At 45.9% G+C, this 139,886-nt stretch overlaps 6 protein-coding genes, 1 long non-coding RNA gene and 1 pseudogene across 15 annotated transcripts in view; 6 read left to right on the forward strand and 2 right to left on the reverse strand.

Moving 5' to 3' along the window:
* Nucleotides 1–1,401, forward strand: part of LOC125346134 — a 7,756-nt gene extending 6,355 nt beyond the window's left edge. The window contains exon 3 of the long non-coding RNA XR_007209870.1: nucleotides 1,366–1,401. This is a non-coding gene — a long non-coding RNA (uncharacterized LOC125346134). The remainder of the gene's footprint in view (nucleotides 1–1,365) is intronic.
* The window catches only part of Armh3 (armadillo like helical domain containing 3), a 177,338-nt gene extending 144,109 nt beyond the window's left edge, over nucleotides 1–33,229 (forward strand). For both annotated transcript variants that reach the window (XM_048338396.1, XM_048338395.1), the window contains 3 exons: nucleotides 4,483–4,561; nucleotides 29,933–30,049; nucleotides 31,528–33,229. In XM_048338396.1, coding sequence (XP_048194353.1) covers nucleotides 4,483–4,561; nucleotides 29,933–30,049; nucleotides 31,528–31,620 — 289 coding nt within the window. In that variant the 3' untranslated portion in view covers nucleotides 31,621–33,229. The remainder of the gene's footprint in view (nucleotides 1–4,482; nucleotides 4,562–29,932; nucleotides 30,050–31,527) is intronic.
* Nucleotides 16,921–18,517, reverse strand: LOC125346133 (tax1-binding protein 3-like). Its single transcript, XM_048338397.1, is given in 1 exon segment — nucleotides 16,921–18,517. A coding segment is annotated over 1 exon segment (348 nt). The 5' UTR covers nucleotides 18,313–18,517; the 3' UTR covers nucleotides 16,921–17,964.
* Nucleotides 22,355–22,451, reverse strand: LOC125347497 (annotated as a pseudogene).
* Nucleotides 33,230–34,598: 1,369 nt separating the features above from the next.
* Nucleotides 34,599–53,758, forward strand: Kcnip2 (potassium voltage-gated channel interacting protein 2). Of its 3 annotated transcripts, XM_048338402.1 has the most exons (10): nucleotides 34,599–34,915; nucleotides 49,009–49,108; nucleotides 49,857–49,969; nucleotides 50,593–50,717; nucleotides 51,080–51,149; nucleotides 51,312–51,382; nucleotides 51,502–51,609; nucleotides 51,804–51,908; nucleotides 52,038–52,100; nucleotides 52,396–53,758. In XM_048338402.1, exons 1-10 carry the CDS (start codon nucleotides 34,843–34,845, stop codon nucleotides 52,441–52,443), a joined length of 876 nt encoding a protein of 291 aa, XP_048194359.1. In that variant the 5' UTR covers nucleotides 34,599–34,842; the 3' UTR covers nucleotides 52,444–53,758. The 3 variants fall into 3 exon arrangements, with proteins under 3 accessions (XP_048194359.1, XP_048194358.1, XP_048194357.1); XM_048338401.1 differs by lacking the exons at nucleotides 49,009–49,108; nucleotides 49,857–49,969; XM_048338400.1 differs by lacking the exons at nucleotides 34,599–34,915; nucleotides 49,009–49,108; nucleotides 49,857–49,969 and adding an exon at nucleotides 39,158–39,691.
* A 7,146-nt stretch (nucleotides 53,759–60,904) lies between these two features.
* On the forward strand, nucleotides 60,905–92,878 carry Oga (O-GlcNAcase). The gene is made up of 16 exons (XM_048338399.1): nucleotides 60,905–61,553; nucleotides 65,571–65,622; nucleotides 66,120–66,217; nucleotides 68,176–68,306; nucleotides 68,965–69,136; nucleotides 70,909–71,007; nucleotides 72,760–73,044; nucleotides 75,031–75,189; nucleotides 76,521–77,134; nucleotides 78,751–78,925; nucleotides 82,344–82,429; nucleotides 83,383–83,487; nucleotides 85,989–86,074; nucleotides 86,342–86,534; nucleotides 89,586–89,745; nucleotides 90,898–92,878. The coding sequence occupies exons 1-16, from the start codon at nucleotides 61,355–61,357 to the stop codon at nucleotides 91,032–91,034; spliced, it is 2,751 nt and encodes a 916-aa protein (XP_048194356.1). The 5' UTR covers nucleotides 60,905–61,354; the 3' UTR covers nucleotides 91,035–92,878.
* A 777-nt stretch (nucleotides 92,879–93,655) lies between these two features.
* Nucleotides 93,656–95,691, forward strand: Npm3 (nucleophosmin/nucleoplasmin 3). 3 transcript variants are annotated; one of them, XM_048335116.1, is made up of 6 exons: nucleotides 93,656–93,805; nucleotides 94,154–94,239; nucleotides 94,431–94,550; nucleotides 94,661–94,754; nucleotides 95,161–95,286; nucleotides 95,388–95,691. In XM_048335116.1, exons 1-5 carry the CDS (start codon nucleotides 93,688–93,690, stop codon nucleotides 95,271–95,273), a joined length of 531 nt encoding a protein of 176 aa, XP_048191073.1. In that variant the 5' UTR covers nucleotides 93,656–93,687; the 3' UTR covers nucleotides 95,274–95,286; nucleotides 95,388–95,691. The 3 variants fall into 3 exon arrangements, with proteins under 3 accessions (XP_048191073.1, XP_048191085.1, XP_048191077.1); XM_048335128.1 differs by having other exon boundaries at nucleotides 95,161–95,282; nucleotides 95,383–95,691; XM_048335120.1 differs by having other exon boundaries at nucleotides 95,161–95,282.
* Nucleotides 95,692–100,647: 4,956 nt separating this feature from the next.
* Fgf8 (fibroblast growth factor 8) lies at nucleotides 100,648–106,079 on the forward strand. 4 transcript variants are annotated; one of them, XM_048335139.1, is made up of 6 exons: nucleotides 100,710–100,741; nucleotides 100,830–100,866; nucleotides 101,336–101,422; nucleotides 101,660–101,840; nucleotides 104,792–104,898; nucleotides 105,734–106,079. In XM_048335139.1, the coding sequence occupies exons 1-6, from the start codon at nucleotides 100,710–100,712 to the stop codon at nucleotides 106,022–106,024; spliced, it is 735 nt and encodes a 244-aa protein (XP_048191096.1). In that variant the 3' UTR covers nucleotides 106,025–106,079. The 4 variants fall into 4 exon arrangements, with proteins under 4 accessions (XP_048191120.1, XP_048191096.1, XP_048191103.1 ...); XM_048335146.1 differs by having other exon boundaries at nucleotides 101,693–101,840; XM_048335163.1 differs by lacking the exon at nucleotides 101,336–101,422 and having other exon boundaries at nucleotides 100,648–100,741; nucleotides 101,693–101,840.
* Nucleotides 106,080–139,886: the final 33,807 nt, after the last annotated feature.

The following is a 139,886-nucleotide window of genomic DNA, read 5'->3' on the forward strand; positions in this document are numbered from 1 at the left end:
TTAGGGCTTGAACACAGGGTCTGGGCTCTGTCCCTAACCTTTTTTGCTCAAGAATAGTGATCTACTACTTGAGCCATAATTCCATTTCTGGCTTTTGGGGTAGCTAATTAGAGATAAGGGTCTCAGACTTTCTTGCCCAGGCTGGCTTTGAACTGCTATTCTCAGATCTCAGCTTCCCAAGTAGCTAGAATTACAGGTGTGAGCCACCAGTGCCCAGCTCACTTTTTACATTTTGAAGGTAATATTTCCAGGCATGCCTTGCTTAAGTTGGACATTAACTGTGTGTCTCAGCCAGCCCTTGGGGAAAGAGAGCTGCTTTGCAGAATCATGAGTCAGAGAGAATAAGTTAAAAATGGACTATGAAATTCTCCGTAGGTTTGCTACTCAACTTTGCTCTTCTATCTTTACTTTAGTCTGTATAAGTGACCCCTGTCTTCATCTGTCAGGAGTTGACACTAACTTTGGAGAATGGCCTAGATTTCTGCCTTTAAAGGTGCATTGAGCACAGAGCTGTCTTCTACTGGCTGGTTTTAACAATTTCCCTTCACTGTGACATTGTCCATTTCATTTTCCCTTCTTATTTGGGACTTTCACTGACATTAGCTACTGATTTCAGTATATAACATACTCCTCTGTTCCTTCCTATTCTCAAACAAAAAATAAACAATGAGGCTTAGAAGACATTAGATTACATTAGTAAGAAGTACTAAGAAGCTCTCTTCTAGCCCCCCTGGTGTGACTTTGGGGTGGGGGGCGAAGAGGTAGAAGGGAGAAGCTTTACTCTCCAGTGACAAGAAAAAAGCTGTTTACATCTGACCTGGCTTATCTCCTAGGCAGAGGTTAGACTATTTTACTATTATATTTATGCTATAGGAGAATAACTGATGATCATGAATCTCCCCTAACAAAAGTTTATTTGACTGATCAGAAACCAGCCTCAACTTTTTTATTCCATTTTTTGAAGTTGAATCTCTCAGTGTACCAGGCCTACGAATATATTGTTGACCAAAATCAATTTTATCCCTGCCCTCATGGAGCTTAAGTTGGTCCCAGTTTTAGGAAAGCTGGAAGTTTGGTTAGAAATTCTATTTCATTTTCCCACTGAGTTTTACCTTCAGTGCACTTTCTCTTTTCTTTGGCCTCATTATTTATATTTCTTTGGATCCTCCTTGAATCCTTTTGTGAATTCTGAAGGGCTGTCTGACTAATATGGGCAGCACCAACCATCACTCTTAAAAACAAATGGTAAATGGTCAAGGGAGTGGATATAGTGGTACATACTTGCTGTTTCCCAGCATTAGGAAGTTGGGCCAGTAGGGTCAGTTGAAATTTTTTTTTTTTGCCAGTCCTGGGCCTTTGACTCAGGGCCTGAGCACTGTCCCTGGCTTCTTTTTGCTCAAGGCTAGCACTCTGCCACTTGAGCCACAGCACCACTTCTGGCCGTTTTCTAGATATGTGGCGCTGAGGAATCGAACCCAGGGCTTCATGTATACGAGGCAAGCACTCTTGCCACTAGGCCATATTCCCAGCCCTGAAATTTTTTTTTTAAGCTGGTCCTTGCGCTTGAACTCAGGGCCTGGGTTCTGTCCTTGAGCTTTGATGTTCAAGGCTAGCGCTCTACCACTTGAGCCACTTCAAGCTTTTTCTGAATAGTTTATTGAAGATGAGAATCTCACAGACTTTCTGGTTTTGACCTGGCTTCCAACTGCTATCCTCAGATCTCAGCTTCCTGAGTAGCTAGGATTACAGGCATGAGCCACCAGTGCCTGGCAAAGGTCACTTTGAGGAGTTTAAGACTAGCCTGGACAGTACAGCACAAAGACTATTTAACTTTTTTTTTTTTTGCCAAGTTTGTCTCAAAAAGAAAAGAATGATTTAAAAAGTAAAAAGGGGCTAGGAATGTGGCTTAGCGATAGAAGCAGTAGAATGCTTGCCTAGCATGCTTGAAGCCCTGGGTTCGATTCTTCAGCACCACATAAACAGAAAAGGCCAGAAGTGGCACTGTAGCTCAAGAGGTTGAATGTTATCCTTGAGCAAAAAGAAGCCAGGGACAGTGCCCAGGCCCTGAGTCCCAAGCCAGAAGACAAGAGAGAGGAGGGGGGGGGAGGGGGGAGAGGGAGAGGGGGAGAAATGGGGGAGAGAGAAGGGGGGGAAGGGGAGAAGGGGGGAGAAAGGAGAGAATAAAAAAAAGGTAAAAAATGTTTAAGAATAATAATCTTCCTTCTTATTACCAGCTCATCTTCCAACAATAAAGCTCAGTACTATCCATCTATTCCATTTGACATCCTTTGTTCGTTGCTGGACTTTTTAAAAGACATCATGTCTTTGTGTTTCAGGATCTAGTTCAGATACTATACTGTATTTAGTTGTCATGGCTCTCCTTGCCCTCTGACCTGTAACAGTTTCTCAAGTCTTGTTTTTCATAATTGTTACAAGAGTACTGGTAGACTATCCTCAGTCTAGATTTTCTGAAATGTTCCTCCATACCTTCCTCTCTCCTACCTCCCCTTCCCTACCTTTTTTTTTTTTTTTCTTTTGAAGTCCTGGAGATGGAACCCAGAATTTTACACATCCCTCATTCTATCATTGAACTACATTTTGTTTTTGCTGTTGCTTGGTTGGTTTTGGTGGTGCTGTTAAACTTGAGGCCCTATGCTTACTAGGCTACCACTTGAGTTATGCCTCCAGCCCTGCTTTTTGCTCACTATTTTGGAGATGAAGTCTGGCAAATTTTTCTGCCTGGGCTGGCCAGGCAGAAATTCCCCAGATCTCAGCCTCCTAAGTAGTATGATTCTAGACATGAGCCACTGACATCTGGCTTAGCCCTTGGTTTTTTGAGACAAGGTCTTGCTGTATAGTCCATGCTGACCTTGAACAGGAGATCCTCCTGCCTCTGCCTCCAAAGAGCTGGGATTATAGCATGTACCACCATTCCTAATGTTGTCTGATGTTTAAATTAAGGTCATAGAAGGTAGGAGAAGAGGAATTGGAATATACAGTATGCGTGTGTGAATCTGTTCAAATACACTGCATTTATTCATGTGTGATATTATCACAATGAAATACTAGTATTAATAGTATTAATGTATGCTAATTTAAAAATAGAAAATGTAAAGTAAATAAAAGGAGAGAAAAAAGTCAATTTACCTTACACTATAGAGAAAATACAATACAGTATTTTAATCTGTCCTCCTTTTATTGTTGTGCTCTCCTTGGGTAAATAGAAGCATAATTTGCATATAATAAATGCACCAATTTTAAATGGACAATTCAGTGAATTTGATCATTTCAATATCTATTATCTTTGTGCACATGAGCAGAGATTTTCCTGGTTCTTCATATGTTCAAGTAATCTTGATTGTATTGTGGACATTTTTAATACTGTATAATAAGATTGTTATTTAAATTGCATCATAAACATCTTAACAAAAACAGTTATAGGTGTTACGGTTATAGGTGTTTAGAAGGATTCCACAGAGATAATGTGCCCTTCTCGTGATAAGATACCATGAGTTATATGACATCCATAGGACATTATTGGTGATATTAATCCTCAGCATTTGGTTAAGGTAGTGTTTACCAGATTTCTTTACTGTAAAATTACTGGTTTCCCCTTTGCTACTCTAAGTCACTAGTTCTAGCCCTTTCTTTGCATGAATGAAAATTTAAACTCTACCTACTACAGAAGGAGCTATCTACATATATACTACGTAAAATTATTGGTCAGACTCATGTCAAACTTTGATCTAAAGCCTATGTTCTTTCTGTGATAACAGGCAAGAAATGATAAGAAACTATACCAATATATTAGTTTCAGGTAAATATACTTAAATCAAATTTCAGGTATTTTTAGTTTGGATTTTCTTGTTTGCTTGGCAGTACTAGGGTTTGAATTCAAGGCTTTTGGAGCTTGTTAGGTAGGCATTCTACCACTTGAGGCACACTTTCAGTTCAAATTTCAGGGATTTTTGAAAGGTAGATTTTGTAGGATACGGTGATCTGGAGTGTGGGCAAGTGACAGGGAATATTTGAAAATAATTCTCAGACTTTGGCTTAAGTAATTAGAGTTACGATTTTGGTGTGATGATTGCCTCTAGACTATGGAGACTGTATTTACCCAACATTTGGGGCCAGCTTTGATGAATTCTTCTATTCTTCCAAGTTAGAACAGACCGCTTTCTTTCAGATTAGAACACCAGAGCCCCCTAGTGGACAACAACTGGAGTCTTATTTCTTGTCTAAAGAATTTCTGTCATGATTTTTGGTTGTTTGGTTATGAGGTTTTCTCCTTAGCTCATTTGCATAAGCAGAAGTGCTTCAACTTTTTTGTAATAAATTTTTAAACCTTTTCCATTCCAGTTTGTAACCTCTCCATGGTCCAGTGAAAGCAGAGTTATTTTCTTAAAATCATTTGATCTAGTATGTTAAACCAGAAAGGTTTCTTCCATTTGATGTCATGTTAATGATAATTATTTCTTTCAGAGCCATCATCAACCACTTTAATCCCAAAATTGAGTCCTATGCTGCAGTGAATCATATATCTCAACTGTCGGAGGAGCAGGTAAGCCATTACTTTCCCCAGAGTGACCTAGTCAGTGTCTGGGATCAGGCACTTGCTTTCTCTATGATAGCAGGCAGTTCTGTGGCTGAGCTTTTAGCAGAGACTGTAAGAGCCAAGCTGCCAAGGGGAATTAGTGTAGAATTGTTTGATAGTACTTTAAATAGAGTAGTACCGATTGAATTTGTACCACCATAAGGATTTGTTTAATTATATAGAAGGTACACAGGTGAAATTTTAGAGAATTATTGTTTCAGAGTGAATGATAAAGCATTTCTCTTTTAATTTTAGAGTCATTTTGATTTTTTTTAAATGAGAACTTAGAAATGGATGAAAATGCCATTAGGAAAACTCTGAGTTCAGCTTAATTTAAAACTGTTTGTCTCGTTAAAACATGAGCTCTCATTGTGACAGATTTTTTTTCCTCAGTAATTGAGTTCCCTTTGCTTTGAGCAATTACTTCCAAGCAGGTTTTTCTAAAGCATAGACTGAGTTAAGAGATTTAGATGGCTGTGTGTGTGTGTGTGTGTGTGTGTTTTGTTTGCGTCTGGCCTGATTTCCCTTCCTCTCAAAGTGCTTGTTGTACTCAACTCAGCATTATATAAAAGTCCAGATGGGGCTTTAGCATGGTGTGGGGTTGAACCTGATATTTAATTTTGAGGCTATTCAGTCTCTTGTTAAAAGCACAAAATAAAACATATAGAATTTTTCTTCTTTCTTTCCTATCTTACTCTCAAGTTGAAGGGGCCAAGATATAGATTTCAAGCCAGTAAGAAGACCACATATGTTCCACTCGTCCTTTCTTGCCAGTGCATCATTATAAGCCTTTTCTGAGCTCTTAACTGGCAGCTATGGAATATAATGATGTAATCTGACATTCCTTAAAAGCTATTCACCTCACCCAATGAGGCACCAGGCAAGCCTTTTCTTAACAGACAGGCTTCTCAGGATTCCCTGCAGTGGCCCTTTCCTCAACCAGATGGATTGGACTCTGTTGGTCTATCAGTTGTTTCCTTGGAGGTGTTTGTTCTCTTTTGTGAGGCCAGTTGTGTGAATGCCTCCTCACATTTAAAACTGCTTTTTTTTTTTTTTTGCCAGTTCTGGGGCTTGAACTCAGGGCCTGGGCATTATCCCAAAATTCTTTTGCTCAAGGGTAGCTCTCTATCACTTGAGCCAGAGCACTACTTCCAGCCTTTTCTATTTATGTGTTACTGAGGAGTCAAACCCAGGGCCTCAGGCATGCTAAGCAAGCACTCTACCACTAAGCCACATTCCCAGCCCTAAAACTGTTTTTATAAATGGCTCTGTTTTAAGTTCTTTTTTCTCTCTGTCCATTGAGCAGTTCAGAGTTCTGTTCTTTGAAGCTGGTACCCTCTGAGAAGTGTTTCTTGGTGCTGCTACCTTTTCCTGTTAGACCAATTTGTGTCAATGTTACTATTTCATTTTTATGTAGAGGATTGCAACACCCTGAGATCAGTACAGTGAGAGGAGTAATTTTCTTTCCTTCCACAGTAAGATCTGGTTAGTCTGGAGGCTTAAAAAAAAATCAGTAAGACACATTTTGCTGTCAGTCACGTGCAGCATTCATCCCCAGCAGCTTGTGAAGGTCAGGCTGAAATCTTTTTCCAGCAGTAGCAGCCACAGACCAATAATAAAATCCCATTGTGGTGCATGAGGCAATCTGGAAAAGGATGATTAGCAAGCATGTGTCCTAACCCTCCTTCAACTTTTTTTCCAAAGTAAATGAAGTAATAAAAATACATCTCAAAAGAAGTCTATATACCAGAAATGAGGCAGTTCCTAGGGAAAGGGAGAGTATCTGTCCAAGAACAGGGAAGAGATAGAGACTATCAAAGATTTACTTAGACAATAAATAATTGCATGCCTGTGGCAATACAAGATGTTCTGAGTAGTGGGGATCAGTGGTGAGTAATCTCAGTATAGTACTTGCTGTCAAAGAGTTTTTACCTCCCTTAGCAATCTTTTTGCCTTGGAAAGATTGGGAGGGTACTGCTATCCTGATACCCTTTACTTTCCTTCCTTCCTTCCTTCCTTCCTTCCTTCCTTCCTTCCTTCCTTCCTTCCTTCCTTCCTCCCTCCCTCCCTCCCTCCCTCCCTCCCTCCCTCCCTCCCTCCCTCCCTCCCTCCTTCCTTCCTTCCTTCCTTCCTTCCTTCCTTCCTTTTTTCATTTGTGGGGCTTGAACTCAGGGCTTGGGCACTCTCCCTGAGCTTTTGCACTCAAGACTAGCGTTCTACCAATTTGAGCCACAGTGCTGCTTCTGGTTTTCTGGTGGTTAATCAGAGAAAAGAATCTCATAAACTTTCCTGCTGAGGATGGCTTTGAACCGCAATCCTTACACCTCAGCCTCCTAAGTAGCTAGGGTTACAGGTGTGAGCCACTGGTGCCTGGCTTTAATACCCTTTGCGAAACCACCCTTAAGGGCTGGGAATGTGGCTTAATGGTAAAGTGCTTTCCTAGCATGCATAAAGCCCTGGGTTCAGTTCCTCAGCACCATATAAACAGAAAAAGCCAGAAGTGGCACTGTGGCTCAAGTGGTTAGAGTGCTAGACTTGAGCAAAAAGAAGCCAGGGACAGTGCTCAGGCCCTGAATCCAAGCCCCAGGACTGGGGGGGTGGGGAAGAAAAATCAAACCACCCTTGAAATAGTTCTTTGTCTTTTCTAGTTGCCATCGAGTACTAAATGACAGCTTTATCGTGCACTTGGTTTTATTCTCAGCCCTGTCAGATTAGAAGTATTTGACTGCCTTGTTTATCTCCAACATGTGTTAGAGTACTTCTCTCCCTTCACTTATGAACATTAATGCTAAAGTCACTTAATGTTAAGAGTATTCACATCTTCTCATAGGGCTTTGGGATGCAGTAGGGTTCTATAAGTGTTTGAACTGAATAGGGAAAAAAGTCAAGAATTTAATCTCCAGTAGAGTTGAATGTACTTCTAAAATAAAACCTAAGACCACAGATGGGCATTAACTAGAATTATAGCAGTAACTTAGCAGATAAGACAAGGCTTTCTGCTAGATTTGCCTGCTTAACTTGTCATTTTCTTTTCTTTTCTTTGGCCAGTCCTGGGCCTTGGACTCAGGGCCTGAGCACCATCCCTGTCTTCTTCTTGCTCAAGGCTAGCACTCTGCCACCTGAGCCACAGTGCCCCTTCTGGCCATTTTCTATATATGTGGTGCTGGGGAATCGAACCAAGAGCTTCATGTGTAGGAGGCAAGCACTCTTGCCACTAGGCCATATTCCCAGCCCTGTCATTTTCTTCTGGTAAGAAATTTTTGACTTCTTGTATTCTGACAACCTCCAGGTACAATCTAGTCTTTGTTATAGACATTTCAGGGCAATGCATTACTACTGACTGACTAAACAAAGCCTGGGCTTTTTTTTCCCAGACATGTAGAAGATAGATGATAATTTTCTGTTAATTCTCATTGGCTTCATGGAGGGCAGGGCTTGTTAATGAGTTAATATCCTCATCATGACTGATTAGTACATTTTCTGATGTAATAAAGTGAATGTGGAGCTCAGAATGTGGCTTAGTGGTAGATTGCTTGCCTAGCATGCGTGAAGCCCTGGGTTTGATTCCTCAGTACTACATAAACAGAAAAAGCCAGAAGTGTTGCTGTGGCTGAAGAGGTAGAATGCTAGTCTTGAGTAAAAGCAGCTCAGGGATAGTGCCTAGGCCCCAGTACTGGCAAAAATAAATAAAGTGAGTGCATTTTTATAGTGTATATATACAGAAACCTCTTTATTTTGAGCTCTTTTTCTGCATGTGATTAAAATATTTACAATTTTTCACTGTGTGTGTGTGTGTGTGTGTGTGTGTGTGTGTGTGTGTGTGTTATTGGGCTTTTAACCCAGGGCCTCATTCTTGCTAGATATATACTCTACCACTGAGCCATGCCTCTGGCCCATTTTTTAAGTAAACATTCTGTATGTTCACATTGCTGTACAAAACCATCACCACTATCTGTCTCTCTAGAACTTTCTCATTGTGTCGTGCTAATACCCTATAGTCATTAAATAATAACACCCATTGGTGCCCGCCCCCAACCTGTGGTAAGAACTGTTCTGTTCTCTGACTCTGAATTTAACTAATCTAGGTGTCTTAGTGAAATAATATACTTCTTTTTTTTTTTTGCCAGTCCTGGACCTTGGACTCAGGGCCTGAGCACTGTCCCTGGCTTCGTTTTTTTTTTTTTTGGGGGGGGTGGGGGGCTCAAGGATAGCACTCTACCTCTTGAGCCACAGCCCCACTTCTGGCCATTTTCTATATATATGGTGCTGGGGAATCGAACCCGGGGCTTCATGTATACAAGGCAAGAACTCTTGCCACTAGGCCATATTCCCAGCCCGAAATAATATACTTCTGTGACTGCTTATTTCATTTAACATACAAGATCCTTAAATCTCAGCCTCCTGAGTAGCTAGGATTACAGGCATGAGTCAGTTTCTATATACAAAAGTAGGAGAGAACATTTTGGCCTCCTTTTTTGCATTTGACATATCTTTATGAATAAAGATTAGAGAAAAACTGTAACTTGCTTTTCTAGGAACTATGAAACTACTAGATTTGGCTTGTTTCTAGTACATCTTCAAAATTATCTTTGAGGAGTTTGGAGATTCCTCAAAAAACCAAGCATAGAACTACTCTATGATCTCAGCTGCAAATGTGGCTTAGTGGTAGAGTGCTTGCTTAGCATGCATCAAGCCCTGGGTTCTAATCCTCAGTACCACATAAACAGAAAAAAGTCAGAAGTGGTGCTGTGACTCAATTGGTAGTACTTTATCCTTGAGTATAAGAATCTCAGGGACAGTGCCCATACCCTGAGTTCAAGCTCCAGGACTGGCAAAACAAACAAACAAAAAACTTGCCCTGTGATCTCAATTCTGCTGTTAGACATTTATCCGAAAGATTACAAGTCAGGATACAGTAAAGACCCTTGCACACCCATGTGCACCATTCACCATAGCCAAGTAATAGAAGCATCCCAGATGCCTATGATGGACAAATGGATCAAGAAAATGTGTAGGTGTGTGCATATACACACCTATACATATAGTGGAATTTTACTTAGTTTACTCATTCTTCAGGAAGTAGAATATTATGTCATTTACAAGGAAATAATGGACCTAGAAAAAAATTACATTAAATGAAGTTAGGCTCAGAAAGACAAATGACACATGTTTTCTCTGATATGTGCAAGTTAGGTCTAAATTATAAACATACAGGAAGGGCTGGGAATATTACCTAGTGGTAAAAGTGCTTGCCTTGTATACATGAAGCCCTGGGTTCGATTCCCCAGCACTACATATATTTAGAAAAGGCCAGAAGTGGTACTGTGTCTCAAGTGGCAGAGTGCTAGTCCTGAGCAAAAAAGAAGCCAGGGACAGTGCTCACGCCCTGAGTCCAAGGCCCAGGACTGGCAAAAATAATAATAATAATAATAATAATAATAATAATAACATACATGAAAACATAGTAGAGAGATATGTGCATATATACAATAAACATTGACTGGGCTGGGAATATGGCCTAGTGGCAAGAGTGCTTGCCTCCTACACATGAGTCTCTCGGTTCGATTCCCCAGCACCACATATATGGAAAACGGCCAGAAGGGGCACTGTGGCTCAGGTGGCAGAGTGCTAGCCTTGAGCGGGAAGAAGCCAGGGACAGTGCTCAGGCCCTGAGTCCAAGGCCCAGGACTGGCCAAAACAAACAAACAAACAAACAAAAACAATAAACATTGACTAAAGTATGATGTACACAGGGGAGGGTATAAATACTTTAAACAACTAGCTTCTTGAATACCAGGAAGCCAAAAACATGTGGTGTTCTCAAGGGGAGGGAAGGCAAACGAATGGAGCAAGAAGGGGTGGACAAATACAGTCATAATATTCAATGTATGTATGTGAAAAGTAGCCTGAGGGGAGAGATGGGATTGGGAGAGATGAGGAGAGGATGGAAGGGATGACATTGATCAAGAAGCATATAAACTGACATGTTGAATTGAAATCCCTTTGAATAATTAAGATTTTTTTTTCTGGACCTTAGACTTGAACGTAGGGCCTGGGAGCTGTCCCTAAGCTTCTTTTACTGAAGGCTAGTTCTGTGCCACTTGAGCCACAGCGCCACTTCCAGCCTTTTCTGAGTAGTTTATTGGAAATGAAGAGTCTCACGGACTTTCTTCTGCCTGGCTTGGCTTCAAACCATGATCCTCAGATCTTAGCCTCTTTAGTATAGCCATTATGGGATTATAGGCATGAGCCATTGCACCCAGTTCAGTATTGGACATTTTGATGGGGTTTAACTTCTCATTATTTCTTTAAGTTTCCACCCTCATTAGAGCTTTGGATTTTGGACTCAGAGGAGGCCCATATAGTGTTTTATAAGATGTGCCTTCAAAAATACTATGATAAAATAATATTGTGACTTAATTTCTACCTGTAAGTAATCTTTCTAAACCTTTTTTTTGTTTTCTCCTGATCCTACAAGCCATTATAAAGGACTTTTGAATGTTAGAAATGATGCATAGCTAGTTTTACCCAGAGAGGCATGAGCTATTATACTAGTAAGAAGTGAGCTTCCAGTTTGTGAGGTACTGCATTGATAGGAGACCTGAATAGCATCCATTACTTGAGAAAGAATGTACAAAACATAAAATCTGGGCTGAGGATATGGCCTAGTGGCAAGAGAGCTTGCCTCGTGTACATGAGGCCCTGGGTTCGATTCCCCAGCACCACATATACAGAAAACGGCCAGAAGTGGCGCTGTGGCTCAAGTGGCAGAGTGCTAGCCTTGAGCAAAAAGGAAGCCAGGGACAGTGCTCAGGCCCTGAGTCCAAGGCCCAGGACTGGCCAAAAAAAAGCATAAAATCTTGGTGGGGCTGAGAATATGGCCTAGTGGTAAAGTGCTTGCCTTGCATACATGAAGCCCTGGATTCAATTCCTCAACACCACATATATAGAAAAAGCCAGAAGTTAAACTGTGGCTCAAGTGGTAGAGTGCTAGCCTTGAGCAAAATGAAGCCAGGGACAATGCCCAGGCCCTGAGTTCAAGCCTCAGGACTGGCCAAAAAAAAAAAAAAAAAATCTTGGGAGAAAGTCCTAAGAGCTTAACGGATTATGAGGAACCCAAGCCTGAGACTGATTGTTCACTCTTGATTTGCTAGGAAATGTGTAACAGCCATTAGGGAACGTGAGTAGAAGGAGAGGAATGGATTGTTGTGTTCAGTGTGAATGCTTTGCCATAGCTACTATGGAAGCCAGCTGGCTCCCAAATTCTTGACATTTAACAGTCAGCTCTCCCAGGCCAGGCTTGTGTGAGCCAGCTCCAGAACGCCAGTGGTTGTTGAGGAAGACCAGTGAAGGACTGTGATGCCATGTGTCAGGGTTTCTGATCAGAAAATGAATGTAGTTTACTTTCCCGTGGGAACTACCTGTAAAAAAATTCTCCCCACGGTACCTTTAGAACTTACAGCAATTAAGACTTCTGAATAGCCTACCATAAGAAGCCCCTGTGATGTTTTCTCAACTTATGATAGAACCCTAAGCATCATGTAAAACAGCCATGGTAAGACATATGCTGGAGTGCTGAGATTTAATTCACACAATAGCCATAACTGTTTCCTGTACTTGGCATTGTGTTTTTCTACCATAGCCTGTAGTTGTCTTGCACTGTCTCCATGTAGCTATGTGTTATGGTGACTGCGGGAACTATTTGAGTGCAAGCATGTGACATAGAGTTGGCCTTCTGACCTTGCCTTTCTTGTTGCCTTTGTGTAGATGATGGCATTTTAGTTGACCTGTTTGTCATTTTTAAAAAGGGAGGGGAGGGGAGGGTGAGAGGGTGGTATGAGTAATTTGTTTACCGAGTACATTAATAAGCAGGAAAGATACAAATTCAGCAGAAGGGCTTTCCTACAAGCTGCTTACCCTCTATAATCAACTTTGTGTTATATAGGCATCTTGAGAAGAGGGTCAGTTAATTATGTGCTGCCAGGGTGACCATTTGTACTTGAACCAGGAAATCAGCTGCCCTACCAGAAACACTTTATAAGAAAGAAAGTATTGGAGATTTGAAACAAATACAAATAGGTAAGAAGAAAGAAGCAATAATTATTGAGTTCAACCCTTTTATATGGTTATTTACTTAATTATTACATCAGCATTCAGGATAGGTATAATTAGCATTTTATAGAGGAGGACACTAATGAGATTAATTTGTTCAGAAGCGCACCGATATAAAGGATAAAGCTGTAATGTGAACCTAGGTCTGTCTGACTCCAAAGTCCAAAACCTTTTCTGTTTCATCAGCCTGGGCATCAGGTCTTAACCAACCTGAGTCTTGTCAGTATTTTGAAGGAAGAAATAACAACAGATAGGAAGATGGAGAGGGACACAATACAAATATAAACAAAGATAGGGGAAAGTTCTGGATTGGGAAGGATCTTTTCAGTTGAGGACAAAAATTATCCAACAGGGGGCTAGACAGTTTGCCTTCTTGGTGGGCAGAAATGCCTGGATAGAGGATTCTGGCAACCGTTGATAGCTTTATACTTAAGAGTAGAGTCTCCTTACCCAGGTGTCCCAGGAAGGTCATGGTGAGAAATAAAACTTTTTCTATACATCAAAGGGGCATAGTGACTTCTTAAAAATGTTTTTTACTTAATAAAGAATTTATTTATATGGTACAAAATCTAAAAAGTATATTGAGTTTTACTTATTTTCCAAATTTATTTATTTTGTTCAAAAGGCAAAAAAAAAAAAAAATCTCAAAATGAATATCTGAATGCTTCCAAGCTAGGTGAATGCAAAGGCCAGTGGTAGAGAAGAACTCATTTTATTTTTACTTCTGCCACTGTCAGCATTTTTTCCAAATGACTGTCACATCTACTCCTGGTCTTTCTTCAGCCTGGCAATTGTGAAATTACATGGCAGGTCATAGGAGGAACAGTATTGGAACACATAGGAATTCTATGTCGTTGTTAGCAAAGCAGTCTTTGCTTTCTTCATTTGACCTAAGATCTTTAGTTCTAGGTTATTAGGAGAGTTCAAGTAGGATTTCCTTGGTCAGTCTGGTTTTATCTATCTCCTTCTGCTTGTAGATATTTATATTTAGGAAGTTTGCTTGTTTGAATTACAATCTCTTCCCCAAGGAAGTGATTCAGCACTTTTTTTTTCCTCCATCCATTGTGGGGCTTGAACTCAGGGCCTGGGCCCTGTCCTTGAGCTTTTGTGCTCAAGGCTAGTGCTATACTACTTTGAGCCACGGGGCCATTTCCAGTTTTCTGAGTCTCACAGAAGCCTGGCACTGCTCATGCCTGTAATCAGGAGGCTGAGATCTGAGGATCACAGTTTGAAGCCAGCCCAGACAGGAAAATCTGAGAGACTATTACCTCTAATTAACCACCAGAAAAAAAAAAAAATGGAAGTGGTGCTGTGGCTCAAAGTGGTAGAGTTCTAGCTTCGAGTGAAAAAGCTCAGGGACAGACAGTTCAAGCCCCATGACTGACAAAAAGAAAAAAGTCTCAAGAACATTCCTGCCTGGGCTGACTTCAAACCGCAATTCTCAGATCTCAGCCTCTGAGTGCCTAGGATTATAGTAGTAAGCTCCCAGTGCTCGGCTGGCTGAGCACTTTTAAAGATGTACTTGGAAGAGTATGATTTGCCACTGTGGTACTATTCAAGGCTAGAAGTGCTACTGTATAAACTTTTATAAGCAGTGTTATTTTGAAATGTTTTTGTCAAGTACCAAATAGAGTCTTGACTTGCCTTAGTGATTTTGCTCAAAGGATATTACAGTCTAAAAATTAACACTCCCAGCTAGGAAGGAAGTTGTTCATGGGATTTCTTGTCTTTTCTTTTGGTTACTGGGGTTTGAACTCACAGCCCCACACTTGCTACACAGTTGCTCTACATCTTGAATCTTGTCTCTAGCTTTCTTTTTCTTTTCTTTTTTTTTTTTTTTTTTTTTGGCACCTCTGGTTATTCATTTGAGCTAGGGTGTTATTTCCTACCCAGGCCAACTTGGACTGTAATCCTTTTATTTATGCTTCCCACTATAGTTGGCATGACATGTATGCACCACCATATCCACATTTTTCTGTTGACAAACCACAGCCCTCCCTATTTCTGCCCCTCAAGTGTGCCTGGCCCACAGATATTTACCAGCTAGGAAGGAATAGGTGAAGACTGGCAAGTTAGGATCAGAGATGTGTTCTGTTTCCCTCTCTGAGATGTGATAAGAAACCTCAGCTGGAGAGTGCAAAGACATCTGCCTTTGGATTGGAACTGGGTAGAGTGCCCCATTTGCAACATGAAGTGATATTTGTGTGGATTGTGTTTCCCTCACTCCCGTTACTTGGCTGCCTCTTAGTGTGATTGAATACCTTGACTTGTGCAGGGTAAGGCCCTTGGCATGTTGTATCTATAATTAGTGCAAAGAAAAGCTTCACAAAGATTGTCTAGGGCTTCAACCAAACAAAAGCCAGGAAGGCGGAAGTGACTGCCCAGGGAAATTAAAAGGAAGTCACTGTCATCATTCCTTTAACCAACTGATGGCCTCTCACACTAGTCACCCACTGTGAGGTTCATTATCTGATCCACCTTGCTGAAGGGCAGAGTCAGCCTGCCAGATCAATAAATCATGGGACAGTGGAGAGCCCTTTGGTAGTGGGCTTGAGAGGCATGGACAGGGAGAACTGACCAGCTTAAATTGGTTTTGCAATTGGGTTTGGTCCTGAAGTATAGGAGATGAAAACAGAAAGGATTAAAAAAAAAAAAACAACCAAAAACCAGAAAGGACATAGCATATTCAGGGTGATTGTATAAAAGAAATTATTTTTTAAAAAGCAGGTCATCTTTCAGAATCCTAAGAGATTTATGTCCATTTTTTAGATTGTTTCCAAACAACTGAGTGATGGGAGAGGAGAACAGGTTATCCTTGTTAGAAAGTCACTCTAGATACCAAGTGGGGAGAGAGACACTCTGAGGAGTGTATGTGGTATGTCTGTGGTTTTGTTACAGCTTGCTATTTATTCTGGTTCCTATGCTTTGGGATATTTTCTTTGGTTTTGCTATTTCAGCCACTTTGAGCTAAAGCATTCTGAAAAAAAATACCAGTTCTTACCATCAGAGGCGGCTCTCAGGACCTGCTTTCTCTAAGAATTCTCTGCTACTGAGTGTCCTTAGTGCAATAAGATAGAAAATCTATGTCTTAGAGGCTTAGGGTTTCCAAGATTTCTGCTTATTTGTGAAAAAAGTACAGAAGTGTTTGTTGTGTCAAGGAAGTTGCTATAAAAATGCAAAACCCATGTATGCTTTTGAACTATTGCTAGATTACTAGTTTCTCCTTAGAGCTTTGCCTCTGTCGACTTTTGTAGACCTCTCAGCTGATATATTTCCAAGTGCATCAGCCCCACCTTTATAAACCTAAGAAGTGCAAATGAGCCTCCCTGTTCTTGAATCTCCAGTGAAAAATTGTCTCATTACAAATCCATAAATGGTTGGCGACAGTCCTTACTTGGAGTAAGTTTTTGCCAGAAGAGTCATGGTCATCTAATGCTTTTCATCATTGCCTGTTTCATGAAAAAGATGAAAGTGGAACTTTCATTATTAGTCTTTTTGAGGAATTAGCTTTTAGTTTCATTTTCTTTTATTTTTATTGATTTATATGGTTATCTTATTTATCATTTGTTTTGGTTTAATTTGTTCTCTAACTTCATCTGAAAGCCTATCATTATTTATTTATTGGTACTGGGATTTAAACTTAGGGCTCCCTGCTTTCATTCAGCTTTTTTTTTTTTTCTTTTTTGCCAGTCCAGGAGCTTGAACTCTGGGCCTGGGTGCTGTCCCTGAGCTTTTACTCAAGGCTAGTGCTCTGCCACTTGAGCCACAGCATCATTTTTTGCTTTTTCTGTGATTAATTGGAGATGAGTCTCACGACCTTTCCTGCCGGGGCTAGAACCAAGATCCTTAGATCTCAGACTTCTGAGTAGCTAGAATTACAGGCATGAGCCACCAGCACCCGGCTTTCTCCTAGCTTTTTCTTTTTCTTTTTTTTTTTTTTTTTGGCCAGTCCTGGGCCTTGCACTCAGGGCCTGAGCACTATCCCTGGCTTCTTCCCGCTCAAGGCTAGCACTCTGCCACTTGAGCCACAGCGCCGCTTCTGGCCGTTTTCTGTATATGTGGTGCTGGGGAATCGAACCTAGGGCCTCGTGTATCCGAGGCAGGCACTTTTGCCACTAGGCTATATCCCCAGCCCCTTCTCCTAGCTTTTTCAATCACAGCTGGCACTCTATTACTTGAGCCACTTTCTGACTTTTCCTGGTTTATTGGAGATAAGAATGTCATGTGTTTGTTTACCTAGGCTGGTTTCAAACTGTTATCCTGTGATTTTAGCCTTCTGAATAGTGTTATAGGAGTGAACCACCAGTGTACAGGCTTGTTTTCGAATACAAAATTTTAGTTCTACAATTTTCCTGATAACACCGTCCCATAAGTTTTGGTATGCTATTTCATTTTTTTTTTTCATTTCATCATTCATTAGGCACAAGATGTCACATGTGAGATAGCATTATACTGCCCCATTTCCACATTAACCAAATTAAGGTTTGTGTGCTAAGAAAAGTTGCTCCCAGATGTGAATTATTAAGCTAAATTCAAAAGTAGACTTAGCATTTTCCAAATAGTAAGATAAAAACACTTTGTATCATAGTTATGATTTTAAAAATACAAAAGTGAAACCCACAAGTGAAGAGGAAAGAAAAGGCAATCTGAGAGCTGCCCAGAAATGTCAGTTCTGGAACTCATCTAAATCCTGTAAGCAGACAAACCCTCAGGAGGCCAGCACCCGTGGGAGGAGAGGAGGTGAACAGGAGCCTGCCCACCCCAACCACTTCAACCTTCCTAGTAGCGCTGGTACTGTGTGAGTCTAGACCCCAGATGGGCTTGTGGGGAGCAGTGCAGTGCTAGGGAAGCATGCAGCACAGACACTGTGGAAGTAATAGGCAGGGCCAAGCCCTGCAGCCAGAGCGAACAGAAAAGTGGCCCCACCTGGCATTTCCTAGCGTTGGCAACTCTCAGGTGTTTCCTGTTCGCCTGGGCACTACTGTGGCCAGGCAGCAGGGCTGAGGGAGGGTTGAATCTAGTCGCTACAGATGCACAGCCACTCAGCTTCAGGCCCTGGTTTCTAATCTTCAGTGTCCAAGGGAAATTGCTGCTCCCAGAGCTCAGACTTGGGGTAAGAGGGCAAGGAAGGGTGCCTCAGCCTGGGAATCAGCTGACCCCCTTCTGAGCTGAGGCCCAGTATACAAAAGCCAGGAAATAGGCAGAACATGGTAGTGATGTCACTGTACAAACAGGAAGACATGAGTCAGGGCCAGGTGCTAGGACAACATGGACTGCTGCACTGCCTTCTGCAGCAACTGCCTTGTCACCAGCAAATGCACCACTTCTGAGGGATTGGTGAGCCGCTTCCAAGCCTGGTCATGTGCCACCATGGTCACGTCCCAGCCTTTTACCTGCATGATCTTGTCTCCAATCTACAGCCCAGATACCTATGTGACATAAGTGCCTTTGTCTACCTTACCTTCTGAGAAGGGGTTCTGGGAGGGATCCTGGTCAATCCCCCCTCTGATGCTGAAGCCAAGGATTAAGTTCTCACCTTGGTACAGCTTGTGAATTTCACCTCTTTGCACCATAGGGGTGATGGGGTGGCTGGGGATGTAGAACATCTCAACCCCAACCTGGGAAGCAAACGCCACTCAGGGAAGCCCCACCTGAGAACAGCCCATTTTCATTTTCCTTCCGTTCAAAATATTTTCTCATTTCTCTTGTGATATTTAGAAATGTGTTGTTTTGTTTCTCTTACTTGGTGATTTTCCAAATATACTTTTGTTATTAATTTAATTGCCTAGTAGTTAGAAAATATTCTTTATGTGGTTCCAATTCTTTTAAACATATTAAGATTTGATTTATGATTCAGCATATGATCTGAATGTTAATAGCACTTAAACACGTTTTGCTGTTGTTGAGTAAAATTTTCTATAAATACCTTTTAGGTCAAGTAGATTACTAATGTCAAAATCTAATGATTTTCTTTTTCTAGCAGTTACTCAAAGTAGTATCAAAATCTTCAACTGCAAATGTAGTTTTTCTATTTCCCCTTTCAGTCTGTCAATTTTGTTTCAGATTTTTATAGCACTGTGCACATACATATGTGTTGGGGTCTGTCTTCAGGATGAGGTGATTCTTTTATCATGAAATTTCATTTTTACTATTCCTTGAAATCTCCTTTGTCAAATATTGATGTAGCAATTCTCCTTTTGTATAACATATTTATGTAGTTGTTTTTAGCTTTCAACTTGTATTTTTATATTTTAAGTGAGTTAACTTGTCTTATTTTAGTGATAACTTTTATATAGCCCATAGTTGCATCTTATATCCATTCAGATCATCTCTTTCTCTTTTTTCCCCCTCCCTTTTGTATCAATACTGGGGCTTGAACTCGGAGCCTCACACTCTTGCTTGGCTTTTCCATAATTCAAGGCTGGCACTCTACCACTTGAGCTACCTTTTTTTTTTTTCCTGGTTAATTGGAGATTAGAGTCTCTTAGAATTATCTACCCAGGCTGGCTTCAAACTTCAATTTTTTTTTTTTTTGCCAGTCCTGGGGCTTGAATTCAGGGCCTGAGCACTGTCCCTGGCTTCTTTCTGCTCAAAGCTAGCACTCTACCACTTGAGCCATAGCACCACTTCTGGCTTTTTCTATGGTGCTGAGGAATCGAACCCAGGGCTTCATGTATTCGAGAAAAGCACTCTACCACTGGACCATATTCCCAGTCCCCCATCTTCCTTCTAATTATAATATGTCTGAGCTAAAAGTTTTTTTTTGTTTTGTTTTGTTTTTGCCAGTCCTGGGCCTAGTACTAAGGGCCTGAGCACACTGTCCCTGGCTTCTTTTTGCTCAAGGCTAGCACTCTGCCACTTGAGCCACAGCGCCATCTCTGGCCTTTTCTATATATGTGGTGCTAAGGAATCGAACCCAGGGCTTCATGTATATGAGGCAAGCACTCTTGCCACTAGACCATATTCCCAGCCCCCTCTGAGTTAAAACTTTTAAATCCTGCTTTTTTTTTTTGGTCAGTCATGGGGCTTGAATTTGGGGTTTGGGTTTTGCACTTAAGCTTTTTCACTCAAGGCTAGCACTCTACCATTTTGAGCCACAACTCCATTTCCAGTTTTCTGGTGGTTAATTGGAGAAAAGAGTCTCACTGACTTTCCTGCCCCAGCTGGCTTTGAATGTGATCTTCAGATCTCAGCCTCTTAAGTAGCTAGGATTACAGGTGTGAGCTACTAATGTCTGGCTAAATCCTGCTGTTTCTTTCCTGTTTCTCCCATGCATGTTCATAGTTAATGTTTTTCTTTTTTGTGACTTCTTTTGTTTGTTTGTTTGTCTGTCGGTTGTGGGGCTTGAACTCCGGACCTGGGTACTATCCCTGAGCTCTTCAGCTCAAGGCTAGAGCTCTACCACTTGAGCCACAGCAATACTTCCAGTTTTCTGATGACTAATTGGAGATGAGTCTCACAGATTTTCCTGCCTGTGCTGGCTTTGAACTACAATCCTCAGATTTCAGACTTCTGAGTAGCTAGGATTATAGGGGTGAGCCACCGGCACCAGGCTTATTATGTTTCCATTTATCTTCACAGTTGATTTTTTTAGATGTCTTCATATAATAGTTTTAGTGGTTAAGTTATATGACTTTATATAGCTTATTTTTTGCCTCCCCAGTCCTTTGTACTATTGTTATTGTACATTTTCTCTTCGATTATGCTAAATTTCAGGATGTTCACACCTGTAATCATTGCTATTTAGGAGATGAGATCTGAAGATCATGATCCAAAGGCAGGGAAGTCCATAAGATTATCCCTAAGCACCAAAAAAGCCACAAGTGGAGCTATGGTTCAAGTAGTGGAGTGCCAGCCTTGAGCAAAATGGGCCCAGGCCCTGAGTATAAGCTCCAGGTCCCCCCACCCCACCCCACATGTCAGCTATTGAGAGTAGAGAGCATGGCTTAAGTAGTGGAGCACTTGCGGAGGCCCTGAGTTCAGTTCCACAATAGGACCAAAAAAAAAGTCAGTTACTGGGGACACACCTGTAATCTCAGTACTCAACTGAATCGGGTGAGTGATGAGCTTGTGGCTAGCTTGGGCTTCGTAATGAGTCCAAACAAAATCCAAGGAGGAGTTAATTATCTTGTTCTTTGACTTTCCTAAGTATTTACCAATATGTTTCTAGTACTTTTTATTCCTACTTTTAGATCAAAGTGGTAGGTTTTTCATGTGCCTGAACTTTTAACAGGCCTACAGTTCAGGAGTGTTGGTGACACAGGCTTTCAGATTGGACTGTTTGAAAGGCCTTCCCTTCCTTTCCCTTCCCCCTTCCCCCTTCCCCCTTCCCCCTTCCCCCTTCCCCCTTCCCCCTTCCCCCTTCCCCCTGCCCTTCCCCTTCCTTCCTTCTTTCCTCCCTTCCTTCCATCCTTCCCTCCTTCTTTCCTCCCTTCCTTCCATCCTTCCTCCCTCCCTCCCTCCCTCCCTTCCTCCATTTCCTTCCTTCCTTCTTTCTCTTTCTTTTTTTTTTTTTGGTCAGTCAATCATTAATGGGGTTTGAACTCTGGACATTGGCACTATCCCTGAGTTCTGTTTGCTCAAAGCTAGCACTCCATCAACTTTAAGCCACAGCGCCATTTTCTTGTTTTCTGGTGAGTCATTGGAGATAAGCCACCAGCGTCTGGCTGGTTGTCTGTCTTGAATGTTGAATTATATTCAAGAAAGCATGGTGTGGAACAACATTATCCTTTTGAAACTTCCTTTTAATCTGCAATTTGGGTAGATTTAGAGTCCCCTTTAGGTCTAGTTTAGTGCTGCTATTAAGGTTTGAATAGTGTCTATTGAAATGCTCTGGATAAACCAGGGTAATCCTAGCTATGCAGGGGGCTAAGATCTCAAAGCAAAGTTTGAATCCAGCTGGTGCAAGAAAGTCTATAGGATTCTTATCTCCAATTGAGCACCAGAAAACCAGAAGTGTCACTGTGGTTCAAAGTGGTAGAACACTAGCCTTGAGTAGAAAAAGTGGGGTGGGGGTTGGGGAAGTGGATAAATGCTCTGGTTGATCAAATTCAGATGCCTTTCAACGAACTCTAAAAGAATTAATCACCTTGCAAATCTTTTTTTGTATCATTTCTTTTTTTTCCTGTCTCCGTTCCCCCGCCCCCTCCTTCACTCCCCCCTCCCCTTCTTTCCTTCCTTTCTCTTCTCTTTTTCCATTTCTTTTCTTTCTTTTTGTCTACTCTGGATGAATTAGACCATATACATGTCGTCCTTATTATTCAACAACAGATTTTGAGTACTGCAAATTTTCTGAGTTCTTTGTCTGCCTATCTCGCCTGTCCTCATGATCTCCATCACAAAGTACAGCTATCTTTGTTTTCCAAACTCAGACCTTCTCTTTAGCACAGAAAGACCTTCATGTCCACCTGTCCTTTTCTCAGAATCTCAGTGCTACACTGTGTGCTACCTAGTGTCTGAAAATAATTGTTTTCTTCTCACTGATTCCATGATGACTGCAAATAGAATCTTTGACTCTATCTTAAAATATTATGGTATTCCCTGAATTACCCAGCTGAGTGTTTTTAATTTCTCACTTTTCAGAGAACCTTTCCTTAGCTGTTTATTTATGCCGTCTCTTCCTTCATTCTTTTTCTTCCTTCTTTTTATCAGTTATCACTGGGAAAACTTTTCAATTAGCAATAATCGGCAATAATCGCACCTCGGATAAACCTCATTGGCTACAATACTGCCACTGCGCAAAGCTATGGGAAAACTTTTGAATGACATTAGAAACAATAGAAATATAGTAATGAGCAGTTTTATGTACTTTTCAAGATGAAGATAATTCACTAAAAAGTATCTGTTCCCTTTTCTCATTTTTCTCTTTTATTCTTTAATTTTTAAAAATTCCCCTTAAGTAGTTGTATGAAGCAGTTCAATTCAACACAAATTTATGAGAATAATGCATCCTGACCTGGTGTCCATCCCTTCCATTATTCTCCCCCATCTCTCCCACCCTCTGGGACTTGAGCCCAAGTCTGGGCTTTAATGTTGATCATTTGCAAAGACTTGACCTCACCACCAGTCTCTCAAAACAGCAAGGAAAGTTGGAACAGGAAGTTAGTGGATCTCAGCTGTTTTGTTTTGTTGTTGTTGTTGATCATGGGGATTGAACTCTAAGCCTGGGCCCTGGCCCTGAGCTTCTGGTTTTCTGGTGTTTAATTGGAGGTAAGAGTCTCATAGACTTTCCTCCCCAGGCTGGCTTTGAACCTCGATCCTCAGATCTCAGCCTCCTGAGCAGCTAAGATTACAGGCATGAGCCATCAGCGCCCAGCTCTGCTTTCTACTTTTTTTTTTGTTTGTTTGTTTTTGTTTTGGCCAGTCCTGGGCCTTGGACTCAGGGCCTGAGAACTGTCCCTGGCTTCTTCCCGCTCAAGGCTAGCACTCTGCCACTTGAGCCACAGCGCCGCTTCTGGCCGTTTTCTGTATATGTGGTGCTGGGGAATCGAACCTAGGGCCTCGTGTATCCGAGGCAGGCACTCTTGCCACTAGGCTATATCCCCAGCCCTGCTTTCTACTTTTAACTATGGGCTTGGTAACTATGCATCTTTCAGGCCATATTCATGAAGATAAAGTTTTGTCCTGTATAGAAGAAAAATATTTAATACTCTCCTCTGAGTTCTAGACTTGGAGCCCATGAATTTGTTTCTTCTTGTCTTCTGAGATACTGCTCTTTCAGTTGCTACATGTAAACAGATACTAAAAATAGTTTAGCAAGACTTTGAACCTGGCTGTTCAAAGATCACTGTCTCTGTCTGTTTAGATTGTTTTAGAACATTACCTAACGAGTACTCGGTACAAGTGAGCTGAATTTTTGCAGTTAAATTTTGTCATTAGGGCTGGGAGCTGGAGGCTCTTGCCTGTAATCCTAGCTACTAAGAAGGCTGAGATCTGAGGATCACTGTTCAAAGCCAGCATGGGCAGGAAAGTCTGAGAGACTCTCTTATTGCCAGTTAACCACCAGAAAACTGGAAGTGGCACTATGACTCAAGTGGTAGAGCACTAGCCTTGAGATAAAGAGCTCAGGGACAGCATCCAGCCCTAGAGTTCAAGCCCCATGACAGATCTCCCTCCCCCCCCAAAAAAAATTGTCAGTAGAGCTGGGAACCTGGCTTAGTGGTAGCCAGTTAACCACCAGAAAACTAGAAGTGGCACTGTGACTCAAGTGGTACAGCGCTAGCCTTGAGATAAAAAGCTCAGGGATAGCACCCAGCCCTAGAGTTCAAGCCCCATGACAGATCCCCCTCCCCCACAAAAAAAATTGTTATTAGGGCTGGGAATCTGGCTTAGTGGTAGAGTGCTTGCCTTATATTCATGAAGCCCTGGGTTCCATTCCTCAGTACCACATACACAGAAGAGGCCGAAGTGGCACTCTGGCAAGTGGTAGAGCACCAGCTTTGAGCAAAAGAAGCTCAGGGACAATGCCTAGGCCCTGAGTTGAAGCCCCAGGACTGGCAAAAAAAAAAAAAAAAAAAAAGTCATTAAATTGAACATATCTCAGAAAGGTGTTTCAGAATGAACCAAACTTGATTTCTGAGAAACTGAATTTATACTTTGTGTATTTAAATAGTAAAGTAGCATTCTACCACACTCTTCCAACTTTTGCTTATCTTTTGTGCAGGAGTCTTTCCCCCCACTGTCAGGGCTGAGCCTGCATCATTACTCTTTAGGTGATTGGCCCGGATGGGAGCCTAAGTTGTCAATAATAGTCATAGCCAATAGAGAACTTTACACTCAGAATTAGCTACCACAGTCATATAAAGCAGAAGAGGTAACAAACAAAAGAGACCTTGGGTTCCTTAATTTTCAGTCTTAAAAGGTGTGACAGTATCTCAACTTAGCTACCTGGTTCACAGGTCACTTGCTAAACTGACTCCAAACAATGCTTACTGCTACTGGCTCAATCCTATATGTGCTTGATTACTCTAATTTAGTTAGTAGCTTCACCAAGGCGCTGAGTGAGGGCCTTAGGAGCCTAGCAAAGTGCTGAGAACAGTGAAGTGTTAGACTGCCAAGGTCTAACTCTAATCGTAACCATGTGACCTTGATGAGAGATTCCTTTCCTTTTTAGTTGAGCCTATGTTGCTAAATTAAGTCTACCAGCATGTTGAGTGTTTACTGTTTCCTAGGATTCTGTAAAGGATTGTAAGAAATCCATAATGTAACTGAGTCTTTCCCTTCAGGATGCTAAAAATCAATTTATGACAAATTTCCATGAGAAAATCAGTCATGGTAGTAGGACGTTTGTTTCTCCAGGAGAGGGCCTGCCACTGCATGTCTGCACGGTTAATTCACAAGGCCTGGGGAAGTCTCTTCTTTTTTCCACAACAAATCCCTTATTGGGAAATCTATAGGAAGGAAGTACTTTCAAAAATGATTGTAGGATGGAGAGAGCTTGCTCGGAAAATAATGGTAATGGTTGTAGTTACTAACCACTTGTTTGTTCAAGCAGTATGTTTGGCACCTTATATTCATTGCCTTATTTAGTCCTCTATTTGATGAAAGTTGCTATTCCCATTTTAAAGATGAGAAAACTGAGGCTTAACTAACTAGTATGTGGAGGATGGGATGTGAATCTAGGAAGGCAGACTTTAGGAAGGCAGCTGGACTCTTACTGTTTCTCCTCTCTCTTTCTCTTTCTATCTTTCTCTGTCTCTCTCTCCTTCCCATCCTCCTGTCCTCTTCCCTTTCTTTCTTCCCTTCCTTCATTTTCTTCTTTCTTCCTTCCTCCTCCCTTTTTCTCCCTCCCTCCTTCCTTACTTTAAACTGTGAAACCTCAAACAATAGCATCACCATGCCCTTATTTGTCTTTTCTGCCAGAGGAGTCTGAGCAGGTACTGCGAATTCTCTTAGCTGATGATGGGGAAATTATGAAAGATTTTGGTCTGTGGACAGTTTCGAAAGATTATTCCTTCACAACAGGTCCGGGACAAAGCTATCCTTGTGTTCATATAACCAAGACCTGAATATTTAGGTTGATTCTCCATGCCACCGCTTGAAACTGTTCATTGCTTTGACCTCTTGGTCTTACCCCTACAGAAACAGTAGAGTACATAGTAGTACTTCACTAATGATCAAATACCTTGATTTCCCAAGACCCCATTTCCATTTTGTGGAAGAAATTGAGCCAAAAAACATTCTTGTAACTAGTTAAGTGAATATCTGAAGTAGGGCAAAGCATAGTAGCATGTATTTGTAATCCCTATATTCAAGAGGCAGGAAGACCTGGAGTTCTAGGCCAGCTTGGGCTGTATAATGAGACATGACACTATCTCAAAAAAATCAGAATGGACTAGGGAAAGAGATTTACATGTAAATGCTCTGAAAAGCCTTGTTTTTTGTTTTGTTTTGCTGGTCCTGGGGCTTCAATTCAAGGCCTAGGTGTTGTCCCTGAGCCTCTTTGTGCTCAGGACTAGTACTATACACGACTTATGCCACAGCAACACTTCCAGTTTTTGCTGAGTAGTTTAATGGAGATAAGACTCTCATGGACTTTCCTGCCTGGGCTGGCTTTGAACTGCAATCCTCAGATCTCAGCTCCCCCCCCCCCCTCCAAACCAGTAGCTAGGATTACAGGTGTGAACCACCTGTGCCAGGCTGTGTGTGTGCCTGCGTGCGTGTGTGCGTGTATGTATATACACCAATACTGGGGCTTGAACTCAGGTCTGGATGCTGCCCCTGAACTTTTGTACCCAAAGCTAGTACTCTACCACTTGAGCTACAGTTGTACTTCCAGCTTTTTGGTGGTTAATTGGTAATCTTTCTTGCCTGGGCTGGCTTCATGTCCCTTAGCTTTTTTGTTCAAGGTTGACACTCTACTACTTGACACTCTACTATACACAGCTCCACTTCTGTTTCTTTTTTTTTTTTTTGCTGGTTAGCTGGAGATAAGAGTCTCATAGAATTTCCTGGCTTTGAGCTGAGATCCTCCAATCTCAGCCTCCTGAGCAGTGTGAGCCACTTGTGCCAGCCCTAAAAAGCTTTATCTTCCTAATTACCTTTGAACTTTTATATTTGTTGGATAGCACCAGAGCTTCATTTTTCTATGATTAGGGGTTTGACAGGATTAAAGCAAAACTGTAAGAACTAGAACAGAATGATTGTAGTTTATTTAGGAGGATGAAAGATTGACCTTGAGATATGAACATTTATCATAGAAGGAATTTATTAAATATTTTTACCCCTAGCCTCAAGACCACAAGATTGATGAGGCCTAAAAAGCCCAACTAAAAATTAAAGGCACTTAAATTCTAAGCTTCTTAAGTAAGTACTAAGAAATAAAAATAAAAATAAAAATAAAAATAGCAGGGCTGGGGATATGGCCTAGTGGCAAGAGTGCTTGCCTTGTATACATGAGGCCCTGGGTTCGATTCCCCAGCACCACATATACAGAAAACGGCCAGAAGTGGTGCCGTGGCTCAAGTGGCAGAGTGCTAGCCTTGAGCAAAAAGAAGCCAGGGACAGTGCTCAGGCCCTGAGTTCAAGGCCCAGGACTGGCCAAAAAAGAAAGAAAGAAAGAAAGAAAAATAGCAGCCAAATCTAATTTTTCTGAAAATGAGTGTGGAGTGCTTTGTAAAGTTTTGTTAGGGGTTGAGCAGGACTGAGTAGGGTCTTCAGTTGCTACTGATGAGAAATAACAAGCTCTGGAGCTCCGAGGAGCCTGGTAGTCATGGAAACTCTGACATCAAACCTGGATACTGAACTTCAGGATACTTAAGCTACTGTCTGTATAAAAGACAGCAGAGCCTAGATGAACTGACAGGCAACTTTCCTCTGTTCTGAGCAAGACTTTAGACCTTCCATTCTTCTCCAGTTAGAGGAGAATGCTCAGATGACATTCTGTGAGGCCTTGGCCTCTTTGGAGAAGAGTTAGAAGCAGTGGTCCTCTATGTACTTACTGTACCTTTTTCTTCAGCAGTTGGCTTTAACATGGCATTTATCTTTTGGCACCTGACCCCAAAGGGAATGCCAATACTAAATTGTTGGGTTATAGACATTGCTGAAGCTGCTTAGATTTTAGAGCTTAGGAAAGCATTTTTTTTAACCTAGTTCTTGGGGACTGGTACCATCTTGAAGGAATTTTGCCTTTTAAGGGGGAGAGGGGGGCTTAAGCCATTCACTTCCAAGCTAAGACCTTGTCTGTAGATATTTCTGTCACAAATATAGCCCACTTGCATGAGAGGACTGGATTACTTTTGGGTGACTGCCAATGCTGGGTACCAAGCCCCATGAAGCTAACAGATAGAATTAAAAGCAGAAAAAGTAGCCTGTACTAGGGTTTGTGGGACACAGTAGGCAAAATGAACTCTGTAGCTAGTTGGAGAATTCTGGGTAATATCTCTGCCTTAGCTGTCCCTTCACTCCAAACCCAAATTTAAGAAGCTCTCACATAAGGACACAAGCCTTCTACTGTGTTCTCCAGCATTTCTCTTGCCTCAGGAATTCTTGGCAGGGAGGATTGTTTGCTTCTAAGAGAAGTCTGCTGTGGCACAAATTTGGACTGGTGAAGGGAACAGTCCAGAGGCCCTTTGCACCCATCTATTTTCAAGCCTTCTACCATATCCTAACTCTGGATTATTCAGTCCCTTATCAGTTCCCCACTACCACCATTACCACCAAGCTCCCTACTAGGCAAGGAACTCTTCATGATGTCATAGCCTTCCTGAAGGTCAGATAACTTCACTCGGATCACCAGAGTGAACAGTCATTCCATCTCCTCGTCATTACTTTCTTCCCAATCATTTATGCTAACGTGATATAGTACCAGTCATCTAGCAGTCCTGCCTTTGATTTATGGTTTTATAAACTGGGCATCAGCCCAGGATATGGGAATCCCTTCCATCTTAACCAGAGATACTCCTCTAAGTTCCCAGAGTCTGTGGAAATCATAGAGTGTACATACCTGTAATCTCAACACTTGAGAGACTGAAATAAGAGGATCACAAGCCAGGTGCCACAGCTCAGGCCTGTGTAATCGTAGTTACTCAGGAGTCTGAGATCAGAGGATCGTGGTTCAAAGCCAGCCTGGGCAGGAAAGCTTGGGAGATTTTTTATATCCAATTAACTTAAAAAAAAAAAAAGCTGAAAGTGGAGTTGTGGCTCAGGTTTTAAAGTGCCATCCTTGAGCAGAAATGCTCAGGTACAGTGCAAAATGCTGAGTTCAAGACCCAGGGAGGAAGGAAGGGAGGGAGGGAGTCAGAGCTCAGAGCTATTGTTAAGGAGATTCTCCCTCTTCAGAAGCTTAGTTTTGAGTGTTCCCTGTACCCTAAGGCTTAGATGCCCAAAAGTTCCATCTAGGCAATGGATAGGAAGGCTGAGTTGGCATTGAGAGATGAAAACAAGTAGCAGATGGTGTTGAGGAACATCCCAGGACTGAAGAAATGTGATTCCCAGATAGGGAGAAGCAGTGAGACATGGGCAAAGTCTTACTCAGCAATGATGACAACTTGACCAGATGAAGTTTCAGGTTAGGGCTGAAAACACCTTTTATGTTATCATGGATACGTGTGACTTCGGACGCTGTTCTGTCACCTCTTCCCATGCTCTTTTACCACAGCCACAGTAAATAGCCTTGGTGGCTAAGCTGGGCTGATCAAGAAAGGTGAGAGGGCTAGGGATATGGCCTAGTGGCAAGAGCGCTTGCCTCGTATACTTGAAGCCCTGGGTTCGATTCCTCAGCACCACATATACAGAAAATGGCCAGAAGTGGCACTGTGACTCAAGTGGCAGAGTGCTAGCCTTGAGCAAAAAGAAGCCAGGGACAGTGCTCAGGCCCTGAGTCCAAGGCCCAAGACTGGCAAAAAAAAAAAAAAAAAAAAAAAAGAAAGAGGGGCTGGGGATATAGCCTAGTGGCAAGAGTGCCTGCCTCGGATACACGAGGCCCTAGGTTCGATTCCCCAGCACCACATATACAGAAAATGGCCAGAAGCGGCGCTGTGGCTCAAGTGGCAGAGTGCTAGCCTTGAGCGGGAAGAAGCCAGGGACAGTGCTCAGGCCCTGAGTCCAAGGCCCAGGACTGGCCAAAAAAAAAAAAAAAAGAAAAAAAAGAAAGAAAGGTGAGAAATGAAAGAGATTACAAAGTGGTCCAGAAACTAGAGTAATTGCTTCCTGCCACCCTGCCTGCTTGGTTTGTATAAACATCTTGGCTCAAGACTAAGACCCTGCCTGACCTGTGACTTCCCCCAGGTGCTAGAAGTAGTACGAGCCAACTATGATACACTCACACTGAAGCTGCAGGATGGCCTGGACCAGTATGAGCGCTACTCTGAGCAGCACAAGGAAGCTGCTTTCTTCAAAGAGCTGGTGAGTTCCCCCCACATCTCTGTCTCTGCCTGTATCTCTTGGAGGACCCATTCCTAGTCATTGACTTTTGTTGTGCAGCTAAAATCTAGGTTTGCCAAAATCTGATAAAAGCAAGACTAGAGGAGTTTACTGGGATTGGGTATATAACTTTTTCAGAAGTAGTTTAGAAGAAGGCAGCACAAGAAGAAAATATTCCTGAAATGGTATTGCCCACTTTCTCTGCATCCATGGACATAGTCCTTGCCCAGCTCAACCAGGCCTGACATTAGGTGTTTGTTCCCTGTGGCAGCTCTGGCTCAATGCTCCCCCCTTACCCTGTCCTTAGAGCAACTTAGGAGAGTAATGGATTCTTCTCTTCATGCGACCACTTTCACATCATAACTGGCTCCTAGCCTGCATGTCCTCCTAATATAGTTCCCCATACCCACTCCCACTTTTCAGTCATTCATCTTTCAGCCCCTACCCTTGATCACCAACAGCCAGTAAGCATTTGCTCTGCCTTTTACTGAACTGCACTATCAACATCTGCACATAACTGTGGTCTGCCTATTGATTGTTCCTCTACTGCCCCAGGCTGAGAGCTGCTCTCAGGAAAAGCTCAAACACCTTATAATTGTTCTACACAGACAAGTTAGTGGACAGAAACATCCTGGCTGGGGACCAAGGACAGATACCCAGGCTTTGCACCTCCTTCTCATGCCCTCAGACCTCCCTCTGCTAGGGCAGAACTTGCATCAGCTTGGTTTTGTCAAGTCCATGGTGAAGGACTTGTTGGGACAGCCCAACTTTGACCCTGAAGATTTCTTTGAGGAAAGTTAGTTGGGAACAGGGAAGCTATTAGTATGAAGAGAAAGCAGGCAGAATATTTTTATGAGGTGTCCAATGAGTCTTTACATTTGGGGTGAAGGAGGGAGAACTACTGGAAGCCAGCAATTAGAAAGAGAATAAGTTATTTAGAGATGATGAGGGTTATAAAGAATTAGAGGAGATGGTTTTCCTAGGCTCCTGGGCACTGTGCTACCCCCTTCTGAACCTCTAGTACAGGGGAGAAAATGGATCTGGTCCAGTTGAAGCTAACAAGCTTTAGTTGCTTGATATTTGCCATGCTGTCCTTTCCTCTTCTTCCTGCCTGACTTCATTATCTTCCCTATATAGCAAAGCAGAAGTTGAAGGAAAGCTTCATGGGCTTTGGGGCCCAGGGCGGGCACACGTTTTTTTTCTCCTCTCCTTCACTTTCATTAACTCTGCTTGCCTGTGTTCCACCCATGAGCATCCCTGAAGAGCCAGCTAGATTCCTCATGGCACTCTCCCACCGTTGGGAACTTGACCCTCTGCACTTCGTAGCTCTTTCCCCTGCCAACACAGGCAACACTTCACCTTGGCCCTATCTATGCCTTGGGCACTGCCCTTCTGTTGGTAACTAACTGTCTTCTGTTTCCTCTGCCTGTGTCCTCCTACCTCCCTCTACTCTTTCCCAGGTTCGATCCATTAGCACCAACGTCCGGAGGAACCTTGCCTTCCACACACTCAGCCAGGAGGTCCTGCTAAAAGAGTTCTCTACCATCTCCTGAGGCCACACTCAGCTGAGACACTGATTGCCCTTACCGATGAGGCTCCTGGACTGGAAGGGGCGTGGGGCTACCTCTGTGATTGGAGAGAGCGCAGAAACCCAGTCTCTTGGTGAAGGCTACACTTCAGTGGAGCTTGGACAACAGGGGCAAGCCAAGGATGATTTTATTTGGGGAGAAATGGGTGGGCAAAGGGAGAGGTGTCCCAAGAATGTGAGCCTTCCAGGCTAGGCACCCTGGATACTTCACATTTCCAAATGAGATTACAAGTTTTGGCTTCTGACCTAATCTTCAGGAGCTGGCAGGGCAAGCCTCAGGTTTTGCCAACATCTTGAAGGCCAATGGCTTTCCTTGGCCTCTGAAAACAGATCAGTTCTCACATATAGCTGAACAGCACCCTGCATCCTCTAGACCTAGGGCTGAGTTGGGTTTGAAATCTGTGTCCCCTATGCCCTCCCAGGCCCCCCACCCCTCTCTATCCTGTCACTAGCACCCTTAGCTTAGAGTAGGGTTGGGGCACCTTCTTTCTGTTTTCTAAATTCAAAGTTGACTCCTCTAAGAAATTGGAGATTGGAGTCTGTCTGGTGCTCTTGCTGTCTGGCCATCACTTTGTGGATTTTCTTTTGGGGACTAAGACTGTCACTGTTCGCTTTTCCCTGCCTTCCAGTCCATTGACTTATCAGCACAACAGGCACACAACTTAGCCTTTCATTTTTAGTCTGTTTTAAACTGTCTCAAGGTGTATGTGAAATAAACATTGACAGGTTTTCTGGAGCCCTCAAGGTGCCTACTTTGCTGGTTCCCTTTCCAGCAGCCTCCCCCACCTTCCAAACCACCTCCTCCACTGGGAGCCTGCTAAGCCCCCCTACACTGTTCTCTACCCCCCCCCCCCCCCCCACACACACACACCTACACTGCTGTTGTTTACATCAGCCTGTGGGAGAATTTCCTCTGGGAAGGAATCTGTTCCTGCTGTGGTCTGGTGCCTAGGAGAGAAAAAACCTACTGGGGGCAGGGTGTCCTCCATCTGGAAGAGGCCAAGTGAGCATCATGCAAACAGCCTCCATCTTGTCCTGCCCATATTCTGGGTGAGGCCCCGGGCAAATCTGACCTTTGGAAGTTTCCATGGGACCACTATAGCTTTTCCTTTTCCTTCCCCATAACAATGCCCCCCCCCCCCCCCCCCCCCGCAAATAGCTGCTGCTCTAAGATCCTGCCTTTCTAAAGCACTCTCTAAAGCCCCTTGGATGGCAGGGTGATAGGAAGAAAGCAGTCCAGGAAGAAGAATCTCAGTGAGAGTGGGTCTAGGATCTCTCAAGTTGGTATCCATTTAGCCTGAATCTCTTTGAGATACTTACCCTCCCTTGGAACCAGAGTCTGGTTGAGCAGAAATAAACTAGTTTTAGAGAACCCACCAACAGGCTGCCATGAATTGATGTAGATTCTTGGGCAATCACACAGGCCGGGTCATCTCTGATCACTGATCACTAGATGGATATAGCTCAGCCTAAAGAATTTCAAATGTGTTTTCCTCTGTAATAAAGTCAAGAGCAGTTGGATCTGGAGCTCAAGGCAAATCTAAATGATTAAAAAATCAATTTGTGTGAAAGTCTTTTTAGTGTCTTTTAAATTTTTCTGTTGCCCAGACTTATTTCCACAGAGTTAAGGTAATCTCCCAGTTGCTGGTTCCTTCTAGCTAGGGCTCTTCTGCCTATTCTTAAAGATGTTCTTCCTGGGGTCTTGGAGTGAGAGTGTGTGTGTGTGTGTGTGTGTGTGTGTGTGTGTGTCTTCCTGGGGTCTTGGAGAGTGTGTGTGTGTGTGTGTGTGTGTGTGTGTCTGCCTATGCTCTGTTCATGCCCTGCTAGGTCTATGGAGGCTTTTTTTAGTGTCAAAAGGGTATTGCTCCCAAAGGTAATCCTTCCTACAGTTGCCTATCCCTTCTTATGCTGCAATTCCTACAATTCCCACAGGGTTGACCCAATCAAGTGTTTGGAAATTAAATCCAATTGAAGAAACTAAATGTTCTGGGGTCACTGTAATTTAATTTAATCTCAGCAGGGTAGTCCTAGAGAGCCATCAGACATTATCCCCATTCTTTTGGCAGGTTAGGGGCTTTAAGGCTAGAAGCTTTGGGACATATCCTGAGAAAAATCGAGACACATGGGAGCCCAGATTGAGCTAATGGTGCCCTCAGAAAAGGAGCTGATCTTAAAGGAAAGTGACTTCATAAAGGGAGCATTTAATGCTCATCCACAATTGGCCTTAAACCTTCCATTAGCTCCCTAAACATGCTTAAAAAAAAAAAATTCTGTAGGACTAAGCAAATAGCAAAGGAGAAAAAAGGGGCAGAAAAGTTGAAGGAAAAAACTGACCTGGTTCACTGTTTTCCTTCCCAGATGGCCAAGGGAGTCACTAGATCAGGAAAAAGGCAGCCTAGACCTGAGTGAGACCAGAAAAAGGGTCCTGGAGAGTTGGATCCTGCTGGATCTTGAGTGAAGGAAAAAGAAAAATGCCCACGGGCCAGCAGTGAGCCTGTGTCAGGCTGGTCTGACATTCCCTGCATCCTCATTCTGCTTGAAGCAAAGTGGGGGATTGGCTGGGACCACCGCGAGAGGAACAACATAGAAAACAAGGACCGACGTGGAAAAAGACAGGAAGATTCAGAAGTATACCCCAGACTGTACTGCTGGTGGGGGAGGGGGTCCTGAGAATTGGGGCGGGGTTTCCTCACAATGGGGCCTTTCTGCCCCTCCACTTTTCCCCCACCCCTCCAAGACCCGTGGTTTTCAGGTTTAGCGGTTGATGTTTCTGAAGAGCTCCCAGCACTTTCCAGTTCACCCTTTCACCGGGTGCCTCCTCCGAGCTGCAGAGGGTGGGGGGCGGGGGTAGGGGGAGCCAATCCCGGCAGCGCCAAAGGGGGGAGGCGGCAGTGACAGCCGCGGGGAGGGGGCGGGAAGAGAGGCGGTTGGGCTCCAGCTCCAGCTCTGCGCCCAGCTCTGCCTCGGGCTCTGTGCTCACTTGCTGCCTGAGCCTCCTGCGCCTGCCCTGGGACCCCCAGGTGGACCCGAGAACCGGGGTCTGTCTCTAGACAGCCCCAGACCTACTCTCCCGACCCCCTAGCCCCTGCAGCGCACTAGGCCGCCAGGGGGCGCCGTGTGAGCGCCCTATCCAGGCCACCCGGCGCCCCCCTCCCACGGCCCAGGCGGGAGCGGGGCGCCGGGGGCCATGCGGGGCCAGGGCCGCAAGGAAAGTTTGTCCGATTCTCGAGATCTGGATGGCTCCTATGACCAGCTTACCGGTGAGTCGGTGACACGGGGGTCTCAGAAGGGTGGCTGGATTCCCTCTCCCCTACCTCAAGACCCTTCCACCTCTCTAACCTCTGACCTGACCCATAGTTGCAGTTTGTCCGGTTCCCATGCACCCTCCCAACTAGTCTGAGCATCAGGACCCAGAGGTTCAAAGCCCCGGGGGTGGGGGGAGGCTTGAGGAGCAGGTGGGGCAGGTGTAGGGAGCCAGCAGGTGTGGGAGTGTATGACACAGGGCTAGGAGTGTCTGGAGTGGGAGGTGTTACGTGCGGTGAGCGCCTGTCATTTTATGTGTGTCTGTGTATATGTGTGCACCTCCCACAGCTGGTTGCCATGTGCCTGTGGGCTTGGTGACAGGGTGAGTGTGTTTGCCTGTGGCAGTGTGATTGTATGATCCTATCAGTTGAGTGAGGTTGTATAGGGCCCTGGCTGTGCTTGTTATTTTGACCATGTGTTTCTGTTGTACACACAGCTATGTGCTTTTAGTGTATGATTTCACATGAAGCGGTGTGTGATTACCATAATGTGTCAGGGTTTTGTTTTATGTCAATGTGTCTCTTTATAAGACTTATGACCATGAACCTCGTGGGATGCACATTTACTAAAGTGGATTGTGTTATATTTCGTGTGTGTGTGTGTATGTATGATATTTCTTGATTGTGGAACTATGTGGGTTTAGCATTTGGGGTTGGTTGTGTACTTTTTCATGTGTAACGCCTGTAGTGAGGTTCTTTGAGTCTTCATGCTTCTTATCCTTGCTACCTCTCTGGTTTCCTGGTGTAGATGGAGATCTTTAGTGTACCCTACTTCTTCCCCAAGTTTTCTTCAAATAACCAGGGTGGACCCAAAGAGGGGCTCTAGTGTCCAGCAGCCCAGACAAACTCCTAGAAACATGCTATGGTTTGGTATTTGGTTCCTATAGGAGAGCTTGGATTAGTGCTGGGTTCAGCCCCTACCCTAGGAAAAAATTAGATTATTCTTAACTGAAGTTTCTTTATTCCTCAAAAACCCTTTCAGAACTTCACCTAATCCCCAGAGAAAACACAACCACTTGTCTCCTTCCAAAGCCAAAGCCAGAGACAAAAGCTCTATGCCTGGGAACGGCAGTGAGGTTCTCCTTTTGCTCCCCCAAAACACGCTGCTGCCCAGATAGCCTCTTTTCTACTTTGGGAGGAATGTGAAACCAGTACCTCTGTGCATTTGTGTATTCCTGGATGTAGTGGGTCTGTCCATGTTTTGTGCAGGTGACTGTTCCTTTGTGTACATTCCCATATATGTGTGTGTATTTGTGTCATGTTATGCAGCCTTTACAAGAGCTCAGAGGGAGTAGGGAAACTGTCTCTCTTGAGGCTGAAACAAAGGTGAAGGGAGATCGTGATCCTTATCTTGCCTAAATGGAGTTCAGCTGAGACCTGGGAATGGAGGAGGATACTAGAATGTGGTGCCTTAAATGTCTACCCAACTCAGTGACCCTGGAGATTCTAGTTGTTATGCCAAGACCCCAAAAGGGAGAACATTCACTCATGCAGTCCCTGATATGTGACAATGCCAGATGTTCCCCAGATGGGGTTCAGATCTGGGTAGACTCTAAGGATTTGCTATCTGGCTGGACTATGAACTCTGTTCCCACTCACAGCTCAGGATCCTGATAGTAAGGACTCGAGGGTCCTTATTAACATACCCGCTCATCAGTATTTGCTTTTTGCTTGATTCTCCCCTTTAATGAAATCATCCTCTCCCTAGTTGAATCAAAATATTGAATCAAAATACTGCTGGTGGCTCATGCCTGTAATCCTAGCTACTAAGGAGCCTGAGACCTGAGGATCACAGTTCAAAGCCAGCCTGGTCAGGAAAGTCTGGGAGACTCTTATCTCCAATTAACCACCAGAAAACCGGAAGTGGCACTTTGGCTCAAAGTGCTAGCCTTAAGCAAAAGAGCTCGGGGACATTGCTCAGGCCCCAGGTTCAGGCCTCATGACCGCCCCCCCCCCCTCTGGGGGAAGTGAGGAATCACTTGTATTTGAAAGTGTGCTATCTCAGGTCAATCAGAGTAGAAGTGTACTGATTATGTGACTTTTTGCTTTCTTTTTTTCTTTTTCTTGCCAGTCTTGGGCCTTGAACTCAGGGCCTGAGCACTGTCCCTGGCTTCTTTTTGCTCAAGGCTAGCACTCTGCCACTTGAGCCACAGAGGCTGCTTTCTCTATATGTGGTGCTGGGGAATCGAACCTAGGGCTTCGTGTATACGAGGCAAACACTCTTGCCACTAAGCCATATTCCCAGTCCCAACTTTTTGTTTTCTTGGCCTCACTTTTCTTACCTGCAAAGTGGGGAATACTACTTCCTCCCGCCTGCTGCCAACTTTCCAAAGTTAACAAGAAGGCCAAATGGCTGGGTGCTAATGGTTCATGCCTGTAAGCCTGTAATCCTAACTACTCAAGAGGCTGAGGTCTGAGGGTTGCAGTTCAAAACCAATCCAAGCAGAAAAGTCTGAGGCTTTTTTTTTTTTTTTTTTGCAGTTGTGGGACTTGAACACTCAGCTTGGGTGCTGTCCCTGAGCTCTTCAGCTCAAGGCTAGTGCTTTACCACTTGAGCCTCAGCACCACTTCCAATTTTCTGGGGGTTAAGTGGAGTTATAATTCTCATGGACTTTCCCTGCCCCAGCTGGCTTTGAACTGTGATCCTCAGACCTCAGCCTCCTGAGTAGTTAGGATTACAGGCATGAGCCGCCGGCACCAGGCAAGTCTGAGACTTTTGGTCTCCAATTAACCAACAAAAAGCCAGAAGTGAAGAGGTGGCTCAAATAGTAGAGTGTCAGCCTTGAGCACAAAAGCCAACTGAGAGGCCCTAAGTAAGACCCAATGTCATATCTTGACAAGCATCTATAATAATGGTCCAGGTCATTGGCATCATTGCTGTAGATAGCTCCACATAGGACTTGAGAAGTAGAATTAGAGGTCTACCAGGGCCTCTCATCTCAAAAGAGGGCTTGTTAATTACAAGAGTCTAATGAGTTTGGTACCACAGTGTTAACAGTACTGAGCTCTTTGAATTGCCAAGTTGAAATCCGAAGGAGAGTTGTCCTCGGTGCTGAACCTTGCTTCAGGCCTTTGCTTCCCTGTGCAGGAGGGATTCCTGGGATCTGATGTAATGATGTAAGATGGTAGTCTCCAGCTCCAGCATCCAGGTCCATTAGGTGAGAGACCCCAAAGTTATCCTGAGGATATTCTGGATACCCCTGATGGCCAGTTTTCCCTACTCCCACCCTAAACTCAAACCAGAGCTGGAAAGTACTTTTATTTAGCAAGAGTGGGGGGAGAAGGGAGGAGTGGGAAGGGGAGGAGGGTTGGAGATCCAAGTCCTACCCCTCCTGGGCCCCTTGACATTTCCACATAGTAGGAAAAGATTGCAGTCAGTAGCGACTCTATCCGAGAAGCAGACAAAGGACAGAAGACAGAGAGTTGGGGTCTGACTAGGCAGACCTGTGCTGGCTGAGTCGCTGGGACACAGCTGTAGGAGGCCTGTCCCTCTAGCCATAGGTGTTCTTGCTGTGAGTAGGGCGCCCCCGTGTGGCTTAGAGAAGCCCCGCGTACAGAACTAATTCCGAGGTGAGATCATTGCCAAATCAAGTGGGCAAAATGAACAGAGTTTAAGATCTCCTCTTAAATGCAGTTTACAAAACTCCACCTCCAAGAAAAAGGATACTTGTCGGATAAATGTCTTTTCTGTAGGCTTTCCCTGGAGTCTGAAAGCATTCAGAGGTCCTGGAAGGGGGTCCCTTTGGGTCTTTTTTTTTTTTTTTTCTTTTTGCCAGTCCTGGGGCTTGAACTCAGTGCCTGAGCACTGTCCCTGGCTTCTTTTTGCTCAAGGCTAGCACTCTACCACTTGAGCCACAGCGCCACTTCTGGCTTTTCCTACATATGTGGTGCTGAGGAATCGAACCCAGGGCTTCATATCTATGAGGCAAGCACTCTACCACATTCACAGTCCCCCCCCCCCCTTTTGGGTCTTACTTGGTAGAGATGAGCCTGGGAAAAGAATTAGGGCAGAGAGAGGGATAATTAGGCTTCTACTTGCGGCATCTTACACTAGTGTAATGGTGATCTAGTCTTTGAACCTCCTGGACCAGGATGGAAAGATAAGAGGGATTTGGAGCCAGGACTGTAGCAGTGGGTACCCTGCTCTACTTCCTCTTTTTTGCCACTTTAACATGCTGATCCTTCCTCTTGCTTGTTTTTTCTCCCATTGATTCAGGAAGTATGGAAGTGTGGAGAGTTGCCATGACAACTATGTCCTCTTACCCCTTAGCATCTTTGTGGCAATATGGAGGGTTGGGGGTGGGGGAGAGGCAGCAGAAGGACAGTAAGACTTATTCCCCATCTAATTCTTCTCCCCAAATCTGTATGTAACCGGCTACCTGCCAGAAATCCAGCAGACGTTGGGAGAGAAGGCAGTGAGGAGGCTTTGCCCTGTCCCTGTACCTCTCCCCATTCGAGGAATTTGGGGGTGGGTACTTCAGATGGTGGAGTTAGAATGTGTTCAGCAGAACAGAGAATCAAATTCTCTGCCTGTGGGCCACGCCCTCCCGCCCCGCCCACGCAGAGCCCACACAGATGGGGGGCGGAGACCGCCCCCGCTGGCCTGTACCTTGGGGGCGGAGCTTGGCCATAGACTCAGCTGAACCATGAACCGCTGCCCCCGCAGGTGCCGGAGCCCGCTGGGGCAGGCAGCACGATCCCTCTACCAGCTGGTGGCTGGATCATTGTCTCCAGGTATGAAGAAGGGAAGGGAGGGGTAGGACCCTCCCCCAAAAGTGAGTGAAGTAGGAAAGGATTCTTTCAGAGGTGAGGAGAAGGGCCACTCACACAGACGGAGCAGGATCCCTCAAATTAAAAGGGTTTGAAGGACAAGCTCCCTGACAGAAATGGAACAAGGGATAGAATCCCTTACTGAGCAGGAGGAAAAGATAGGGCTCTTCAAAGAAGAAATAAGAGGCGGAGGGTGCCTCAAGGTCCCTCACAATGGTGGAGGGGGAAGGACTTTTCATTGGAATGAAGTGGGAGCGGGGGACTCACATAAGGAGGAGCGCAAGAAGATAAAAGCAAGCAAAGCTTGCTGCTGAGCTGAGAAAAAGTGTGGGGGTCTTAAGATGATGGAGTGGTCAGTGTCCAGAAGAAAGAAGCCCTGAGGTGAGACTAAACCAGTATGAATTCAGCCAGTGAGGTCATGCGTGGCAGGATGCATAGACCTGTGTGGCATAGGAATGTATGTCACTGTTTTGTCTGTTCCAGGTAGTGTGTATTCATAGATTGTGCATTACTAAGTTGTGCATTGCTGACCCTCTTGTAACCACTGGACCTGCACATCCTGGGATTACCTGGAGTTCTATACTTTAGGGTTGTGTTGGGAGATCTGAATCACTATATTGCTTGTATAACCTTTGTGAAGTTACACCTTGGTGTGGAGTGTGTGGAACTTATGTGTATTGTGGGTTTCATGTGGAAGTGCTGACATTTGTGCACACTTCCACTTGGGTTTCCTTAGAACTATCTGAGCAGGGCCCACGGAACCCAGAATCACCTCCCCAGCTGGATCCCCACCTGGGCTCAAGGAGACTGAAACAACCTGGCTGCCTATGGTATTCCAGGATCTGTAGTTCTCTGGCTCTATATGGCCCCACTTGAGCCCCTGGAGTATAGGCAGGACATATGGCTGCTTCTTGCTATGTAACCTCAGAAGGAGGGGAGATGGGGGGCTGAGCCAGAGTCATGTTATTGGAAATCTCCTGCGAAGACTGTGTCCCCCAAACCCCTGCTTGGGCTTGTCTCCAGTGACAGATGGCTGGAGCCAGGCGGGGCCAGTTCTCAATCATTGCAAGCATGACTTCCAGGACCCAAAATAGCCCCAGTGCCTGGGGAGGTCATTAATCACCTGATGCAGCTGGGGGCTGCCCATGTCTTTGGCTTTAGCTGGGAAGGAATGGGTCTGGGGGACTAAGAAAAAGACTTGGGTGTCTTTACTCACTGGGTTACAGTGAGGGAGTAAGTGGCATAGGGTGAGTTCCTCCACCAGGTTATTCCAGATTTTTTGTTTGGCTATACTAGGGTTTGGAGTCAGCTCTTCACCATGCATTCAGCCCTCTCTGCTTTGGTTATTTTTTGTGATATGGTTGATGTTTGCTGTAGCCAGTTTGCATCATGACTTCCTGTCTATGCTTCCTGCCATAGCTGGGATAACAGGCATGCATCACCTTTCCCAGCTTTTTCTGTTGAGATGGGAGTTTCATTAACTACTTCTTTGCTTGGGCTGGCTTTGAACTGGCATCTTCCCAATCTCAGCTTCCTGAGTAGCCAGGGTCACAGGCATGAACCACTGTGCCCAGTTTGTTCCAAGTTTGAACTATGGAAGATAAATGACTAAATGATGAGATGAGGGATCTAGAAACTAATGCCCCGTGCATAGTTTTGCCTGGGTTCTCATCTACCTGAAGTACTTCCATTAAGATTTCACTCCTGGGTCTGGGGACGTTTCACTGGTATAGCATTTGCCCAGTTTGTGCAAGGCCTTGGGTTCAGTTCCTAGCATCAGCAGGGGGAAAAAATATCAGTGGAGTGAAAAGCTAAGTTCAGTGGGACAGGGAGATCAAATCTAGGCAAGCTTCTCAAAGGGCTCCATGACTGGGGACAAGGCTGGAAAAACAACTTGTTCTCTCACTTCTGACAGATCTATCCACAAGGGATCTCCTTGACTTAGGATCAGAGATCCCTGTGAGCCTGGGTCATGGTCCCAGTTGAGAGCAGGGGGAAACAAGGCAAAGAAGGGTACAGGGACAGGTTTGTCACCTGTGAACTCAGCAACAGAGAGCAAGGAGGTTGTTTTTTGTTGTTTGTTTGTTTCGTTTTGTTTTCTCCTATCAGAATGATGGCACTTTATTCAGCATTCAAGGCTTCATGGAATCTGACCTTCTCTATCATCTTTAGTTCTCCCAACATAAACTGGATCATAGTCACCCAAGACTGCATGCACGCGCGCACACACACACACACACACACACACACACACACACACATCCAGGGGCTTGAACTCAGTGCCTGGATGCTATCCCTGAGCTTTTTTTGCCTATGGATAGTGCTCTATCATTTGAACCAGCTCAGATTCTGAGCTTTGTGTGTGTGTTTAGAGGTTAGAGTCAGCCCAGGCTGACTGTGAACCACGATCCTCAGATCTCAGCCTCCTGAGTAGCTAGGATTACAGGTGTAAACCACCATTCCCTGGCTTCCCAGGACTTCTTGTTTTGTTTTGTTTGGCCAGTCCTGGGGCTTGGACTCTGGGCCTGAGTACTGTCCCTGGCTTCTTTTTGCTCAAGGCCAGCACTCTACCACTTGAGCCACAGCGCCCCTTCTGGCCTTTTTCTGTATATGTGGTGCTGGGGAATCGAACCCGGGGCCTCATGTATATGAGGCAGGCACTCTTGCCACTAGGCCGTATCCCCAGCCCCTTCCCAGGACTTCTTGGCACCCCATACACACTGGAAAGTCAGCTTGAGAAAGCTGGCAGACCATTGGTCTGGTCAAAGTCAAAATCAAATTAGCATCTGAAATTATTTTAATAAAACTCACTGGATGAACCTCAATTTTTTTAATTCCAAAAATAAATATGCTTCTTGGGCGTAGGCCACGTGGCTACTGTATATGTTCTTGGTACATTGTGTATTGTATATATGTCTACCTGACCTAGGGAAGGGAAAGAAAAACAGGGTGTAAGATATCACAAGAAATGTACACACTGCCCTACTATGTAACTGTACCCTTTTTGCACAACACCTTGTCAAAAAATTTTTGTTTAATTAATAAATTACAAAAAATAAAAAAAAATGAATATGCTCACCTTGACCATGTTAGCTGTGAAAACAGGAATAACAGATTCTATATGTCATTTGCTAGGAGTACTAAGTTATACTTTCGGTATCCAGGATATAAAGTAGGTTCAATAAATGCCAATCCCTTTATTACCTAGGTGACCCAATGACCGTTATCTTTTAAGAAGCAATTAGCTGGGTGCTAGTGACTCATGCTACTCAGGAGATTGAGTATTTCAGTTCCAAATCAGCCTGGGCAGGAAAGTCAGTGAGATTCTTACCTCCAATTAACCAGCCAAAAGCCACAAGTGGAGCTGTGGCTCAAGTGGCAAAGCATTACCCTTGAGCACAAAAGCTCAGGCACAGCTCCCAGGCCCTGAGTTCAAGCCTCAAGACTGGCATTAAAAAAGGAAGGAGAGGCTGGGAATATGGCCTAGTGGTAGAGTGCTTGCCTTGTATACATGAAGCCCTGGGTTCAATTCCTCAGTACCACATGCATTAGAAAAAGCCAGAAGTGTTGCTGTGGCTGGCCTTGAGCAAAAAGAAGCCAGGGACAGTGCTCAGGCCCTGAGTTCAAGCCCCAGAACTGGCGAAAAAAAAAAAAACACCCACATAAAACACAAAAAACAAAACAAAAAAAAGGGGGTAGGGGCTTGGGGATATGGCCTGGTGGCACGAGTGCTTGCCTCCTATACATGAAACCCTGGATTCAATTCCCCAGCACCACATATATAGAAAATGGCCAGAAGTGCCGCTGTGGCTCAAGTGGCAGAGTGCTAGCCTTGAGCAAAAAGAAGCCAGGGACAGCGCTCAGGCCCTGAATCCAAGCCCCAGGACTGGCCAAAATAAATAAATAAATAAATAAGTTATTCTTTCTCTCTCTCTTTTTCCTTCTTTTTTTTTTTTTTTTTTTTTTTTGCCAGTCCTGGAGCTTGGACTCATGGCCTGAGTACTGTCCCTGGCTTCTTTTTGCTCAAGGCTAGCACTCTGCCACTTGAGCCACAGCGCCACTTCTGGCCATTTTCTGTATATGTGGTGCTGGGGAATCGAACCCAGGGTCTCATGTATACAAGGCAAGCACTCTTGCCACTAGGCCATATCCCCAGCCCAGAATAACTTTTTTAGATACAACTATGGTTAGCTGTAAGTCTGGAGGCAGGAATGATAATTTAGGGCAAATAGGAAGTCTAGCACCTGGGCCTATGATACTATTCTCATGCCACACCACCTCCATTTATACTGTTCCCATTAATAACAATACAAAATTAGGTCCTGAGTTTTGAGGCTCAGTAAGGAGTTTGGTAGAAGATCAAGAAATTAGTAGATTGCTAAGGTCTGAAGATAACGAAGGGCAAAGGGAGTTTACCTAAAGGATAGCTAAGAATTGTAAGATAGGGGGAAAGCAGCAGGTCAGGCATCCAGACAGAGAGGATAGCAAGACCAAAGATAGAGAGGCAGGACTGAGTTTGTTTGAGGGACAATGAGTGGCAAAACTGGCAATGAGTGGCACCTGTTGATAGTTGAAGAAGAAAGGTATTAAATATCAGGGGTGGAATTTGGATAGTAATAGGAATATATTTGCCAATTCAACTTGTAAACTAGTAACCCCTAAGGAATGAGGAACTGAAAGCAACCTCTAAATTGACTCGTTTCCTCACCACCTCAGCCTTGGGCAAGTAGAGAGAACAAGGAAGAGCTGGGAAAGGAAAGAGGGTAAGATGTAGTGTGAGGTAAATGGCTGACCCCTAGTGGTGGCTATGCAAAACTGCAGATTCGTGATCCTTAACTAGAGCTGTAGGAAATAGCCCCCACCACCAAGGGGGCTGAGACATGCACAGCTCAGAGCTGGATAAGAGAGAGGGTTCTGCCCCTAGACCCAGTCTTCTTAAACTGAGTCTCCTAGGAGGACAGGCTTTCTAAGAGCAGAGCCAGTGTGGCATGAGGCGGCTCTAATCTTGGAGATAGGCTTAACTTGACTTTGAGCTTCATCACCTGACATATGGGAAAAATAGTACTACCTTCATAGATTTATTCTGAGAGTTCAGAGTGATAAGGTCTGTAAGCATTCAGCACCATCTAGTAAATAGTAAGTGTTCAATCACTGTTAGTGGTGATACTGGTAAATATTACTAGTGCAGAGGCCTTTGTCTTCTGGCTTACTGTCTCATCAGGCCTTACACACCCCACAACCACCACTGGGGCTTCTCCATTAGCATGTCCTTTCCCAAGGAACAGGCTGGACTTTGGCATCTCCTTGTTGAGGTTCCATCCAGAAGGGGGTGGGAGCTGCGACACCCCCATTCCCATAAAGGTCATATGTCTTGATCCCAAAGGCAACCATAATCAGTCTCAGTCTCCTCCCCCAGACAGTCTTGAAGGGAATAAGAGGTTATTGTACATAACCCTCCCTCCCTTGGGCCTCAGTTTCACAGTCTGTGGCCTGTGGGAAGAGAGTGCTTCCTCCTCACAGTCTCCATGGCAACCGCGATCGATGTTAGTGTTGATAGTGTCCTCCTGACAAGAGAGGTCATTGCCTTATATTCTCACACAATTCCATGTCGATACAGTTTCACAGTGCAGACTCAGCTTCCCAATCATACAACACACCCAAACCTACCAAACTCCAGACCCACATCCCACAACCCTCACCCCCATACGCGCTCAGAAATGTGCACACACACACTCACATGCCTCCCGTAGACACCCCAGGCCCATGTCGATCATACACAAAACACACACCTTTTGTGACAAGTGCACAATCACATGTAAGCACACATAAAAGGGACATATAGGAATATAAACATAGGAAAACACCCAGAGGCCCCTTAATGTATTCTGACCCATACATCTCTTAGTTACCTGTGTGCAGATCGTAGTGTTTTACAGACATGCACCTTTACATGCCTTCTAAGCACAGCAGCTCTGTCCATCCTCTCCTTGTGGCACAGAGTGGCCACCAGGTGTCTGGGCTCTGAGGAACAGAGGCTGTTTGCTACCTCCCTCCGTGACCATCTCCTTCACAGCAAAAGTTCCCGAGGAGGTAGGCAGTTCAAAGGCTGAGGTGGCCCGTGTAGGAAGGAGCAAGGAGCCGGGGCTGTGGCTGGAGGCTGTGGGGCAGAGGCGGGGGAGCGGTGAGGGAGGAGACCCAGGGCGGGAGATGGGGAGGGAGACTGCAGGGCGGTCCTACAGGGGAATCTGAGGGGGAAGTGGTGTGCAGCAGCTGGCCAGTGTGTCTGAGCCTCAGCTGGATGGGGGCCATGCCCCGGGCCCACCATGAACCTGGAAGGACTGGAGATGGTCGCTGTGCTTGTGGTCCTCGCGCTGTTTGTCAAGGTCCTGGAACAGTTTGGCCTCTTTGAGCCTGTCTCCTTGGAAGGTAACCCAGGTGTCGCCTGAGCTGCTGGCCGCAGGGTCAGCACTCTGCAGTGTTGGGAAGGGGGTTGCACCATCTTCATGACTGGGGATGAGGGGGAGCAGGTGAGTGATGGCCATCTGGGGTAGGGAGGGCGTTTTTAGTCTGGGGACAGGATCTAGGACAGAGAACAAGGGGTCTTCCAAGCAGTCTGGGCAAGGGAAGACGGGAATGAAGGGCAAGTTTTCTCACCAGGGAGGAGGGGAGTGTGGAGAGGAGTTGGTGAGGGGAATCTGGAATGTACCAGCAGGACTCTGGGGGCGGGGGCAGGCAAGGGATGTTTGAAGTAGAAGAGAGAGCTTCCGAGGATCCCGAGATAATGCCAGAGCAAGTCCCTCTTGGAGCCAAGTCCTACAAGGCTATGAAGATGTAAGTGACTCCACACCTCCACTTGTGCAGTATAGTTACAGGGTGTGTATAATTAGTGTGTGAGATGTGGAGTGTCACTGTGAGTTCCTGTTTGAGAGATGACAAAGTGTGTTATCTCTAAGAGCCTGTGTGGATGACAGATATGTGATTGCATGTGTCAGGATGACTGGGTATGTGGCTTTCTGAGATAGTAGATGTGACCTTGTCCAAGCAGGACAGGGGATGTGGCTAAACCTCCCTGGGTATTGGGTGATGTTCCCAGAGTTCCCCCAAAATACACCAGCTCCATACCCAAGGCTTGGGATGGAAGGGAGTTCTGGAGGCACAGGAGTGGGAGTGTTTTAAATGACATGTGTATAGCTCTGGAGATTTAAGGAATAGATCTGATCAGGAACTCTACTTCCCAAGCCCCTTTCTGAACTCTCACCCATCAGCCAAGGACACAGTGGTCTTCAGGTCTTCAGTATTGGGAGTAGGAAGTTACTTCTCCATCCCACCTGAAAGAGGGAAACATCTCTACCTCACCAAACCTAGAGTTTTGGCCTCCCCTTCCTCTTCACAAAGAGAACTGTTAAGCTTAAGGGTCCACTGTTGGCCAGTAAAGCCACATGGGGACAAACAAAAGAATCATGATGGGGTAGAGTTAAAGGCTGTAGGGTAGACATTTGAGAAAATGGTAAAGATGCTAAAGAGGTTGGGGGCAGAAGATGCATGAATTGCCTGGTCTAGGGTTTAATAAGAGTGCATTCCATCCTCTGCTATAGTTACTGCAGTAGGGAACAGAGACTTAGACCTGTTATACTGGGTTGGCTAGTCGAGCTTGTTTTCATCCTGGCAAGAAAAGATGAAGTCAGTTGGCCCTAACTTTCTCCTTTCGTGGGAAGAGGGGCCATGTGGGAAACTCTAGCATCCTATAGGCTGAAGGCAGTCCCTTTCTCTTCCCACTTTCAGAGGAGACTGAGGCTTGGGAGCAAGCAAGCAAGAGGGAGGGGGTGGATAAAAGAGGTGGGAGAGCCACCCTCAGTCTGATGACTCTACCATCAAAGCCCCAGGCAATCCGGCTTTGGGAAACCAGAGTCCTGACTAATGGAGTGCTGGGCCTGGGGCCAGGCCATTGTCGATCCCCTAGCCTGCCCCACTGCCTCCCCTCCCACCTCTCTGTAGCTCCTGGAGTGGGGGAGGTAGAATGAGAGCTAGGCCAGGTGGCCATACTGTTATATAGTTAACCCTTAAGAGCAAGGGCTAATCCTGAGGGTGGCCACTGAGGCCAGTATGGAGTAGGGGGTGGGGCTTGGAGAGAATTTAGGAATGGACTAAGACCAATTTTAATCAGTGAATCAGGTCCACGGAGTTCTGACCTAGGAATTTGGAGGTGAATACACCTGGAAAACACACACACACACACGCACACACACAGCATTGCTGAGGGTCCCCTGGGATGCCTTTAGAACTGAAGAATACATGCATAAGGACAGAGAAGAAAGAAGTAGCACGGTCAATGAGCCTCACTCAATATAACCCCTTAATACATCAAAGTAGTTATTACATTATTGCCTCAAAATATACTATCCTTCCTCCTTCAAAGAACAAGTCAGACTGAGGACTACTGGAAAAGGGCCACACTTTGCCTGTAGGTAAGTTAGCTGGTGAGGAGTCTTGGAATGGAGGGTTACAGGAAAGAAAAATGGATATAGTCAGGACCAATGAAGCCTCTGTAAATGAGGGGCAACTTAGGGTGTCATGGGGACTCAAGTCACTTATAATATTGGTATGACATAACTTGAATATGTGTCCTGCCTGGTATCCTTAGCACACACAGTGTTAAGTCTCAGGGCCATTGTATGTTTTTGTGTACTCGATCATGTTCTGTGAAGAAGCTTCTGTGGGTTTCAATGTGTTAGGCTTTATGTATGTCGCATTTGTGGGCTTGTGTTAGGACCACTAGGTAAAAGTATATGTGTCTGTGTGTGTTTTGGAGTATGCTTATTAGGCCATCAGGTGTGAGTTATAGGGTATCAAGTTGTCACTGGCACCTCTCTATGATTCATCATTCTACATTGTACATGTCAACTGTGTGTGTGTGTGTGTGAGAGAGAGAGAGAGAGAGAGAGAGAGAGAGAAGAAACTTTATACTTAGTCCTTATATTGGAGTGCATCACCCTGTGTGGTCCAGCCATGGCATCCAAGGCAGATGAAGCCCTTTGCCTGCCTCACTATCACAGGCCATGTCCCCTTATACAGAGTGCCCTAGCTTCACCTCTGCACATCCCTTGCCTATGAGACCCAGTAGGCTTCCTTAACTACCACCCTAGGCTATCCTATCACTCCCTTTCCAACCCCCCTCCCATTCTCCTATTCCTGTCCATGCCAGGGTTGATTGGGGGTGGTGGTGTAGGAGCAGAGGATTGGTGGGAGTTAATATACCTTCCTGGGGTCTTCTCTCTTCCCAGGCCACCCTCCAGGGCCCACTAAAAAAGCGCTGAAGCAGCGGTTCCTCAAGCTGCTGCCTTGCTGCGGGCCCCAAGCCCTGCCCTCAGTCAGTGAAAGCAAGTGCCTCTGCTGTGCTTGGGGGGAGGGGGCGAGTGTGTGTGTGTGTGTGTGTGTGTGTGTGTGTGTGTGTGTGCAGTGTGAGGGGTGGGGATCGGTGCAGGGGGATACAGGGTGTGAGCGGGCGGCTACTGGTCGAGGTAGTTGGGGTTGGGGGGGGTCCTAAGTGACCGTGGATGTCGCCGGGGGAGGGGGTATTGGGTGTGGCCGCGGGCAGGCCTGGATCAGAGGGGGGCTTGGACAGTGTAGCAGGGACGGGCCGGGTACCTGGAAGGTTCCACGGTGGTGTCCTAGCTCTCTCAGTCCCTTGACTATGTGGCGGCCCTGCCTAGGATTTGGGCCTCGGAGGAGATGCATGTCACCTGTTGCCCCTGCAACAAGGTGATTACAGGTGTGGAGGACGAAGCCCGCCTTCCCCCGGAGGCTGAGCTATCCTTAGGGATCCTTTGATTTTCAGTCCCAACCTGGTCCCCTAGCTCAGCTGGCTTTGTCTCTAAGTCTCCATCTCTTAGTGGGGACTTGCCCTCACCTACAGGATCATACTGAGTTCTGCAAGCTGTCAAGGCCCGTTTTGTAGCTAATGGAGCTTGTGTTGGATTTTACATGAGGGGGGGGGGGTAGATGTGGAAAAAAGACGGATGCTAGGGCGTGCGTGGGGTTCGTGTGCCGATTACGTGTGCTTTGGCCGCCGGGCTGTGGCGTGTGCATCACAACACATAGGTCTGTGAGGTTTGTGAGTGTGGGGGGCAAGGGGAGGGCCTTGCGTGGGCCGGGTGCTCCGCCTTCTCAGTGACAGTTCGCTCCCTTCAGCGTTAGCCGCCCCAGCCTCCCTCCGCCCCCACAGACCCCGCCCGCTGGATCCAGGTGATTTCCTCTCCGGGCGGGAGTGGGGCTGGGACTAGGGCTGGGGCTGGGGCTGGGGCTGTGGGAGTCGGGCCTGGTCTGCTTGCCTGGGGGCTGGACCTTGGGAGCCGGGGGCGGGTCGGGGCGGAGCGGGGATTGTGGTCTGGTTGGAGGTTGGCTGGAGCTGGGCGGGGCATGGCTCAGGCATGGCTGGGGACCTGGGAAGATTTGGACTTAATAACCAGGGCTGCAGGTGTTTGAGTTGGGCTTGGCGGTCCTACAGTGCCCACCCTCGGATGCCTGCGAGCTCTCGTGCCTGCTACTCCCTCCCCTTCCTCCCTTTGAGAGAAGATGCGTCAGGAGGCCCTCCCCTCTAACCAGGGATCAGAGGCCCAAGGACAAGCGCTGAGTCCAGACCACTCACTCTGGGGCCAGGCCTGGCCTTAGCGCATCAACAGGCCTTGAAGCTGACCAGCGTCTTCTCTGTTTGCCTCCATGTCCTCACCTCGGGGTTCAGTGGACTAGCAGTCAGATCATCAGTGTGGAAGATGGAACAAGGAGGAGGGTGTATGGGTGGGTGGTTTGGAAGAGTGGTTCTGGGGGCCGGGCCTGAGGTGGGGTTGTCCCCCCACCGCTTCCTGCAGACAGTGTGGAAGATGAATTTGAACTGTCCACCGTGTGTCACCGGCCAGAGGGTCTGGAGCAGCTGCAAGAGCAAACCAAGTTCACACGCAAGGAGTTACAGGTCCTGTACCGAGGCTTCAAGAATGTGAGTTTGAAGGCAAGACCAAACTGGGCAAGTGTTGGAGCAGAAGAGGCAGGGCAAATGACCCCGATGCTTTTGAGAAGAGGAGGAAAGGAGATGGGTGGGAGGCCATATTTCCAGCCTGAGCAGAGCCAGGGCCAGAACAGAGGCAGGCTGTAAATTGGAGGACTTAGTAACATGCTTTTAATTTGCACACTGGGGAAGAAGCCCTTCCTGCCATTACCAGAGCCACATGATGAGTCCCTGGGGGCTTGAAGATTTTTTTTTTTCCCCTTGCTCTGTTTGTCTCTGGCAAGGTGAGGTGGGGAAGGGCAGTGAAGAGAAACAGGTTTTGTCTGTGCCCCCAAACTGTCCTTCCCTCCTAGGAATGCCCCAGTGGAATTGTGAATGAGGAGAACTTCAAGCAGATTTACTCTCAGTTCTTTCCTCAAGGAGGTGAGGTGGCAAGGTCCAAAGGGAAACAGTCTGGGCTGAATGGGGGAGAGGGTTCTGGAAGGCTGGGTATGCCAAGGTGATGTGGGGTATGGGGGAGCTGCATGCAGGTAGAAAATCCTCTCCTGTCTGGAAACCTAGCTTAATTCCATACTCATCCTATAGATTCCAGCACCTATGCTACTTTTCTCTTCAATGCCTTTGACACCAATCATGATGGCTCTGTCAGTTTTGAGGTGAGCTGGGGGAGGTGAAGTAGCAAAGCCTACTTCCTGGGGCTTCAAGGTCAGTGTCTCCAGGTCAAACCCAAAGGAAGGCCTGAGTGAAGACACAGATTTCTCTACCTCTTGCCCAGGACTTTGTGGCTGGTTTGTCAGTGATTCTTCGTGGAACCATAGATGACAGGCTGAACTGGGCCTTCAACCTCTATGACCTCAACAAAGATGGCTGTATCACCAAGGAGGTGCAGGGCAGCTTGAAGGGTTTGGAGGCTGCTGTATGGGTGAGGGGTGGTGGTGGTAGTGGCGCAAAGCCATGTGGGAAGACAGCAACCTATGTGTGTATTACCAAGAAGGGCTAAGGTCTGCCCTAGTCCCTAGACCTCTTGGTTTGGAGACTAGAAGTTCTGAGGGATCTTCTTCTCTTGTGACCTACTAGGAAATGCTGGACATCATGAAGTCCATCTATGATATGATGGGCAAGTACACATACCCAGCACTCCGGGAGGAAGCCCCAAGGGAACATGTGGAGACCTTCTTCCAGGTACCTGGGACTCTGTGGGCTTGAGGGCCCTGGGGCAAAGGGCAGAACCAAAAGGGAACTTATCAGAGTTGTTTGACTACTCTCTCCAACTGTCCTTTTTGTTCTTCCTGCCTGGCCACCTACTTGTAGAAGATGGACAGAAATAAGGATGGTGTGGTGACGATCGAGGAATTCATTGAGTCTTGCCAAAAGGTACAGCCCTACCTTCTACATTTCCCTGGTCTGGACTCCAAGTCTGAATCAGTGATGTAGGAAAAGGCTCCTTTGGGTAGAGTGCTACTTCCTACCTCACTCCCTTCCCCAACACTGTTCCTTCATGATGATGGAGGGCTTGCCCCTCCCTCATCTCAAGTCTCTCTGGCTTTCCCTCCGCCTCTGAATGTCCCCATGTCTGATTACATGTCCTCCCTGAATCTGACAAGCTTTTCCCCCCTCTCTCCCTCTTTCTCTCTTTCTCCAATCTGCCTCCCTCACACCATGGCCACAGGACGAGAACATCATGAGGTCTATGCAGCTCTTTGACAATGTCATCTAGCTCCCCAGAGAAGGGGGACAATGTGTCCAGGGGGGAACCATGCTCTAGTCCTAGTCCAAGTGGACCTTGCCCTTTTCTTCCCGGATCTGTCCTCATCCTAGCTGTACCCTGGGGGCTGTAGGGATCCAAGAGCCTGGAGCTTCTGTAGTACAGATCCTTGGAGCTAAAGGGGCCAGAGAGTGGGCAAAGTGCATTTGGAGGGTCTTCCCATCTCCCAGCAGCTTTCACTTCCCTCCTGCCTGAGACCCAGTGCTGAGGGCACCCCTGCTGTAGGCACTGTTTCCCGACAATCCACCCCAACTCTAGAAATAACACTAGACAGAATGTTCTCCTGCTATGGTGCTTCTCCCATCCCTGATCTCACAAACATCCCCCAATACTCCCTTCTCAGAGAGGATGCTCTGTCCTTGGCACTGGCTGACTTTACAGACCAATCTTTGGGAGGGAGACAAGAATGTAGAAGAAATCTTGGGCCTGAGTCAGTGATTAGGTCTTAGGAGTTGGTTGGGGTAGAGAACAGAAAGTGTCGGCAGATCATGAACTCTCAGGTTCCACAGACCTGCTGCCCCAGGCCATCGGCATATGAGTTTCCAGTGTTTACAGAAGGCCTTAGAAACATCCCAGAAATTTACAATCACCACCTTTCTCAGCGTCCTAGGAGAGCCTGGGATCCAGCTATCTGGCTCATTCCTGGAATTCCTACCTCTCTCTCCTTCTGTTTGTATGATGGTGGTTGGCAGGAGAAGATGGGTAGGAGACATCCTGGCTGAAACCCACAATTTCAGCCTATCCTTCCTGCCTGTTCACCTGTTTTGATGGCTACAACTTTGAGTTTTCACTTGCCGTGTCCTCTGGATTTGGAGGCATGGAGTGAGCCAGGGATTTTTCTGAACTTGGGTCCTCCCACTCCTCTCAGTAGATGCCTTAGGGGAGAGGGAAAAGGGCAGGCAGGCATAGCACCTGAACCCAGTGTGGGGGGGCAGTCACTAGACTCTTTGATCAACCCAGGCTCTACCCCACATAGCCTCCTTTTCCTCTACTCAGTATACCCAGAGATGTTCCTTAACACACCAAGAGGGCAGAGACCATAGGACCCAGGTCCCACCTCATTGTCAGCACCCCTGCCATGCTGCTATACCCTTTATATACTTGCTTGTCCTATTTAGCTCACACTCCCAGTTAACCAGAATCTGAGGGGAAAGGTCCCAGGAGCCTCCTACCCACCCCATCAGACACTGTTGACTGCTTTGCATTTTTGGCTCTTATGTATATTTTGTAAAATAAGAAATAACACTGATCCAGTAAAACACTATGGCTATGCACAAATTGCTGTCTGTCTTTTTGTCCCTCCCTCCCCCAAATCTGCACAACTCCAAACTCACATGCCTAAAGCCTTTTACATCCTTCAACAAAGTGCTTGTTGCCAGGCACTGTTGGCTCATGCTTGTAATCCTAGCTACTCTAGAGGCTGAGATCTGAGGATTGTGATTTGAACCCAGCTCGGGCAGAACATTCTATGAGGGTCTTTATCTCTAATAAACCACTTAGAGAAAGCTGGAAGTGGCATTGTGGTACAAGTGGTAGAGCACTAGCCTTGCGCACAAAGAGGCTCAGGGCCCTGAGTTCAACCTCCAAAATAAAAACAAAAAAACAAAGTGCTTGTCTTTTCATATCTGGCCATGCCTCATGATTCAGTTTCTTTAATGACTAGAAGCCCATCTGACCTCAGCTCCCTCGTCCCCATGTGAATCTCCTGCCTACATGCTGAGGAGATAGGGACAAGCTGTAGGTGTCCCAAAGACTATGTATGTCAAACATCCTATCTAGTTATTTTTGTGCTGGTCCTGGGGCTTGAATTCACGGCCTGGGCACTGTTCCTGAGCTTTTTGTTTGTTTTGTTCTTTTTGCCAGTCCTGGGCTTTGGACTCAGGGCCTGAGCACTGTCCCTGGCTTCTTTTTGCTCAAGGCTAGCACTCTGCCACTTGAGCCCCAGCTCCACTTCTGGCTGTTTTCTATATATGTGGTGCTGGGGAATTGAACCCAGGACTTAATGTATGCGAGGCAAGCACTCTTGCCACTAGGCCATATTCCCAGCCCTGTTCCTGAGCTTTTTGCTCAAGGCTACTGCTTTACCACTTGAGCCACAATTCCACTTCTGACTTTTTGCTGGTTATTTAGAGATAAGAATCCCATGGGGGCTAGGAATGTGGCTTAGTGGTAGAGTGCTTGCCTTAGCATACATGAAGCCATGGGTTCAATTCCTCAGTACCACATAAACAGAAAAAGCCAGAAATGCCATTGTGGCTCAAGTAGTAAGGCACTAGCCTTGAGCAATAAGCTCAGGAACGGTGCCCAGATCCTGAATTCAAGCCCCAGGACTGGCAAAAAAAAAAAAAGTTACATGGACTTTCCTTCCTGGGCTGGCTTTGAACCTCAATCCTCAGACATAAGCTTCATAAGTAGCTAGGATTATAGGTGTGGACCACCAGCACCCAGCTTTTATTTTTAAAGGGGAACCACACATGAAATGTAGATTTAAAAAAATCCAGCTATGCAAAATGAAAGAAAATATGCCATTCTAAACTAACATTGAGTTGGAATGGTACTGGGATTTGAAGTTGGGCCTTGCTTGCTTGGCTGACACACTTACCATTTGAGCTGTACCTCCAGCCTGACTTTTTTGTTGATTAAATGGGGATGGTGACTCACAGACTTTGTTGCTTTGGCTGACTTCAAACTGCCTGATATTCGAGATGGCTTGGGATATTAGGGTGTTACATAAGAATGGGGACACCAAAAGAAACTCAACAAGGCAACAGTTTACTTCTGCAGAAGAGTGCACTATCAGCCAAAAATCTGGCCGGCCAAGCAAGTACCCAGAGCAGGCAAGCTGCTCCCAACCCAGCAGGCCCGCCCCTCTGCTCCTATTGGCTGAGCTCAGGTTCTCAATCTGTGAAAGGATGTAACAATTTCAAGGCCCTTCTAACAGGATGCCTTAAGTGTAGCTGGGAAGTATGTAACTAAAATGTAATAAGCAAGGGCCAAGCCACTTGGCCAAAGCAGAAAAAGAATTCTCAGATTAACAGAAAAGAAGCAAACTATTTAGAAAAGATTTTTCCCACACAGAATAGCTAGAATTACATGTATGAGCCACTGGTACCCAGCTTTGTTTTGTGCGTGTGCGTGTGTGTATGTGTGTGTGTGCTGGAGTTTGAACTCAGGGTCTGGGGGCTGTCCCCGAGCTTTTGTGCTCAAGGCTAGTGCTCTGTCACTTGAGCCACAGCTCCACTTCTGGCTTTTTTGGAAGTTAATTGGAGATGAGTCACAGGGACTTTTCTGGCCAGGTTGGCTGCAAACTGCAATCCTCAAATCTGAGCTTCCTGAATAACTGGGATTATAGGTTTGAACCACCAGCACCCTGCTTTCTCTTTAGATTCTAATGACCAAGTTTCTTTATACAAACATCTTAACCTGGCCTCCAGTGTAGACATATCCATTTATGTTCACATCTCAGTCAGGTATGATGGGATCAGAAGGAGTGGACCCAGGGCAGATCAACACAAAGCAACTGGCACAAAGATGACAGAAACTTCTTGTGTGTTCCTACTTTTCTTTGTTCATCTGGAGCATGCCACAATGGCAGAAGGCTCCTGCTATCATTTCTCTGGGGCACTGCTATCAAGTACTTTTTTGGGGGGGAGGATTGGCATGGGGCTTCAACTTCAGGTTTATCTTTTTTATTTTTGCCAGTCCTGGGGCTTGGACTCAGGGGCTGAGCACTGTCCCTGGCTTCTTTTTACTCAAGGGTAGCACTCTGCCACTTGAGCCACAGCGCCACTTCTGGCTGTTTTCTATATAAGTGGTGCTGGGGAATCAAACCTAGGGCTTCATGTATGCAAGGCAAGCACTCTTGCCACTAGGCCATATTCCCAGCCCCTCAGGTTTATCTTTGAGCTTTTTTGCTAAAGGCTAGTGCTCTACAACTTTGAACCACAGCTCTACTTCTGGTTTTCTAGTGGTTAACTGGAGTTGAGTTTCATGAACTTTTCTGCCTGGGCTGGCTTTGAACCTCAATCCTTAGATCTCAGCCTCCTGAGTAGTTAGAATTACAGGCGTGAGCCAGTCTATCAAATACTTTTGAGCTTCAACTTGTACATAGATAACTGCCTGTTTGACAACTCCTAGACCTAGCACACAACTTGAAATCAACCTATGCCCCAAACATACCAAACAAGCACTCTTATCACTTAGCTGTATCTTCAGCCCTTCAGATTTTAAGTCTTCATTTGCAGTTAGAAATTTTAATTCAGTGGTACAGCATTTCTCTAGCTTGAGATCCTTCTGTCCCCAACACTGCCAATATATAAATAGATAAATTAAAATCTTCACTTCATTCCCACTCTTTGCCCCCATTTTGTTGTTTTGAGGCTTTTGCTTTTGTTTCATTTTTGAGGGAGAATCTTTCTATGCAGTCCAAGCTGGACTCCAACTCCAAATCTTCCTACCTCAGCTGCCTAAGTGCTGGGATTATAGATAGGTACATACTGTCCCACTCCGGTTCTTCCCTATTAAGTCACCAACTTCACTACCAACATTCCTCTCCAGTTCCAGCCACTTTCATCCCTCGCCTACACCACAGATTAATTGCCCATCTGACGTATCCCCTGCAGCTATTACTGCAGCTATTATTCATTACATCACTAGATTCCCTCTCATGGATCCTATCACAAATGGACTTCTATGTATGTACTGAATTTGTTACAGTTTGTTCCTGTAAGGTTCACCAGAAAGAAAACCTACCACATGGTTCAGGAAGAGAAGAGTATATGGGGGGCCAGCAAATGGCCAGCCCACACAAGAGGCATGGGGAAACAGAGGGGAAGGGGGAAGAGGAAAAAAAAGGCAAGAGAGACTCTAAGAGATAAAAGGAAAGAGAATGAGAAAGAAAAGCAAAGAGTGGGGACTCGTGTTGAACTGGATTATATGGGAAAGGCAGGAGGTAAGGCCAGGTGGATCGGATGTGACCTCAGAGAAGGAGGTGGTAACTGCCTCCAGGTGTGCCAGTTACCTAGGTAACACAGGTACTGGGCTCAGACTTAAACAGGTGGGGAGCATCTGCATGAAGCCCTCCAGGGGTGGACCTTACAGTCCCACCAACCAAACTACAAACTCTGTGAGGGTAGAGCCCTATGTTATTCATTCTGAAAATACTTATCATGTGCCCTGGTTCCTGTGGTAGGTGATAAGGCTAGAAGCAGGGACAGAGGTGGTGTGTTGTGGAAAGACCATGTGTAGCACTAAATGGGCAAGGGAGCTAAAGAGAGACTTCTCAGAAGAAGTAAAATGGCGAAGAAACACATGTGGAGATATTCCGCATCTCTCTGGCCATAAAAGAAATGCAGTTAAAAACAACCTTGGGATATCACCTTACCCCCGTCAGAATGGCCTATATTCTGAACTCAGGCAACAACATGCTGGTGGGGATGCAGAGAAAGAAGAACTTTACTGCTCTGCTGGTGGGAATGTAAACTAGGACAACCACTCTGGAGAGCAGTCTAGCGGTCCCTCAAAAAACAACATAGACATACCCCATGACCCAGCCATACCACTCGTTGGCATCTACCCTGCGCAGCAGGATCCAGGATACTACAAGGACACCCTCATCTCCATGTTCGTTGCTGCACTGTTCACAATAGTCAAGATATGGAGACAACCCAGATGCCCCACTGCAGAGGAATGCATCCAAAAATGTGGTACCTATATGCAATGGAATTTTACACTGCCATTAGAATGGATAAAGTAATGGTATTCACAGGGAAAGAGATGGAACTAGAACAAATCATGTTGAGCAAGATAAGCCAAGATCAGAGAGACAAATGGCATGGTCTCTCTGATATGCAGGGGTCAGATTTAAAACACAAGGAGATATGACAAAGTAAACCAGACTCAAGATTCCAATCCAGGCCGAGAATATAGCTTAGTGGTAGAGTGCTTGCCTTAGCATGCATGAAGCTCTGGGTTTGACTCCTCAATACCACATAAACTGAAAAAGCCAGAAGTGGGGCTGTGGCTCAAGTGGTAGAGCACTAGTCTTGAGCCCAGAGAGGCTCAGAGACAAAGCCTTGAACTCAGGGCTGAGTTCAAGCCCCAGGACCAACCAAAAAAAAAAAAAATCAATCCAGAGTGAGACCAAAAGAGGATAGTCTTGGGAGAAAACCACCAAATAGACCTAAGCACCTCTTCATATATACATAAAATAATATACAGGCTGAAGGAACCCCAAAGATAAGGAAACAAAGGACCTCTTCTTAATTTGTCTTATACTTTTTAGATGACTATATATTCTTTACCTCACATATGGTGTATACATATCCAAATCTGAGGGAAGCTGGGAGGAGTGCACAGAATGAGTGGAAAGTGGATGAAAAAATACAGCAGAGGGCCCCAACAGCTGCACTGAACATTGGTGAAAGTGAACCAAGCAGCTCAAGGGCAGTGATGAAGAGGAAATGAGAAAGAGGGAACAGATGATACTAAGCAAAAGGAAAGAAATGTACATATCACCCAACTTGGGAGTAGCAATTGTGGCAGGAACCTCTCTCTCCCCCTGCAAGTTGGAGAAGTACAGACACAAAAAGTTGATCTCGCTCCAGAGCCTGCACTGTGGACAGCAGATGAAATTGTGGCTACTAACTTGCTACCAGTTGCATTGACTGGAATGACAGCCCTCAAATCTCCCAAAGGACTTTATTTTATTTTATTTTTTTTTGCCAGTCCTATGCCGTGAACTCAGGGCCTGAGCACTGTCCCTGGCTTCTTTTTTGCTCAAGGCTAGCACTCTACCACTTGAGCCACAGTGCCACTTCTGGCCATTTTCTGTATATGTGGTGCTGGGGAATTGAACCCAGGGCCTCATGTATACGAGGCAAGCACTCTTGCCACTAGGCCATATCCCCAGCCCTCCCAAAGGACTTTAATATCCAGTGAAACTTCCATGACACTGTCATCATAGAAAGTCTCCTAAGAAAATGCTTGCTCCAACTCATATACTAAAATTGGATACAGAGAAGACTAGCATAGCCTCTGTGCAAGAATAGCACACAAGGGGCTGGGGATATGGCCTAGTGGCAAGAGAGCTTGCCTCGTATACATGAGGCCCTGGGTTCGATTCCCCAGCACCACATATACAGAAAACGGCCAGAAGTGGCGCTGTGGCTCAAGTGGCAGAGTGCTAGCCTTGAGCAAAAAGAAGTCTGGGACAGTGCTCAGGCCCTGAGTCCAAGGACCAGGACTGGCCAAAAAAAAAAAAAAAAAAAAAAAGCACACAAATTTGTAATGTGTTCCATATTATAACTGAAGGAACGCTGGACACTGGTGGATCATGCCTATAATCCTAGCTACTCAGGGGACTGAGATGTGAGAATGAAGGTTTGAAGCCAACCTGGGCATATAAATCTGAGACTCTTCTTCTTCTTTTTTTTTTTGTCAGTCCTGGGGCTTGGACTTGGAGCCAGAGCACTGTCCCTGGTGTTCTTTTTTGCTCTAGGCTAGCACTCTACCTCTTGAGCCACAGCGCCACTTCCAGCTTTTTTCTACCTATGTGGTGCTGAGGAATCGAACCCAGGGCTTCATGTATACGAGGCGAGCACTGTATCACTAGGCCATATTCCCAGCCCGGAGACTATTATTTCTAAATAATCATCCAGACTGAGTTAGGCCTTTGGCCTGCTTCCCCTAGGCAATCTGGCTAACTTATAATTTCTATCGTTCATAGTCTAGCTTAAAAGTGAAAGTATGCTGCAGCCTAATGAGGAGTTATTACCTCCTCTGGCTCCCAAAACACCACGCAGGAATTCCGTGTGTGCCTGTTTATCTCCTACCACCACACTATGAGGTCACAGTGGCCCCAAAGCCCTGATGAAGCAAGCTCAATAACCGCAGAAGGAAGTAATGATTGCATTTTTACATGGGGGGGGTAGTAACTCCAAAGACAGGTAGGGGCAAATGATTCCAGACAGAGGGGTGAGCTGAGTTTTTTGGAATGGTATCGTCACTTAACGGAGCCTGGGCCAAGCAGATGTAATGAGCCAGACTATTAGAAGAATCTCCAAGGAAAATAGGTCAGTTCCTATCTCTTTAAGAACGAAAGGCTGCGTTTCCGCGCCTGCGCATTAAGAGAGTAAAAGCCTCTCCTTTTCACCCTCCCCACCCCCCCCCCCTTCTCCCAATAGCCCCAACCTGCTGCAGCCTCCTCCCATACACCCCTTCTTCGGATCAGGTAATGGTCCGTTCCAAGATGCCAGGCTTGTTCCGGAGGGTGGCAAACGTGAATGGTACATTCCATTGCCTTCATTACCTCCGCCTCTCACGGATCCTTAGTTTGCGGCTCCCCCTATGTAACAAGCATTATAGGCTGGTCCCGAAGCAGGAGGGGAAGTCGGGCTGAGGACCGGTCTGAGCCGGTCTGCGGCGCAGGCGCAGTGCGGATAAACAGGAAGCGGGCGGTAGGGGCTGAAGCACGGGAGGCTTAGGGATTTCGGGAGGGTAGAGACTGGAGAACTAGGATTATTTGGGGGACAGCGGAGCGCCGAGAGAGGAAGAAGCAGCCTTGGCCATCAGCCTCTGGCGTGTGATTCCGGCTTCGCTCTCTCCGATTAGGCTTATACTTCCGTCCCCCCCAATTTAGGCTGAAGCAGCGGCTGACAAAGGGCTCCAGCCGGGGCCGCCGCCCTTCGCATCCGGGCATCCGGGCCCCTGCGGTGAGGGAGGAGGCAGGGCGGCCGGGAGGGGGAGGAGCCGGAGGGGCGCGCGCCGGGAGCCAAAGCCCTCTCCGGGGCTCCAGGCCAGAGACCCGACGGCGGACGGAGGCCGCAGAGCACCCGCAGAGGTGGCGGCGGCCGGTGGTAGGAGGATGGTGCAGAAGGAGAGCCAGGCGGCGCTGGAGGAGCGGGAGGGCGAGCTCGGTTCCAACCCGGCCGCTTCTTCCGGAACATCGTTGGAGCCTCCGGCGGCTCCGGCCCCGGGAGAGGACAACCCAACCGGAGCCGGAGGCGCTGCCGCGGCCCGGGTGGCAGGAGGGGCTCGGAGGTTCCTGTGCGGCGTGGTAGAAGGTGAGCGCCCGTGCCCCTGCTGACCCTCTGTCCTTGGGAGGGACAAGGTGGTGGTACTTCCTGGGGGGCTCCCAAAAGGCATATGCCCCCTTAGGCCTGTGTGGGGTAGAGAGGAGAGCCAAAGATCGAGTTTCCGCTCTTCACGTCCTGATGGAGTCCAGTTGTTGGGCCTTGATCGAGCCTGACCCCACCCGCCGCGGGCTTGGAGCCAGGCCGACCGGGAGGGAGGCTGTGGCTGGGAGCCTGGGGTTAGGCTCGGAGTTCTTCCGTGTACCCTGGCCTTGATGCCTCAGGATTGCCTGCGTTCGTGTGAAAAAAAAAATGTGTAGACTGCTTTTGTCCCCACCCTTTAGGGAAAATAAAATCAACCCACACAGAGGTTTGTGTTTCCTGAAGAGAGAGCGCGCGCAGGTCGGCTTAGTGTGTTACACATTCCTTCCCTGATTGGATATTTTTTTTTTGCTTGCTAGCAAACCCGTGTGTGTGTGTGTGTGTGTGTGTGTGTGTGTGTGTGTGAGAGAGAGAGAGAGAGAGAGAGAGAGAACAGATCTTTAATGATAAAAAAGGAATACCCTTCAACAGATCCATTTATGCCTTTGGAGATTCATTTGCAGCCTCGAAAATTGCACCCTTTTCCCAAAGGATTGTTCTTTGCCCTCCAGGAAATGATTTGAATATAACAATTCTCAAAGCATCTGTGAAACGGGCTTCGAGTTTTGTGACTGCAGAAAACTACTTAATTTTTTTCCCCTCTTTGGCTTTTACTTGCAGTTAAAAGGAATAGACGTTTTGATAGTAAGAGAAAATGACCAGAAGACCATATCACAATATCTTAGCATACCTGCTAAGAAATGGGATATTCTGCCCTGAATAAATTCAGTAGAAGCACTGTTGCTCTTGAGTACAACATCATATATTTGCATTTTCTTAAGTATTTTGACTGAACTATGATTCCTAGTTGTCTAATCTTACTAGTTCTTTCCTTTTAGCAGGAAGACAATATAATCTGTTTTGTGTTTTTGGCCATTCATGGGACTTGAACTCTGGGCCTGGGTGCTGCCCCTGTGATATTTTATTCAAGGCACTCTACTACCTCTTTGAGCCACAGAGTCACTTCCAGTTTTCTGGTAGTTAACTGGAGATTAGAATTTCGTGGACTTCACTGCCTGGGCTGGCTTTTGGGAAAAGGAGGCTTACCTTTTTTTTTTTTTTTTTAGTCCATCGGGTGGCTTGAACTCAGGACCTGGGCGCTGACCCTGAGATTTTTGCTCTAGGCTGTGCTCTACCATTTTGAGTCATAGCACCACTTCCGGGTTTCTGTTGGTTAATTGGAGATGAGTTTTACAGACTTCCCTGCCCTGGCTGGTTTTGAACCAGGATTTCTGCCTCTTGATTAGTTAGGATTACAAGGGTGAGCCACCAGCACCCCACAGGGTTGCCTATCCTGGTTGAGAGCATCAGTTTTTTCCATGTTGTTCCAATATATTCTTTGGAAAGATGGGTGCTACTTATATTTACAGTGTTACTGTAGGAGAGAACATGCACACTACTTGGCAGCTGTGATAAGGCATGAAACAGTTAAGTGAAATCAACCACATTGCAGAATTTGGGGAAAGAGTGTACTACTGGAGGCTTTTTTGTTATTTTTTGATGTCTTCCTGTGTTGGCTGGGCTCCAACTCACATTCTTTGGCCTCTGCCTCCCTGGAGTTGGTATTAATGAAAACATGATTGCTTTGTGTGACACTGTTGATATTTATTGAGCTTGTTAGAAGGGGAGGGAGTTTTTTTTTTTATTTTTACTTTTTGCCAGTCCTGGGGCTTGAACTCAGGAGGAACTGGGCACTGTCCCTGAGCTTTTTCTTTTGCTCAAGGCTAGCACTCTACCACTTGAGCCACAGTACTGCTTTTTTGTTTTATGTTGTACTGAGGAATCCAGCCAGAGGCTTCATGCATGCTAGGCAAGTAAGTACTCTACCACTAAGCTACGTTTCCAGCCCTGGGAGGTAGATTTTTTAAAAAGGAGTATTTTATAGCTAAAGATCTTTGGGTAGAGGATGGAGAAAGACTACTGAGGCTGTAGAAGTTTCAGGTGTGATCCTTGCTTGGAATATCAGCTCTGGGAGGCTGATAAGGAGTTTGAGGCTAGACTCATCTAGCCTCTCCGATAAAAGAAAAAAAATGATTTCAGTGCTAGACTGCAGCGATTCTAAGGAAATTTTCCAGTCCATTATATCTCAGGTAATTTGGTGGCTTTGTTTTTTCTAATAAAAAGGGGAGCTTGGGGCTTGGGATATGGCCTAGTGGCAAAAGAGCTTGCCTCATATACATGAAGCCCTGGGTTCGATTCCCCAGCACCACATATATAGAAAATGGCCAGAAGTGGCACTGTGGCTCAGTGGCACTCTGTGGCAGAGTGCTAGCCTTGAACAAAAAAAGAAGTCAGGGATAGTGCTGAGGCCCTGAGTACAAGCCCCCCAGGACTGGCAAAAGAAAAAAAAGGCGGGGGGGGGGTGGAGTTTTGTGTTAGAAGTATGTTAAGAGTCATCTTCAAATTCTTTTCTGTTATTTTGTATGGTAGGTAACTAAGCCCTGTGAATGAAGTGTTTATTTAATACTTCTTGGTTGGCACCATTCCTAAAACTGGAGAATAAGAAATACTGTAGCCACTGGGATTCCTGTTTTGTTTCTTGTCTTTACAAGCTTTTGTTGGTTTTAACTTATGCCTTAATAGCCTACCCTCTTTATAGTGCCAGTCAACCAAAACCATCTGACTCTGAAAGAGGGTTTCTGAAGCTTAAAATGTCCTTAGGATTTTTTTGGGGGGTGGGGTGGGGGGGTTGATTGTAGGGCTTGAACTCAGCCTGGGTGCTTTCCCTGAGCTCTTCAGCTCAAGGCTAGTGCTCTTCTACTACTTTGAACCACAGCGCCACTTTCAGTTTTCTGGAGTTTTATTGGCACTAAGAATGTCACAGACTTTCTTGCCTGGGCAGGCTGGCTTTGAACCGCTATCCTCACATCTCAGCTCCTGAGTGGCTAGCACCAGTGCTTGGCAAGTTAGGCATTTTAAATTCAAAGATATACTTATGTATATATGTTGAAGCGCCTCTAAATGAATGTTTAATGCCTACTCTTAGCATAATCCTGCAGGTGGCCAGGTGCTAGTGACTCATGCCTGTGGTCCTAGCTACTCAAGAGGCTGAGATCTGAAGATCATGGTTCAAAGCCAGCCTGGGCAGGAAAGTCTATAAACTTCTCTCCAATTAACTACCCCAAAAAGCCAGAAATAGAGCTTGTGGCTCAGTGCACAGGCTGCGTTCAAGCCCCAGGACTGGCACACACACATAAAAAAGATAATGCTGTAATGCTGCCAGAAAGGCTAAAGATTTATATAATTTTACCATTTCAAGAGTTATTTACTTACTTACTTGTACTAGTGCTCTACCCCTTGAACCACAGCTCCACTTCCAGCTTGTTGGTGGTTAATTGGAGATAAGAATCTTGCCCCCCACCTGGCTCATTCTCTGTTTTTTTGTTTTTTTTTGGCCAGTCCTGGGCCTTGGACTCAGGGCCTGAGCACTGTCCCTGGCTTCTTTTTGCTCAGTGTTAGCATTCTACCACTTAAACCACAGCACTGCTTCCAGCTTTATCTATATATGTGGTGCTGAGGAATTGAACCCAGGGTTTCATGTATGTGAAGCAAGCACTCTTACCACTAAGCCATGTTCCCAGACCATGGCTCATCTTGAGCTAGAATTATAGGTGCCCACCAGCACCCAGCATGACTTAGCTGCTTTTAAATAACTACCACAATAACTGTTATAGTAGAAAAATAAGAACATTTACCTTCTAATACCACCACCCAAAGATAGACCTATTAATGTATTACTAAGAACTTCAGATTTTGGTACACATTTGTTACAAAAAGATTTCATTTTATGTTTTGTAACCTATTTTTCTCAGTAAAACTTGCTACATTTTGATACTTGAAAATAACAATTCTTTACCTTAAATCTAGGATTTTATGGAAGACCTTGGGTAATGGAACAGAGAAAAGAACTCTTTAGAAGGTAAATTTTTATAATAACCAGAAAGAATAATATTAAATATTTAACATTAAATAGTTCTAGTGGAGTTTGGTGATTCTCCATAGTAAAGTTCTTTTTCTTTGGCCCTTTACATGTTTACCTACCCCTAGGTTTTCAGGCTTTTCTTGGGACAGCTGGAGATGAGAGTCTTACAGACTTTACTGGAAACTTTGCCTGTCTTACTCAGTTGTATTTGTGATGTTGACGTGTCTTGTGATAGTTAATTTTTAAAGAATCCACTGAGTACTAAAGTTTAAAACTACTGTCATAAAATATTATTAGTTTTGTATGAAATGACAATGCTCCAAAAGGAGGAGGAGGGAGGGAAAAGGAGAAAAATGAGAGAGGAGGCAACATGTTTTACAAGAAATATACTGATAACCTTATGTAACTGTAACCCCTCTGTGCCAAAATTAAAGGGAAAAAATTGCTTATAAATGTGGCTTGTTTATATATTTGTGATTGTTTTTTCCCTTCAGGCTCCAGAAATGGGAATTAAATACATACTTGTATGCCCCAAAAGATGACTACAAACACAGAATGTTTTGGCGTGAGATGTATTCAGTGGAGGAAGCTGGTAATCCTTTTCTTTTTAATATAATATACAAATTCATATGTGGAAAAAATCATGGGGCTTTAACGCAGGGCCTGGGTGCTGTCCTTGAGTTGGCTAACAATTTACCACTTTGAGCCACGCCTCCACTTCCGGTTTCCTTGGTTAGTTAGAGATGAGAGTCCCACAGACTTTTCTGCCTGGTCTGGCTTTGAACTCTTATTCTCAGGTCTCAGTGTCCTGAGTTGCTTAGGATTATAGGCATGAGCCACCAGCACCTGGCTGGTAGTTTCCTTTTGCCTAGAAACTGCTTAGCTTATGTGAGCTAGTATAGAGTTATAGAATGGCACTAACAAGATCATGGCCATTAAGTGATTCATGGGTATGTTAGTTGACTCCACTTGTTCTCTGGTTATAGGTTGTATTCTTCACTATTGCCAGTGGTCTGAACAATGTGGGGCCACTGAGAAAAGGAACCTGAAGCCAAGTCAAAGCCTCAAGTAGAGCAAGTGAGGCACCTGCTTTGAGTACAAAACAAACCAAAAATAGCAGTAATCAGGATGAGTAGTAATATCTTATGTAATAATTTTTGGAGATCAAAAGTAATACCAAAAAGTTCTATGTTCAAATTTTTAAATAAAGACAAAGTACTACTGATTATTTCTTTTGTTTCAGGATCTAGTTTGGCTTAGCCTTAACCACCGTTAATGATCCAGTGAATGGTAGGCTGTATTAAGACTACCCTTGATATGAGAATTATGTTGAGTTACATAAAGTTTGTAGACAAGTTACTAGATCACAGAACATCTTTGTAAATCACATACCTGTTTTTTTGAGACAGTCGTACTTAGAATTAAGTAGTACATACGTGTAACTAATAAGCTGCTCGGTTACAGAGCCCCTCCGAAGACACTGAAACAGGGACTTTTCTTAAATTGTGAAGAAATAACTAAAGTCTATCTCTGTAGTGTTGTTTACTACTGTTTTTGTTTTTTGTTGGTCGTGGGGCTTGAACTCTGTCTGGGCCTGGTAGCTGTCCCTGAGCTCTTCAGCTCAAGGCTACCACTCTATTACTTGAGCCACAGCACCACTTCTGGCTTTTTCAGTTCACTATACTGAGAAATGGAACCCAGGGCTTCATGCATGCTAGGCAAGCACTGTTACCACTAAACCACATTTCCAGCCAATAACTGGCAATTTAATATTTCTGAAAACAAAATGTTTCATTACTTTTAGCTTATTTTCCAAAATGGATAAATTATTTAGAAGTAAGAAAGGCCTCTTACTCTGTATGTGTGTGTGTGTATACATGTGTATATGTATACATTATCACGATCTCACATGGCTTTTTTGCTGAAGGCTGGCACTTTTGAGCCCCATCTCCACTTCTGACTTTTTTTCTGGTTAATTGGAGGTAAGAGTCTCCTACTTTCCTGCTTGGGCTGTCTTTGAACCTCCACCCTCAGATTTCAGCCTCCTGAATAGCTAGGATTATAGACATGAGCCACCAGAGCTCAGAGGATCTGTTTATTTTCTGTTAGTTCAAATTAAGTATGAAACTTTACTCTCTCTCTCTCTCTCTCTCTTTCTTTCTTTCTTTTTTTGCCAGTCCTGGGGCTTGAACTCGGGTTCTGGGCACTGACCCTGCGCTTTTTTTTGCTCAAGACTAGCTAGCACTCCACCACTCCAGCCACAGTGCCACTTCTAGCTTTTTCTGTTTATGTGTGGTACTGAGGAATTGATCGAACTCAGGGCTTCATGTATGCTAGGCAAGTGCTGTACCACTAAGCCACATTCTCAGTCCTGAAACTTCTTTGTAAGACATAGCACTTCAGCTTAGGCCATTTTGTGGGTCCTGTTACTTTGAATATGGCAATTTTTAAAACTGAAGAACTTTTCCTCGGAAGAAAAGTCTTCAGTTGGGAAGTGAAGGTTCTTTTAGTTTTCTAGACTTTTTCTAGACACATGAATTTCTCCTTTAGAACAACTTATGACTCTGATCTCTGCTGCACGGGAATATGAAATAGAGTTCATCTATGCTATCTCACCTGGATTGGATATCACTTTTTCTAACCCCAAAGAAGTATCTACATTGAAACGCAAATTGGACCAGGTAACTTTTTTTTTTTCTCACTGGGTACTTGAAATTAAGTTTTCTTAGTTGCTTTTATAATATTAAAGGGAAATCAGATTCCTACTTGTTTCTCTAAGAATTACTGTTTTTGAGTAGAATGTTGTTTACTAGGCTCCATTCTTAAGAGACTTAATGACATGGGCTAGATGTTTGTTTTATTTTTGCCAGTCCTGGGGCTTGAACTTAGAGCCTGAGCACTGTCCCTGGCTTCTTTTTGCTCAAGGCTAGCACTCTGCACTTGAGCCACAGCACCACTTCTGGCCGTTTTCTGTATATGTGGTGCTGGGGAATTGAACCCAGGGCTTTCATGTATAGGAGGCAAGCACTCTTGCCACTAGGCCATTTTCCCAGCCCTGGCTAGATGATTTTGAAATGGGTTGTCCAGAGCTCTACTATTGATCTACATTCTCAGGGATATATTTTCATTTTCATCGGAGCTCATCTGAAACATGGGTCTCAAAACTTGTCTAGCTATTAAGCTTGAAATCTCTTTGTACAACTTTAATAATAAGAATTCAAGTTTTAAGTATTATAAGGAAAGTATTTAAGTATTAATTGTAACCATGAGATATATACTTGAAAGCCTTTTCTTTTTAGTTTCAAAGTGAGCTAATGTGCATTTTTGTTTTCCTCCTAGGTATCTCAGTTTGGATGCAGGTCATTTGCTTTGCTTTTTGATGATATTGACCATAATATGTGTGCAGCAGATAAAGAAGTCTTCAGTTCTTTTGCTCATGCCCAAGTCTCCATCACAAATGAAATTTATCAGTATCTAGGAGAGCCAGAAACTTTCCTCTTCTGTCCAACAGGTATTATATACAAAAGTCTTTTAAACTTGTCACCCTAAAATATGTGATTTCTAAAGGACCCTCTATATAGGCCCTATCAATAACTCCTCCTTGCTGTATAAAGGTAGGAACACTTTTTCTAAATGACATTCTCATGATCTTGTAATGGAAAATTTTAGTTTGAGAGCTCACCAGTGGCAATCAACTAGGAAAATAGTTTTTAGTATTGGAAGTATATAAACATAACATTGTAAGGGTTAAAAGAGAAGTAGTATTAATGGAAATAAAAACTGGAAAAAGACAAATTTATATTGCTTTTGACTTGGAGTTCTTGTATCCTCCTACTTGTTCCCTTTTTCTGCCCATGAATATCTGTTCCTTTTTCACTCCTCCCACTCCCATCTGGTCTTGCTGTGCCAGTAGTCAGTGGTGCAGAATGCTGAAGAATCAGCTTCCTTCAGTTTTCTTGCACTAGAAATGTTTTCATCTCTTTTAAAAAATTGCTTCTGAAAATTCAACCTCCAAGAAATTTTTTCCAGACTATTTCTTGTTTAGGAAACAATAAGTTGGATCTGAGAAATTTTGGACCGATTTTTTTCACTTGTATGCATGTATCTTTTGGAGTATTGTGAACCATAAACGTTATTTTAGTGATTCTTTTTTTTTTTTTTTTTTTTTTTGGCCAGTCCTGGGGCTTGAACTCAGGGCCTGAGCACTGTCCCTGGCTTCTTTTTGCTCAAGGCTAGCACTCTGCCACTTGAGCCACAGCGCCACTTCTGGCCATTTTCTGTATATGTGGTGCTGGGGAATTGAACCCAGGGCTTCATGTATATGAGGCAAGCGCTCTTGCCACTAGGCTATATCCCCAGCCCCTAGTTTAGTGATTCTTATATGACACATCCTCAAATATTGTTCAGTAAGATACTGGGAATTAACCAGGCACTGATAGTTCAGGCCTGTAATCCTAACTTCTCAAGAGGCTAAGATCTGAAGATTTTTGTTAGAAGCCAGTTCAGGCAGAAAAGTTCATGAAGCTCTTACCTCCAATTAACCAGCAAAAAGCCAGAAATGGAGGTATTTCCAGTAGTAGTGCACCAGCTTTTAGTGGGAAAAGAAGCCAAACAAGAGTGTTAAGCCTTGAGTTCAAGCCCCAGTACTAGCACAAAAAACAAACAAAAAAGATTGGAAATTCACTGAAGTCCTAATCTTAAATTGTTAGAACTTATAGTCATTGGGTTGTCAATTGATTACATTTGGCCTCTGAAAAATGTGATTTGGTTTTGCAGAAAATCTAGTTATTTTGTATTTCCAGTATCTGTGGGATTATACCAATTGATGTGTTACTGTTAGAGGAATCGTATCACATTTTTATTTGTTTTTGGGGACGAATCTATGTAGTCCAGGTTGGCTTTATTTTTTGCCAGTGCTGGGGCTTGAACTCAGGGCATGAGCCTGTCCCTGGCTTCTTTTTGCTCAAGGCTAGCACTCTACCACTTGAGCCACAGCGCCACTTCCGGCTGTGTGTGTGTGTGTGTGTGTGTGTGTGTGTGTGTGTGTTACTGAGGAATCAAACCTAGGGCTTTATGTATATGAGGCAAGCACTTTACCACTAGGCCATATCTCCAGCCCCCAGGTTGGCTTTGTTAGCCTCTTGAGTGCAGAGAGTGCTAGTACAGGCTTGCTACTACCATGAGGTGATACATTTGGACAGAAAAATTATAATGACTAGAACATTTTCCCATTCCAGAATCCATGACATTTCAATACTGATACCCTTTTTCTCCCACACTCAGAATACTGCGGCACATTCTGTTACCCGAATGTGTCTCAATCTCCTTATTTGAGGACTGTGGGTGAAAAGCTTCTGCCTGGAATCGAGGTGCTTTGGACAGGTAAGTCTTTTTTGATTTTTTTTTTTTTTCTTAGTGCTCATCCTGGGCCTAGAACTTGGCTTGGGTGTTGTCTCTGAGCTTTTTTGCTCAGCTCCACATTTGGCTTTTTGCTGATTAAGTGGAGATAAAAGTCTCATGGACTTTTCTGGCAGGGCTGGCTTTGAACTACAATCCTCAGATCTCAGCCTCCTGAATAGCTAAGATTACAGTCTTTAAATTTATATAGTAATACTTTAATTACCTAGGATCTAGAGAAATCAGTTTCTTAACTAATAATATAATTAGTCTTTACTTGTATAGAGCTTTTAATTCAACATATAAATTTATGATTGCAGTGCATCTTGATTAGAGTCACTCCTTCCCCATCATTCAGTTGAATGCTTTTTTTTGTTGTTGGCTTATACATTTAGTAAAAAAGTGTGTGTGTGTGTGTGTGTGTGTGTGTGTGTGTGTGTGTGTGTGTGTGTGTGTGTGCTGGGGCTTGAACTCAGAGCCTTGCGATTTTCCTTATTAGCTCTTTTTGCTCAAGTTTGCATTCTACCACTTGAGGCACACTTCCACTTCTGGCTTTTTGTTGGTTATTTGGAGATGAGAGACTTTGCTTCCCAGGCTGGTTTTGAACCTGGATCCTAGGATTGCAGCCTCCTGAGCAGTTAAGATTACAGGTGTGAGTCACCAGTGCCTAACTTAAAAAAGGAAAATCTTGGGGCTGGGAATATGGCCTAGTGGCAAGAGTGCTTGCCTCCTACACATGAAGCTCTCGGTTTGATTCCCCAGCACCACATATATGGAAAACGGCCAGAAGGGGCGCTGTGGCTCAGGTGGCAGAGTGCTAGCCTTGAGCGGGAAGAAGCCAGGGATGGTGCTCAGGCCCTGAGTCCAAGGCCCAGGACTGGCCAAAAAAAAAAAAAAAAAAAAAAAAAAAAATCTTAAGTGCTGGGGCATTTCAGTATTAGAGCATCTGTTTCGAATGAGCAAGGCTGTGGGTTCCATTCCATGCACAGCAAGGAAAAAAACTTGAAAGAGTTTGTAATGTCTTTGGTATATCAATTAATAAATAATAGAAGATCTATATGGAACTTTAAAGGTTATCGGTTTAGGAACAATTTTAACAGTAGTGGGAATTGAGTGTAGGCCTTCAGGACAAGTCCTTTATTACCTCTTGAGCCATACCCTCAGCCTGAGGTGAAAATTAAAATGAGCCAGGTGGGTGGTGCAAGAGTAATCCTAGCACTTAGGAAACTAAAGGGATTTCGAATTTCGAGACTAGTCTGGGTCATCGAGTGAGACCTAGTCTCAGAAAAATAGAAATAAAAATTGTGACTGGATGGGGCTGGGGATATGGCCTAGTGGCAAGAGAGCTTGCCTCGTATACATGAGGCCCTGGGTTCGATTCCCCAGCACCACATATACAGAAAACGGCCAGAGGTGGTGCTGTGGCTCAAGTGGAAGAGTGCTAGCCTTGAGCAAAAGGAAGCCAGGGACAGTGCTCAGGCCCTGAGTCAAAGGCCCAGGACTGGCCAAAAAAAAAAAAAAAAAAATTGTGACTGGAGATGTAGCTAGCTAGCTCAGTGCTAAGCACATGAGCCCTGAGTCTGATCCTTTGCATTGAAAACAAAAAAAAAAAAGGAAAATTGTCAGGATGTATAAAAACACAATTGAAAGTTATATATATGAATGGTTGTGTATATTTGTATGTATGTTTTAACTATGTAAGAAATACTTTTAATAAATGTTGATCATTATTTCTAGGTCCTAAAGTTGTTTCTAAAGAAATTCCTGTGGAGTCTATTGAAGAGGTTTCTAAGATTATTAAGAGAGCTCCAGTAATCTGGGATAACATTCATGCTAATGATTATGATCAGAAAAGGTTATTTTTGGGCCCCTACAAAGGAAGGTCCACAGAACTCATTCCACGGTTGAAAGGTGTATTGACAAATCCAAATTGTGAATTTGAAGCCAACTTTGTTGCTATCCACACCCTCGCCACCTGGTACAAATCAAACATGAATGGAGTGAGAAAAGATGTAGTGATGAGTAAGTACTCTGTATTTGATCCTTGACATTGAGAGAAGAGGTGGGATTAACTAGATAGAGCCATTGGAAAGTTTGTGTTCCTAAGTCATCACAGTTGGAGGCTTGCTTGTTTTTTTGTGTTTTTTTTTTTTTTTTTTTTTGTGCTAATCCTGGGGCTTGAATTCAGGACCTAGGTGCTGTCCCTGAGCTTTTGTGCTCAAGGCTAGTGCTCTACCACTTGAGCCACACAGCTCCACTTCTGGCTTTGTTGGTGCTTAATTGGAGGTAAGAGTCTCACAGACTTTCCTGCCTGGGCTGGCTTTGTAGTGTAATCCTCACATCTTAGATTACAGGCCTGAGCCACCAGTGCCTGGATGTTGCTTATGTTTATTAATGAATTATGTATATGATAAAAGAATTAGGCTGAGTGGTCTTGGATAAGCCACCTAACATCTTGATCTTAGTTCTTTTTGTTGTTGTTGGTCATGGGGCTTGAACTTCGGGTCTGGGGTTTGCCCCTGAGCTCTTCTAATCAAGGCTAGCACACTACCACGTTGAGCCAAAGCACCACTTCTAGTTTTCTGGTAGTTAATTGGAGATAAGAGTCTCATGGACTTTCCTGGCCCACACTGGCTTTGAACCATTATCCTCAGATCTGAGCCTCCCGAGTAGTTAGAATTACAGGTGTCAGCCCCCAGCAGTTTTTTAAATATGACTCAGTCCTTGAAATCTGAGTACCAGACAAAATAGTCTTTTTTTTTTTCTTCTCTTGACAAAATAGTCTTCAATATTCCCATCTCTAGATTCATTCAATTGTGTTGCAAGTGATTTTATTAAAGAAGATATTTTAAATGACTAAATATTGTTGAGCATCATTTAGTTTCATCTTACATTGTGAGACATTCTTATTTTAGACATTGGCTTGCTATTTATGCAAAATCCCTAGTGTAGTTCTATATACAAATACTGGTTATTTATTCATTTGCATTTAAATTACCTACTTTATGGCAGGTACATCTTCTGGGTATTGAGGATGCCAAGTTAAAGAGTTTCTACTTTGAAAAACCAGCCTAAGTTGGAGAAAGCAAATAGACAGTTGTAGTGTATTAAATGTTATAATATTTACACAAAGTTAATATGAGAAAAACAAAACAGTGATCACTTCTGTTAAGCAAGATTGTTGATAAGAAACAGTGTCATAGGTATTTAAGCTGAGTGTGAAGAGAGTTTGCTGGGTATTAAAGGTTCACAGATTAGAGGTGAATGCACTGATGCGCTTGGAGAACTGAGGCTTTCTGTTTTGAAACTTGGTGGTAGTTAGCTGTGGTTCAGGGCCACAAACTTCCAATTGTTTATTGAACTAATAAACAATACTTTCTCCCCAGTAAAAACACAAAACTAGCAGTACAGTCTCAATCCACTCCATATAACATTTAACCTTTCTGTCTTTGGCATGTACTATGGAGTAGCTCTCACTTACCATCCGGGCTGTCTGCAGGGAAATGAAGGAAAGCTAAGAATATAGGAGCTTGGACTACTCGGCTAAAGATCCAGGCTTAATTTCCTATACTTGGTTCTACCTATTTTTTTAATTGCTTTATCTGTGCTCTTATAAAAGTGTTCTGTTGATTTTTCTATTCTTTGTCCCTCTATTGCATTCATTAATAATGAAGTTATATAAGCCCCTGAAGACCAGCGAGTATTTTCTCGTTGGAATGCATAGTAACTCCAACCTTGTGTTCTCAATAATTCATATTCAGTAGTCATTTATGGTAAATTTTTTCAATGATTGTTAATATAGTATTTCTTATTTCAATTGGGTAAGTAGCCATTTAGTGGAATAGTTAGGTGATTTTATTGCAAATGAAAGTTTAGTGAGGATCTTAGTCATACTTCCATTTTTGTACTTAAGGTTCTAGTTCTGCTGTGATTTTACTGAAACTAGACTCATCCCTTTCACTTGTAAGGAGACTTTTGTAATCAAAACTTTTTGTGCTTTTCTTTCAGCTGATAGCGAAGACAGTACTGTATCGATCCAGATAAAGTTAGAAAATGAAGGCAGTGATGAAGATATTGAAACTGATGTCCTCTACAGTCCTCAGATGGCTCTCAAGCTAGCCCTGACAGAATGGTTGCAGGACTTCGGTGTACCTCACCAGTATAGCAGTGAGTTTGACCATCTTTGAAAGGGGTTGGATTGCATGGTAGAATGACAGTGTAATGAGTGACAATGTAACAAGTGACAGTGTAACGAATGTTGTCATGTTACCTTAAGCCCTTACACTTTTTTTTTTTTTTTTTTGGCCAGTCCTGGGCCTTGGACTCAGGGCCTGAGCACTGTCCCTGGCTTCTTCCCGCTCAAGGCTAGCACTCTGCCACCTGAGCCACAGCGCCCCTTCTGGCCGTTTTCCATATAAGTGGTGTTGGGGAATCGAACCAAGAGCTTCATGTGTAGGAGGCAAGCACTCTTGCCACTAGGCCATATTCCCAGCCCCCTTACACTTTTTTTTTGCACAGGGTCCAGTATTGAATCACAAATGTTCTTGCCTGGCTTGCTTGTTCAGCTGGCATTCTGCCGCTTGAGCCACACTTCTAGCCTTGCTAATTTTGTTGTTTACTTTTGGAGATGGAATTTCAAGATCTTTCTGCTTAGGCTGGCTTTCAAACTGCTTTTCTCCATATCTCAGCCTCCCAAGTAGCTAGGGTACAGCTGTGAGCCACCCATGCTCAGCTAAGCTCTCATACTTAAGCAAAGTGAAATTGAAATACTAGGTCTTGCTGGGTGTTAGTGGCTCAACCCTGTAATCCTAGCTATTCAGGAGGCAAGATCTGAGGATCTCAAAGCCAGCCTGGGCAAGAAAGTCCATGAGACTTACCTCCAGTTGACCACCAGAAAACCCAGAGGTAAAGCTGTGGATTAAAGTTCGTAGAGCACCAGCCTTGAGCAAAAATGCTCAGGGACAGTACTCAGGCCCTGAGTTCAAGCCCTATGACTAAACCCCCCCTGCCCCCCGAAAAAAAAAATAGGACTTTTTGGGAAGTACTGAGGCTTAAACTCTTAAACTTGCAGTTGGGCAGCTCTGCTCTTTTCATTCGAGAGTAGGGTGTGTTTTCTTTTTGCTTGGTGGTACTGGGGTTTGAGCCTCAGGACTTTGTACTTACAAGGCAGATATTTTACCACTTGATCTGATATCATACTTTGGGTTTTAAATAGCTTTTATCTTGATGAAATGCTAATTTGTAAAAATTGCTTTTAAATACAGCTCTTCAAAAGAGAAGCTAATGATAGATGATGGCACATAGTATGTTTAAAGGTGTTAATTACCGTTACCATACACAAACACCCTCCTTCATCCTTATCTCTTCAGTGATTTAGAGAAATTTCACTTTTCTGAGAGCCCAAAGTATTTAGAATCTCAAATTGAGGTTCTGGTTCCACATTTGACCCCAAGAAAAGTACCTCTGAGTCTACTTTGTTCTTTCTGATTATTTTCTAGGTAGGCAAGTTGCACACAGTGGAGCTAAAGCAAGTGTAGTTGATGGCACGCCCTTGGTTGCAGCACCATCTTTAAATGCCACAACTGTGGTTACCACTGTTTACCAGGAGCCTATTATGAGCCAGGGAGCAGCTTTGAGTGGTGAACCTACAGCTCTGACCAAGGAAGAAGAAAAGAAACAGCCTGATGAGGAACCCATGGACATGGTAGTAGAAAAACAGGAAGAAGCAGACCAAAAGAATGACAATCAAATACTAACTGAAATTGTTGAAGCTAAAATGGCAGAGGAATTGAAACCAATGGATACTGATAAGGAGAGTATAGCTGAATCAAAATCCCCAGAGATGTCTATGCAAGAAGATTGCATTAGTGATGTTGCACCTATGCAGACTGATGAGCAAACAAACAAGGAGCAGTTTGTACCAGGGCCCAATGAAAAGCCTTTGTATACTGCAGAACCAGTGACTCTAGAGGATTTGCAGTTACTTGCTGATTTGTTCTATCTTCCTTATGAGCATGGACCCAAAGGAGCACAGATGCTCCGGGAATTCCAGTGGCTTCGAGCAAATAGCAGTGTTGTCAGTGTCAATTGCAAAGGAAAAGACTCTGAAAAAGTAAGTGCTTAATTAATTAGATACAAGGTTGTCACCTGTAGCTCTAATCGGTCTAGAACTTCCCATCCTCCTTTCTCTGCCTCCCAAGTGCATCCAGTATTACCAGAGTTGCTTAGCCTGGATGGTTTCCCAAGCTAGTATAAGGAAAAAGGTTTTTTTGTTGTTACTGTTGTTTTTGGCAGTACTGTGGTTTTTGAACTCTGCTTTGCAAGTGCTCTAACACTTGAGCCACCATCCTCTTGTTTTTTTTTTGCCAGCTCTGAGGCTTGAACTCTGGGCCTGGACACTGTCTCTGAGCTCCTTTTTGCTCAAGGCTAGCACTCTACCACTTGAGCCACAGCGCCACTTCCAGTTTTTTCTGTGATTAATTAGAGATAAGAGTCTCTACAGGCTTTCCAACCTGGGCTGGCTTTGAACTGAGATCTTCATATCTCAGCCTTCTGAGTAGCTAGGATTACAGGCATGAGCCATTGGCGCCTAATGTCTTACCATTCTTTTTTTGCCAGTCTTGGGGCCTTGAACTCAGGGCCTGGGCACTGTCCCTGGCTTCATTTTTTGTTCAAGGCTAGCACTACCACTTGCACCACAGTGCCGCTTCTGGCTCTTTCTATATATGTGGTGCTGAGGAATCGAACTCAGGGCTTCATGTATACAAAGCAACCACTCTTGCCACTAGGCCATATCCCCAGCCCTCCTCTTACCATTCTTATACTACCGTTTGTGGCTTGTTGGTTGGGATCCGGGTCTCACTGAAATTTTTGCCTGGGCTACACTCAAACTGCCGTTCTCCCTAATCTCTGTATCCCATATACCTGGAATTTTAGACTTGAGCCTATAATAATAAGTAGAACAGTGGAAATGAATACAAAATTGACCACATTTTAGAACATACTCTTTTTTTGTGTGTGTGTATGTGTGTGCTGGTCCTGGGAATTCAAATCAGGGCCTAGGCACTGTCCTTTTTTTGCTCAAGGATAGTGCTCTACCTTGTGAGCCACAGCTGCCTTTTTGGTGGTTAATTGGAGATGAGAGTCTCTCAAACTTTTCTGCCATGCTGGCTTTGTACCACAATTCTCAGATACTAGCCTCCTTAGTAGCTAGGCTTATAGGTGTGAGCCACCAGCCAGCCAGCCAAACTTGAATATATTCTGGGGTTTGATCTCAGAATATGTACTTCAAAGTGGATAACATAGGTCCAACTGAATCTGGTCAGTTGATTAGTTAGGAATCAAAGAAAACTAACATTGGTTATTTTAGGCATATTTGTCAGTTTGAAGAGACACAGGCTGTTAATTTCTTTTTTCTTTCTTTTTTTTGGTTGTGAGGCTTGAACTCTGGGCCTGGGTGTTGTCCTGTGCCACAGCGCCACTTACGGTTTTCTGGTGGTTAATTAGAGATAAGGGTCTCATGGACTTTCCTATCTGGGCTGGCTTTGAATTGCAATCCTCTGATCTCAGCCAGTTGGGTAGCTAGTTTGGCCACTGGCGCTGGCCAAACTTACTTTCTTAACCAGTTTTTAGGTTATCGTTCGTTAGTATTCAGGATATCTGATAAAATACCTTAGTTTATAACTGTTAAGCTCACAACTTTTTGTCTCTCTTATTTATCCTCAATAGATTGAAGAATGGCGGTCACGAGCAGCCAAGTTTGAGGAGATGTGTGGACTAGTGATGGGGATGTTCACTCGGCTCTCCAATTGTGCCAACAGGACAATCCTTTATGACATGTATTCCTATGTTTGGGATATCAAGAGTATAATGTCTATGGTGAAGTCTTTTGTACAGTGGTTAGGTAGGTGCACCAGGAATAATCTCTTCCAATATATATTTATCCTTTTTAAAGAAATTATCCCACAGGGAGAAAACCCATTTTAGGGAATTGGCAAATTTCAAAATCTTTTTCAGTTCTTTGCCTAGGGTTCTTTCAAAGGTAGTCATTGTTGAAGACTTGAGATTCAAGTCTTAGTAGTTTAAACACACTGATTTTTCTCCCTTGGGCTAATTCAGCATAAGTATCTTGAAAATATGTTAGAAAGTACTGACTTTAACTTGCTCTGACTGAATGCTTCCTGGATGGAACCTTGTATACTACTTTTATCTGATTTGGAGATGAGACTCTATGAAATGTGACGTTATATGCTTCTGCTGCTTGCTGTGTCTTGTTAACATTAATGCTGTGTTTAATAGAACAACTGCTGAAATGACCCAAGGGGCCTGGCAAGAGGATGCCATCCTCCCAGCCCTGTGCGCATGCGAGCTTTAGTGAAGGCTATTCTGGTGCTATTCAGTATTATTTCACGTGGCTTTTTCTTTATCCCTCTACCAAGTAATTGGTTTTAGCAGGGGATGGAAATTAAAGTCCCCTAAAACTCTGCTTTATTCACTGGACTTTTGAAAACAGTGATCTTTTTTTTTTTTTACTCTGAAAATTGGTTTAAAAAAAAAAAGCACCAGCATGGCCGAGTTTTATAGGGATCTCATTTTATTTCCAGGTTTTCAATCCAGCTATAAGGAATATGTAATGGACTTACATATAGCACACAGCAGGCAGCAAAGCTGACAGACATGTCATAGTTTTCATAGTAGTCAAGTACATGGTCTAAACACCATGAGCTTAGATTAATAAAGGAGTAGTAATGAGATTTCATTATCTGCCCATGTACCTTTGGGCTCTTAAATACTAAAAGACAAAAACAAAAAAACATTTTTTATGCGGTAGATCTAAATTGGCTGCTTAAAGAGTTCTCTGTTGATTTGAAAATATTGAAAGAACTTCTTTTGGGTTCTTGTATAAGTACAACAGGTAGATTTAAACCCTTTTGTTAGAAGATTTTAGGATCCCTTTTGTAGGTGGGAGATAATTGCTTCAAGGCCTGGAAAAACCTCAGCTAAATGATAGTATTACCTTGTAGGCATCTGGCCAGGAGATTATAAATAATCTTTTTTGTGTGTGTATATGCTAGTACTAGGGCTTCAGCTGCAGGCCTGGACTTTTTGCTTTGCTTTTTCATTCACAGCTGATGCTCTTAACATTTAAGGCAGGCCTCCAGTTCCGGCTTTTTGCTGGTTAATGGGAAATAAGATTATCCTCTTATTTTGTCTACCCAGGTTAGTTTTAAACAATGATTATCATATCTCAGCCTCCTGAGTAGGGTTATGAATGTGAGTTACCAATGCCTTGTTGCAAACAATCTTTGTAAGGATTTACATCTTAAATTTCTAAGATCCTAGAATTTTGACCCTGAAATCTGGTGAGAGGAACATATTAGAAATTGAGCCCAGGGCCTTGTGCCTGCTAAGCAAGTGCTCTACCGGTTGAGCCATACCCGCAGCCCTTGAAAACCGGATTATTGAGTTTCATACTCAAATTCATGAATTGCTAAAAGTTAAGTTTGTGATTACATACATTCTTGTCTGTGATTATATATACGTTATTATTAGGCTATGTTCTTTGTGTTATGCAATTATGGAGGTAATTTTCCCAGTTTGTACAGATTGTTGTACATGAAAGGTCAGAATATTTTAGAAGTTTTGTGTAATGAACTTGGCATCCACATAGCTCTACAAATGCTCACAACAGGAAGGGCTAAGATTAAAGAACTCTTTGTTTTCCTTCTTTCCAGTCCAGCTGGCATTCAGTCCTTTAAAGAATGTGGCTATGTAGTACTTTTGATTACTAATAACTTCTATTATCTTCTTCCCCATTGTGTACAGATGGGAGAATCCTCAGCACAAGTGTCTACTACTATTGGATGGACAGCGGCAGATGTTCACAGCGCGTCATGATTAATTAGTTTAAATTGAAAGGTTCTATCTGTGAGGTAGCTCAGGTAGAATTAAGAGTAGTAGGCATGAACTGAAGTCACGTTTGCGCAGCGACTGAGGCATTAACCATGTTTTCATTTATACAGCTCTTCGTACATGCAGCTTTCTTATTGTAATAGTTGGAGGTGCTAGTTACGTTGTAGTCTCAAAGTGGGGGGTAGGGGAAATTGGCTGATCTTAAAAGTTTGAGAAGTATAGTTTTTTCCTGCAGTGTAAATCACACTGAATTATGAAATGGGGCAAGTTCTCTTTATAGTCAACAAATTTTGACCCTATTTCATATTTATTTTCTAAATATTAACCTTTTCTGTATTGAAAACAAAACCCTACCCCTGAAACATGACAAACCCAGATATAATTTCTTAATGGGCTTGAATTGTCAACAAAAATTTGATTTGCTTTGGGACTGTCTGACTAGCACACTATATCTTAAACTGATGAGACTGTTAACTTGAACAGGAGTTAGAATGCTGTCTTCCAATGGAAAAGAACTATATTGCGCTGCTAATATCTTGTCAGAAGACTAGGCAGGTGATACAGATTTGTTTTCCAAATACTTTAATGATCTTTTCATTGTTAACTAGCTTTATTACCCATGAAGTTAAATAATGACTCAAATAATGTGACCTTACATAATGACTTCTGGATCTAAAAGCCTACTGTCCCATGCCTGTGTTTCATGCATTGCAAAGATAATGCTGATTAGAAGAACCAGAGATACTGTCATACTTTTAACAAGAGTATGTTTTAGTTCTGGACTAATTAGGAGCATTAATTGGCTCCCCTAATTCTCAGAGTATACCAGACTGGTCTGGTATTCTACCTAGCCAACTCTGAATTCGGATTGTCCTTGCCCACATAAAAACCATTGTGTTTCATTTTGTCAACTTAGTAACAATTCCTTGTATTTATTCTGCTGACCATAGTTTTCTGACAAGATTATCCTTTCCCTTTTCCCTTCCCTGTACCCTTCCTTAAAATATACAATGTGACTTCAGACAGGTTTAATTCCTTCATAGGCTGTGATAATAAAATGACTTGTCTTATTTGTTTATAATGACTGTAATTTCACAATAGAGCAAACAGCTGGCTATGATTTATATAGCTATAACTAAGAAATATTTAAAGTTGACCCACACAAGTTTGGGATTTCCTTTCAATAATTAGAGAACTATTAAAAGCTACTTTCAATAATCAGAAGAAGAAACAGTAATGAAATGTTTCAAATTTTAAAATACAATTATTATCACAGCCTTGCCCTGAAACCCTGGAATATTACTGTTAGAGAGCTATTTCCACGAAGTGTTTGCTAGTTTGTTGGACATTTGAGACCCCAGGAAATCCCCTTTCTCGTAACATTCTCCGCTTGGATCTGATCTCAACAGGGTGTCGTAGTCATTCTTCAGCACAGTTCTTAATTGGAGACCAAGAACCCTGGGCCTTTAGAGGTGGTCTAGCAGGAGAGTTCCAGGTATCAATATGAATTCACAACTGAATTGACATTTTCTTTGTTTTATGAGAAACCTTATGTTGCGCATCAGATGGCTGGAAGGATTGGTCTGCCGAAGGCTCTCTAGTCCCAAATTTAATTTACATTGCTGGATTTTAAATCAAATTTTCCTCCTCTTTCACAGTAATTTCTGAAGGAGATGCTGCCAATCCCCCCGCGCCTGCGAAGCGCAGCGGCTCTAGGTATACACTTCACATTGTTTCTTTGCAGGTCGCACAGCATTTAAATCTGCGCCCGCAATGCACAATGCGCGCATGCTTATCTGCCAGTGGAAACTCCATGAGCAAAAAAGATGAATAATTATGCAAATTAGTGGTAAAGGGCTTTTGGACATTTTCCCAGTTATTATACTAATATGTACTTGAAAGAGTTAATCTATTAGTGGAGATATGAACAGCTATGAAGTTTTTTTGCTGTGGAATTTGTTCATGGACTTTTCAGGTACTCTACTTTTCTCCCCCCAACAGGTGCTCTGCTGCGCACAGCAAACTGAAGCGCATTGCTTTGGGGATAAAGCGTCTCCTGGACAGATAACCCTCTTCAGACCAAACCTCTCCTCCTGACATTCTGTTCTGCCATCTTGTAGTAGAAAGATGGACTATTTAAGATTGATTTAAAAAAAAAAAAGATATGTCATAATTGGAATAGTTTTTTGTTGTTGTTGTTACTTTTATTGTAAATTTAAACTCTTGATAATATTCAGTGTGTTACTTAGTTTGGGTAATTTTTATTCAGAAGCACTCCCCATTCCCAGCAGAGAAGTGTTTATATAGTAAAGCATAGCATCCCCTCTTCTTTAGGTCTGCCTGCAGTAGCCAGTTAATGTTAAGTTGGTAATCTGCAGTGCACACTCAATTTAAAAAAAAAAGCTATTTTCCTTGTACTAATTCATATCCCTCTTTTTCTTCCTACAGCGTTTGCTGCCAATTGATGGGGCAAATGATCTCTTTTTTCAGCCACCCCCACTGACTCCTACCTCCAAAGTTTATACTATCAGACCATATTTTCCTAAAGATGAGGTAATTGTCTACCTATCAACTTGTGTGATTGGTTGGATGCATACCCACAACTTTCCTTTAATCTTACCAGTTAAAAGAAGACTTCTGTGTTTTATTTTTTTTTTTTTTTATTTTTTTTTTTTTTGGCCAGTCCTGGGCCTTGGACTCAGGGCCTGAGCACTGTCCCTGGCTTCCTTTTGCTCAAGGCTAGCACTCTGCCACTTGAGCCACAGCGCCACTTCTGGCCGTTTTCTGTGTATGTGGTGCTGGGGAATCGAACCTAGGGCCTCGTGTATCCGAGGCAGGCACTCTTGCCACTAGGCTATATCCCCAGCCCCGACTTCTGTGTTTTAAAACACAAGCTTTGCTGCCTTTTTTTGTTGTTATTCTCCTATGTAAACATAGGGCCTTGAACATTTTAGGCAGGTGCACTGCCACTGAGATGGGCCTCTGAGCTAGCCTTCCATTGCTGTGCCAAAAAGTGTCTAAAAAATCATTTTTTAGTCCATGGTTGGTTGGTACCATTGTTTTGGGGGGCCTGTCATAGGGCAGTGAAAGCCTAAGAAGATAGTATAGAAAAGCTCCTGACTTCATCGCTTGTGTCTGGGAAATAAAGTTAGGGCACTGGAATAAAATACTCCAAAGGTACAACCCAGTGACTGACTCCTCCCAGCTAGGCCCCACCGTCTAGAGTCTCCATCACCTCCCGCTTGTGCCATCAGGAGATCAGGCTTTCAACTTGAACCAAATGTTGTGCTAAGTTCTTTCATTCCACCCTTTGGAAAGTCCAGGTCCAGCAGAGTGCAGGTGAATCACGCCTATAATCCTAGCAACTTGAGAGGCTGAGATGTAAGGATTGTAGGTCAAAGCTAGCCCAGTCAGGCAAGTTTGTAAGACTATCTCCAATAAGCTACTCAGAAAAAGCTGGAAGTGGCACTGTGGCTCAATTGCTAGAGAGCTACCCTTGAGCCAAAGAAACTCAGGGACAATGCCCAGGTCCTGAGTTCGAGTCCCAGGACTGGCAAACACACAGTCCTGACCCCTTCTCAATGAAGAGGTGGACACAGTGGCAAGTACCCTAGCTACCAGGAAGTCTAATATAAGTGAGATCATGCCTAGATGCATGGTTGGGCGGGAAGCCAGACTACATTAAAAGTAACCAACAAAAATCAGGGCTAGAGGGTGTGGCTCAGTGCCCCTGCTTAGTAGGCATGAGACTCTGAGATCAAATCCTAGTACTGTCAGTCACTGGTGGTGTGGTGCACACCTATAATTCCAACTACTCAGGAGGCTGAGATCTGAGGATCTGGGTTCAAAGCCAGTCTGGGCACAAAAGGCCGTGACACTGGGGCTGGGGATATGGCCTAGTGGCAAGAGTGCCTGCCTCATATACATGAGGCCCTGGGTTCGATTCCCCAGCACCACATATACAGAAAATGGCCAGAAGTGGCGCTGTGGCTCAAGTGGCAGAGTGCTAGCCTTGAGCAAAAAAGAAGCCAGGGACAGTGCTCAGGCCCAGAGTCCAAGCCCCAGGACTGGCTAAAAAAAAAAAAAAAAAAAAAGGCCGTGACACTACCTCCAGTTAAAGTGGCATAGTTCCAGCCTTGAACAAAAAAGCTAATAAGCAAAAGTGTGAAGCCTTGAGTTTTAATCTCCAGTGCCAGCATAAAGAACAGAAATACCAAATACTACTAATAATAGTCAAGTGAACTTAGAGTTGGAATTACAAAATACTGTCTAAAATTCTGTAATTTTCTGTTAATACCTACAGACTATTGACAGTTGGCTATAAAGGAAAGCAAGCCTGGCTGGTGGCTCAGCAGTACAGTACCTGCCTAGCAAACGTGAGGTCCTGAGTTCAGCCCCCAGTGTGGCCAAAAAAGAAAAGCCTGATTAAAGACAGTAGCAGCTTTAATGCGTTGTATAACGATTCTTAAGTAAAGTTGAGAGACTTTGCCTATGGTTCTCAGCACTCAGAAGGCTGAGGACAGTCTGGATTACATATGAGATCCTGTCTCAAAAAGTGACGTTGAGAGACTTTCAAACTCGTAAGTTTGCTGGATTTTCAATCCACACCTTAACTACTAAAAACCATACCCTACAAAATTTTCAGTGTTTACTAAATCCATGCCGTTTTCCACAAATGACTCAGTGAATGTCTTTTTTTGTTTTTTGTCTTGGTAATTCTGGGGAATGAACTCAGAGCCTTGAGCATGCTAAAGCAAGTATTGATCTACAACCCCAGCCCAACAAGTCTTTAATGAAGTATAAGTAATGTTTGTGACAGATCAGATATTTTGTTACTTACTCCCTCCTAAGACTGACCATATACCTAGTTTGTTTGTATTTTGAGGGAGACAGTCTCACTATGTAGGCAGGCTGGTCCCTTAACTCTCCTACCTCCCTCAGCCTGCTGAGTGCTGGGATTAAAGAGGTAAACACCCTGGCCCTGGCTTCTTAGAAGTCGTTGATAGAATATGGTGCCATTTTTCTTGATGTGCCTAACTAGATTGTATTTTCAGGCTTCCGTGTACAAGATTTGCAGAGAAATGTATGATGACGGAGTGGGTTTACCTTTTCAAAGTCAGCCTGACCTTATTGGAGACAAGTATGTGATGTTTATTTGGACTTGGGAGTAGACATTTCATAGCCAGCTTTATCAGGTTGAGGGGAGGTGAGAACTGAAAAGAAGTGTATTTTCTTCAGTTCAGGTTATCTTTATTAAAATCTCAAATTATGTTTATTTGTAATTTCTTTCATACCAAGAGTAATTTGCATAAGTTATTATTGAAGTACATTGGGCCTTGTATTACTGAATTCTGAATTTCTTGTTAGTAATTCATGAGCTGACTCTAGCCTCTTTCCTTCTGAGCAGGTTAGTAGGCGGGCTGCTTTCCCTAAGTCTGGATTATTGTTTTGTCCTGGAAGATGAAGATGGCATATGTGGTTATGCCTTGGGCACTGTAGATGTGACCCCTTTTATTAAAAAATGTAAAATTTCCTGGATTCCCTTCATGCAGGAGAAGTATACCAAGCCAAATGGTGATAAAGAGCTCTCCGAGGCTGAGGTAATACACTGGTTTGGAATTACACCATGGTTAACCATTTATTTTTGGCTTGTTTTCATAAAGTGCTTATTAAAACATAAAAAGTGGGCTAGGTGCCAGTAGCTCACACTTAGAATCCTAAATATGCAAGAGGTTGTGATCTTTTTGTTTTGTTTTGCCAGTCCTGGGGCTTGTACTCAGGGCCTGAGCACTGTCCCAGGCTTCTTTTTGCTCAAGGCTAGCACTCTGCCACTTGAGCCACAGTGCCACTTCTAGCCTTTTTGTATATATGTGGTGCTGAGGAATGGAACCCAGAGCTTCAGTAGAAGTTCAGAGCGAGCCTGGAAAGACAAATCTGAGCAGAAAGCTGGAAGTGCAGGTGTAATTCAAGTGGTAGAATATCAGCTCCAATCAGCTCCAAGTATAAATGTGTGCATGTGTGTATGTACGCACGCTCTCAGAGCTTTCTTCACTGACTTTTCTGGTTTTGTGCTGCTAGTGATTAAACATGGGGCCTTGTTCATGCTAATTAAGCAAGCTTTCTACCATTAAGCTACATTCCTAGCCAAAGCCCCAGTGTTTTCTAAGTTAATTTCTTTTTTTTTTTTTTTGGCCAATCCTGGAGCTTGGACTCAGGGCCTGAGCACTGTCCCTGGCTTCTTTTTTTCAAGGCTAGCACTCTGCCACTTGAGCCACAGCGCCACTTCTGGCTGTTTTTTGTATATGTGGTGCTGGGGAATTGAACCCAGGGCCTCATGTATACGAGGCAAGCACTCTTGCCACTAGGCCATATTCCCAGCCCCTCTAAGTTAATTTCTTACAGAAAATTTTTAGAATTTTTTTGTTGTTGCGGTGCTAGAGTTGAACTCAGAGACTCAAGCATAGTAGGCAAGTACTCTTACCACTGAGCTTACAGCTCCATCCATCTCCAGTCCCCAGCCTTCTTTTTTTTTTCTTTATTTTAAATCAGTTTATTTAGGTAAGACACTTGGCTTAAAGATCTAGATCCAGGGGCTGGGGATATAGCCTAGTGGCAAGAGTGCCTGTCTCATATACATGAGGCCCTAGGTTCGATTCCCCAGCACCACATATACAGAAAACGGCCAGAAGCGGCGCTGTGGCTCAAGTGGCAGAGTGCTAGCCTTGAGCGGGAAGAAGCCAGGGACAGTGCTCAGGCCCTGAGTCCAAGCCCCAGGACTGGCCAAAAAAAAAAAAAAAAAAATCTAGATCCATTACTTTTGTTTTTTAAATATAAAATTGTCTTTGCTTTTACAATAATAAATGAATTTATTTTGGGGGGTATAGGGGGCTGGTCCTGGGGCTTGAACTCAGGGCCAGGGCACTGTCCATAATCCTCTTTGTGCTCATGGCTAGCACTACCACTTGAGCCACACTACCACTTCTGTCTTTTTCTGAGGAGTTTATTAGACATAATAAGTCTCACAGACTTTCCTGCCTGGGCTGGCTTTGGACTTACGATCCTCAGATCTCAGCCTTCTGAGTGGCTAGGATTATAGACATGAGCTACCAGCACACCTGGCAGTAAACGAATTTATAAAACTAAAGTGAAAGGATTTTTTGTTTTCCTTATTATTTGCAGAATAAATTACTGGAATATATAACTAAATGAATACGACACAAATAGAGAATTTATTTTCCTTTTTTTTTTTTAACCAGTCCTGGTGCTTGAACTCAGGGCCTGAGCACTCACTGTCCCTGGCTTCTTTTTGCTCAGGGCTAGCACTCTACCACTTGAGCCACAGTGCTACTTCTGGCTTTTTCTATATATGTGGTGCTGAGGAATCGAACCCAGGGCTTCATGTATGCGAGGCAAGTACTCTACCACTAGGCCAAATTCCCAGCCCCGGAGAATTTACTTTCTTTACACCAGTATTTTTTTCCTATCTGATCTCCAGAACATATACCAGATGCTTTATATAGTACAATAAATAGGGAGCCTGAAGATGTTGCTCAGTCCTGACTTTAATCATCATCAACATCTTGGAAAAAAGAAAAAGAGGAAGATGAAATAGAGAAAACTACTATAGTTGATAGAAATTGTAGTATATATACACAATGGAATTCTATGCTTCTATCAAAAAAAAATAACATTGCCCCATTTATAAAGAAATGGAAAGAATTGGAAAAAATCATCCTAAGCAAAGTGAGCCAGACCCAAAGAAATGTTTTTTCTCATTGGCAATAATTACTATATGTGTAGGATAGGATAGTCCTAGCATATGATCACAATAGCTCAGTAGCTATGTACATATGATCACATAAGATGATGCTAAGCAAAATGAACTCCAAATTTTGGAAACAAGTGGTTTATTGTTATTTTTAATGCACTATGTGAAATTATTTTTTTCTTTTATCTTTCCTATGTTGTCATTGTCCTTGATTTTGGTACCCTGGGTATTGTACATATGTTTGTCTGAATTGGGGAAGGGAACGGGAACATCAAAATGGTGAAAAAAAGGGTAAAAGGCGAACCAATGCAACAGCAATACTTACAAGATAATATGTTGGGAACCAACTGTACAACTTGGGGAATTGAGGAGGTGGGACAAAAATGAAGGGAGGAGGTAACAAGTTTGACAAGAAATGTACTTACTACCTTACATATGTAACCAACTCCTCTGTACATTACCTCAATAATAAAAATAAAAAATACACATATATGTATATAAAAGAACTATTATTGTTGATAGAATGTAGTGAAACAAAATTGGAGTTTTATAACTAAGAATGTATTCTTGGTCTAGAAAACAAAGCTCTGGACGAAAGTAGCAAACACCTTTTCCACTGCTAGAACACATCCATTGTAACAATCCTTCCCTTTGCAACTGCAGTGTCCATACAGAATCTCCTGTCTGTGTTCCATACAGAGCTATATCTCCAATATCTACAGCTGCCTAGATAAGCTTCTAAAGTGAAAATATTTGTTATAATACTCTCTGTGCTACTTATGTAATAATGAAGAATTAATATTGCTTTCATTTTCCTGTTGACTGAGTTCTTGGATATAGATATATAAGGAACTGTTAAGTCAAAAGATTCTACCTTTTACAGAAAATAATGTTGAGTTTCCATGAAGAACAGGAAGTACTGCCAGAAACTTTCCTTGCCAACTTTCCTTCTTTGATAAAGATGGATATTCACAAAAAAGTAACTGACCCAAGTGTGGCCAAAAGCATGATGGCGTGTCTTCTATCTTCACTAAAGGCTAATGGTGAGTACATATTTGTAGACTTAACACTATTTGGTCAGAGGAGAACAAAAGGAGTGAATCTGAATTTTTTCCTTGCCCACTCTCTATGAGTGTGACAGTATCTTACCATATTGCCTAGGCTGGTGTCAAACTCGCAGCCTCAAGCAAGCCTCCTTTCTCCTACTCCCAACTAGTTGGGACTGCAGGCACATGGCACTTTCATGTGAATTGATCACTAAAAAGTGCTCTTCTTCCATACCAAAAACACTTTGAGCCGCAATTTAATTTATGGACAGAAGGTCCATAAATAAGTTATAAATTAAATGAACTTCATGAAGAAACTTCGAAATGTAATTTTTTGTGTGTGCCTGTCCTGTGGCTTGAACTTGGGGCTAAGTGCTGACCATAAGCTTGATTACTCAAGGCTAGCACCCTACCACTTGAGTCACAGCTCCACTTCAGCTTTTTGGTGAAAGAGCACAGAGAGAGTGCCCAGGCCCTATTTGTATGTTTTAAACAAAGGTATCATGTACCTTAAAAGTTTCTCATACCTTGTTCTTTAAAATATTTTTTTGGGGGGGGGCTGGGAATATGGCCTAGTGGCAAGAGTGCTTGCCTCATATACATGAAGCCCTGGGTTCAATTCCCCAGCACCACATATACAGAAAATGGCCAGAAGTGTCGCTGTGGCTCAAGTGGCAGAGTGCTAGCCTTGAGCAAAAAGAAGCCAGGGACAGTGCTCAGGCCCTGAGTCCAAGCCCAGGACTGGCCAAAAAAAAACACAAAATATTTTTTTGGGGTGCTGGGAATGTGGCTTAGTGGTAGAGTGCTTGCCTTTCATGCATGAACCCCTGGGTTCCATTCCTGAGTACCACATAAGCAGAAAAAGCCAGAGTGGCGCTATGGCTCAAGTGGTAGAGTGCTAGCCTTGAGCGAGAGAAGCTCAGGGACAGTGCTCAGGCCCCCCAGAACTGGCCAAAAAAAATTTTTTTTCTTTTGAGAATTTCACTCCTTGTTCAATATTAATATGAGTTTTACACATTGTATGAAGTGAAATTTAGTGACTGGTATAAAGGAGCCCCTTTTTCTGCATTAAATACATTAAAGATTATAATTCATATTCCCAATTCTAGTAATTAACTTATTTGCATTGTAAACATGTTTCATTTCTAGGCTCTCGAGGGGCTTTCTGTGAAGTGAGACCAGATGATAAAAGAATCCTGGAATTTTACAGCAAGCTAGGCTGTTTTGAAATTGCAAAAATGGAAGGCTTTCCAAAAGATGTGGTTATACTTGGCCGCAGCCTGTGACATTTGTCGGCGGCACTGGGAGCTGTTCAAAGTCCTTCACCCCCACCTTGTGATTGATGGTTGGGGTCGTCATAACAGTTCATCTTCCCGAGTGGCAACAAATCAGCCATTTGAATTGAAAACAAAGAAAACTACACACTTTCAGACTACTCACTGGTTGGAAGAAGATAGTATTGCGCAAATCCTGTGTGAAATGGATGTTGGGCCCTCTTTTGGGTCTTGGGTCTTGTTAGGTGCCAGGACCTCTTCCATGGGAATATAGGGAAAAGGGTCTTCAATAAATGTAGTCAGCACTACTTTCTGCATCCAGTGTGGTTGCATTTCTCACCTAACAGTAATCAGAGTCACTTTGTCATTCTTTGGAGACATGGCAGTGATGAAAAAGATTCAGTAGGTTTCAGAGGCTTCAGGGTGGAATTTCCAGGTAAGATGGTTGTGGCATTACTTTTTAGTTTGGGCAGGTTCTCTGCTTGCTTTTTTTTTTTTTTTTTTTTGTAAGTCATGGCCAATTACCTTTCTGTAGTGACCATTGGTTCAAGCATGTTGTGCTTTGTAGGGACAAATGTGCAGTTGTTGGTGGCGAAAGCCTCAAATCAACAAACTTGTAGATTTATTTGTATATAAATCAGTTGTAGTAGGACTATCCTTTCAGTTTACGGTGTTGAAATATTTTTTCCTTTCAGAAATGAAAGGTGTTGGTTTAGAATGGCACTTTGAATAATATTAATCAGTGGAAGGTAGATTTTCTTTTTGTCTTTTTTATATGCTCCTAATAAGCTTTATTTTTAAAAGTGCCTCCCATATAGGGATAGGCCATGACCATTTTGGGTATGAGAGCCTAACTTCATAGGATGCTTATCTGTTGCAAAGTTCTTTCACTTCTGAAAATTAACAGATCAGCTTGTGAAATGTTACTTTTGACATCTTTGTCGGGAGGGTAAGGGGACTGGGTAGTCTCATTTGCCCTTTGATCAGTTGTCATTTGATGTCAATTACTACTGGTTTAACTGAATCAGTCTTTAATTCTTGCATGTTTGTATTTAATTTTTAAATGAAGAAATGAGTACACCTTAACCAATGATTTATGGTTACCCTTTTTCCTTTAATCACAGATTTTGAAAGCTTCATGTATTTTAATTTTGCTTGGTGTTTTTAAGGGGTTTTGAGCTTGAGGCTGGCAGGTATTCTCCAGGATTCGTTTTCTTCATCATGGTTGGCTTTGGCCTAGATTCTTAACAGTAGTTTGTTCCCTGCAGTTTTACATCAGCTGACATGAGAGGGTCAAAGAAGAAAACTTGGTTTTCCTTTACACAGTTCCACTAGTCTTTGAGTCTTTAAACATGGTATCTAAAGGATGGGCTGAGTGAGGAGCAGGATGGAGCTGCTTTTTTAGGGTTAAACTTTTGAACTGTATAGGAGGATGTAGTGTGTTGGAAAGTTGAAAACAAGTTTGCATTTTTGAGGGCTGAAGTGAAGGATCCCTACTAGGTGTTTTAAGACAAGTGAATGTTACTTGGTTTTCTTTGAATACATTGCAGGCAGTAGAGGACAATTTATAGCATTTTATCTTAAGGAATCAGGGTTTTTATACAAGTTGCTTTTGATTTTTATCTTGTCTATTAACCATTTTGGCTGATTGGTCACACATCTAAATGTGAAACAGGTCTGTACCCTCATCATTCTTGGATTGTAAAGTGCTATGCTATCTTCCATGGTTATGAATATTTATTACGGTTGGAATGACATTTCATTGTTTAGATCACAACTCAGTTCCTGTAGATAATGAGCTGTAAAATTATCTGAAGATCATGCAAGAGGCAAAAATAAAACTTGAAGTGAACCAGTGTGACGTTGTACTGTTCATTACTAGCTTTTTGTCTGCTGCCTACCTTCTCGTGCCACACTTGAAACAGGATTTGTCCTCTCCACAGCTCTTCCAAGGTAGACACTGGATCTTGAAGGCAGCCCTCCTCCCATTCCCAGTAAAGAACTTACAAGGCAAAAGCTAAGACGACTGGTTTTTAGCAGTCATCTTGCTACAATTGTGGCAAGAACTCGGGCAGTTACCAAGTTCCTGCCCTATGTAGGTTAGGGGCTGTACACAATCACCAGATTCTACAGGCAAAGAGGACAGGATGGCGCTCACGGAAGCGCAGTCAAGCGGAATTTGGAATCATAAACGTGTGGGGCAGCCAGGAGCAGTAGTTGAATCTCACATCTGAACTACTAGTGTCCGGCTGCACCTACATCCGGCCACTTGGATAGCAAGTCTAGGGTTATGAAGGCTCACATGCTGATGGGGGTAGGAATTCTGTAACCAAGTCATTTTTCAGGCCCTTGGATAATTTTTTTTTCCCTCTGAACCACACTGCTTCCTCCAGGGGAGCGGAAATTGGTTTACATTCTTATGTTTACGCCCTTTAAATTGACCCTGGATTGGAAGAAAGGATCTTGTAGAGGATGCACTGAGCTTGAGCAAATTGGCGCCAACTGGGCCAAGGAATGAGAAAGGACGTTAGGATGGACTCTTAGTGTCACTTGCCCGGGCGCCGCCTCCAGGGGCTGCGCGGCTCCTTTAATGGGCGTGGCCGGAACTAGCCGGGGCGCCGCGTTCCGGACGTATCTGGGGCGTGGCCTGCAGACTCCTTACAGCATGGCCGCCGCCGCCGCTGCTGCTTTAACGTTCCTGAGCCAGGAGAGCCGAGTGCGGGCCGGGGGTGTCAGGGGCCCGCGGAGCCCTGTCCCGGTCACCATGGACAGCTTCTTCTTTGGTACTGGGAAGAGGGGGTGCTGTGGGTGGTTCTGGGGCGGCAGGCGGTAGGCATGACGAGGAGGAGCGCGAAGGTTTGCACCACGTGTGTACGGGGCGGAGGACTCCTCGGTTCCGGACGCAGAGAAATCCGTGCGCGGCTGACGGAGCCAATGGGCCGGGGTCCCTCTGCCCGGGAACCCAATTCCTGGGATCGCCAGGGGCCGGGCGTCGCTAGTGTCATGCACCACGGCGAGGCGTGTGCCTGGCCGCACCTGCCCGAGTGGGAGGAGCCCAGGGTGTTGGTGAAGCCCCCTCCCCCGCACGCCCATCACTCGCGCCTATCACGCCCACCCGTCCTCTCTTCCAGGCTGTGAGCTCTCGGGCCACACTCGGTCCTTCACCTTCAAAGTGGAAAAGGAGGACGATGCAGAGCACGTGTTGGCATTAACTATGGTGAGGGGCAGGAGATATTTGGCGATGCATGGACGTCCACAGGGCAGCTGGAGCGGCCCTTCCCATAGCTTTCCCACGCCCCCTCACTCTGCCTATCCTCTGAGGCTGGGTCAAATTCTAGGGTAGGTGGCTTCCCTTGTGGTGTCAGGCCTTCTCTGAGGAAACCCTAAAGCCCTGTATACTATTCCCAGCTCTGCCTCACCGAGGGGGCCAAGGACGAGTGCAATGTGGTGGAAATTGTGGCCCGGAACCATGACCACCAGGAGATTGCAGTACCTGTGGCCAATCTCAAGTTGTCTTGCCAGCCCATGGTGAGTTCTCCAGCCATCTTGGGGTATGGCGGGAAATTGAAGACCACTGTACTTACCTTACCACTTGATGGAGTGGGCCAGTACTTCATCCATCCTTGTCTTTTCCCCAGCTCAGTCTGGATGACTTTCAGCTTCAACCACCTGTGACTTTCCGGCTGAAGTCTGGCTCTGGCCCTGTACGGATCACTGGTCGGCACCAGATTGGTGAGAAGAGGGGTGATCTCTCTTGCCTCTTTTACCTTTAGTGGGTTCATCAGGCCTTCCCCCCAATTCCACAATCCTCCTCTGTCCCAGCCTCATCTCCCACTGGAGCCCCCATTCAGGCCTGAATGCCTTTCTGGCTATGCCTGGGAAGTGATATGGCCTCCACCCTGTTCCTTCCAAGCTTCCCTGATCAACCTGCCTCAGTTCCTCCCAACTCCAGTGATGTCGACTCCTTTGGCTCTTCCTCCCCGAGTTTAGTATATGAGATTCTTTCCACCTGGACCATAAACTGTAGGCAAGTCGGGTCCCTGCCAACCTATGGGTAGGGCATGACTGACCTTTGTGTGTGTAGGGGGGGGGTGTTTGGCTTTAACATCCCCCTCCCTCTGTGCCTTGGGTCCACCAGTTACTATAAACAATGATGTTTCTGAGGACGATGAAAGTGAAGAGGTAGATGAAGAGGAGGAAGCTGAATTGTCCCCTATCCTTCCTGCCAAAAAGCAGAGGGGCAGACCCTAGCTCTCTTTGGTGAGTTGGAAGGGAGAGGTGCCCAACAGGATCAAGGAGGGTGCAAGGGAGGGGTGATTGAGGTTCTAGATGCTGACCTCTTCTTATTTGCTTTTCTCAGGCCAGGTATCTGCCTGCTACATGTGCTACACACCACATTCCTGGACAAGTGCGAAGAATTTTAATGTTTCTTCTTCATTGCAGAAGAGAGTGTGGTTCAGGAGTTGGGTAGAAGAGAGATGGGAATGGTGCTAGGATAGCAAGGGCCATCTCCATAGCGCCTTGGTCCCACACCATCCATGCCTTTTCTATAAGGGTGGAAGACCTTCTCATGAACATTGGAAGTCAGTGTTTGAAGTCCAGAACGACCTATTTTTAAACACTTTTTACATTTTTAGGTAAAGGTTTCAATAAAGCACTGTGGGTTTTTACAACTTGTTTTGTGTGGCTTTTTCCCATGCTAGCGTGGCATTTCCCTAGGGACCACCAGGTGGCACTGTGACAGCACAAAGGATGGCCCTGGACCTGGAGAAACAGGGAAGGAAATGTGGGGTCTTAGGCCAGGACCAGGCCTAAGACCCAACTGCCTTGCTGGAGGGGGTTTGGGGATGGCTCCAATCCAGCTCTTCCCTGTCCTTCCAGGTGGGGGAGGGCCATCACAGGAGGTTATCAGCTTCCAAACAAGGGGTCTGGGCCTCTGTCAGCACTCAGGCTGATGGGCAGGGGGCCAGATAAGTAGGCTTAAGACGCTTGAGGAATGTGCATCCTTAGCCCCATGAGGGGGCTCAGGCCCAGAGAGAAGGCCTGTGAGGGGTGGGGTGGGGACCAATCTTTGCTCCTCCAGCCTTTCAGGCAGGTTGAGCAGGGCTGAACTCTTAGAAACCTGATTCCCAGGACCAGATGGAGGGAACTGGCCAGATTGGGTGACAAGGAAACCAGAATCCGGGTGGCCTGGCATATGGGGACAGAAAGAGGCCCTTGGGAATCAGCCTCCTGGGCTAAAGGTTCCTGCTCCCCAACACACGGCCTGGTGTTGGGGACGTGGGGAACCCTCCCCACCTGGAGTCAGGTGGTTCTGGGGCCACCTGATAGGTGTACAACCTGAACCCAGTGGGAAGGAGTCCGCATGCAGCCAGCTCTGGGGTCAGCAGTTCAGCAGCTGTGTTGGGGGTGGGTGGCTTGGTGTCAGTGCCACACAAACAAACAAACAAAGGGTTACCTCTCCAGACAGTCCGGGGCCAGACAGGCTGAGGATGGACAGGGAACAGAGCCTGAGGGGGTCAGACCAATCAGCTGCCCAGTGAGTGGGCATGAGAGAGGGGCCCCTAGATAATGAAAGGGCTGGTATTTGGGTAAGTGAGGGAGACTTCCAAGTTTCCCCCACAACATGGAAAAGCAATCCCTTTTCCCCACATAGAGGAGGTTACTCCTACCCCCACGGTGAGTTAGGGGACCCAGTGTTCAACTGATGTCCCTTTCTTGAGGGCAAAAGAGGATGCCCTCCTCTCTGTTGGATGATCGAGGTCACAGGTTGCCTTTCTCTACCCCAAGAGGACTTTACCAAAGTTCTACCACCAGCAGCTTGGCGGGACAGGCTAGACGGGTTTGGAACCATTCACACGATGACGAGCGAGAGGGGCGGGGACGGCGCCCTCTGGTGGACGAGGCTGGAGCCGCTCGTGGCAGAGCCATCCGTCCCCCTCCCCTCCCCCCCAGCCGCCCGTCCAGAGGCTTGTGGCCACGCCAAGTTGTCTGGACGGCGGGATTTGGGGCTCAGGGCTAGGGAATAAGTCATTAGGGCTGGGAAGCATACCTCCATTCATTCACTTATTCATTGGAAGGGCTGGGCTGGAGAGGAGCGGGGCGGTGGCATTCCCCCGGTTCCTCCCGGCTGCAGCTTCCGAGTCCCCGACACGTGCTCAGTTGTAGGCATCCACTCACCTTTCCGGGCAGCCATCCAGGACGATCCGTCTGCCCCCCTCCAGCTCGAGGCCCCGCTCCGACAGCGACCCCCTAGGACGCAGCTGATCGTCCATTGTATTTCTCCCCGGTGTGGCTGCTCGCCGTCCCGGCGCGGGCTAGCCGGCTGCGAGCGCGCTCCTGCCCGCAGTGGGGGCCCAATCCACATCGAACGCCCCGTCTCGGAGCTGCCCGGCCCCCTGCGGCGCCCGGTGCGCGGACCTGGGAATTGTTTTCCCTCCTTCCGGGATCTCACCTTGCCCCGATCCCACTTTCTGCCCCGGCAGCACACAGTAGGGGGGCCGCCGGCTCACACCGGGGCCTGGGGCGTTCGGGAGAGGAAGGCGCACGCCGGCGTTTGGAGGCCTCAGTGGGGGAAGGGGGAGGCCCGCATTTGGGGGTGGGGGTGGGGTGGGGGGGAGAGACGGCCCCTCTCAGACGGGGTGCGAAGCGCAGAGCGCTGTCTCGGCGATTTGCATTTGAACTGTCTGCGGTGCCGGCGCTTTGAACGCCGGTGCGGGAGGCGCGCGGCGCAGCGAGGGGCCGGCGAGGTGGCCGGCGCCGCTGGGGTGGACGCGAGGGGCCTGGGACCCGGCTGCGGGGCTGCGTTCGGGTTTCGGCGAGGGCGTGTGTGCAGAGAGGAGCCGTTTGTGTTGGCGAGAAGTGTGTTTGTGTTTGTAGGTGAGGGAGTGTGTGAGTGTGTGTGTGTGTTTGCGCAGCGTGTGGGGAGGGTGGCCGCGAAAGGTGGCCCGGCTGTCACTCAGCGATCAGGTTGACAGGCACTCCCTCATCGGGGCCCGGGAGCTCTGATTGCAGATTCGAGGAAACAAAATAGCAATTGTAATTACGGGGCTTTGATAAGATAAAGGAACGAGGGAGCTGGCCGGCAGGCGAGCGAGCCCGAGGGAGAGGGAGGGCCGAGGCAGCCCGCGGGGGCCCAAGCGCAGCATTTGCATCTGTCAGTCACTGCGCCTTCTCCCACCCTCACCTAGCGCCGGCTACTGTAGGGGTGACCCATCTGTGCCGGGTCCCCCGGAGACACGGACTTTTGGGGACAGGTGAAGTTGAAACAAACTGTTAGTGAAGATCCAGCTCGTGGGAATTTCTGAATGTAAAGGAATTTGGTCCCACAGAAACCTGTGGCATAGGTTAGGAGTGGTGCCAAAACTCTGCCCTCGGATCCTTTAGGTCCCAGGATGTCTATGGGGGGGGGGGGGGGAGGGAAGAGAGCTAGTGAAGATCATTAAGGTTCAGCCCAAGGTTCTTAGAACCTTTTGGGGACTCCAGAAGCCAGGTGAAAGGCTGTTCTGCCCCGCCTCCCCCCCATTCTAGATCAGATGGAAGCTACTAGATGGGATGGCTGCCCTGGCCTTTCCCTGGCTTCTGGTTCCTTCTCTGTTCCTCAGACTTATTTCCATGTTAGGGAAGACTTTCCCTTTCAGGAAGTGCCCATTCTCTTGTTTGCAGTTTCTCCATCCATCCATCTACCCATCCATCCATTCAAATACATGCAAAGCTTAATATTTTTGAGGGCCTGCTATGATCATGGCATGAGGTAAAGACTGAACAGACATCATCTTTGCCAGCATAGAGCAATGCGGAAGGGCAAATGAAACGCCAGTGAAAGAACACACAGGCCTGGGCTGTGGCCACTGAAGCCCACCTGCCCTACTTCCCCTGAAAGAACCCCGCTTCTCAGTGAGGCTGAGGGGGAGACAGCACCTACGAAGATGCAAGTGCTCAAGAACTGGTGCTCAGAATTATTACCTGCTGGTGAGAGGGAGACACCTTTCCCTACGGAGGTTAACCATGGACTGACATCGAAATGCTCAGCCAGTTTCTTCCTCATTCATTCACTCATTCATTCATACAACTAAGTGCAGAGCAACTTTGCCATAAACGGTGACACCTTAGCAAGTACTTGTCTGAAGGTCTGCGTGAGCCAGAGGCAAAAATGAACAGATTAAGGAGAGGAAACAGGGGGTGGGGTGTTCTATTCAGGGAGTCTATTTTTTCTGAGGAGGATAGTAGAGACACAAGCCCTCAAACTTGCCCCCTCCCCTCCATACAGTGGTCAGCGAGCGCCCTTATGGGACACAGTGTCTTCCTTGGGGCTCTACAGGCTCCTCCAGCCCAAGCCAAGGAGCGTGGGGGACCAGTGAGCTGGAGGCTGCGGGTGAAGGCAGCAACAGGGCAGGGCATCCATGGCTCTACCTGTTCCAGAAGTGCTGGTCCTAGATAGTCCAGCTCAGACTGTTCCCACAGAAGCAAAGTTGTGGCGCAGGGTTTCCAGAAACCCAATGAGGTGAGAGGCTGAGAAAGACTTAGCCCACGAGCCCTTGCCTTCTCCATGGTATCCACCCCGCCCCCAGGTGACACCGAGGCTCCCGCTCTTGTTGAGTGCGGGAGCATCAATACTTGTTAGGAACAAAAATGGGCTTGGGAGGGGGAATGGCTGCTAGCAGCGTCTGCGGCGTTCGGTGGGCGCGGCGGCCGAGGTCCTGCCAGGGGCCTCTGGGCTCCTCCTTTTGCCCGGTGGCTCGAGACCCCATTCGGACTTCGGGCTAGCGAGGCTGGGGTAAGGACGGCGGGGTAGGGGTGATCGTGATAATGGGGTGTGTGTGTGTGGGGGGGGAGCCGGAGCGTCCTGGGAGATGGAATGAGGCCGGAGTGACTCACAGGGGGCCGGGGAGTGAGCAACAGTTGGGGAGTCGGGTCCCGTCGCTGAGGCGCGCTCTGCTCGCGGCCTTCCGTGCCCCGGTCGGCGGCCGCTGGCGAGGGGCGAGCGGGGGTCCAGCACCCAGTAGGTGGCCCGGACGCCGGCGGTGAAGCCGGGGCCCAAACAGACGCGGCCCCCCGCGGGGGGACGAGCACCGGGAGGGCCCGCAGGCCCGGGCCTAGGGTCCCCGGACCCCGCGGAGCACACTGCCCCCAGGCGCCCCCATCCCAGACCCCCCGGAGGAGCTCGCGAGGGGACAGACCCCAGGATTGGGGGAGGCGCCAGACCCTCCCCTCACGCAGACCCCCAATCCCGGCCCCGCCGGCCGCCCCGCCCCGGGCCGCCCCGCCCCCGCCCCGGGCTGCGACCCGGCCCCAGCTCGCAGCCGGGGGCTGCGGGCTCCGCTTCCCCCCCCCCCTTCGCGCCCGGTGCGGCGTCCCCCGCCCCACCCCTCCCCCTCCCTCCCCACCTACCCACCCACCCCGCCGGCCCGTTACCCTCCCGCCCGCTCCGGCTCCTGAGCAGCCAGCGGCCACCGGCTCGGGCAGCGGCGCAGAGCGGAGCGGCGCGCGCGGCGAGCACGACTTTCCACGGGAGCCGCGGAGCCGCGGAGCCGCGTCGCGATCGCCGCTGGGCCCCGCACCCGCACCTTCCCGGGCCGCTGCCCCCCTCCCCCGGGCTTGTCCACCCCCACTCCAGCCGCCGCGGCCGCTCGCGGGACGGCGCCCTCCCGCCCGCCCCGGCGCTCGGTGCCCCCGGGGCCGCACGCCATGGGCAGCCCTCGCTCCGCGCTGAGCTGCCTGTGAGTACCGCCGCCGCCCCCGCGCCCGCCGCCCGCCGCCCGCGCCCGCCGCGCCCGCCGCTCACCCGCCCGCTTTTGTCTCCCACAGGCTGTTGCACTTGCTGGTTCTCAGCCTCCAAGCCCAGGTAAGGGGCGCTGCGCAGAGCCGGGGGCCGGGCGGGCCGGGTCGGGGAGGGGCTGGAGGGCGACTGCTCCCGGCGCAGCGGGGCTTCTGGGAGCCTCAGAGCCCCGGCCCCGAGCCGCCCCGGGGAGGGAGAGCACCAGAGAGGGAGCGCCCCGCCGGAGGCCACACAGCGAGCCGGGGAGGGTGGGCGGGGACGCCCCCCCGAGCACCTACACCTGGCCTCGGAGGAGAGGGACCGCGGGAGCGCGGGGAGGGGGGGGGGCGGCATCTGTCACCAGGGCAAGTCTGGGGCGATGGTGGCAGAGACCACTTTCCGAGGCCCGCTGGGGAGCCTTGGGGTCGGTTTGGTCCAAGGATCGGGGTGCCCAGGTCCTCTGCGTTCTCAGCGTTGGCTCCCCAAAGGTGTCGTTAGAAATGTCATGGGTGGGGTACAGCTGCCCCCCTTACTTAAAAGCACCCTGCTCCTCTAGGAAGGCCCGGGCGGGGGGCCTGCGCTGGGCAGGGAGCCCGCTTCCCTGCTCCGAGCTGGCCGGGAGCCCCAGGGTGTCTCCCAACAGGTGGGTCCCAATTCTCCCTCCTTCCGGGCTCCTCCATCCGGGGCTGGGTCTGCGGGGCTCCCTCGGGCGGAGGGGGGGGGCGGGTGGCCGGAGCGGGCATGTTGGGAGGGTTTCCCCCTCGGTCCCTGCTGACTGCCTGACGCAGCGGGAGGGGGAGACAGGGTGATGGGGGCCACTCGGGCCCCTGGGCGGAGTAGCATTATAATGGCGTGCTGTGTATTTTTCAATTTCCTAAAGGTAACTGTTCAGTCCTCACCTAATTTTACACAGCATGTGAGGGAGCAGAGCCTGGTGACGGATCAGCTAAGCCGCCGCCTCATCCGGACCTACCAGCTCTACAGCCGCACCAGCGGGAAGCACGTGCAGGTCCTGGCCAACAAGCGCATCAACGCCATGGCAGAAGACGGAGACCCCTTTGGTAAGGCGCCCCGCCCGGGCCCCACCGCAGAGGCGAGGTAGCTTGTGGCCCAGGCTGGAATTCTCCCCCTAGCTGCACCGCCTGCGGGCCTGCCTGCTCCCCAGCCCAGAAGGGAAGGAGTTAAGACGGCCAAGAGTCTCGATGGTCAGCTGGAGAAGACCCGGGGGGAAGCGACTTGGCCCACAGGTGCCCTCTTTCCTGCCCAGCAGATGAAGGCATCCAGGAGTCTCCCACCTCCCCCATAATACACCTCGACCCAGCTGCAGGTGGAGGCAGAGGGGTCCCGGGAGGGGGCCCAAGTCTAAGGGAAGCTCTTGAAAGAGGATACAGTGGCCAGGGCCCACAAAAGGTGAGTGGGAAAGAGGAAGGAGAGAAATGTTCCCCCCCAGACCTCTCATGTTGGCAGAGGGAGAGACGGGGAACCTTTAAGTGCTTTGATCAGAGGGCTCGGTTGCACGTGGGGCGAGGCCTGGAGAAGATCGCTCCCGTTCCGCTTGCGGTCACCCCAGGCGGCTGCCGGCGGCTGCCGGCTCCCTGTGGGGTGGCGAGGACGGGGAGCTACTGCAGGCAGAGAGCTGGGGACTGATTGATTTCTAAAACATTCAATATTCCTGCCTTGAAACGGGGCCAATTTCCAGAATTGTGGATGTACCAAGAGAAAAGCAAGCCCTCTGGGCGGCTGGTGTTGTTTTTAGAGAGCGATTATTGTGAGTCTAAAAACCTTTAAATAATGACCAAGTTAAACAAGCATGAAAGGAGAGAGGAAGACTCTATTAAAATGCAATAAAAAGGTGAGGCATTTTAAGAGCTAAGAAGAAAAATGAAGAATGATATAAAACAGCAAAAAGAACCAGCCCCCCCCCTTTTTGTTCAGATGTGGAGTTTGAAAGGAGTTGCAAGTCTGTAAATGTTAAAAAAAAAAAAAAGAGAGAGGTTCAAGATTGTTCTGTATGAATCTCTGGAGAGACCCCCGCGTCTGGCAGAGCGATTAAAACTCTTCTTACTTTCACCTTTTTTAACATTTCCTGAATGCTTTCTCCTCCTCTCCAGCCAGTTTGGGGGATCGAATATGTCTCGCAGCATTTTTTCTGCATGGACGTAGCTGACTTCCCTTCAAAGCTGGAGGAGGAGACATCATTTTCCTGGGATAAATCTGTCACTGGGGTGGAAGAATAGGTTTGAAAATGTTAAGCTTTCCAAAAGCCCAGTTAGGAAAGGCGCTGCTGTCCGGGCTCCCCAGCTCCCCAGCTCCATCTGCAAAGGGAAGGAGAGTGGGGGGCTCTCTGGGTGGGGGTGGGGACAGCCTGCCGAGTGGCGGAGTTCCCCTGCTGGGCTGGCAGAGCCGGCCTATGGGCCCTTTGTCCCTCCAAATTGGCTGCTTGCTGCCCTTCTCTGCTGCAAGGAAAGGGAACGAATGTCTGGCTCCTCCAAGGTTTACTCCACTGGAGCAAATGGCCCCGAATCCCAGGATTTTGAGGAGGGAAGGAAAGGTCAGGCGAATGGTGCTGGTAGTGGGGGAGCTGTCTTCAGACACCAGAGGAGGTCTGATGCCCACTTCTCCCCTTAAACCCAGAGTGCTCCTGAAGGGCAGAAGTGGGAGCCAAGGCCCCTACAAGGTGTAAGATGTGCATCTTGGACAGCAAGAGTCTAGGAAAGATAATGGAAATGTCCTGATTGCTTTGCTAGTAGGGTCCCGGAAGAGACAAGCACCCTTTCCGTCCTTACCTGCCCTCTTATGCTTTCTCCAACGAGGTCTTTCCAGACCCTGGAAAGGAGCCCCCCCATGCTCTGGAGGCAGACCCAGATGAAGGGACTTACTGGGTCCAAGAGGGAGAAGGAGTTGAAAGTTGTGTTTCCCAACTTAACTTGGTGCCAGACTGGGGTTTGGCAGCTAGGTCCTGTCTCTGTGCCTATTTGAAGAGGGAGCTCATCACAGGCTGGGCAGGAAGGGCTGTCCTGCTGAACTCAGTGCCATCCACCCTTGGTATTGGTTTTAGAGAGAGAACTGTGTGACAAAGTAGGCTGAGTCCCCAATCTGCTTTCTCAAGGGAGTGCAGAAGACTCAGCTCCTTCTGCCTTAGATATCTCTCTCTCTCTCTCTCTCTCTCTCTCTCTCTCTCTCTCTCAGTGATTTCTAAGAGAACAGTTGGATAGAGGGGTGGCAGGGACCCACTTCTGGGGAAAGGGGGAAGTTGGCTGTCTGGGGGTGGGAGGGTGGGAAGAAGGCACGAAATTGTCTCCTGGCTCCAGGACCTCAGGATGAGGCAAGCCAGATTGGTGATTGGGTGGGAAGGGAAGCCCCGCTGGGCTGGAGGTTAAAAGCAAAAAGATGGCTGAGCTGTTGATGTCTAGACCTTGAGGCCGGGGCCTGGTCACTGGGAAGCCAAGAGAAAGAAGCAGGAGCTTCTCAGCTGATGTCGATGTCTAAGTTTCTAGAAAGCAAACTGCTTTGGGCTGGGCTGTGCGTGCAGGGAGAGCTGTTTTCATCTTAAAGAGCAGGGCTGCCAGAAAGGTGAGGTTCAGGGTGGAGTAGTCAAGGCTGTGAGTTCAAGCAAAGGTGACAGGGGCAGGAGAGAATGCTTTTCCTATTAACTTTAAGGTGAGGTAAACACTACCTGGATGTCCATCTGCAAGGCTGGCACTCTGAATATTCATTGTTGGAAGGATCCCCAGGGATCTTTTGATTAGCCATGGAACTGTAGTCAGGTGAAATTTTGCTTTGAACCTTGCCCTAAAAGATCTTACCATCTAAGCCCAGAGGTGGAATGAGGACCAGAAAGTGACCTGACCTTTCTCAGGACTGTCCAGTTCATCAGTAGCTGGGCTAAGGCCTGTGATTTGGGGTCCTGGCCCTTGGAACAGTTGCCATTGCGCTGCGACAAGTCTTGGGGCCAGCAGGGACCAGAGGGGTCAGGGACCATCTAGTGACCATCCTGCAACTTCTCCGACAGCAAAGCTCATTGTGGAGACTGATACCTTTGGGAGCCGAGTTCGAGTTCGGGGAGCAGAGACTGGGCTCTACATCTGCATGAACAAGAAAGGAAAGCTGATTGCCAAGGTGAGTGCCCCACCCTGAAGGAGGGGAGCCCTGGGACCTGGGGGGGAGGGGGCTGGGCCTCCTGAGCTCCAGAACATGCTTGTGCTCTGATCTCAGTAAAGTGGACAGAGAGAGCGCCATGGCCACCTCTGGGTTACCTAATGACAGGTTGTGAGTAAGGAAGAAGAAAACTGCCAGAGAGACAAAAGGCTATCAAGACAGGAAAAAGAAGGAAGCCTAGAAAAGAGGCTTGGGGGGGGGGGGTGTTGGTAAATTCCATATATCTTTTTAACAAATCGCCAAATTGCTTTGCTATTATGTCCAATTACATGGTACCAGCATTTGGAATGTTCAGTAAGCCGCAGGCCCAGCCCCTCTGCAGAGCTCTGAAATGGACCCATTAGTCACGGCTCCTCTCTAGCCTGGAGCTCCCCTCTTCCAGGGCTTGGGGGCTCAGACTCTCATCCCAGGCCTCCCCTCCCCCATAGGGTGGCTGCCCTGGGGCCCCCAGAGCTGGGAGTCCTGAGAGGCTGGAGGGGGGGGGGGCAGGTGGGGAAACCCAGCCAGACTGGCGGGCAGGAGGCCAGAGCAAGGCCCCCTCCCTGCCCCTCTGCCTCGTGCCCAGCCCCTCTAGACAGCCATGTGTCACTGCTGCCCAGGGGCACAGGAAGTTGCCGGGTGGGCTGCGGGTTGTAAGGGATTAGAGAGCGGGTGCCCGGGCAGGGGTGTGTGGCCAGGCTTCTGCCCCCCTCACCATCTGCTGGAGTGCCCACCTGCTGTCTGGGGCCGCTGGCCCGCTGCCTCCCGAGTGGGTGGGGGGCTCTGTAACACCGCAGCCCGGCCCCTCTACCTGCAGAGCAATGGCAAAGGCAAGGACTGCGTGTTCACGGAGATCGTGCTGGAGAACAACTACACGGCGCTGCAGAACGCCAAGTACGAGGGCTGGTACATGGCCTTCACCCGCAAGGGGCGGCCCCGCAAGGGCTCCAAGACGCGCCAGCACCAGCGCGAGGTCCACTTCATGAAGCGGCTGCCGCGGGGCCACCACACCACCGAGCAGAGCCTGCGCTTCGAGTTCCTCAACTACCCGCCCTTCACGCGCAGTCTGCGGGGCAGCCAGAGGACTTGGGCCCCGGAGCCCCGATAGGCCTGCCAGGCTCCTCCCCATCGCCCCGCGGCCCAGCCTTCTCCGGGGGAGCCCGTCTTTGGGAGCACCAGAGAAAACTCCAGCACCAGGAGGGTTGGGCCGCTGGGAAGGCCGGGGGGAGGAGCTGGGGAGCCGCCGTTCTAGTTGTTGATATTGTTTGCTGTTGGGATTTTTTTTTTTTTTTAAGCAAAGAGAGGCTCTATTTTTGTATTCCATTGGCTGTGGTGTCTTGTCTTCTTAGCGCCCAGAAAGGGCCATGAGTGGCCCATAGGGTTCTGTCTGGCGGCCCCCTGGGGTGGAGGGCTCTCTGATGTGACAGAGGTACTCCTGAGACCCCCCCAACACTAGCCAAGCAACTGGGGAAAGCCTTGCACCCCAGGTAGGGGCAGGGGCAGTTCTTTAGGGCTGGGCGCAGAGGGGGGCAAATTGTGTAAGTTGTTATTAAATGACTGAAATACTTAGCTTGCATTTTAGAAACATGAGTTGGAGAGTGGGTTTTCCTGGAGCCAGCCTCATCTCTGCTCTTCCCATCAATCGGCTCTGTCACCTCCCACCAGCTCTGCCTGTCAGTGGTCCCCTCACTATCTCTGGAGGGAGTTCTTTGGAGGGGGGGGTGGGAAACAGCGCACTGAAAGGGGCCAGGAGAGACTCTGAGGTGGTCCTAGAGCTCTCAAGGACTGCATCACTTAGCAGGAGTCACTCTAACATGTCCCAGGCTACCGCTGCCAGAAGGGTTCAGGCTGAGGCCCAGGCTGTGATCCATGGAAGGGCAACACTTAAAGGAGTGTCTATCTTGGTGTGCCCAGTCTAGGAGGGACTTAAGTGGGAGATTCCAGAACTCATTCTTTCTGAGAATCAGGCTCAAAAAAAAAAAAAAAAAAAAAAAAAGAGAGAGAGGGAGAGAAAACAGCAGCTGCCAGGGTCCAAGGGGAGGGTGTATTGAACGAGGAGACTGCCAGGTTGGTGCTGATAACTATGCTGTGGAACAAGTGTTAACTTTGGGATGTCTGGGCTGAGATCCTGAGCAGAAAGTACTAGGCTCAGGTGCAGCACAAGAACCCAGAGACAACAGGCGTAGAGGAAGAAGATCTGGGCATGGAGAAAATGGGAAAGGAGGCTCAGGGACCAGAGCAGAAGCCAAGCCAGTCATAGCCCAAGGGAGAAACAACAAGAGAGTCAGTCATAAAGGACATCTACCTGGGCACTGGTGGCTGACACCTTTAGTCCTAGTTACTTAGGAGAATGAGATCTCAGGTCTGTGGTTCAAAGCCAGCCCAGGCAGAAAAGTCTGGGAGAACCTTATCTCCCAAGAACTAGCAAAAAAGCAGGAAATGGAGTTAGGGCTCAAGTGGTAGCCTTGAGCACAAAAGCTCAGGGACAGCACCCAGGCCCCAAGTGCAAGCCCTGGGAGCAGCACACATAGACCCACAAAGCCTGGCTGAAAGGACAACTCTGTGGGAAGGAAGACCAGGCCGTGCCTTGGTGGCAGTGAAGGGCTGGCATGATGGCTGGCAGCACACGGCATGTTTGCGTATGGGTCAGTGAGATTCATATCACTCCACACTGAGGGAGAGACCGGGTCAGAAAGTGGGTCTCCGAAGCCCAGAGCTGGCCGAGTTACACCACAAGTTGAGATTGTTCCAACGGGCTACTTCCTCTGCTGTTGAGGGTCCCTATGGCTACTCCTAGCTACTGGCCTGGTCCATCTAGAAACTTCTTCCCCATAAGCCTGAGGTTCTTTGGCAACTCACTTGTCATGGATAGGAGCAATCAAAGGCTTCCTAATCACTGGGCCTCTCAGACCTGTAGCCCAAGTCCCAGGTTCAACCCATATAAGTGGATCAAAATTCCAGGACTTAGTGGAAAGCCTGGAAAGTTGGGGATACCATGGGCTCTGTCTGCCTCCTTCCTAGGGCATGCAGGAAAGAGTGAGGCACTCTGGGTAGAGTAGGGTTGTCCTGACATAGTAACACTGGGAATGTGGGAAGGGGCTCTAGACATCTCTGTCCCAGCTCCCCCAGCTCTTGGTGCCTCCTCCTCTTCTGCTCCCCTCCCCCTTTAATTAATTCTGGGTGAGCAGCCTGGCTTTATTGTGCAAGGAGCTGGGGTCTCACTGTGGGAAAAGTCACACCTTCTGAGCAGCTTCTGATGCCATGCAAATGAAGAGACCGTCCAGGAAACGCTTTCATCTGCACGGTCGCCTGTCCAGCCCCTAGCCCAGTAATTACCCACATTTCATTTGTTTGAGAGCAATTCCTGGGGGAAGCCACAGGGTGGGAGGGAGTCTGGGGGGCGGTGGAATGTCATGCTCTCCGCCTGTGATCCTGGCCACAAAGTGGGGCTGGCCTGGGCCAAGGCTGGTGGTCACTGGCTAGGCCAAAGTGAAACCTCAAGCTCCAGGCTGAGGAGGTCTAAGTCTTTGGGGATGCCAGGGCGGAGTGGAGTTGGGCTATGTCTGTGTCTAGGGAAGAGACATGAGCTGCGCAGAGTTAAAGCTGCCTTTGAGAGAGGAGTGGGATGTAGGGGAGTGGGAGGAGAGGTGGACCAGAGGAGGGAGAAGCTGCTCCTTGAGACTGCCCAAGGCTCACTCTAGCAGGTCCGAGGCCTGCTAGGAGGAGGAGGCTGGGCTGGAGCACCCACCAATTTGTTTATCTTCGAGTTGCTGCCTCCACAGAGCCCTCACTAATGGGGTTTTACAGCCCACTCAAGCTGCAACTGGCCAAGAATCAATCATTACCGGCACTTAGTGGTTTGATAGTTAACAGCCTGAACTGAAGCCAAACTGGTTGTTAACTGTGATAACAACTGATTTCAAGGGGTTATTGCCGGCCTCAATATGCTCAGCCCATTTATTTCGGGGAAAACAAGCAGGGTTCTGTGGCAAGGCCTTGAAAAAGGAGGAGAATCAGGCTACCCTCAGCCAAAAGGCTGGCCACTCTGTCTCTGAGTTGGGACGAGCCGTGAGGACCTAGGCGCTGGCTGAGGCCTGCGGACCACCCATCGGCCATCCGCCATGCTGACCATCCTCTGCATTGCATCCTGTGCTACCATTCCTGCCTCAGCTTTCCTCCCCACCTGTCCTCTGACAGCATGCTCCCCATAACGCCATCACAGGGACACCCCCATGGGGAAGAGTATAGCCTAGTGTTCAAGCCTCTGCTGGTCCCCACCAAGCAGGTGGGCCTGGGCTCATTCACCTCTCTCTCAGGGCTCCCAGAGCCTTGCCAGTCCAAGCCAGAAACTTGCCTGTCATTTCAAATCAGCAGAGATCCAACCTTGGTCTCAGAAGGAAAGATAGCTCTCCCCTCCCACACAGCAGCAGGCTCTGTCTACTCTTAGATGGAAGCAGGTGAGGTTATTTTGATCAAGCATCATTCTAGAATGCTACAATATAGGACCTCAGGTCTTCGCCACCAACAGTTGACAATCTAAGGCTCAGATTGTCATTTGACACCACTAATGGCAGAGCTCATACTAGAAGTCAGGTCACTATTCTATACCATTTGAGGACTGTATTTCTGTTCCTTTATTCCTTCATCCATTTATTGAGTGCTCATCTGAGCCAGGCTCTATTCTGGGCAGAGCCAATAAACCAGAGAATAAGAGGCCTCCAACAACAAAAAAGTCACTGCCATGATGAGCTAGTTTTCCAGCGGGAGTGGGAGGTCATAGTTATCAGGCATGAAGAGATATTAGAAATAAACTCAGAGGCTGAATGCCAGTGGCTCATGTCTGTAATCCTAACTATTCAGGATTCTGAGATCTAAGAATCAGGTTTTGTTTTTGTTTTTGTTTTTTCCAGTCCTGGGCCTTGGACTCAGGGCCTGAGCACTGTCCCTGGCTTCTTTTTGCTCAAGGCTAGCACTCTGCCACTTGAGCCACAGCGCCACTTCTGGCCATTTTCTATATATGTGGTGCTGGGGAATCGAACCCAGGGCTTCATGTATAGGAGGCAAGCACTCTTTGCCACTAGGCCATATTCCCAGCCAAGAATCAGGATTTGAAGCCAGCCTAGGCAGGAAAGTCTGTGAGTCTTATTTCCAATTAAGCACCCCTCAAAAAAAAAAAAAAAGCTGGAAGTAGAGCTGTGGCTCAAATGGTAGAGTATCAACCTTGAGCAAAAAAAACTAAGAGACAGCAGCATCCAGGCCCTGGATTCAAGTCTCACTACCAGTGTGTGTGCTCTCTCTCACACACATCAATCAGGAATAAGCTTGAAGGGCTGGAACCAGTCTAAATAGGGTGATCAAAGAAGGCTTCACTGGTAATTTAGTGTTCAAGTATTCACCTACCTGAAGGGGGGAGGCAGTCAGCTGGGGGGGATCAAGGTAGAAGAAAGCCAAATGAGAGGCTTATTGCATTGGAGGAATAGAAAGAATGCCAGAGTGGCTGGATCAAAGTGAAGGGAGAATTAGGCAGCTGTACTTGGGGGTGGAATGGGGAGGAGAGAAGCCAAAGTGAAGACACAGAGATGGCAAAGGTGGTGACGAGTAGCCGATCACGTGGGGGCCATTGAAAAGATTCAGCTTTACTACAGTGAAGCAGCGGCCCATTGCAGCAGAATGACATGAAGGAAAGGAAGGTTTCACAAGATCTCCTTGGCTGCTGTGTTGAAAACAGACAGCGGTAGGGTAGGATGTTAAGGGGGACAGGCTGTGAAATTACTTGAATAACTTAGGTGAGAGATACTAGCAGATTATAATAGTGGTGAGAAGAGACTGGGGTTTTGGAACTGTTTTTCAAGTAGAAATGACAAGCTTCGCTGATGGTCTGGATGTGGCCAGTGTGGGAAGGAAAGGAGTCTAGGGGTTGCCAAGGTTTCTGGCTTGAGCAATGGAAAGGATGGAAGTGCCATTTGCTGAGGTGGCTAAGAGGCCAGGCAGAGCCGGTTGAGAGGGGAGGAGTGGGAGTTTTGGACATGTGGATTTGAACTGACTCAGTATTTCAGAAATGGTGAGCGGGCAGTTTTGTGGATCTGGAATTCAGGGGTGAAGTCTAAGAAGCTAGAAATTGGGGAGTGTTAAGCTCACAGGTGATTTTCAAAGCTAGAAAGGGGTGGAAGGAAAAGAAAGGGAAGAGCCATGTTTGATGGTGTGCTCCAACTACTTAGAGTCAGAGTGAAGAATATAGACAGAATGTGGGACCCAGATGGTGGAAGGTAAACCTGGTTGCACGACTTGAAGCAAGAGACAGAACAGTTTCATTCTCTCTGTGTGTGTGTGTGTGTGTGTGTGTTTGTGTTTGTGTGTGTATGTGTGTCATGGGGCTTGAACTCAGGGCCTAGGAGCTGTCCCTGAGCTCTCTCACTCAAGGCTAGCACTCTGCCACTTTAAGCTCCAGTTTTCTGAGCTCCGGAAGTTCCACTTCTGGTTTTCTAGTGGCTCATTGGAGATAAGAGCCTCACAGACTTTCTTGCTAGCTTTGAACTGTGATCCTCAGATCTCAGCCTCTTGAGTAGTTAGGATTACAGGCATGAGCCACCAGTGCCTGGCTTAGAAGTTTCTGAATTAGAGGGGACTTTTTCCTCATCGGTCCCTCTCTCCCTCCACCCTCACCACCCCCAGGCTTCTCATAGCTTCTCTTTGTTTCTCATTAGCAGACCTGCTGGCTTCAGAACATGGGCTGGAGGCACAGCTCTAGTGGTAAAACACCTGCCTAGCAAGAACAGTTCTCCCCCCCCCGCTTTTTTTTTTTGCTGACCTCAAGGCCTTTTTCACTCCTAACCATTGGCTGCCACTTGAATCATGCCTTCATTTTCAGCTTTTTGCCAGACAATTGGAGATAAGACTTTTATTAATTAATTGGAGATAAGGCTCTTTTGGATTTGTCTGCCCAGGCTGGCTCCAGACCTTGATTCTCAGATGTCAGCTTCTTAACTACCTAAGATTATAGATGGGAGCCATGAGTCCCTGTCAAGTTCAAATCCCATTACTGAAAAACAAAAAACAACCTCCAGAACACATCTCCAGTCCCACCCAATCCATCCATAAGTTCTGCTGCTACCCTCCAGATCCTAGCCATCATCAGTTCTTGTTTGGCCACTGGCAATAACCCAATCATGATTTCTGGTTTCTTCCTTACTCTCTGTAATCACTTGTGGATTCAGGAGACAGAACTTCCAAACCATAGATCTGATGGTGTTACACTAGAGCTAGACTGATTCAAATTCCCTTCCATACTGAGCATAGTCTCCTATGTGCTCTGTGCTCTGGCCCCAGTCTGCTTATCTAACCTCACTGCCCACCCTCCCTCCAGCTCACCCACTGCACTCTGGCCACGCCCCCTCCCAGCTTCTCAAGCAAGCCAAGCTTGCTAATGCCCATCTGCACCTCAGAGCCTTTGCACTTGCCATCCTCCCTGCTTCTCCTCTGGATCACTGGGTGGCCAGCTGCTGCCGGATAGGGATCTTCCTGCTGTCATTCTGCTTGATTGTCTATATCACACTCATTACTGACTGATGTTTTCTTGGCTTTTGTTCATTTTCTCGCTTCTGGTGTGGATACTCTACCACTCAAGAAAGCAGGAATTTTGTGTGTGGCTCTCTGAGAGACAACCCCTGCCAAGAGCAGTGCCTCGTGCAGCATGGGCATTTGGTGAACGGTTGTCAGTGGGCTCAATGGGTAGAGTTAGCCCTGACTCTCAGGCTGTGTGAGAAGCTCGGGTTGGGAACCCTCCTTCAGACGTCACTGAATTACTAGAGAAGATCCTGGGTCCATTTTCACAAGCTGCAGCAAATGTCTACCAAATCTGGACAAATGGATATCTAAGCAGGGCCTGCTGGACAGGACATCTCAGAACCTCCCCAAATTCTGCTTCCTTTGCCACTTCTGGGTTTCCATAGCAACCAGGGAACTTCAAAGGACAGAGTGAAAAGGAATAAAGAGCCAGAGGGAGCAGAGGAGAGAGGAGGAGTAAGTGGTAGCAAGACAGATGGGGAACTGGCAGGAACTCCAGGGGGATCCCCAAGTCCCCAGGTTACTCTGGAGGGTTGTGCCAAGAAGGTCTTTTTGGTTGTCCCCCTTCCCCATCTGGATCTCTTGTTGACCCCCAAGAAGTAACTGTCCATCTGGGCAGGCCCCAGAGCTGACCCCTCCTGCAGACCCCCTCCCACTGGCTGACAGATGCTGAGCAAGACACAGGTCTGACTTGCAGTCTGGTTCTTTCTCTCACATGAGTGAAACAAGTGGGAGCCACAGGGTTGGCTTGAGGAGCACTTCTCTTCCTCTCTCATCTGTGGCTGAATGGGAGGAAGGAATACAGGGTAGGGGTAGGGAGGAAGAAATGCAGGGGGGGGGGCTAGGGTGGAGAGGCAGATTACAACACCATGCAAGCAAGGGCCTCCCATTTGAGGATCATGGCAAAGTCCTCAGTCATGAAGGATCACAGGAGCCAAGCTTAGGGCCCAGCTGGAGAGGCTAGAATGGAGAACTGGGCCTCCACAGTGCTTTGAAGGAGCAAGAAGAGGCCTGCATGATGCTCTTACTGGCTTGCAGCTTCCCTGTCTCTGGAGCTCCCAGGACAGGGCCTGGGAGTGGAAGAAGAACCAGCCTGCAAGGAGATGCTGTACCTTCTATAAGCCATGGCACCTTAGTCCTGAGACCCAGAGCTATTGCCTAGAGAACCTGTGACGCTCAGGCATAGGGGTGGGCAGGGCAATCACTGAAACCCTGTGTCTGCTCCAATGCACAAAGCTACTAAGAATCCCCACTCTGTTTCCAATCTCCAATTCATATTTTTCTGTTTGTCTGTCTATCTATCTGTCATCTCTCCTCTCTCTCTCATCAGCTATCTATTTTAATAATGGTAGGGATGGAACCACAGTCTCTTGCGTGCTAGTGCTCTACCACTCAATCATACTATCATTTCAATTTGATGAAAATGGCCCATTTTTTTTTTTGCCAGTCCTGGGGCTGAACTAAGGGCCTGAGCACTGTCCCTGGCTTCTTTTTGCTCAAGACTAGCACTCTACCACTTGCGCCACAGCACCACTTCTGGCTTTTTCTATATATGTGGTGCTGAGGAATTGAACCCAGGGCTTCATGTATGCAAGGCAAGCATTTTACCACTAGGCCATATTCCCAATGGCCCATTCTTATAAAAAGCTTTCTTCCCATGAAAACATTGTATCCCATCATAAACACCTAGGCCATCTAGCTGTTTTCTATCATCTCCAACCCAGCTTCTCCCTGCATTTCCTCTGAATCCTCCCTCTTCTGCCTTCTGCAGTGGCCCTCAGTCATGAAGAGCAAACACATGAAACATTCATGATGAGTAATCCGCCGTGTTGGTTCAGAGTGATCCTGATCTTGATAGAACAGGCTGGTCAGCAGCAGGTGGGGACACGGGCTTCTCTGGGTTTGGGCTGACTGCTCAGCCTTGCGCTCAGGTTCCAGCCACTTTCCTGAAGCCCAGGCCTGATTCTCACTGGAGGTTTGGGGATAGGAGGCCTGAGTAGAGTAGTAGAAGAGAGGCCTGAGCTGGGATGAAGGCAACCCGGGGAGGGACAGTGGTTCCTAAGGGTGCTCTTAAATCAGGTGTGATTGGTAGCTGGGACTCTGAATAAAAGATGGAAGACAAGATAAGTCCAGTGGGCTGGGAATGTGGCTTAATGGTACAGTGCTTGCCTAGCATGCATGAAGCCCTGAGTTTGATTGCTCAGTACCACATAAACAGAAAAAGCCAGAAGTGGTGCTGTGGCTCAAGAGGTAGAGTGCTAGTCTTGAACAAAAGAAGCTCAGAGACAGTGCCCAGGCCCTGAGTTCAAGCCCCAGGACTGGCAAAAAAGAAAATAAGGTAAAAAAAAAAAAAAAGACAAGATGAGCCAAGGCTAGAGTGCCTGAGGTTTGTGCTGAGTGGAGAGGAGGCTAGGTTGAGGTAGTTAGTTTTGACTGAGATGTTTGGTGAGGTACTAGTGGGGTGTGTGTGGTAGTGGTGTTTGGGAAGGGGAGGAGAATTTAAGGTGGGTGGCAGGTTCTGTGGGGGGCCTTGTCTATGGAAGCAGGCCCTCTCTAGGGTACTTTCATCAAACCATTAGGTGTGTAGAGAGGGAAGGGAAAAGAAAGGGGGGGGGGCTTTCATGTTCTCAGTGTCTGCCACACTCTTGGACTGTGTCCTGGCACTGAAGTGATACCCCAGGGCCCGAAATGTGAGAAAAGTAAATTCAGAGGAAGGAGGAGCAGCCCCAAATCAGAGATTTGGGCGTTTTGAGTAAGAGCAAGGGTGTTGGCATTAGACGGTCCCTTCCTACCATGTAACCTGGTAAGTTGTGTTTCAGCTCCAAGCCTTACCTGCAACCTGGGCACCATGCTTCTCCTGGCAGAGTGGCCTGGATGAGACTTTGCATGAATGGGTAAAGTACTCAGCAAGGGTCTCACAATTGCCCCTGGCAACAGGAACTACTGTGGATGCTGGAAAAGACTTAAGCCATCTAAGCTAAGATCCTGAGCTCAGGTTGACACCGTGAAGTCCTTGGTGGAGAGCTGTAAGGCAGGTGGTCTTTGGGGAGGCTGCTTTTCCGGGAAACAACACTAGCAGCCCTGAGGTGACCAGGAAGCTGGGAGAAGTCAAGGGCAAGGCCCTGTATGCACATGAGGCCTGGCCTTGCCAACTTTCCACACATTCGGGCACACGGAGCTATCAAAGATCTGGGCCCATGAACACCTAAGAGAATGGGGAGGCAGATGAGGGAGAAGTTCTCCATGCTTGCTTTTGGGGACCGCAATACAAGTTCTTATACCTTGCCTCTTAGAACTGACCTTGTACCTCTCCCTCTAATCCTCAAAGATGCCCAAGCAAGCAAGTTGGAGAAAAGATCAAGTCTGAGTTGTCTGGCATTAGAAATAACAGGAGAGAGAGACAAACACTGAGGACTGAGAATCAACATCCCAGGCTTCTCATGTTCTTGCCAACTTTCTCCTTTCCCCTGTGCTTTGCATTGGTTTATGGCAAAATCATAAGCCCTTCTGGTATGCCAAGCACTGAAGTGAATTGCAAAGCTTCCCATCTAGCCGGGCGCTGGTGGCTCAGGCCTGTCATCCTAGCTGTTCAGGAGGCTGAGATCTGAGGATCATGGTTCAAAGTAGAGCTGTGGCTCAAATTGGTAGAGAGCTAGCCTTGAGCAGAAGAGCTCAGGGACAGTGCCCAGGCCCTGAGTTCGAGCCCCACGATTAACAACAACAATAAAAGCTTCCCATCTAGGAGATGGCAACAGATAGACAAGGCAATGCCAATGACAGTGGTAGAGGCTGTGGGAGGAAGGAGGCCTAACAAGGCGGATGTTCAGAGCAGGCCTGGCTCTGAGACTGTGGAACTTGGTGGAAGAAAGGACTCTGGTTCTGCTGTAGGTTAGCTCAGCTCAGCTCGGCTCAGCTCCATTCCAGCTCCATCCAACACCCTCCAAGCATTGAACTGCTGGAGAGAAAGGGCAGGGTGGGGGGAGGGACAAGGCAGGGTGGCTGGCTTTAGGCTGCCCCATCCACTGGGCTTTTAGATGGTCAGTCTGTCGTTGACACACAATGGGGGGCAGGTGGATGTGGGTCACCACCAGCCACTCTGCTTGTCTGAATCACCAAAAGAGTCCCAGAGAACCAGGACGTGATCTATCTATCATATCCTTGGGAACGGCTATCCTTTCTGAACACGCTTGTCTCTTCTCATCTAGAAGGGTGGAAGGTTTGATCAGATTCTTTTTTTTTTTTTTTTTGGCAGTCCTGGGCCTTGGACTCAGGGCCTGAGCACTGTCCCTGGCTTCCTTTTGCTCAAGGATAGCACTCTGCCACTTGAGCCACAGCGCCACTTCTGGCTGTTTTCCATATATGTGGCATTGGGGAATTGAACCCAGGGCTTCATGTATAGGAGGCAAGCTCTCTTGCCACTAGGCCATATTCCCAGCCCCAGATTCTTTAGAACATTTTCCAGCAGCAAAACCTTTTCTCTTGAAGCCAACTTAGAAGGAAATGTGTTTTGTAAAAACCAACATAAACAATGTTTGCCTTGACAGACCCAGGGACTGGGGCATCCCTTCTCTTCTATCATGCTTGCTGCCCCCACTGTGGCAGGTGGCAAAGAAGATGGACAGTCTGTGCCCTTCAGGGTTCTCCTGAGCATCCAGAAGATGAGGAGGCAAAGACACCCTCCTCCCAACTCCCCTGAGAGGAAGAGGTGGGTGGGCTCTGGGCCTGCTGTCCAGAACTAGGGTGAGAAGCCAAATTACCCCTGTGTCAGAGCAGCCAGGCTAGTGGGGAGCTGTTCCCACAGCCTCCCCGAGAGGCTTGTGTCTCTTCCTGCCCTGGCCACTCACACCCAAAGATTATTCCCACCTAAAACTTCCATTTAGAACAGAGCTCCCTGGAATGAAACCTGAGCTGCCACGAAGGCTAACTGGAAAATGGCTGGAAAGGGGGAGCAAACTTGCAAAGCACTGGGCGCCCCAGGGAGGCTATGAAACCTGAAGACAAACGACCAGTCAGGGGACGGGCGCTCCCGAGCTGCCCCTGTCTCCTGCACAACCAAGGTCAGGGCTGAGCAGAGCGCCGAGCTGGGAAGTGAGGCTTTCTTCAAGGAGAGAGTAATTGGTGCACCTGTGGCTATGGCCAATCTCCCCCAGGAGGCCTTCAGGGCTGGCCTGCAGTCGCTCAAGCTGTCCCCTCCCTTCCCCTCCTCTCCAACCCCCCTCCCAGCTGCTTCTACTTATACCAATGGGCTGCTGAAGTTGACAAAGGCAGGGTCTGCCAACAGCATGGGGGTCTGCACAGCTCCTCCCAGGGAGGGGAGAGAAGAGCCCAGTGATTGTTTATCTAGCATCCAGCAGGTGTCCAGCATGCTGCACTATTTCTGATCCTCACCAAGGCCCTAGAGGGCCAGTACTACCAGCCCCATTTTGCTGATGGGGAAATGAAGACTCAAAAGGGTTGAACAAGTTGTCCAAGGTGGTAGCTCTGGGTAATTGTTGACCCGGAATCTGAATCCAGGACTCAAGAGAACTAACATATCTGTTGCCAGGTTCAAATCCTGCATTAGTGCTTAAGAGCCCTGGTTGATTTCAAATGTCTTTCTTTCCTTTCATGCCATGGTGGGAGAGAAAGGAACCACCTCAGGTGCTTTTGCTGGGATTCTTTGGCCTTGAAAACATTATTTTACCTCTCTGGGTCACCTGGTGTGTAAAAGTGCTAACAGGACTGGGAATATAGTCTAGTGGTAGCACATGAAGCCCTGGGTTTGATTCTTCAGCACCGCATATATTAAAAAAGCCAGAAGTGGCGCTGTGGCTCAGATGGTAGAGTGAGCACCTTGAGCAAAAAGAAGCCAGGGACAGTGCTCAGGCCCTGAGGTCAAGCCCCAGGACTGGCAAAAAAAAAAAGTGCTAACAGGTAGGTAGTATAGACTGTGTGGATGCTCTGTGTTCATAACAGTGCCTACCAACAGAGAGAGGGCCAAAAATACAACAGATCATGTGCAAAGTATTCAGAACAGTGCTGGGCACCGAGTCAGCACTTAGTAAGTGCCGCTGTTATCTGAAGATGTTCTCTTCCAGCTGGGCACTATTCCTAGCTACTATTCCAGCTGGGAGCTATTCCTAGCTTTCCTAGCTACTCCTAGCTATTCAGGAGGCTGAGATCTGAGGATCACAGTTTGAAGCCAGTCCTGGCAGGAAAATCTGTGAGACTCTCCTTTCCAACTAACCAGCAAAAAGCTGAAAGTAGAATGCTGACTCAAGTGGTACAGTGCCAGCCTCAAGTAAAAAAATGCTAAGAGAGAGTGCTCTGGTCCTGAGTTATATCCCAGTACTCCCTCCCTCCCAAGAAAACTGAGGCAGAAATGCAGAATCAACATTGATGCTGGATCTACACTATATTAATATTTTGTGTTCAGTGCTTACATACCAAGGCTCAAGTATGTGTGTGGTGAGTTCACATTAATATTCTTTAACAAGTAGCTTAGGTTCCAGATACTGTGTTTACATATTTTATTTCAATTATTCCATTTACTGATCTAATGACCCAGTGCACTAGTTATCAATATTCCAAACTTCCACAACAAGGAAATTAGAGTTCATCAGGGTCAATTAATTTCTCCAAGCCATACAGCTGGGAGGTACCCAAGCCAAATCCATTGACTCCCATCTCTTCCTACTCTGCAAAGGGCAGCGATAACTAATCATGCAAAGCAGCATGGAAGGAGAAGGGACATGTGGCAAGTACTACCACTATGCAGAGGAATTTGGAGGGGTGTTTACTTCACCTGGTTGAAGGGAAGGAGGATTGAAGAACTGAGGCTCACTTGCCCAGGGTCAAGCAATGGGTTGTGGGTTAATTGGGAATGAGAAGTAAATTTGTTTTTCTTAGCTCAAGAATCAATACCAGGTTTTAGTAGTATAGGCAGTAAGAACTTTTTAAACCACTTCAGTCTTGTTTGGTGAAAGCAGAAACTCTAAAGTGTTAATCCCTCATATTCTTTGTGAAATTTGGATGAACTAAAAGCATGTGCAAAAAGTGGAGAGGAAAACTTAACTACACTCTGGGGCCAGGACTTTTCTCCTCAGAGCACAGGCCTCTCTAGTGAGCCAGGACCCCTTTCTCTGCACCAAGTGTTTGGGCTCATGCTATAATCATTTTACTTTAAAGCAGCCAGAACCCAAATTTCCACACAAAGCCAAAGGGTGACAGCTGGGCACTGGTGACATGCCTATAATCCTTGCTCCTCAGGAGGCTGAGATCTGAGGAATGATGTTCAAAGTCAGCCTAGGTAGAAAAGTTCATGAGACTCTTATCTCTAGTTAACCACCAGAAACCCAGAAGGGACACTGTGGCTCAAAGTGGTAGTGTCAGCCTTGAGCTGAAGAGCTCAGAAACAGTGCCCACATCCTGAGTTCAAATTGCACCCCCCAAAGAAAAAAAAGTCAAAGGGCTATCAAGTTACCATAGGCTCCAAAATCTCTACTGTTCTCTTTAATCACAGAATGAAATTCAAATTCCTCAATTGGCATACCGTGCCACAACCTAATCACAGCTTTCAAGATTTACCTTCTTCTTCTTTTTTTTTTTGCCAGTACTAGGGCTTGAACCCAGGGCCTGGACAGTTTCCCTTAGCTTTTTCCTTTTCATTTCTTTTTGCCAGTCCTGCAGCTTGAACTCAGGGCTTGGGCACTGTCCCTGATCTTCTATTGCTTAAGGCTAGCATTCTACCCCTTGAGCCACAGTGCCACTTCTGGCCTTTTCTGTGGTACTGAAGAATGGAACTCAGGACTTCATGTATGGGAGGCAAGCACTCTACCACTAAGCCACATTTCCAGCCCCTTCCTTAGCTTTTTTTTTTTTTTCAAAACCGGTGCTCTGTTACTTGAACCACAGCTCTACTTCTCCTTTTGTTGATTAACTAGAGGTAAGAGTCTCTTAGATTTGTCTGCACTGTTGACTTTGAACCTCAATCCTCAGATCTCAGCCTTCTGACTAGTGAGGATTAAAGATGTGAGCTACTAAAACCTGGTTTTGATACAGATCTTCTAACCATCTCCTAAAGATGCCATGCAGCTCCTAGCATTTGTCTTTGCACATACTAATCTCTCTGCTTAGGTGAACACTTCAAGACCTAAAGTGTTCTCTTCATTCTGTCTCCCAGGCAGTCCTCTGTGGACTTCTTCATTATTCTCTTTATAATATCCAGCTGTATCTCACCATCTACAACGTCAATACTTCAAAGTAATTTTGGAGTTTAGTAGGTGCTTCAAAGACTTCGATGACATGAATGAATGAAATCCAATCTGGATCACTTAGTGCTTGGCCTTGCCATTGTGGGACAAATGTGATCCTCAGAGTTTAAAACCTTTCAAAAATTAGCAGTAGAATGTAGGAGAATGTACCCCAATGGCACAGTGTTTGCCTGGAATATGCAACAGCACATGCACACACACACACACACACACACACACACACACACACACACACACACACACACACACTACTCCAGAGGTAGTTTTAGCAATGAGAGCTACCATTTATTAAGGCCTTCTATCTACCAGGGACTATGCAAAAGCCCTGATCCACCTCATTTCATTCATTCTCATGTAGTACGGTAAAACTGGTCCCATCTTCATGAGGATTTGATCCCAGAAATAAATAAGTTGTTATTCCCCAGTTTGTAACTGGGGAAATGGGCATTCAGAAAAGTGAAAGAAGGAATTTCTTCTTTCCAAAGCGACACCTCTAGGATTTAAATCCAGATCTGTTTGCCTTTCAAGCCCAAGTTCTTATTCTCTAGGCTTTTGTGCTTTTGATTCATTGAAGTGTCAGCTTTTTCTTCTGTGGAAGAACTAAGCCTCATTGCCCAGTCTTAGAAGCACTATTGGCATGTGGGTTTGGCCCTGTGTGGTTCAGCAACTGGGGTTATGCAGCCTGGGGTTGAGCAGGCTGGGAGAGATCAGAAGTGCCTGCCTGATACTTGTGTCTACACTTTATCATGCATCAATGTAGGAGATGAGGTATCAACGCTCATTTACTTATGAGTCTGTCTGCCATCTCCTGGGATGGTCATGGCTGAGAAAGAAAAAAATGAATAAGAAAACAAGACTGGCCTGGCTATGTTTCCCATCTTCAGTCTAGGGACTTCACTGAAAAAATTCAAAACCCCTCACTGGAATCTCAGGTTGTCACTTTGAGGCCTGAGCCTGGGTAGGCCCCATGGCAGTCGCTTTGGAATACTGAGTTGTGGGCTTCTGAAAATTCACATTTTCAGGAATAGTTAGCATATCTTGGGCACACACACACACACACACACACACACACACTTTTTTATTAATTAAATTTTGTTGACAAGGTGTTGTGCAAAAGGGTTACAGTTACATAATAGGGCAGTGAGTACATATCTTGTGATATCTTACACCCTCGTTTTTCTTTCCCTTCCCTAGATCAGGTAGGCATATATACAATACCCAGACACACACACTTTTTGACAGTCCTGGGGCTTGAATTCAGGGTCTGGGAGCTTCTTTTGCTTAAAGCTCACTCTACTACTTGAGCCACAGTTATACTTCTAGTTTTTTTTTGGTGATTAATTGGAGATAAGAGTTTCATTAACTTTCTTGGCCAAGTTAGCTTTGAACTGTGGTCCTTAGATCTCAGCCTCTGGAGTAGTGTGAGCCTCCAGGGCCTGGATAGCCTCCCCATTCTTTAGGTGTCCTTTACTCAATGCGTGCTTCTATTTGAGAAATGATTTCCCTGCCTTCTGCTTAAATGTCAGCCTTCTTAGCAGAAAGTGAGCCCTCAGGAAAGAGAACTTGGCCTTTCCCTTTGCGTTCTCAGCTGCTATACTGCCTGCCTAGCACCAGTAGGGACATCACTGTCTCATACGTGGATGAATGGATGAATGAATAAAATGCAGGTGATTAGACAGAGGTCCAGGAAATCTTTGCAGCTGATTACAAGAGAAGCTTCAAAGTTCTTTGCAAAAGGAAAGGTATATACAAGTAGAACCCCAAAATGGCTTGGGAAATTTAGGAGCAGAAGAGCAGAGAATACAAATTCACATGGTCCCCAAGGCCACCAGTGGCCATAGAATCTGTGGCTGGGTAGTCTGTATCCTATTCTTGGGCTCCTTGGAGGTGTAAAAGCAGATGGCACATAGAGCTCTGGCTCATTATCTCTACCTAGGACAACGTGATGTGCTGGGTTTGTGGCAAAATCTTCCACGGAAATTGTCAATACCTCAAACATGTCTGAGTAGCTAGGCCACTGGTGGCTCATACCTGTAATCCTAGATACTCAGGAGGCTGAGATCTGAGGATCACCATTAAAGGCAGCCCAGGCAAGAAAGTCCGTGAGGCTCTTATCTCCAATTAACCACCAGGAAACCAGAAGTAACACTGGCTCAAGTAGAGCACTAGCCTTGAGGAGAAAGAGCTCAGGGACAGTGCCTAGGCCCTGAGTTCAAGCCTTGTGACTGACAAAAAAAAAGTGAAGTCCTGGTTTGAGTCATGAACTGCTTAGCTGGTATTCCCCTCACCCATATTTTCTATTTTTATTGTTGATACAGAATTCACATACTACAAAATTTACCTTTTTAAATGTACAACATGCTTTGTAGTGAGTCGAAAGAGTTGCATTATCCAATGCCAGAACTTTTTCATCACCCTAAAAAGAAACCCTGTGCCCATTAGCCCTCACTCCCCACTCTCTCCCTCTCCCTCGATCCTGGCAACTACAAAACTACTGTCTGTGTAGATTTCACCTATTCTAGATATCGACATGGAACTACACCATAGGTGGCCTTTGGTGCAGGCTTTAGCTCAGCAAAGTATTTTCAAGAGTCATTCATATTACAGCAGGAATCAGTGCCTTTTTGGCTGGTCCTGGGGCTTGAACTCGGGGCCTGGGCTCTGTCCTGAGTTTCTTTTGCTCAATGCTACTGCTCTACCACTTGAATGGGAGATAAGGGTCTCATGGACTTTCCTGCCAGGGCTGGCTTCAAACCATGATCCTCAGATCTTAGCCTCCTGAGTAGCTAGAAATACCGGTATGAGCTACTGGTGCCTGGCAGGACTCAGTACTTTGGGTAATAACTCTTCTGCCCATTCCTTTTTTTTTTTTGGCCAGTCCTGGGCCTTGGACCCAGGGCCTGAGCACTGTCCCTGGCTTCTTCCCGCTCAAGGCTAGCACTCCGCCACTTGAGCCACAGCGCCGCTTCTGGCCGTTTTCTGTATATGTGGTGCTGGGGAATCGAACCTAGGGCCTCGTGTATCCGAGGCAGGCACTCTTGCCACTAGGCTATATCCCCAGCCCCCTGCCCATTCTTTATAACCCTCAACATTTTAGCTATCACATTGTGGGTGTTCCTCTAGGACTGAAATCGAAGGATGAAGTAGGGGCCACCCTGAGACCCTGATCGGAGAGGCCATTCTGTTGCTTGTAGGTGGGGACTCTTTGGTGTATGCAGGCAGAGAAGGAGCCACATTTAGGATTCTGAACTCTCACAGTTACCACTTATATTGGCTTTGACATTCTGACTTCTGCAGAACAGTTACTGACAAATGACAGTACTTGAACCTAATATCAGCTCCTTAGGGAAAAGCAGTAGTCCATGAATTAAAAACCAAACCAGGGAGATGTGACTCATGGGCTCTAAATTTGAGCCTTTGTCCAGCCACTGGCTTTGGATGATCTTGAATGGATTCCTCCATTTGTTTTCCCTAACTTCTGTAAAAGAAGCACAATGTTAATGAGAAAAAAATTAAAGCTATAAAGTTTTAAGATACTTCAAGGAGTCTTCCAGTACCCTGTAGATTATCCTCGCTTTTTTGTCTTTTTTTTTTTTTTATTAGTTTGGGGGCTAGCTTGAACTCTAGGAGCTCATGCTTGGGTTTTTCACTCAAGGCCAGCTCACCACCATTTGAGCCGCACCTCACTTCCAGCTTAATTTCTGGTTAACTGGAGATAAGAATCTTACAGATTTGTCTGTCCCAGCTGGTTTTGAACCTTGATCCTCAGATCTCAGTCTCCTAAGTAGCTAGGAGTATAGGTGTGAGCCACTAGTGTTCAGCTTTCACATTGTTTTGATGACATAAGGTCAAGGATGTGAAAATGTTATGGATCTGCCTGTGTCCTCTTGGGCATGTCCACTTGTCTGCAGTAGATGAGTCCCCAGGGCCAAAGACCAACATTTTACAATCTGCCCAATGTGTACACGGCTCAATGTGTGCTACAGGAAGGGGAGGGAAAGCTGAACAAGTGACACTGGTTAACACGTGATGGTTTCTTCATCTTCAGGGAGACTATTAGGCCAATCTGCTCAAGATTTCCCAGGCCAGTGCAAAGGGATCCTATACCTTGGAGTCAGGCAATCAGAAACAATTCTGAGGTGCTAGAGAAACTCCATATTGGCAGGGGGGCCTGTGAGTTGGCAGAAAGGGGGAGGCTGTCCTCTGGGGAAAAGCAAGGAGGGCAGGGAGCGCTAGCCAGGCCTGCTGCACTGAAAGCAGCAGACGGGTAATTTCCAAATGACCATTTCAAAGGAAGGTTGAATTTCTCCAAGATAAGAGGGAGAGCAGAGAGCATGCCTATATCTCTAACCCCCTGAGCTCCAGGCCGTGATAACAGCTGTGGGGTTGGAAACCTAATGCTGATGAAAGAGTTAAAGGGTGACTGCAGGCAGCTATCGGTGACACGGCTAGGAACTGAGCATGCTCCTGGAGCGGCTGGGGACTGAGGTTACTCCATGAATAGAGGCCACTCTCAGGGAGTTTTTCCAGGAACAGAATGGGGTCAGGGAGCCGCTTGGGGAACAATGGTTGCCACCGACTAGCTGAGTTTCTTACAATCACACACCATACCCCCTGATCAAATAGCTCCTTTGTCCGGCTGATATAAAAACATGTCATACAATGATGATTTGGAAGAATGACACGGGTTTGCCTTTCACAAAGATCAGAAGGGCTTGTTGTGCAGCAGGGGGAAAAACATCAGAGTCAAGGAAAACCTGGAGAATAAAAGGAGCAAATGGAAACAGACAGCAACAATGAGAAAAGGGCTGGGTGGCTGCGAAGGAGGCCCAGGGCTTGGTTACCAGCAGGGAGACTGAACCGCCAGGCAGCTCTGGGGAAAGAAGAGCCTGCCCGCCGCCCTGTACAGCTTCACAGCGCCCCCTTGAAATCTGTGGGATTAAAGAAAGGCGGATTGGAGAAAGACGTGGCCTGAATTGGATGCTGACTGTAGGGCTGTGCACGCAGCTCACACAAGGGGAATGTGAAGATAGATCTTTCCGAAGGATGTGGATACTGAGGCCAGGAGTGGGTCAGTGGCTTAGCGACCTGCAGTTGTCTAGATTCAGGTTTGTTTTTACAAAATTCTCCCATTTCTGTAACTTTGAAGATAGAATTGCAGGCATTTCTCAGACATTCTCCATTCAGGAACGTGGATGTGGGGCTCAGGTGGTAGTGAGTGAAAAAGCTGAGATCGGAGCATCATGGTTTGAAACCAGCCCAGGCAGGAAAATCTGTGAGACTCTTACCTTCAATTAACCAACAAAAAGCTAGAAGTGGAGTTGTGGCTCAAGTGGTAGAGTGCTAGCTTTGAGTAGAAAAAACTGAGACAGCACTTAAGCCTCGGGTCCAAGCGCCAGGACTGACAAAACAATAACAACCACAAAATTTATTTCTTGAGAGAGTAGAAGAGATGAATACAACATTTAAAACTGAGCCCTAAAGGGGAATAAATGGAACTTTCTGCCTGATCCAGGGATTCCTGTAGTAGAGCTCATACTGGACACTGCCCTTCTATGTGCTTCTGTATGCTTCTGTTTCCCTATCTCTAATGTTAGCCAACAAGTGAGCCATCATTCTGCCAGTGATGATTAAATGCCTTCTATGTGTCCCACCCCCGATGAGGGCACATGTGAAAGAAGAGCCAGCCTCCTTACAAGAGAAGACATGGCCAGTGGACATAGGCACACATACACTGTCATGTAGGTACACTGTGTAGACACAGGCCTGGATTCTCTTAGTTGAGATCCATCATGAAGGTGGGCAGGTTTCCTGTCTGTTTCAGGCAGGTCAGACTGTGACTTTGTTGTTCAAAGACAGAAGGCTCATATAGCAAGATTCCTGACGCTCCTAGCCATCAAGCAGGTTGACAAAGAAAATGACAATTGTGAGTAATTGACATTCACCTTCAGTGCAGCAACTGTAAATGGATCTGATGCCTTTGGATTACATTTCCCTAGAACTATGTGGGGTTAAAAAGCAGGAGTATTTTGTGTTAATATATTCTCTTTCATCCCCAGATCGTGAGATCCTTTACCAGTAAGTAGACAGACAGTTCTCAATGTTACTCCTGTGGGGAAAGAGGCAAGTGCCATTCTCCTCGCTTTCCAGCTGGGAGGCCTGCACCACAGAAAGCTCTAAGCCCTGAATTGGGGGAGGGAAAATCAGATGGCCACCTTCTCATTCACTGCTCAGTTTTTGGACTAAAGAGCAAGGTGCTGAAAATCAACGCTGGTGGGTAGACCCATCATGGACCTCATTTATCATGATTATACAAAACCTCTTAGAGCTTAAATTTTTATTTGTTTAAATAGATGTCTTATACCTCTAATCTTAGCTACTAAGGAGGCTGAGATCTGAGGATCTTGACTCAGGTAGGAAAGTTTGTGAGACTCTTATCTCCAGAAAAGCAGAAATGGTGCAGTGGCTGCAAATAAGTGGTAGAGCAGTAGCCTGGCGTGAAAGCACTCAGGGACAGCATTGAGGCCTTGAGTTCAAGCCCCATGACAGAGAGAGAGAGAGAGAGAGAGAGAGAGAGAGACAGAGACAGAGACAGAGACAGAGACAGAGAGACAGACAGAGAAGCTATTTTCCTTTGCTCATATACATATATAGAGAATAACATATATTTGTACTATTCTGTACATTTAAAAATGATGAATATGGGGCTGGGGATATAGCCTAGTGGCAAGAGTGCCTGCCTCGGATACACGAGGCCCTAGGTTCGATTCCCCAGCACCACATATATAGAAAACGGCCAGAAGGGGCGCTGTGGCTCAAGTGGCAGAGTGCTAGCCTTGAGCGGGAAGAAGCCAGGGACAGTGCTCAGGCCCTGAGCCCAAGGCCCACGACTGGCCAAAAAAAAAAAATGATGAATATGGAATGAGCAGAAAAATCAGGGTTGGAAGAGACATAAAAAGCCCAAAGGTTGGATGTAGGTCCTAGAGAGAGAGTTTCATCAGCCTCCAGTTAAACCTCCTTTTTTTTTCTTTTGGTGGGACTGGAATTTGAACTTGAGGCCTTGTGCTTGTTAGGCAGTCACTCTATTGCTGAGATGCACCTCCAGCCCTGTTTTTGTAAATTATTAATTTACTTTATTGTTGTTGTAAAGGTGATATATGGAGGGATTACAATTACATGAGTCAGGAAATGAGCACATTTTCTTTCGTACAGTGTATTCTGTTCCCTCATTCTCTCCCAGTCCCTCCCTCCCATCTCTACCCATGAGTTGTATAGTTCACTTTCATCTGTGTTCAGTGGGCTCTACTGCTGCACTTTTTCATCCTTTTTCTTTTGAGTTCTGTACCCGCCCCCCACCCTTGGTACACTTGAATACATCATATGTAAGGTGAAGACAGAAACATCAAAAAAAAAAAAGAAAGAAAGAAAGAAAGAAAGAAAAGATAAGAGGTCTCTTGCTTCCACGTCTTGGAGCTTGTTTCATTATGTATATTATTATTATTATTATTATTTTTTGGCCAGTCCTGGGCCTTGGACTCAGGGCCTGAGCACTGTCCCTGGCTTCTTCCCGCTCAAGGCTAGCACTCTGCCACTTGAGCCACAGCGCCACTTCTGGCCGTTTTCTGTATATGTGGTGCTGGGGAATCGAACCTAGGGCCTCGTGTATCCGAGGCAGGCACTCTTGACACTAGGCTATATCCCCAGCCCATGTATATTATTTTATATAAATGTGAAGAGGCACTTAGGCATTGTGCCTTTGTGTTTTTCTCCTAAGAATGTTCTCCTTTGGTTTCACTGTGTGTATCTAGAATCCTGTAGAATTTATCACATCCCAATGTGTTTTAGATCTAATTTCCATAACATGCATCATTTGACTCTCTGAGCTTGGAGTATATTTCACTTAACATGATTGGTTCTAGTTCCATCTATTTCCCTGCAAATGACATTGTTTTACGCTTTCTAATGGCCATGTAAAATTCCACTGTGTATGGGCACCACATTTTTGGGATCCTCTCGTCTATTGTGGGGCATCCAAGCTCTTTCCATAACTTGGCTATTGTGAATAGTGCAGCAACAAACATGGATGTGAAGGTGTCTTTATCATAGCCTGGCTCATGATGTTCAGGGAAGGATGCCCAGGAGTTGTATGGCTGATTGTAGAGAAGGTCTATGTTTCGTTTTGAGGAACCTCCAGACTACTATCCAGAGTGGTTGTACCACTTACATTCCCATCATCCCTGCCAACATTTGTTGTTCGAATTCACAATTTTGGCCAATCTTACTGGGGTGACACGGAATCTCAGAGTTGTTTTTATTTCCATTTCCTTTATGGCCAAAGATGATGAGCATTTCCTCATGTGTTTCTTTGCCATTCTTATCTCTTCTTCTGAGAAGTCTCTCCGTAGCTCCCTTGCCCATTTAGTGATTGGTTTATTAGTTTTGGAAGGGGTTAGCTAGTTGAAGTCTTTGTATGTAGTGGATATTAGGCTTTTGTCTCATATATTGCTGGGAAAGATCTTTTCCCAGTTGGTTGGCTATCTTTCTAGTTTAGTAACTATGTACTTAGCTGTGTAAAATCTTTTTATATTGGTATAGTCCCATGTGTCAAGTCTCTCTCCTATCTGTTGTGTCCCTGGGACTCTATTCAAGAAGTTTCTACCCATACCTATAAGTTCTAAAGTTTCTCCTACTTTCTCTTGCAGTAGTTTCAAAGTTTTGAGTCTGACAAGGTCTTTGAATTGATATTAATACATGGTGACAAACAGGGATCCACTTTTAGTTTTCTGCATATAGATGCCTAGTTTTTCCAACACCACGTATTGAAGAAGCCATTTTTTCCTCTAGTCCTTTTTTGCATTAACTATTATTTACTTACTTATTTATTTTTGTGCTCCTCTTGGGACTAGAACCCAGAGCCTGGGCACTGTCGCTGAGCTTTTGTGCTCAAAGCTAGCTACCACTTGAGCCACAGTTCCATTTCCAGATTATTTCTGGTTAATAGGAGAAAAGAGTCTCATGGAATTTCCTGCTTGGGCTGGCTTTGACAGGTCTTAGCCTCCTGAGCAATTAGGATTACATGCATGAGCCACTGGCTACTGGCTGTGTTTTTTATTTTATTTTTTTATTGTTATTATAAAAGTGATGTACAGTTTACTTTTTATTTATTATTATTATTTTTTTATTTTTATTTTGGTTGGTGGTGAGGCTTGAACTCAGCTTGGGCATTGTCCTTGAGCATTTTTGTTCAAAGATAGTGCTCTACCACTTTGAGCCACAGTACCACTTCTGGTCTTCTGGTCATTAATTAGAGATCAGAGTTTCCTGCCTGAGCTGGCTTTGAACCACGATCCTCATCTGTCAGCCTCCTGAGTAGCTAGGATTACTGGCATGAGCCACCAGTGCCCATCTATATATTGGTTACTTTTAAGATAAAGTTTCACTGCCTGCCCTGGCACACAACTGGACATCTGCCTATTCTAGCTTCCTGCTACAGCTGGGATGACAAACACGAACTACCATGTCCAACTTCTTTCTGTTGAGATGGAATCTCAAGGACTTTTCTGCTAGGCTGGCCTGGAACTACCATCTGCTCAGCTTCCACCTCCTGTATAGCTGGGATAATGAGTATGTCCCACCATGCCCGGCTATTGGTTGAAGTGGGGGTCTCTTGTGCATGCCCTGGCTGGCCTGGAACCATAATCCTCCCAGGCGAGCACACAGTACCCAGCTATGAATTGAGAAGCAGTTTTGAGAACTTTCCTGCCAGGGCTGCCCTTGAACTGTCATCTTTCTGATCTCAGTTTTCCCAGTAGCTAGGATTATCGGTGTTAGCCACCAATGCCCAACTTGCGCTGTTAACTTTCTAAGCTCTGCTTTGGAGAAGGCTGTGTATAATTAATGCTTGAGGCAGGAGGATGGTGAGTTCTAGGTCAGCCTGGGCTAGGTAGTGAGACCCTCTTTCAAAAAAGAAAGGAAAGGGAGAAGAGAGAAGAGGAGGGAAAAGAAGGTAAAGGGAAGGGGAAGGAAGGGAAGAGAAAGAAATCAGAATTGAAAAAGAAGAGGTTGGAGCATCTTAGACCAGATTCTTGTCTCTTGAGCAGAATGTCCTGTGATCTTCATGTGGGATCTAGTAAGAGCCCACTGGTGTCATTTGTCCTTGTAGGTTTCAGAACTAACACTGAGGTTTGCTGTGTGTTAGGCTCTTAAAAAGTGACACTTTCCCTAAGGCATTTCACTTGCTCCCTGACACTGTGATCTCATTGAACCTCTGTGGAAACAAAGCCTTAACTAATAAATGGTGCAGCCAGGAGATCTTGACCTTAAACCTGGCTTCTCCCTTTGACTTCATTTGGAGTTCCTCCCTCTGTCTGGCACTTTCCTTCTCAACTTAGGGTTTAAAGCCTCCACCATCTTCATACATTTCCTTCTCTGGCTTTGCCCTTCTTGCTGCATGGAGTGCTGCTGTCGACGGTCCTTCCATTCTTCAGCTTTTTGCACAGGCTGTTTCCTCCCCAGGGAATCTTTCTTTCTCCCCTCTGGCAAGCTGCCAGTGTGGTTTCCCCAAAATTCAATCTGACTGTCCCTTCACTATTTAAATCTTCCTGTGTTTTCTCATCACCTAGTGTGAGCAAGAACAACTTTCATTTTATTTTGTTTCTTATGTATTGTTGAGACGTGATTTTGCTATGTAGCCCAGGCTAGATTCATATTAACCATCTTCTTTTTTTTTTTTTTTTTTTTTTGGCCAGTCCTGGGCCTTGGACTCAGGGCCTGAGCACTGTCCCTGGCTTCTTCCCGCTCAAGGCTAGCACTCTGCCACTTGAGCCACAGCGCCGCTTCTGGCCGTTTTCTGTATATGTGGTGCTGGGGAATCGAACCTAGAGCCTCGTGTATCCGAGGCAGGCACTCTTGCCGCTAGGCTATATCCCCAGCCCCCATATTAACCATCTTCTGCCTCAGCCTCCTGAGTACTAGGATTACAGGTGTGTGCCACTGTACCTGGATCAAAGACATACTTATTAAATTGTTATTAAAGAACATCTCCCTTAAAAAAAAAAAAAAGCCTGGCTTATTTTTTTTTCTAATGGTAGGAATTGAATCTAGGTGCCACGAATGCTAGGCCAAGCTCTATGCCACTGAGCCACACCCCTGAACCTCTAAGACTAAGTTTCTGTGACTTTAAATAGAAGGTCTCTATGCTCATTCTAGGCTCACCTCATCTACTTCCCACTCCTGTGTAATTCGCCATCCTCTACTAATTTCCTCTGCGTCAGGACATTGTCAGCTAGAGGCCTTGGACTATGCTAGTCCTTCTAGAATGTTCTTCTCATCTCTTCCTTGTGATCATAGTTTGAGCTCTATCTCGGGCATCTTTTCTCTCTCCCTTTCAGCACATCTGTGTCCCCTTGATACCTATTTTAAAATAGCTTTTTCATTTCTACACTTTGAGTTCCTAAGGTCAGTGACCAAATCAAATTAACGTCTGGCTCCCTGAGAGCCTCCAGAGGGCCTGGCACCCACACTGGCTCAAGAAATGAGCGGTCAATGAAAGAATTAATGAATGGATGGACGAGCCAGAATTTAGAGTCCCTGAGTGGGCCTCCGGCCCAGTCTCACCCCAGGCCCTTCCTTTCCTGCCAGTGCTTCCATTATCTGGGAGCTCTTCAGTGCAATGTGACCTTGTTTATGTGTGTTTCCCTCTTGGAGACTCAGTTTTCTCAAATGTAATCTGAGAAGCTAGGAGCACCTGATCTTATCCAGATCAAATGTTATGGGAATCCACGCTGTCTGCAAAGGCAAAGGAATTTTCCAGGCCCTGTGTAGCTGTGTGTGGGGAGAGCACGGATGGTGTTGCTGTTGGAAGGGATTTTTCAGACTCCAATTGAACATTCTAACTTGGAGGTTGGCAAACTATAGCCCAAGGGCCCAACTCCACCACCGCTTGTTTTTGTATAGCCCACAAGCTAGGAATGGCATTTACATTTTAAATGATTGGGAGAAAAATCAAAAGAAAAATAATATTTCATGACATGTGAAGATTACTCGAGCTTCAAATCTCCATGTGTATAAATGCAGTTGTATTGGCACACAGTTGGGCGCCCTGTGCACAGGCTGTGTACTGCCATGTGTGCCCTACAGCAGGGGAGGTGTGCGGTTGCCACAGAGACTCTACAGTCTCATTCCTGAAGCATTTGCCATCGGGCCTTTTGGCAAACATTTGCCAACCTCTGTTCGGACACAGGAGCCCTCAGTAGCTTACCCGTATCCATGACAGCACTACCCAATAGAAATGTGTATGAACCATGTATGTAATTTAAAAGTTTCTAGTAATTGAGTTAAAAGAGGAAATAAATATGAGTTGTATTTTACTTATTTTCCCACTCCCTCCCTCCTCACCTTCCTCCTTCCCTTCTTTCCCACCTTTCTCTCTCTCTCTGTCTGTCTGTCTGTCTGTCTGTCTGTCTCTCTCTCTCTCTCTCTCTCTCTCTCTCTCTCTCTCTGCTACTTTGAGCCACAACACTACTTGTGGTTTTCTGGTGGTTAATTGGAGGTAAGAGTCTCATGGACTTTCCTGCCCTGACTAGCTTTGAATCGGGGTTTTCAGATCTCAGCCTTCTGGGTAGCTAGGGTTACAGGTGTGAGCCACCAGCACCCAGCTTCTTTCTTTTCTTTTCTTTCTTTCCTCTCTCTGGTGGTGGTACTGGGGTTTGAACTCAAGGCCTTTTACACTCTATCACTTGACGTTTCCCCCCCTCCCCACCAGTTCTTTTGCTTTTAGTTTATTTTTCAGGTTGAATTTCCTGCTTTTGCCTGGGCCAAACTTTGACCTTGACCCTTCTACCTCTGCCTCTTGAGTAAGCACCATGCTGGGCCCTTAAGAAAAAAAAATTTGGAGACATGTTAAGACCAGCCCAAGATGGTCTTAAACATATGATCCACCTGCCTCACCCTCCTGAGTTCTAGAGATACAAGTATACACCACCACTGTCTGCTCTATTTATTTTTATTTTATTTTATTATTTTTTTTGCCAGTCCTGGGCCTTGGACTCGGGGCCTGAGCACTGTCCCTGGCTTCTTTTTGCTCAAGGCTAGCACTCTGCCACTTGAGCCACAGCGCGGCTTCTGGCCATTTTCTGTATATGTGGTGCTGGGGAATTGAACTGAGGGCTTCATGTATACGAGGCAAGCGCTCTTGCCACTAGGCCATATCCCCAGCCCTGCTCTATTTATTTTTTGAGTGAGGGCTGTCCAGCAACTTGCTGAATATTTCACACTGGCCTTGAACTCAAGATCCTCCTGTTTTGGCCTCCCAAATGCTGGAATTACAGGATTATGATCGTTTATGAAGTTTAGGCAATTACTTGATTACTTGAGTCATGCCCTCAGCTGAAGCTTATGAATTTTTTTTAAATTTAATTTTATTGTCAAGGTGATGTAGAGAGGGGTTATAGTTACTTAATAAGGTAGTGACTACATTTTTTGTTATACTTGTTACCCTTCCCTCATTTTTCTCCCACCTCCCCTCCCCCCAGCTTATGAGTTTTTATGAAATTTTACTTAGTTCAATATATCCAAAATATTATGCTAACATATAAGCAATCTAAACATTAATAATAAGGTATTCTAAATTTTCTCTAAGTATTCAAAATCTGCTGTATATTTTATAACTATAGCACACTACAACTGAGACTAGACTTTTCTTTTTTTGCCAGTCCTGGGGCTTGAACTTAGGGCCTTGGCTCTATCCCTGAGCCTCCCTGTGCTCAAGACTAGTGCACTACCACTTGAGCCACAGCACCACTTCCAGCCTTTTCTGTTTATGTGATACTAAGGAAGCAAACCCAGGGCTTCATGCATGCTAAGAAAGTACTCTACCACTAAGCCATATTCTCAGTCTCCTTTTCTTTTTTATACTGGTACTGAGGCTTGAACTCAGGACCTTGTACTCTCACTTGGGAGCTAGTCACATTTGAAGTGGTTAACAGCCATATGTGGCTAGTGGCTACCATATTTTAACAGCTCAGAGCTTTGAGATCAAGTCCAAACTCTTTGAGATGAAATTCTAGGCTCTTTATGCTGGACACTGGTGGCTCATGCCTGTAATCCTAGCTACTTGGGAAGCTAAGACTTGAGGATTGAGGTTTGAAGCCAGCCAGAGCAGAAAAGCCACAAAACTGTCTGTGAGACCACTCTTACTTGTAATTAACCAGCAAAAAGCAAGAAGTGGAGCTGTGTCTCAAATGGTAGAGTGCCAGCTTCAACCACTTGAAAAAAGCCAAGTGAGAGAGAGGACCTGAATCTAAGCACACACACATACATACACAAATTCTAGGCCCTTTATTTCATAACTAATTCCTTGCTTAAATGCCAGTAAGACTCACCACTGTTCCCTAAGTTAGATACTTACCTTAGCCTCTTTGCTCCTTCCTTTTTGTTCTCTTACTTAAGAATTTTATTCAGATATAATTCATATACTATGTAATCATCCACTTAAAACATATGATTTTTTCATTATATTCAGAGTTGTACAGTTATCAACACAATCAATTTTAGAATATTCTCATCATTCCCAAAAGAAACTCTAGACTTTTTGGTTGTCATTTCTTATGACCTCCCCTGGCCCTAAGCAACCCGAATCGATTTCTTTCTCTATGAATCTGCTTATCCTGGACATTTATATAAATGAAGGAATGCAATATATGGCAATATATTGTGATGTCTTCTTTTACTTAGCAAAATGTTTTTTGGGTTTTTTTTTTTTTTGCCAGTCCTGGGGCTTGAACTCAGGGCCTGAGCACTGTCCCTGGCTTCTTTTTGCTCAAGGCTAGCACTCTACCACTTGAGCCATAGCACCACTTCCAGCATAATGTTTTAATGTTCAATGGTGGAATAGCATGTATGAGTTCTTCATTCCTTTGCATTTCTGAGTAATATTTTAATCACCCCTTTCTTTCTAGTATGTTCTCTTCAAAAACCAAAACAGAAAATAAAAATATGCCCTTCCTAGTCCAAAATGTGTCTAAGATCAAATATAAGACCTGTTCTGATATTTTTTTTTTTGGCAGTCCTGGGGCTTTATGAACTCAGGGCCTGAGTGCTTTCCCTGAGCTTCTTTTGCTCAAGGCTCTACCACTTGAGCCACAGAACTACTTTTGGCTTTTTCTGTGTATGTGGTACTAAGGAATCAAACCCAGGGCTTCATGCATGCTCGGCAAGCACTCTACCACTAAGCTACATTCCCAGCCTCTGTTCTGATTTTTAGAAGCAAAAAGAATATAGTTGCTGGGCACTGGTGCCTCATGCCTGTAATCCTAGCTACTCAGAAGACTGAGAAGCCAGCCTGGGCAAGAAAGTCAGTGAGATTTTTATCTCTAATAAATCACTCAGAAAAAGCTGGGAGTGGAGCTTAAGTGGTAGAGCACTAGCCTTGAGCAAAAGAAGCTCAGGAACAATGCCCAGGCCCTGAGTTCAAGCTGCAAGACTGGAAGAAGAAAAATAAAGAGATTTTTTTTTTTAACCATTAGAATCAAGATACATTTCTCAAAAAAATCCAAAATCCTTAAAACTATTACATGATCCAAAAGGAAAGGAATTTCAGATCAAACCATTGATGACTCTACAATGATGTTTCAGATGATTTCATTGAGCTCACCCAAAACTTTAACATGGTATCCTTGCCTCAGCTCCCCATGGACACACCCACCACAGTGGAGTCCAAGCGCGAGTAGGCCCTCCGTTCCAATGTCTGTTCATCAGACACTTGCTGAGTTGCTTTCTGCATGAAATAAGCCATATGTTCTCACATCTCATTGAATCTATGCAATAATCCTTTCTGGAAGATACTATGAGCTCCCTTTTACAGATGAAGAAGTTGGAGTTTCAGGACAGTTCAGCTCCTACTAAAGGTTACATATCCTCTAGAGAAGCAGAAGGACTAAGGTGTAGCTCAGTTGCAGAGTGCTTGCTTAGCATGCACAAATCCTTGAGTTCCAACCCCAGCAACACACATACACACTCGCTCATAAGAAATAGTATTCACACTTGGGTTTATTGACTCCTAAGTCTGCTACCCCATGCCAGGTGGCAAAGTTTTTCTATCTGGATTGAGTCTGGTAGAGTGATTGCCTAGTAAGCCAGCAAGTACTGAAAAAAAAAAAAAGCCTGTTTTCATTTCTGACACAATAAATAGTAAATACGGATGATATTACCTAGTATATAAACAAAAGCTCCTTGGGATCCTCGATTCTTTTGTTTCTCTTCTTTTTTTTTTTTTTTTTTTTTTTTGCCAGTCCTGGGGCTTGGACTCAGGGCCTGAGCACTGTCCCTGGCTTCTTTTTGCTCAAGGCTAGCACTCTGCCACTTGAGCCACAGCGCCACTTCTGGCCATTTTCTGTATATGTGGTGCTGGGGAATTGAACCCAGGGCCTCATGTATATGAGGCAGGCACTCTTGCCACTAGGCCATATCCCCAGCCCCAAGTTTCTCTTCTTTTTTAAATGCTGGTCCTGGGGCTTGAGCTCAGGGCCTGGGTGCTGTCCCTGAGGTTTTTTGTTTTTTATTTTTTGCTCAAGGCTAGCTGTCTACTACTTGAGCCACAGTTCTATTTCTGACTTTTTTAATGGTTAATTGGAGTTAAGAATTTTATAGACTTTTCTACCCAGTATAGCTTTGAACTTAGATCTTAGAATCCTGAGTAGCTAGCATTATCGACATTAGCTACCAGTGCCCAGGACTTTCTATAATTTTATGTATGTGGAGCACAGTGGTAAACTAGACCTTTTGTGTATGATGGTTTTGAGATTTGTTTGTTAGTGCATCGAGGGGGCAGATTGGAATGCCCAGTTCTGCTACCTATTAATTAGGTGACTTTGGGAAAATTGCTTCACTTTCTATGCCTTAGAGAGAAAACAATAAATAATTCCTACCTTGCATAGTTGTAAAGATAAAAATGAGTCAACGTAAGTAAATAAAAAGCACAGTTTGGTTCCTGGTACTTACTGGGCTCTTGATAAATAGAAGTTATTTTTGAATATATGTTTGGGGTAGGAATTAAGGAGGACCACTAGTATGGTATGTGGATAACAGAGACTCTTGTTTAGACTAATTTGATTCATAGCTCCCCTTTAACTATTTGTTCCACATTTTGTACTTGTCCACCTCAAATCCTTTTACACACCAACCTAACCAGGACATTTTTGTCTGGTGAGAGCCGGGGACATGGAAAATTGTAACTTTGAAAACCCTGCCAATTTGGAGTTACCTTGTTGGAAAAAACCAAAATCCCACTAGGCTGCTTTGAAGATGGAAAAGGTGTATTCCTCCTTCATCTTTGTGGGCTCCAGGCCAAATGGCTTGGTTTGCTTAGACTTGGAATGGAAAGCCTGGAGAAGGGGAGGACTCTAGAAGGTTCCTGGTTAGAGGAAGTGGGAGGAGTGAGATTTGCTCTGTGACTTGATTGCCGCTGAACCTGGGTTGAGAAAGGTTGGCTGTAATCAAGCTGTAGTTTTCTTAGAGGAACCCCGCTAGGATCCCCAGCTTCTCCACTCCTCCAGGATCATGGGGACCAACAACGTGATGGATACTATCTTGATTCTGACAATGATCCCAACTCTTTGGGTCAACCTGCTGATGGGCTGTTACTGCTTTTTGGGGGGTGGGTGGGGGAAGGGGAAGGAGGGAGAGGGAGGGAAGGAGGGAGAGGGGGAGAGGGAGGGAGAGAGAGAGAAGGAGAGGGAGAGGGAAAGGGAGAGAGAATGTGTGCGAGGTCTGTTCAGTTCTAGCTGGAAAACACAATGAACTGAAAAGGGTTCTTGGTTGGTGTGCTTCTCTTCATTTTTTCCCCCAGGGTTTGAAGTAGGGAGGGAGGGATGGGGGAAAAAAAGCAAGAGGGGGAGGACTACATGGCCTGAGCAAAAGTAGCGTGAAGCCTTTGGGGTAAGGGAGGGGAAAGTCACTAGGTGATTCTGGAATCTACCTTGGGTTACCTCCTTACTGGCCAATCCCTTTCTTCCATAAGAGTCTGTGACTGAGGTGGGAATGCCTAATAATTAACTAGTTATTGAAAAAACAGGGGCTTACTGTGTTGCTCAAGCTGGCCCCAAACTCACAGATTCAAACAATCCTCCTACCTCAGCCTCCCATGTCCCTGGCTCAGACTGAACCTGGATGCAATAGTGCTTTTGTTGTTGGTGTTGGTGGTGGTGGTCACAGGGCTTGAACTCAGGGCCTCAGCACTGTCCCTGAGCTCTTGTGCTCAAGGCTAGCACTCTACCACTTTGAGCCACCGCGCCCCTTCTGGTTTTCTGGTGGTTAACTGGAGTCTCACAGACTTTCCTGCCCAGGCTAGCTTTGAACTGGAGTCTTCAGATCTCAGCCTCCTGAGTCACTAGGCTTACAGGTATAAGCCATTGGTGCCTGAATGAAATAGTGCATTTTGAAGGAAGAAAAAACAAGCCACTGAAGCTGTTTTTCTCTACTCTAGAAAGAAAAAACGAACAACATTTAATTTTTCTTCCAGTGATATGTGTGTGGGTCAATATTGGTCTTATTTTTTTTGTCTACCATAGGGTATTTGCCAACTTTCTGAAGTTCTTACTTTGTGCCAAGCACTGCCCTATGTGGTTCACATGCATCATCTTGATCCTTATAATGACCTTGTGAGGTATGGATTATTATTTTTTTGTTTTTCCTTTGTGTCAGTTCTGGGATTTGAACTCAGGGTCTGGGCACTGTCCCTTACCTTCCCCCCCCCTTTCTTCATGGCTGGTACTCTTTTACTTGAACCACAGCCCTACCTCTGGCTTTTTGGTGATTATTTGGAGATAAAGTCTCATGGTCTTTCTTGCCTGGTCTGGCTTCGAACAGTGCCTTAGAGGTACAATAGCAGGTTGACATAAATGCTTAAGAGCTGGGTGAGGTGGGTTAACTGCTACCCCTGCCTCTGACATCAACTCAGAAGGCTGAGTCAGGAGGATCAAGGCTAGTATGGGCAGTGGTGAAATGCTGCCTAAAAAAAAACACACCAAAATGATTAAAATAAAGAGCCCAATTATTTCTAGGGCCCTGGAATGATGGAGTCAAGGAAGTCTTTATTTTTTACTTTTTGAAAAATGACTTTTTAAATGTTTTAAAATTATTTTTCATTTATGTGGTACT

The sequence above is a fragment of the Perognathus longimembris genome, chromosome 2, assembly GCF_023159225.1.
Source record: "Perognathus longimembris pacificus isolate PPM17 chromosome 2, ASM2315922v1, whole genome shotgun sequence".
Lineage (NCBI taxonomy): Eukaryota > Metazoa > Chordata > Mammalia > Rodentia > Heteromyidae > Perognathus > Perognathus longimembris.

Bases quoted from the DNA above. Each gene is read 5' to 3' on its own strand.
- Npm3 (XM_048335116.1), top strand. From the start codon at position 93,688: ATGGCCGCCGCCGCCGCTGCTGCTTTAACGTTCCTGAGCCAGGAGAGC. The intron at 94,240-94,430 runs GTGAGGGGCAGG...TACTATTCCCAG, and splicing joins ACGTGTTGGCATTAACTATG to CTCTGCCTCACCGAGGGGGC. The intron at 94,551-94,660 runs GTGAGTTCTCCA...TCTTTTCCCCAG, and splicing joins AGTTGTCTTGCCAGCCCATG to CTCAGTCTGGATGACTTTCA.
- Oga (XM_048338399.1), top strand. From the start codon at position 61,355: ATGGTGCAGAAGGAGAGCCAGGCGGCGCTGGAGGAGCGGGAGGGCGAG. The intron at 69,137-70,908 runs GTATTATATACA...TCCCACACTCAG, and splicing joins TTTCCTCTTCTGTCCAACAG to AATACTGCGGCACATTCTGT. The intron at 77,135-78,750 runs GTAAGTGCTTAA...TATCCTCAATAG, and splicing joins AAGGAAAAGACTCTGAAAAA to ATTGAAGAATGGCGGTCACG.
- Kcnip2 (XM_048338402.1), top strand. From the start codon at position 34,843: ATGCGGGGCCAGGGCCGCAAGGAAAGTTTGTCCGATTCTCGAGATCTG. The intron at 51,150-51,311 runs GTGAGGTGGCAA...CTCATCCTATAG, and splicing joins TCAGTTCTTTCCTCAAGGAG to ATTCCAGCACCTATGCTACT. The intron at 51,909-52,037 runs GTACCTGGGACT...ACCTACTTGTAG, and splicing joins ATGTGGAGACCTTCTTCCAG to AAGATGGACAGAAATAAGGA.
- Fgf8 (XM_048335139.1), top strand. From the start codon at position 100,710: ATGGGCAGCCCTCGCTCCGCGCTGAGCTGCCT. The intron at 100,742-100,829 runs GTGAGTACCGCC...TGTCTCCCACAG, and splicing joins CGCTCCGCGCTGAGCTGCCT to GCTGTTGCACTTGCTGGTTC. The intron at 104,899-105,733 runs GTGAGTGCCCCA...CTCTACCTGCAG, and splicing joins AAGGAAAGCTGATTGCCAAG to AGCAATGGCAAAGGCAAGGA.